Source organism: Eptesicus fuscus, chromosome 8 (assembly GCF_027574615.1).
Source record: "Eptesicus fuscus isolate TK198812 chromosome 8, DD_ASM_mEF_20220401, whole genome shotgun sequence".
In the NCBI taxonomy this organism is placed as follows: domain Eukaryota; kingdom Metazoa; phylum Chordata; class Mammalia; order Chiroptera; family Vespertilionidae; genus Eptesicus; species Eptesicus fuscus.
The window spans coordinates 91,925,600-92,056,356 of record NC_072480.1 but is presented as its reverse complement, the minus strand read 5'-3'; the positions used below and the strand labels follow the sequence as shown (position 1 = coordinate 92,056,356).

Sequence of the window (130,757 nt, the reverse complement as noted above, 5' to 3'; positions counted from 1 at the left end):
ATAAAGTAGAAGCAACATTTACTCTCTGGTTAGTGAATATGAATTCAGATCATATTAGCTTTCTTATTAACAAGCTCTGATTACTAGTCCAAAAACTATATTACCAAGACAGTGTGGATCAACCACCACTGAAGTGTAACAGTGTAGAGTTAGTAGGTAATTTTTTTAAAAATATACAGTTTTATTGATTTCAGAGAGGAAGAGAGAGCGAGTGAGAGATAGAAACATCAATGATGAGAATCATGGATCAGCTGCCTCCTGCATGCCCCACACGGGGGATCGAGCCTGCAACCCGGGCATGTGCCCTGACTGGGAATCGAACCCTGACCTCCTGGTTCATAGACTGACACTCAACCACTGATCCATGGCAGTAGGCAATATTTCAATGAGGGAAAATCCCAATGAAGAACTAGAGAATTTGGTTGTTCCTACTTAACCAATGGAATAAGTTCTGCCACTTCGGAAACTGTACGTGGTTAACATGTTTTAAATTACATTGTTCTGTCTCTGACTGCTGGATTAGATCTGCAAAGCTTGTTTTTACTAAAATGCACATTTGAAGCAGAATCATTCCCCTGACAATTGAAATGGGACTTTACTGGGTGACCTAAACTTCTGATCTGAAGAAATATCTAGTGAAAAAAAAGTTGCCTTGTTGGACAGAGATAAATATAAGAAGAAAATATAGCCATAAAGTTAACAAAAAGAGTCACTTAATTCCTGTTACAGTAACAGAACCAAAATTCACACAGGCATCCTCAAATGCAGACTTTTTCCATCCTGGATGACTTATATAGCCTATATCTGAACGAACGTGTCTGTGTTTTAAATGCTGACAGTGATGATTAAACTCCTCTTTTTAATAACTGGGTTGTAAGGAGATTATCCAATGCATTAATTTTGGAAGGAGAAACCAAGCTATGTTAACTGGTTTAGAATAAAACTGGAATAGTTTAAGTTTAAAGAACAAACATATATGACCTAGCTGGTTTGGCTCAGTGGATAGAATTGGCCTGTGGACCAAAGGGTCCCGGGTTCGATTCCGGTCAAGGGCACGTACCTTGTTTGCAGGCTCCTCCCAGGTCGGGCCCTGGTCAGGGCACGTGAAGGAGGCAACCAATCGATGTTTCTGTCTTTCCCTCTCTCTTCCACTCCCTTTAAAATATCAATAGAAAATATCCTTGGGTGAGGAATAACAATAACAAAAGAGAACAAATATATTACGATGAATTACTTATGTGGCTGAAGAGACTATGTAAAAATTTTTTTGCTTTAGATAAGCACCTAAACCATGTCTTACTTTTATTTGTATAGTATTTCCACAATGCCTCACTCTTAGGTGTTAAATGATATTACAGGATCAAATGAACTGACATCCTTTTAGAATGGCTGTGGTCTGCTGGTGTCTTATTCTGGGATCTACTTGGTATATCAGAAAACTAACTACCTGTTGGCAAAAGATTGGGACCACTAAGCCCTCCGTTGCAGTGACCGAAGGGAAAACTGAAGCTCTACGGGCTGGAACAATAGGAAAGGTTTCTGAATACCCCAAAGACTCCGCCATAATCTTGTTACCTCACTTACCTGTAAATCCAGAGTCGTCGTTATACCTTTCTCCTCTGGTCATTTTGAAGATCAAACGGCACACCCTTAGCACAGTGCGCGAAAGATAGGCAATTAGTGAAAGATAATTTCTTTATCCAAAGTCCATCTTTAAAGTCCATGTGAATACTAGCCATAACACAGACCAAATATTAAATCTATTTCAAGTCTAAGAACATAATTTTGTTCTTAAAATTCTATTGCCAAACACATTTTCTGGGTGAACAGAAAAATGAAGAAAAGACAAACTGTACTGTATGCTGGTGTTTGAAATGACAAGCATACTGGGATGCATTTTAAACAAAGTATGCATCAGGCTGTTTTGTGATTTAGGTATTATTTACCATGCCTCGGGTATACAGTTGACGATTTTCTCATTAGCTTTTACAGCTATCCATTAAATGTGTTCATTCTGTAATATGAAATAGAGGCAAACTGCTGAACATAGTACAAGGGAAATGTAAAATTCAATTAAATTAACTATAAATTCAACCTCCTAAAATTAAATATTTATTTCATTTATTATTACAGCTTTTCTCTTCTGAAAAGCTAACTCATAGTAAACATCAGAAAATTTCACTGACTTTCTAATTAGGTCCAGATTTATTATTTATTCACAAAAATTGTTTTTAACTTTAACATTAGTAATTTAGACAGCCTATTCTTATCCAACCACATCACATACTTCTATTAAAAAATTTGCATGAAAGTTTATGTTGGACCAGTTTAAATGAAAGACAATTTTCTTCTATTAGGTGAAATATTTACCTGTATTGCTTCTTAAATGCATCTTTAGTTTTAATAATAAAACAATATATAAACAGCTGTTTTATTCTTTTGGTTTATTATACGTATTAAAAGTTACTTTCTTGAGATGGCACATTGGCAGGTTTAATGTTTACTGACACCTGGAATATTTAAAAGAAATTGTTTTTCAAAGTTTCATTATCCAGAAAGAAAGAAAAATAAGTCTTCCTACTGTTGAAAATAGTAATTTTTCATAAAAGGCTGAGAGGGGAAAAATCTAAACCAATCATTTTTTATAAAGAAATGAGGCATTTCAAATTAAAAATACAAATTTAAATGAAGTAATTTTATAAAATATCGAAACTAGCCAAAATTACATGCATAAGTAATCAATAAGAGAGGAGCAGTGGAACTTAAATATGATAGGATTTATCAATAATAAATAAACATTTTTAGTGCAAATAGCGCAGAAAATTTTCTCCAAGTCAAGATCATAGCTATCATTCTGATGTGTACAAAATCAGTCTGAGTTCTGTATACAATCTATACAGTATATCTGTGAAGTCAGCTGCTGTGATGAAGTGCCAATCTGCAAATCATAAATATAAATGTGCTTAGTTATGTGTCCCATTCCTCTTGCAGCAGTTCATGTATTCAGGAAAATCTAGAAAGAAAAGAAATTTTAAAAAAAACCTAAGAAATTTTCATCCCTTTACATTTTCTTCTAAGATCTACCTTGATAACTTGACCACGAGGGAAAGAGGTGGGAAGGATTCTAGCATGTTCATGTAAGTAGCAACTGCTCAGTGCCCGTCTCCTTCTCAAGCTGTGAGAAAGGCACACTTGATATTAATACTCAACCCCTGCCCTGGCCGGTATGGCTCAGTTGGTTGGGAGTTGTCTAGTGCCGCGCTTGCCAACTGGTGGTCCGTGAGCTCCAAAAGGTTGGCAACCGCTGGTCTAGTGCACCAAAAGGCTGCTGGTTCAATTCCTGGTCCGGGCACATGCTGGGGTTGTGGGCTCGGTTCCTGTAGGGAGCCTGCAGGAGGTAGCAGATCAGTATTTTCTATCAATGCTTTTCTCTCTCTCTCTCTCCCTCATCCTGCCTCTCTAAAAATCAGCATGATTTGTAAAATAAGTAGTTAAACAATACAATGCTGGCCCTAATCTTAAACACAACTACACTGAGAGAAGGAACAGGTGTACTGGAGATCAGAACTGCCTGTGACTTCCCTCCCTGTAGTCTGTTCCCTTTTAGGGGCCCTTCTACGCTCCCTTCAGTGCAGTTGAGTGGGCAGAGGACCACATGACACCAGTCTCCAAGCCAATCGGCTGAGGTCAGGATGGACACCACCCATCCCAGCCCATCTCTTTCCCAGGGATTTGTAGCGAGACCCCTGTCAGCCTCCCCTGGCTGCCTGGACTGTTGATGAAAGGGTGTAAGAAAGAGGAGCTGCTTTGGTTACTGTGGCCTTTAGTCATGTTTTCACTCTCTGGTGACTGAGTTGTACTTTCTTGTACTTAGTTCTTCAATGTATCTCAGCATTACCCAATAACACAGCTTTTTAATTGTCGGGGTAGGAATGAGTTCTTACAACCAAATCATTCCCTGCCAAGACAGATGGAGAGGAAAAGGAAGGGTGTCCTGAGATCAAGTGAGAGCATGAACAAAGACATAGTGTAGACAAAAGAACATGACACATGAGATAACATAAGGGAAAAATGGAAAATTAAAATGGGTAATCTCAAATATGTGGCAGATTATAGAAAGCTTAAAACCAGAGAAGAATTTGGCACTGATACTGTCATTGCTAGGGGCCCATTATAGGTTCTAGCGTAGAGCAATTATATCATGAAGTGGTATTTTAGGAAGATTAGTCTGTCAGTCCTGTGCAGGAAGGAGAAACCCTGGCCAGGGGATTGGCCAGAATGTTATTGGAAAAATCCTCGTGTGAGATGGAAAGGAGACAGACTAGAAGTTCATTTTAAAGGAAGCAATGACAAAGGAAACTAATGAGGATATGGTATCCTCAGGAACCAATTATAGTTTACGATGCATCAGTAGTTATCAGATGTTGAAAAACTTTTCATTTAAGCTGACATCACAGTGAGAAAACATCCAAAAGATTTTTTGTTGGCTATATGTGTATGTATATAACATTATGCTTAATATATAATGCAAAATATTCTATATGTTACAGAGCATAAGAACTATAATGATGGTGGTTTGCTTACAGCTGGCTCAACAGGCAGTGGTAAGCACACTTCAGTGACAGGACAGTCAGGCAATAGGCTTGAGACACAAGCTCTGGAATGCAACTTACCTATGAAGCGTGAAACTGGCTGTGCATTGCTATCACCTGCTGAAGTTTCTCTTCCTTGGCTCTTCTACAGTGGCAAACCTAGAAGATAAATCCTTTAAAATACCAGTCACTTCTCCAGCCATGTGCCAGTACTTCCTACATGATGACAGGATTCTATGTAGGATTCTTTTCACCTGTTGACACATTTTGATACTTAAGGCAGTTCAGAATTTAAGAATTAAAAATTAATTTTCTTTGGCAGATAACCTTTACCTATAAACTTCCAGAATGTAAAACAACTGATACTTTCTGTCAGTTCTGATTATATATCAATATCTGTTTTTAAAATATGAAAATAAATCCTACCATTGTTAACCAGGAAGGTTAACAAACACTTCAAGGTGCAGTTATATAGTACCAACGAACAACAGATGAAAAATCAATGCCTTACGAATGCTACAGCCATAGTTGTTAATGTCCCTGAATTTCAATTTTCTCTCATGAAATATGGGGTAATAAAACCTGCCCCACCTTCCTTATATAGCACATGTTTTACAAAGTTTAGTAACAAAAGGTTATTTTATAAAATGTGATGTTTCAGGAAAATTAGGTAAATATATAGGACTTTATCAAAGGGCAAGATACTGCTAAGCAGACTTTGATTTTTCTTTAAATACTAAAGGCACAGCCCGCACGAAATCGTGCGCCAGTAGCTCGCTACCGCTTGCCTCAGCTGGCCGCCCTGCCCTCCGCTGCCCTCCGCCAGGAGTAGCTCTCCGCCCCTGCGAGTAGCTCTGGCCCCGCCCACCCCCAGAGCCGCTGCTCCTTTGGTCATGACGCCGTAATGGCCTTTTATGATAAAGATAATGGAAATACTAGTAATCATCAAACAGAAGTTATTCCAGAATGTTCTTAATAACATTTAAAAAATCTCTATAGTGCATTCTCTTAGAATAACGGTGAAACAAGTTATTACAGGAGAATATTACAACTATTAAGCACATACTTAAAGCTAATTTACTAGCTTTACTTCAGAATGACACAACACTATCAGTTCTAAAAAAGACTATTATTTGATTTACCTGCTTGTGTACTCACAAGCAGCAGGTTTAAAGTGACAGAAGGATGCTATCATTCTCAAAGAGGCTCTTTGAGTTTTCTTTCATGGCACTCAAAACCCCAGCTCAGTAATGTGCTAACGTTTTTTTACTCATGAATACTTTGATATTACACTGCCACTTATCCTAACCGAAAAGTTTTACATACTGTTCTCTTTTCCAAGAAGCTACTGAGAAAATCATCGATTTCAGTTTTTCCCTCCAAGAAATCTTCAGCAATATTATCAGATTCTTCCTCAGCTTCATGTGCAGCTACTTTTAATCTTGCCTGTAGGGCACTTGCACTACAGCTCTGAAAAAGAAAATCAAGTATTATGTTAGCTCATAATGACCAGAAAAACTCCTTAGAGAGAAAGAAAACAAGGCAGAGGGAGGGAGAAGCAATTCGTTATATGCCTTACATAAGCTCTTTTTAAGGAAATCTGCTACCACCCGGGTCCTCAGTTTGGATACCTAACACAAGAGAGACCAATCCATTGGCTGCAAACTCTTAAATAAAAGAAACTGGGAAAATCATTGTCCTCTCTTAAAGAGTCAGCAATCAGATCATTGTGGTAGGCACCCTCTAAGATGATCCCCAATGAACCCCAACTCCTGATTTCCCTGCCCTTGTGATTTCCCATCAATGTGGACTAGACCTGGTGACTCACTTCTAAGGAAACAAAACATGACAAAAGAGATGGGATTAAATTTAACCAGAGGTGAAAGACTTGTATACTGAAAATTACAAAACACTGCTGAAAGAAATGGAAGATGACATAAAAAAGTAGAAAGACATTCCATATTCATGGATGGGAAGACAATACTACCCAAAATGATTTAGTTTTAATGCAATCCTTATCAAAATCTCCATGGTGTTTTTTTATTTTTTTGCAGAAATAGAAAAAGTTCTGCTAAAATTCATGTAATCTCAGGAGACCTCAAATAGCCAAAACAATCTTGAAAATGAACAAAGCTGGAGGATCCATACTTCCTGATTTCAAAACTTACTACAAAGCTATAGTAATCAAATGGTGTTATACTGACAAGAGACATATAGACCAATATGCAATAGCAAGCCCAGAAATACACCTTCACATATATGGCCAAGTAGTTTCTAAAGGTGTGCCAAGATCATTCAATGGAGAAAGGACAGTCTTTACTACTGATGCTGGGTAAACTGGAGATCCACATGCAGAATCAATGAACCCTTACCGTACTTTATGTAAAATTAACTCAAAATGGAACTAAATGAAGGAACTAAAGCTAGTTAGTAATAATACATCCCTCAGAGGACTGGGGAATAATGGGCAATACTGGTATATGTCAATAGCTTAGTGCAATGTAAAACACATAATGATTGCTCAATGTTAGTTATTTCTTTTCTAAAGAATGACCATTTCTGAAATCCATTATAAATTTATATTCTCCTTTACCATCTTTTTTTTTTTTTTTTGCTGTTGTTTTATTTCTATTTTATGTTTTATTACATTGGCTTTACCTTCCCAGAACTCCTGATTTTTGAGTCTATAAAGTTTAGTGCAAGAGTTAAACTGGCTTTATAATAACTTTCCCAGAACAGTTATTTATGGGTATTTTAATATTCTTCTGTTTTGGAGCCAAATATGCTCTTGCATGAGCACAAATGACTCATAATGCCGCATAACTGAGGGCTGTTCATCAGCGTCTAACGGCCTTATAAAGTCCGACACCTAATAAATGCTTTCTGATAAAATGAAAGAACGTGGCTGACACACATTAAGATAAAAACTTCTTATGAAAAAAAAAAAAAAAGAGCTAAACAACCTTACCTCACTAAGTTCATGCTGTCTTTGCATCTTCTTTTCAAAAGTAGATTTCATTTGTGTAAGTAATTCATACTAAAAGAGAAAATAAAAATGCTGTTTTCTTGTATTTGTAAATTACATTAATTTCTTCACAATGAACACTAACTCACCTTATCTAAAACAGTTTGCCTTTTGGCTTCCAAGCTGGGCTCCAAAAGCAGATTTTTTCCTGTAAGATAAAATTCTAGTTTATTTCTAGGTAAAGGTCACATTTTTCTCAGGAAATTTAACAAGTAAAGGAAGACATACTTGCTAGCTCCTCAATACTTTTTACTAAGTTGTCCTTGTCAGTAATAACTTGTTTTAGTTGAGGCAAAGTAAGAAACTGTTCTAGTAATATCTCCTCTTGTTCATTCATATCTGTAAGTTGTGACACACTAGAAACAGAATAGACAATGTGTTAATGACTATCAATAATCTAGTTTTTCTCCATTATGATAAATATTCACGATTTTTCACTGTTATCTAGCTGACAGCGTTCTAAGTAATTTTGAATGCATACACATGGCAAATTGTAACCTTCAAAACAAATAAAACATCAACCACATGGACAAGAAAGTAGTCTGAGTGTAGTGTCAAATCACTGTAGGACTATATAAAGAGCAGGCTGTATGAACAGTCATAACAACCTCCCAATTTTAGCCTCAGTGCCTTATTTAGCTAACAGATATGTGGCTATCACAATAAAAAACACGTATATGTATGTGTATGTGAGTAGGCACAGAAGGTTAAGCCAAAATAAAACTCAATATCCACAGGGTGAAAAAGGCAACTGGATAGGGATGGCACCTAAACCTTTTGGAACAGATCTTTTACTTTTGACCACAGATCCATATAAAAGCGATGCATGATTAAAAATCTAAATTCGGTATTAAAGAAAAATGTTGTCTCTTAAAATTCAAAGCAAACTCTTTTTCTAAGTTACATAATCATCCAGAAAAATATTATTTGAAGAGAAAAAATAGTATTTGGCTGTACATCTCTGGTGTGGTATATCCTGAAGAAAAAAAAGTGTAAAACACCCCACAAAATCTTATCCTACATTCAGTATTCATATTAATAATATTGGTATTATTTTAACATTCAGTCAATATTTATTGAACATATAAATGAAATAATTTTCACATGAACATAAATCACATAAGAGAAAGGACACTGTTATCCTGGTAACCAATTATCATTCCCAGCATCTAGAAAAATCCCTGGTACATACTAGTCATCAATAAACACAACCTATAAAACATAAAAACTGATTTATAAAATTTCCCAATTAAGACAACCACAATTTAGAAATAGTGAGGATTTAAAAATATTTTTATTTAATATGGATATGACAATGATGTTCTGCTTTGTATTTACTAATAAAACAGACAACAAATACCAATGTTCTCCAAGTCTTTTACCTTAGTTCGGAGAGTTCTGGAAATTCATCAGGGACATCTGGCATCCTGTAACCAAAACCATTCTGGCTTATCTAAAGAGAGTTTGAAATGGTATTATATTTCAGCCATCTTTTCAACTGCTCCTGTTCTCATTATCACATCTTCGTCTTTGCACTTTACACTGTCCGCACTCTCTCCACTTTCTTTTCTGTATTCTTTTCAGTTACTGTTTTTGTTTGTTTTTTGTGGGGGAGAGGGGTGGTCATGTGAGTACCTTCTTACCTCTTTCATGGGCAAAGTACAGGCTGTAAAATAAATCTCTTAAGTATATCTGTGACAAGTATGGAGAATTATATGTGAATTTCATTGAAATATATGAATAAAGTTACCTCAAATGAAAGGAATTAAGTATAGGAGAACATTAATAAGTTGACAAAAGTCTGAATAGTTACATAACTAAGTTCGGTGAGACAGTAGGGCAGATAAGGAACAGAGTATCCTTCATTTGAATATCAATGACTTTAAAGTTGAAGACTCATGAAAAGTTGTAACTTTGTTTTACTACTAATTGTGGTTTGTTCATAATATTCATTAATACAATGATAAAAGATTTTGGAAAACAAAGTCCACTTGGGTCTATATTCTAAATTACTACTAACACTACAACTAGTAAAGCTGGATATAATGTTTTATAACATTTGAGTATTACTATGGGTGATATTCACTAAAGGTTAAATATGAAGGTTTTAAATCCCTTGATATGTTTTATGAACAAATATTAGTCTCTTATCTCAGCAAACTCCCACATGGCAACAGTTACTAGCTTAATTAAGGAACAAAAGTTTTAAACCAACTGGACACTTGAAGCCCTTACTCAGTATGCTATGGCAGACCCTCCACAATCTGTTTCTCCTACAGGGTCATTTCTTGTGCCTTTGCCTAAGTCCTATATGACAGCCAGAGAGACCTTTTGCAGGCAGCTTCACAAATACACCACCTGGTAAATGCCTCCATGCCTCTGTTAATGCTGCTGCCTCTTCAGAGAATGCTTTATATAACCACTTGTCATCCAGGCAAATTCATTACCATGTATCAAAATCTGGCCTCAGGCATAAATTCATTCGCTCATTCATCTGCCTCATTTTAACTGAGCACCTAATATCTGTATTGGGGTTTAAGGCACTTAAGAATAAAGTTATGAAAAAACATATTCACATTTTCCTTCTAAGTTCTACCTGGGTCCCTAGCAGCACTGATCATTCCCTCAATTGTGTCTTCAACATAACTTCAGACTATGACTTCTACTCTACTGGAAGTTCATTATTTACAATTATTTGATTATATGTTGGTGACCTCTCTGAATTTGTTAACTAAGTTGAAAATGTGATTTAATCTTTTTTCTTTTGTGCCTTAGTGACTGGCACAAGGAGACACAATTAATTTAATAAATGTTCATTAAATTAATGTTACAAGGGTACAAAATATCGGTAATTGAAGATACCAACCTGCACTGAAGTGTCTGCTGTGGGGACAGGTAATGGCAGGTTTGAAAGGACGCCAAATGAAGGAGCAGCAGGTTTGGCTGTTGTATAACTTGTCGTTGATGAAGAAACAGTGTCAGCAACAGATAAAGAACTGACAGTCCTGTTAGCTTCTTGTGGGGGAAATGGAGGAAGAAATGGAAAGCCCTGAGAAGCATAGGAAGGCATCCCACCTGGGTTACTGTATAGGCTCAAGAGAAAGAGAAACATTTGATTAGAAGTTAGGGGTGATTGTAAAATTATTCCTAAATTTTCAAGTAACAATTGTCATGTTACAAATGGAATCCATTTATGGCAGATGACACTTGTTATGTAACTGAATTAAATAGTATATAATTTGATAAAATATAAACACCACCCCAAAAGAAAATTTTGGTTTCCATGAAGAAGAAAAATGTTTTAGAAGCCATATAAGTTCAACTTCTCAACAGAAATGAATAGACAAGCCATATTTGAATTTTAAGCATTTCACTGGCATTAGTCAACATCTTCATAGAGAGAATCCTACGTAATAGAAGGGTAATATGCAAATTGACTCTATCGACCAGGAAAACTGGTCACTATGACACACACTGACCACCAGGGGTCAGACGCTCAACACAGGAGCTGCCCCCTGGTGGTCAGTGTGCTTCCACAGGGGGAGCGCCACTCAGCCAGAAGCCAGCTCATGGCTAGCCAGTGCAGTGGTGGTGGAGGGGGCCTCTCCCACCTCCGCGGCAGCACCAAGGATGTCTGACTAATGGCTTAGGCCTGCTCCCCGCCAGACATCCCCCGAGGGCTCCTGGGCTGCCAGAGGGATGTCTGGCTGCCAGCTTAGGCCAGATCCCCCGGGGAGCAGGCCTGAGCCATCAGTTGGACATCCCCTGAGGGGTCCAAGACTGTGAGAGGGCGCAGGCTGGGCTGTGGGACCCTCTTCCCCCCCCCCTGCAGCACACAAATTTTCGTGCACCAGGCCTCTAGTGGTAAATAACATTTAATTCAGAAAATTTATTCATGTGGAGGTTGCTTAGTAACTTTCACTGTATTTGAACAAATACGATTTAAAGTCAAGACTGATTTTCTAGGGGGTTGAGGGAATGTTCTAGGGGGTGGGAGTGGGGGGGAGAGGACAATGGGGAAAAAAGGAGACACATGTAATACTTTAAACAATACACAATTTTTAAAAAAAGACTGATTTTCTAGAAAATTTTAAAGAAAAATTAAATGTATAGATGAGTTGCTAAAAATGTTAATATATAAAGATATAATGTGGGTTCTTATTCAAGATGGTGATGTAGGAAGATCCTGAACTCACTTCCTCTCATGAACACACAGAATCTATAAGCTACATATGAATAATTTCTTCTGTAAGAAATCCTAAAAACTAACTAAGTGGCTTCTATACATCAAGCAAATAAGAAAAAAAAAAGACATCAAAATGAGTATGAGAGGATGAGATAAAATCTTGCCATAAATCACACCCTTGGCAAGGTGACCCATAATTGGGAAGGAACTCAAAATCCCAAGTGTCTCCCCAAGGAGCAAAGTGTTTGAGCTCCACAACTTTTAAAACCAGCCCCATGAAGATGAGCCCTCTAAACATCTAGCTTTGAAAACCAATGGGACTGGCATCCACCAGCCCCCCAAAGCTACAGCAAACTGAGAAACAGTTCTTGAAGGGCTTGCATCTGGTGCACCGGCTTTTTTGTCTGCTACTCAGGAAATGCCATTGATCACCTGGCTCGGAGGCCAGGGAGCTGGAGCTCCTGGGTCCAATAGGATTGTAATAGTTACAGAGACTACCCCAGGGCACTGTACAGACACCACCACCCCCCACCCCCACCAGTCTTTCCATGAACGTGGCCTATCTGCTTGTGCAGGAGCTTCGGCATCAGGGGCAGGTTTCAGGCTTGGCATGTATCTAGAGGCTAACGAAGGTGCTCTCAGGGAACACAGGTGGTAGACGCCATCTTGCACTTTCCCTTTGCCTCTCCTCAGCTTGCTGGTATCTCCCAGAAAGGAGATTATACACTTACCTAGAGCCAGACTTTTGAGACTGTCTCCCAACAGGACACTTCTAACTTGCCTGGATGTTGTGGCCAGTGGGACTTAAGCTTGTGTCCCACAGGCAGTAGATATTTGCATACTTTAAAAGCCGCTCCCGCCCAGAGCCTGGGAAGCAGGCAGGAACTGGCACACTTTGAACTACTGTTAGCTCTTAAAAATATAATAGACTGCTTGAATAATCACAAAGGTTTGAGAGTCATTCAAGAGATAGGGCAAGTTTCATCTCCTAGTCCAATCCTCAAGACTGGGGGAGGTGACTGTTTTATCTCATGATAGAAACCAACACAGAGTCAAGCAAGACAAAGAAACAAAGTATATGTTCCAAACAAAAGAGCAAGATAAAACCTCAATAATGGAGATAAGTAATATACCTGATAAACAGTTCAAAGTAATGGTTAAGAAGTTGCTCAGAAGAATGGTGGAAAACAGTGAGAACTTTAACAAAGAACTAGGAAATGTAAGAAAGTACCGAATAGGGGGGCAATAGTAAGATATGTACACATATAATACCTTAAAAAAAAAAATTGGAAAAAAAAAAGACTAGCCAAGTTGATGGGTAGAATAATTTCCTTCTTTTTCCATCTTGGATCTTAAAAAACTAAAAAATATAGTATATATATATAAACAGCATACATACACTTATAAATGAAGACAATCTCTATGATGTCCATTAGCCCTGATATGTATGAATAGATAGCCAGGTAATAGTTAAATAGAGCTTTTATTCAACTTTTATTTTTTTCCTCTTAGCCTTTTATACTGTGAATATGTGTACTAATTTGCAGGTCTGCCAGAAAAAAAAAAGAAAGAAAGAAAGAAAGTACCAAATAGAAGTCATAGAGCTGAAGAATATGATAACTGAAGTGGAAAGTAAACTGGAGGGGTCCAAAGCTGGGTGAAGCAGAAGGAACGATCAGAACTCAACGATTGAGCAGTTGAACTAAGCCAGTGGTCGGCAAACTCATTAGTCAACAGAGCCAAATAGCAGCAGTACAACAATTGAAATTTCTTTTGAGAGCCAAATTTTTTAAACTTAAACTTCTTCTAACACCACTTCTTCAAAATAGACTCGCCCAGGCCGTGGTATTTTGTGGAAGAGCCACACTCAAGGGGCCAAAGAGCCGCATGTGGCTTGCGAGCTGCAGTTTGCTGACCATGGAACTAAGCCAATATAAGAAGAAAAAAAGAATGAAAAAAGCTGTGAATGAAAATGGGGCTCTGCCCTGGGTCCGGGTGAGGCTGGGTCCCGGGCCCGGGTGAGGCCACACGCTCCTGGGTCCGGGGGAGGCCGCGCGCCCCTGGGTTCGGGTGAGGTCGCGCGCCCCTGGGTCCGGGTGAGGCTGGATCCCGGGTCCAGGTGAGGCTGCACGCCTCTGGGTCTGGGTGAGGCTGGGTCCCAGGTCCGGGTGAGACCAAACCAGAGGGAGTCGGACCTGCATTACCACCATTTGTCCACCATCCAGAACTAAAAAGTCAGTGCTGACATGTACACAAAAGGAACTGGTGGACATTGAAATTGGGTCTCAAAAGAACTGTTGGTCCAGAAAGAAACTCACTACAGACTGATTCATTTGCCTGTCAGCATAACTATTATTGCTCATCTCACATTCGGTTCTTATAAGTATATTTCTAGTAACACATGATCTCACTCATCTAGGGGAAATGATGAACAACATAGACTGATTAACAAGAACAGACCCAGAAACAAGGAGGCATCGATCGGAATGTCAGGCCTCAGAGAGAGGGTAGGGGAAGGTGGGGGAGGGGGGAAAGATCAACCAAAGGACTTGTGTGCATGCATACGAGCCTAACCAATGGTTAAGGACAACAGGGGGGTGGGGGCATCCGTGGGGAGGGGTGTGGGATGGGAACGGGGGGGATGAGGACAAATATGTGACACCTTAATCAATAAATAATTTTAAAAAAAGAAAGAAAGAAAAAGAAAATGGGGCTCTGGAATAAATTTGACAAGTTCAGTGACTAAAAGTAATCTCAAGAGTAACCTGATCATAAATTTCTAACTGGGCAAGAAGTAATAAGTGTTGGTGGAGAAATGGGAATCCTGTGCAGCCACTTTGTATTACCAAAGTATGGAGGCTCCTCAAAAAATTAAAAATAGTACTACTAAATTCATAAGTCATAAGAAAAAATGACAAATTCCATGATATGAAAAAAACCCACAAAAACAAACAAACCTCTACAGAACAAAGCCCATTATAAGAAAAGACAAATAACACATTGGGGGAAATTTTTTAAATTCATCATAGACACAAGGATAATTGACCTAATATATAAAGAGTTCCTACAAACTGATAAAGGATTAACAACCTAATAGCAGAATGGAGAATAGGACAGTTGGGGGGAGGAGGGAGTTAGCAAAATGGAGAATAGGACAAAATACACAAGTTGGGGGGGAGGCCATCTTGGGTGTTGGAGTGATGGTAATTTGCATATCACCTCTTTATTATATAGGATATGTTATTTAGAAACAGTATGATCAACATGACAGAATATTTGTACTATTCTTGAATGAATCTTAATAATTCTGAACCATTTTGCTTTATTTTGACCCCTATGATAGATAGAACCTATAAAATAATCTAGGAGATGCATCAAACTTGCAGGGCATGATCGAGGCTAACCGGTGGTGGCTGAAACTTAATGTGCACTTTAGCATAGGGCGGGGGACAGGGCAGGTTAGAGGGGGTCAATGAGGGATAAAGGGGACAACTGTATTGTAATACTTTCAACAATAAAGAATTAATTTAAAAAAATAGAGTATACCAGCTCATATAAAAAAATAATAATGTGCACTTTATCATAGAACTTACATAAAAAGAGAGCAAGTAAACTTGTTGGCTTCTATTTTCATATAAGGTGAATGATGAGTTAACATCTAGCCCTATCCTAACAGAAGACAGGAAATACTGTTTTTAGATAAAGAATATCAGTGAGGCTCATGACTCCAGGACATAGACAAGAGGCAAAGATGAGAGCTGGGGTTGATGTACATAATGAACCTGATAATCTAGCTACGCAGATGTCCAGGCACAAGATGTCACTGCCACTTGACTTGTGAACAAAATAACGTTCTTTAAAATTAAACAGAAGGACTGGGCGATAAATACAATATTCTGAAAAGTAAAAAAAGCAACAAGGAGTTGCACCATCATGCAGTTTCAGAATATCAAAGATATAAAAAATGTTATAAAAATCAGAAATCAAAATGGCATTGGACATCTTAGCACCAATAGCCTATATTTAGACAATAAAGGAATGCTTTCAAAGTGGAAATCACTTTAACTTAGAATTTGAACTGCACCAATTATTACATGTAAGTGTATATTAAAGACATTTGCAGATTTAAAAAAATGTCTCAAGATTTATCTTCCAAGCATCATGTTATAATTTACAAAAATGTTCACAGCATTATTTCTGGTCCTATATGGCCTTGCAGAACCAGGCCACTCCACTATCAAGAAGAAAAGGCGATTTTTCTCCCCTTGCATCTTGTCAAGTTTTTGCAATTGCCTCAACAAATCAAATGTAGCCGAAGTGAAGGACTTCAGCAACTAAGTCATTATGGCTTTCTCATAGCTCTCTCTCTCAGGAGGTTCATGCTAGAACACCAGCCATTATGTTGTGAGGGAGCCCAGCACACATAAAGGTAACATCTAGGTATACCAGCTGACACCCCCAGGCAAGGCCTCTGAGGAGAGCCTCCTTACGATGAACGGAGCAGATAAGAGCTCACTCCGATGACCCCTTTCTGAGTTGAATACAATAAATGTGCTCATTGTTTTAAACCATAATTTTGTGGCTAATATGTTATGAAGCCTTAATAACCAGAAAAGATTTTAGCGCCTGGAAGTGGAATGCTGCTATGACCAAAACATCTAAACCATGAGAGTGGCTTTGGGACCAACCAGAGTTTGTGAAAGGGAGATGTACCCTCAGGAGAGTGTGAAAGACAGCAGGGCCTCAAAAAGACTGTGAGTAGGAAAACTAAAAAGATCTAAGAAAACAAAACCAATGAAAAATTGGAAGTAATTAACTCCAGAAAAAAGCAAAAAAGTTATAACAGGAAAATGTAATTTGGTAACGTATTTAGGCGACAGGAAATGTGTAGTCAAAGTAATGAAAACACCAAAAATTTATTTAAATAAAAATGATATAATTTCACTGAGAGAATGAGAGAAGATTTGTGAAAGATAACTAAAATCCTCATTGATCATAATAGGAACTCAATAGGTAATATATAAAATGATGGGATAAAAATGTAGCAGTATATTCATATTATTGACTAAGATGAAGGTAGCCCTGGCTGAGCAGCTCAGTTGGTTAGAGCAGTACACCAAGGCTGCAGGTTCTATCTCCAGACAAGGCACATACAAGAAACAACCAATGAATGCATAAGCACATGAACAACAAATCGATGTTTCTCTCTCTTTACACCCCCTTTCCTGCCCCCCTTCCTCTCTCTCTCAAATCAATCAATAAATTTTTTTAAAAAAGATGAAAATAAATATTAGAGAAGCAGCTAAAAGAAGAAAACAGCTGTCTCTGAAAAGTATGAATGTATTTTTGTGAAGATGGGGATGTAAAAACAAAGGAGTTCTTTTTAGCATCATCTGAATTTTTAAACTACATTCTGATTACTCTGATTAAAATAAATATATACAAACATTTGTTATAAATATACTTACTATGGAAATGCTGTTGAAGTAGGAGCTAAAACTGGAGGATTCTTCCAAAACTCATCCAATAGACTCTGAATAATTTTTCCAAGATCTGAGTGCATTGTAAACTGAAAATAACAGTAATACAGAATGATTAAAATCACTTTCAGAAAAAGAATATAAGTTCTCATTAGAATAACTTCACTCTAAAACTTAAATATTAAAACCTATTTTTACAAGTCAAGAATTAAATGGAAAGCAAAGGACATTGTGTCAAATAAACATATCAGCAATCCACAACTTGCAATATTTTCTAATAGAATCAATACCATAAATCAAATTAAAAGTCTATTTAATCAATGATGTACCTAAAATATTTCCACATTTCACTATTTATAAAGATTGGAAGGGTCAAAGGTAAATACTGAGAGTACATTATTCACGTTAATCAATGTTATACATAGCTTGAGAACTTTAAGGCATATCTGAATTTTATTTCTACTAAAAACTATGGAATATCTACTGTGAACCTCAGCAGGTCCTTGACACTGAAAAACAACCTTTGAATCAGTACTATCATAGACAGTGGAAAAGATTTTTGAAAGTTACTTATTTCAAAATGAGATTTTAAGTGCATTTTAGATTTCGAAAGTATTTAGTAAAAAAGTAATACACCTGTTTTATTACTCTGAAATAAATATACCATAAACATACATTGTTTACTAATGGAGAGGTAACATATACTCCTTGTTTATCCATTAAATGATGTCGTATTGGTGGATAAACACTGATCACTGGTTTTTCCTGAGGAAATTGCGGAGGAAGCAATCTGGTAAAGGTAGAACAGATGAAAAACAAAGACAACAAATGTTACATTACATAGTAATAATCCTAAAACAAAGTTAGTTTAAAACAAATTAAATTTTCATACTTTCATTTGGATTTATTATTTAGTAATAAGTGCTCTTTTATGGTTGTTGAGATGATTGAAAATATACAAAAGGATACACTTTGGAAATAAAATTCAGTAATTCCATACAGCAAGCACGTCAAACTCAGCCACATGTGGCCCACAATGAATATTTTTGCGGCCCAGCCAATATAACGGCATGTAAGAAACGTTTTAATAAAAATTTCATAACTTAATTTTTACAATATCCTGATATACATAATTATTAATAACGAACTACAACGTTCGCTAATGACTGATTACTATAATCGTGTTGCATTCATTTCCTTACGCGCCTTACACACAGGAGTACCATTTCTCTCCACTAATACTAGCAGCAAATATTTTAGCAGCTGACTGCCACGTCATTAGTCTTGGACTGACTTGTTTGGTGTGCGCAACAGGAAATATTTCGCTTTCAGAGAACAAGAAAAATAGGTTTATTTGTGTTACGCTTATTAATTTGTGCAGTTATTCAGTGTCTGGTAAGTTAATGTTCAAGAAAACATTAATTTTTATTAAAATGTTTTATTATTTTATGTTAACAATTACTCATTTATTTCATCCCTTTGTATTCAGTATGTCTCTATCAAAATAAACCTATGTTTCTATGAAAATTGAAGCTTTTGTTTTTTTTTGCGGCCCACATAAATTTAAATCTTATTTATCTGGCCTGTGTTAGCCTTTGAGTTTGACATGCTTGCCTTATAGTAAAACCTACTTAATGTGGAACATGGATACCATGAATTTAGAATAGTCTTTAATTAATTGCTTATAATATACCAATACAAATCTCAGCTAAAAATTAGATGAGGCATTTGTAGAAGGTGAGTCACACTAACCCAGCCTGGTTATTTATTGGACCACAGTTCTGGTCATATAATTTTTTTACACGTGGTTTTCTTACTTTTAAAATGCTGCCAAGAATTATTTCACTATCTACTGAATTTTTAAAGAGTAAATGGAAAAAATGGAAAGTGCTAGAAATGAAACATTAAAGCTGCCATAATGCTCTTTTTTTAAATGTCCCAACTAACACATCTCTCCCAATTCTAAGGTGAATCACATGGTTTCAAATAAAAAAAACACAAACAGTACATTCTCAATATAAGACTGAAAACTTTAACCTTTTTTTTTACCTATTACAAATTTAAGATTAGGGAGTGAAATCTTAAAAAATGGGATTTTACTGGAAATGAGACTTTTCCAAATTCCCTCTAAAACTCAAAAGAATGTGTTCTTTTAAATTGCTCCTCCGTTCCCCCGTTGGCTCAGAAAACTCTTTGTTGGCAGCAATGTCAAAAAGAAAACTAGGTCTTTGTTGGCTTCTTCTGCTTAGTTGTACATAGGACACTTGGAGAGAAACAAAACTACTCAATTTATATAGTTGACGATGTTAAACTAGTTTGGTAAAAAGGCAACAAGTGGCCTCTGGAGCCTGACTAATCTGGGTTTGTATCCCGACTATGCTGTCACTACCTATGGGTCTATAATTTGCCCCAATTTGCTACTGTGAGGACTCAAAAGACCACATCAAGATAAGACAGCATATGCCTGAATTCACTCCTTCAACTAGGACATAGTAACGCCTCTCTGTGCAGGCACTACGCTGGGCAATGAGGCTATGAAGATGAATAAGCCCTGGTTCCTGTCTTCCGGTTAGGTACCTTTTTACCTCACCCACACACTGCCTCTAGAAGCCAGCCACCTAATGTAATCTGAGGTAAGAACTTCTTTTGTCCAACTTTCCTCTTTATAAGGTAAATACCCTCATGTTTATATTTTTAACTTTTTTTCCTTTAAAAATAAGCAGATCAAATCAGTCTTGAACTTTCAACTTCTTTAGGATATAAAGATGAATATATCCCTAATGGTTTTCCATACATGATCTCTTTGATTGTTTATCATCATTCTCCTCTTTCAATCTACTTCCAGCAAAGACTTTAGTGCAAATCAATGAAACTGAATACAGTATTCATGATTTTTATTTTTATTGCATTTCCTCTTTTATAGTTTTCTTACGGCAATATACATTAAGTAATTTCTTTACAAAATATTTATTCACAAAATTGTGCAACTTTGATAAATTATAGTTACTGGAAAGGGAATATTTAAAATAAGTTCACTTTAAACAATTTACTTCTAATAATAAATAGTCGTATTACATAGAAAAATAGGATACAATTTCTACTCACATATTAATGTTAATTGTCAGGTTGTTTACGCTGAATGGCAACCTGTATTCCACATCTTTCTGTATTTCAGCTATACTGTAGGAGAAAATTTGAGAAAAAATTGTACCTAAAGTTATAAAACCATTAATATTAAAGACAAACGTTAAATGTTTTTAGAGCCTACTAAAATTATTTTTAGTTTTAATCACAGAATCTAGATGGCCAATATAACTTGTATCTTGAAGGGAAAGTGATCATAGGAAGGTTTATCAAAAAAGAGGCAATAATACTCTGAAATATTTAAGTGTGTGTGGGGGGGTAGATGTTGAGGTAAAGAGGCAAAAAATAACTTATAATAATGCTAGATTGACTTACTATCACTTTATCAATTCATTGTTAGTAAAAGCGATTGTGAGCACGCTGGTTAATACAGATCAGCAAGACATCTATCTGGGTTCTAACTACAACTGTGCCACTAACCAGCTGTATTTAAACTTAACTGCTGGCTGTTTTCCAAAAAACAAATACTCCCCTTCTTCCTAAGAGAAGCCTAATTTTATTCTGAAATAGCAATGTTCTAGTCTTTCTTGCAGCTGGTTGTTGCTATAGACTTAAGTGCTAGCCAATAAGATACAGAAAAATAGAAATTGGGGGGGGGGAGGGAGGGGGTTGAATTTCCAGGAAAGCATTTAAAGGGGAACAAAAAACCTGGTATGAGCGTATGTGCCCTTTCTGCCTGGACCTGAGAGCTGGACTTCAGTCAGTACTGGACCATGAGTGGCCCTGAGAATGGAAGGTTAGGCAGAACTAAGGTAGAAAGAAGTAGTGCGGATTCTTGATGACTACAGAAATTTCTTTTTATGTGAGAGAAAAAACAAACTTTTATTTTGTGTCACTATTTTGGGAGTCTTTATTCCTAGCAGCTGAACATAATTTCCAACTACTCTAAGTCCCTTATATTTTAACATTCTACATTCAGAATTCTATTTTATTGATAGTTTGCAGGCATACATTATTACAATTATAATTTACCAACCAAATTTTGGGGGGCTCATGTGGAATTCTAACTAACATTCATATTTTCAAAGAGAAAAAATACTAAGTTATATTAATAAGTTATGGTTGAGAGAAAACTTAATATTTAAATATATAAACTTTTTAAAGCATGAATACCTTCAAAAGATGTTTAGCCTTTGCATAATAATTTATTTTGTTTTGGTTACTTTAACTAATAGCTTTAGAAAACCTCTTATTTTCCTCATTTTTTGGTCTTTTGATAAAAGCCTAGCCTTAAGAATATGTAAATTTTAGGTAGTTTGAAAGGTTCAAAAGTGTTGGGAGTTGTGAAGAAATGACATATATTGATAAGCTTTCTCCTCTGACATCCATGGAGTGGGACTATGACTGAGGAGAAAAAATAGATAAAGAGACTCAAAATGATATTCAATATTAGGACTTAAAATTTTATGAATGTTTCTCTTTGGGGAACAGGTTTGAACTAGGATATTGACAGCCTCCTCAGTTCTATGAACACCATGTAATCAATAAAGTTTTATTAAGTTTTTTATTTCTCTACATTATCTTGGGACCCATGTCACTGCTTCAAGGGAATACTGGTCACAAACACATCCACCAGTTCAAAGCCAAGTAGAGCATCTTAGTGATTGAGAGCATGACCTCTTAAGTTAGGCTTCCTGGACGCAAATCCTCTACCATTAACTTGTGTGGTCATGGGCAAGTTACTTAACCTCTCTAAGCCTCATCTCTCAAATGGGAAATGGGAATATTACAAGCATCTATCTACCTAAAAGAGTTGTTAGATTAAGTGAGATAATGCATGGAAAGCCCTCCACATAATACATAAAAATTAGCTATTATTAAATAGGCATTTAGAATTCGCATCTAAGTTGGAATCTGCCTAAACTTGTAGTATTAAAATTTTAACTGTTTTTAGGCATTGTATTTGGTCAGAAATGTTCAATTCACAGTCACCACAATTAATGACAGCATAATATTCTAGTATATTGTTTAACCTATTGTCTCTTTTTAGATATTTAAATTGTTTTCAATTTTTACTACTGTGAACCATGCTCTGATAAGCATTCTTAAAACCACATCTTTATGCTGACAGGCAGTACCACTTCACATGTAAACAAACACACAATATTTTAAAGCAATACTGTAATCACACCACAAGAGAAAATTTAAACGATGCTCCATTAATAATTTTATTTTCTAGGTTTTCCGAGACAAGTGAAGTAGTGTGGTTTTACCTCACTGGCTCTGAATCTGGGACTTAAGAAAGCTGAAACAACAGATAACTGTTAGTCAGAATGTATGACTAACTGGAATCTTCATTTCTTTAATAGTCCCTAAAGCTGTAAACAAATGTATCCTGAAATGCAAGAGGCACTCACTAATTATGGTTAAAAGATTCCTTTTGTAGAACATTCATTTATCTCCTCCTTTATATTTTCTGTAAACTTGGATTTAATAGGCAAAACATGGTTCAACTGAAACAGCTACCATTTTTGCAGCATCTTGCAAGGAAATACAAATAGAGACGAATATAGTATGGTGTTGGCTCTGAAGGGACACACAGGACATGAAGAGATAGATAGTCCAGTCCAGTAACTAAAGAGATCAAGGTACTGATACCATTCATTTCCCATGGGTAACTCAAGGACTGTTTATAGGTGAATAAATGAAGGTTCACATGAAAATAAAGATATAGGAGAATAGACAACTTCCCCTTCTTATCTAAATCTCCAGGAAATATCAAAACAGACTTTAAAAGCAAATCTATAACATTGCTACAAGGCAAGTAGTGCCATAAGCAGAAAAGCAGTTTGGGAGAATCCCTAAAAGATTTTTAAAAAATGGGATTCAATTTAAAGAAAAAGGAAAGGAAAAGATAGTAAATACAGAACCTAATGACAATCCAAAACATAAAACCAATGCAAAGTGGAGCAGTTTGCAGGGCCTCCAAGCTCAAGTCAATGCAAACCAGGAGTGTGGCGGGCAGAGCAGGAGCGCCTTTCAGGGTAAGGGAAGGGAGAGCAGTAACAGCTCTGAATGCTAGAGCACTTCTTTCCCCAGGCTTGTTCCAGCCAGCACACAGTACGGGAACAGCAGTGAAGGAGCCTCTGAGGTGGCAGTGCCTCAGGAAGCCTCCATTTGACAACTCTCAGCTTGTCCCATATTGGAGCAGGTCCTTTTGCATTCATCACCAGAGGCAGGCTATGATAAACAGTCAAGTATCCTCAAACAAGTCTACAAGGAACCCCAAATACAGAAACAGACACATCTGAAAGGTTTGAACAAAACCAAACCATGCAAGGCATGCACCAAACTAAGCAAGCCCAAAACACAGAAACTTAAGGAAACAGAGTTAATTGAGCAAAGACTATACATTGGTGAAATTAAAACAAAAGAAAGTGGCACACACACACACACACACACACACACACACACACAAATGATATAAAACTGATCCTTCTCCTGGAGAATACTAATGCACTTAGGCCTATTAAAGGCTTTGAGAAATTCTAAAGCACTTGATTTTATTTTCTAATATATTTAACATGGACTTATTTCACAATACCTTTTGAACAGTGCTCTGTAGAACACACAGGCTACTAATGACAGATGTGCAAAGAGCTATAGGAACACAGAAAAAAACACCTAATCAAACGGGGGGTGGGGGGGGAGCTTGTGGTGAGACAGCATAGGGACTTGGCCACAGATATGAAAAATTGGCTGACTGCAAACCCCTCCACTTCCTAGTCAAAAGCACAGAAGTAACTAATTTTATGTCCCTTCTCAACTGCCTGTTTATAAACTACTAACCCCAAGGTGTGACCACTAAACAACCTTCTTAGGGTGGCATAATGAGCAATTAGCCAGCTTGCCCCCACAGCAAAGCAGCTGGAAAAGGAAGAATCTAAAATGGAAAATTCTTCAAGCCTGCCTTTTTTAAAAAAGCCCACCTTAAATGATGAACAGCATAGACTGAGGAACAAGAACAGCAATGATCGGACTGTCGGACCTCAGAGGGAAAGTAGGGGAGGGTGGGGACAAGGGAGATAGATCAACCAAAGGACTTGTGTGCTTGCATATGAGCCTAACCAATGATCACGGACAACAGGGGGAGGGGGGCTTGTGTGTGTGTGTGGGGGGGTGGGTGGGAGGGGAACGGGGGGAGGGGGTTGATGACAAATATGTGATACCTTAATCAATAAAGTAATTTAAAAAATAAATAAATAAAAATAAATAAATAAAAAATAAAAAAGCCCACCTTTGGGTGCAAGCTTATGTCCCCAGCTTATGAAAGCAGCCAAGCAGGGCCAGCTGCCCCTGAGCCAGTTCAGAGGACCTTCCTTTCCTCTGTGCTGCTTCTCTTGTGCTTGAGCATAAGCTTAATAAAATCTGGGAATTTCTCTGGGGTTTCCTCTCAGTTTCTATCTCGGGGAACCTAAGAAGCGCAACATTGGTAGCAGCGAGGTCTTCTAGGAAAAAAAAATCACATCTGAACTACACATAGAAGTCAAATCAGAGCTAACACTCAGGAAAGCGAAACTAGGTTTCTAAGTGAAGTGGACATTCTAGGCAGAGTAAACACCTAAGGAAAGCTTCCGAAAGGAGTAACACGGTCTCTAATAGTCTCCATATCCTTGGCCATTAAAGAAACTTCACATCCCCTTTGTGGACACCTTTCCATCAGTTACATAACCATCTTCTATGAAAAGCAGACATCAAGCTAAAGAGGCTGTACTTTAGGGATCTACTAGGTGTACCGGCTAATAATGCGGACTTTTTTCAATGGATGGAGTTACACATATGTTGATATACATGCGATTTGATATGTATGCTATATTGTTAACAAGCTTCAAAACTTCATGTCAAATTTGCTGAAGGTGTTAACATCATAGATATTTTTACGCTTAAAAATGTTGAATTTCGTGCCAAAAAAAAAGCATTTGCGGGAAGTTATAATTCATTATTTATTTTAAAGAAAAGTGCTGCTGAATACTTCGGGAAGCTTATGGGGAACATGCTCCATCTCCAGATACTTGTGAACGCTGGTTTAAACGCTTTAAAAGTGATGATTTCAATGTGAAAGACAAAGAACGTCCAGGTCAACCGAAAACGTTTGAAGACCAACAATGACAAGCATTATTGGATGAAGATGCGTGTCAAACTCAAAAACAACTTGCAGAAAGATTAATCATTGCTCAGCAAACAATTTCCGATTGTTTACTAGTACAAGCAATGGGAAAGATTTTAAAGGAAGGGAAATGGGTGCCACATCAAGTGAACGAAAGACCAATGGAAAACCGGAAAGTCATCAGTAAAATGTTGCTTCAACGGCACAAAAGAAAGTCTTTTTTGCATTGAATTGTGACTGGCGATGAAAGTGGATCTATTTTGAGAATCCCAAATGCACAAAATCATGGGTTGATCCAGGTCAACCATCAACATCAACCTCAAAGCCAAATCACTTCAGAAAGAGACAATGCTCTGCGTTTGGTGGGATCAGGAAGGTGTGGTGTATATGAGCTTCTAAAACCAGGTGAAACCATTAATACTAATCACTACTGACAACAAATAATCAATTTGAACCACGCTTTGATCATGAAATGACCAGAATGGGCCAGAAGACAAGGCAAAGTAATTTTGCTTCATAACTCACCATCACACACTTCAAAACCAGTTAAAGACATGTTAAAAGATCTTGCCTGGGAAGTATTAATCCACCCGCCGTATTCACCAGACCTTGCTCCTTCAGATTACCACTTGTTCCGATCGATGGCACACACTTCAAAACACACGAAGAGGTGGAAAATTGGGTCTGTGAATGATTTGCCTCAAAACAAGAAAAGCTCTATTGGGACGGTATCCACGATGGACATTATTTAGAATAAAGCACTTGTGATGTTTCTCTTGAAATTATTGTGTTTTCTTTGATTACAAAATCCGCATTATTAACTGGCACACCTAGTACTGAAAGGAATAACACAGCCATGCTTGAATTTTCGAAAGATGACACTGGCAGCCATGTGGAAGAAACAAATTAAGGGAAGACAACTGGAGGCAGAGCGGAGACTTAGAACCCAGCAGTAGCAGGGAAGAAAGACAGAGTGGAACCAGGATGACCAGGGTTTGGCTTAGGTGAGCAGAGAGTAGAGACAGCTTAGGAGTTCCTGGGTAGGAGGGGAGAGGTAGATGTGGCTGGATTTAATTAACAATGGAGAGAGAAATGACTGCCTGGTAACTTTTTTTTTTTGTAATATATTTTATTGATTTTTTACAGAGAGGAAGGGAGAGGGATAGAGTTAGAAACATCGATGACAGAAACATCGATCAGCTGCCTCCTGCACACCCCCCACTGGGGATGGGCCTGCAACCAAGGTACATGCCCTTGACCGGAATCAAACCTGGGACCCTTCAGGTCCGCAGGCCAACGCTCTATCCACTGAGCCAAACCAGTTAGGGCCTTTTTTTTTTTTTTTATAGCTAGGTACTGACTGATACTACTAAGAGGAAATTAACTAGAGATAGCACCTGAGCTGTTAAGATTCTACTAGAGGCCTGGCGCACAAAATTGTGTGCGGGTACAGTCCCTAGGCCTAGCCTGTGATCAGGGCCATCTCACCACCCCCTACCCCGGTTCCCCATCGGCAATCGGAGCCTGCCGGCCAGGGAAAGGAACCAAGAGGTGATCAGTGCACCTCATAGTGGCTGGTCACGCGGTCATTTTGCCGTTATGGTCGATGGCTGGGCTTTTATTACACAGGATTTAGAAAACTTTTTCTTAAAAGGCAACCTACTATGTTGTATCATATACTTCACAATTAGAACTTTCAATCACTGGTTATAAAAAGAGTATAAGATCTAATGTACCAAATTAAAATTCACTTAATTATGGGACTGTTTGATATACATAATTTTTAAAGTATACTATGAGCTCAACACCCATTTAGAGTTAAAATATTGACATTTTGTAGATTCTGTAGCTTCAATAGGCTAAAGCATAGCAGATTTTTGGATTTTTTTTATTGCAACACTAGATGCCCAGTGCACAAAATTCAGCACAGGTAGGGTCCCTAGGCTTGGCCAGCAATCAGGGCTGATCAGGACCTTCTGGCTGCCGGCCAGGGCCTTCCTTCGTTCCGTGCCAACCCCTGGTGGTCAGCGAACATCATAGCAAGCGATCAAACTTCTGGTTGAACTCCCACGGGGACAATTTATGTATTAGCTTTTTATATATATAATTTCCTTCCATTAGGAAGTTTTAATCTCGAATACCTATAATTGTTAAATAATGTACATGAGTGAAGGCAGCTGCTTGTAGTACAATAGGGAGTGACTGCAAACTGGTAAAATGGACAAGAGGCAGACCAGTAAGGGAACACTCTTCAGCTCAAAGCTAATACTGCTATGTGGAAACAGTTGCTAAATCTTTCCAGATCTTCCTATGTCAACAGACAAGTTGACAAGTTGGAAGGGGCAAGGACCATATAGGAAATCTCTGTACCTGCTGCTCAGTTTTGCTGTGAACCTAAAATTGCTTAAATTAATAAAGTCTTTTTTTATTGAAAATTTGAAAAATTTAATGAAAAAATCTCCAATTTTAAATGTTGGCAATGGTAGTCAGGGGCTGGCAACAATAGGAAATTTCAAAAAACTTAAGAATATGAAGATTGGTACTAGTATTTTTAAAATAAAAATAATTGCCATTTACAGAGTACCTACTGTGTCCCAAAGAATATTCTAGTTTCTTTACACGTACTATATCTAAAATCTTTCAACATACATGCATTGCTTTTGTGTAGAAACTCTCTGGAATGGACTTACTTTCTGAATGGGAAGTCAGAAGTAGTCCTGCCAGAGGTGGATGAGCTTTAGGTAGGCTGGTGAGGGATTCATAAACCATAAGCTAGGGCTAAGAGGCAATAAGCATGTAGGTTAAGAGGCAATAATAGCTCCAGGCACACTAATTCTATGCAGTGGAAAAAGGGAAGTAATTTTTCATATGCTTACTATGAGCCAGAGACAACAATGAATGATTATATAAATTAAATATCAACAATCCTGCACAAGAGGAATCAAAATTCCTAATTTTACAGATGGAAGCTCAGAGAAATTGAGTAACTTGCCAATAGGTCATATTATTAGTATACAGTATATAGTTATACTAACAATATGTTAGAGCCAGAATTGGAATCCATGATAGTTTGATTACAAAGCTTTCATTCATCTAAAGTCAAGCTGCTTTTACTAAGGTCAACAATTTCTGCTTACTTCCAGTTATGTTGCTCAAATTCATTTTGTCTTTTATCTCTAAGATAATGTTCACAGCCAGTAACCTGAGGAAACTGTAGACTTTCCAGTAGGCAGTAAGAATTTAGGTAGCCAGTCGGTCCTCTCACTCCAGTAGCCCTAGGACTATTAAGGTTATGTGAACACCCAAGGTTGCACTGCCAGTTAATGACACATCAGGATCTCCTGACTTCTGGTACAGAGCTTCTTTCATTAAGATTATTAGTCATCCCAGAGTAAAAAAGATAGCAATTCTGATAAACATAATTCCCAAATTAGATTTTCCTACTGAAGATAAAATAAAAATAACACCAGAATTACCATCTACTTTATTAAAATGATGCAGAAATCCTTTACTTTAGACAGCTGATATCCCTAAGCAAAAAGTAATGAAGGATTACTATTTTATAACTTTGAATTTACATAGTTAATTGCAGATAATAGTTACCATTTACAACATTGCTGTGCTTTTAGACCTAAGGAGATAAAGTAAGCTGACTTTAGATATTGAGAGAGAGAGAAACCAGGATAATTGGGATGGTAACTGCTACCAGGTGTCCTCAAACTACGGCCCGCGGGCCACATGAGGGTGTTTTTGCCGTTTTGTTTTTTTACTTCAAAATAAGATATGTGCAGTATGCATAGGAATTTGTTCATAGTTTTTTTTTAAACTATAGTCCAGCCCTCAACGGTCTGAGGGACAGTGAACTGGCTCTCTGTTTAAAAAGTTTGAGGACCCCTGGCTAAGACCATCAGTTTTCAATATTGTCTGATTACAGGGACAATGCACAGAAATACTTAACAGCTTCACTTCTAAGGAATCTCTAGATTTTGGGATTAGTGGGTATCACCTGGGACATTTCAACTACAACTAATTGAAATCAGGCTGAAAGTGGCCTAAACAGTAAGGGGTTATTAATCTTATGCAGCCAGAGGTCCAGAGGCGGGAAGTTTCCCCCAACTGGTTACTTCAGCATCACAGTATTATCACGGACATTCCAGCTTTCTATTCTGTAGTCAGCCTGTATTCCTCCCCTGATCCAAGCAGTTCCACATGTCCATGTAGCACAACAACATCCAGAACATTTCCTTTGAGACATCTTTATAATTGAGAAAATGTTTGGAACAGCTCCTCAGCAGACTTCTCTCCTCCAACTCCCACTGACCAAGAGCAGGTTCAGAGTCCTGCTTTCACAGTCACTAGCAGGGGGAACTAAGGCTTAGTGACTAAGCCATCATCATTGGCGTAAACAATCATCAGGTACGTGCTGGGGTGGAAAAGAGCACAGCCTCCAATGAGTAGGTGGCTTTGCAGATAACCGGATAACAACAGGTGCTCTTCCAAGAAGTCAGGGGAAGTGGATTTGGGTGGGAAACAAGACAGTGTGCTCTAGAGCAAGCTTCTTGAGGAAGCAGAACAAACCAGAACGAGTCCCATTCCCACCCAGAAAGTCCGGAATTATGGTGATACCTGTTGTTCAGAAGGTGGAATATGTCACTTGAGCCTAGTCAACATGACTTTCAATTTCCATTTTCATGGCAGACAAACGTATTATCATGCTCTGGTTAAACACTCTTGTTGTTACCTATGAGTTGCCTTGTCAGTAAGACTTAGATGAGGAAATACACATAAAATTCATCTAGCCTTTAGGCAAGGCATGAGGAAGATAAGGAAGAATTTCTTAGGTTAACAAAAAAAGGAGTCTACATTCATAGAGAAAGGGAAGAAACAACATGCTCTTTTCTAAAATGAAAGGTTTGAATTATAAGGAGTTAAAAGAAGATTAAGAGTTGGAAGATAAATGAGAGAATTGGGGGGCAGGGGAGGGGCGGGAGACAGGAATCTAGAGGGAAGAAAAAATAAAACACATACTTTCACTGTCAGGAAGAGCTGTTGACCTTATATTTGGAGAAGGGACAGATATGAAAAATGAGGGAGGTGGGCAGCACAAACAGGATATTGACATTCACAATTTAGGAAGTTTTATATTGTTCATTAAAATACCATTCAAAACATTTCAACTTTTGTACAGTGCACCTTCAGAATAACCAATCAGTGTCCTTCTGCCCAAAAATCTTTTAAGTATAAGTTGTAGTATACTGCAGATAATTTTTTACTAGTTAGCTTTAAAATATATGTCATGAGTTAAAAAGGCATATTTAACAAAAATAGGTGGATATCATCTTTTCTGGAATCATACCATTCCTGGAATGTACTTAATTGTCTCCTAATTACCCAAGTTTAGTTTATAAATGTGTAATATTTCAATAATAACAACAACAAAACCTTCAAGTATTTTTATAAAAGAACTTACAGAAATAAAGAGTACTTAAAGTTAAATTTTTATAACATTACAAAATATATGGATAATGTCACATGAAATTATACATCCATTTGACCTCTGGCTCAAAAAATAAAATGGATCCTTTCTGCATTTGTTCAAAGCATTTACAGATCCTCTTAAACCAACTTCAGAACTCCTTAGATTAATAATTACTGCTTTACATTCTCACCTTATTTGGGAAGCCAAAAAATAAATACATTTCAGATCAATCACTTCCCATATGTACCAGCCTTAGCAGCAAAGGACTTTGGAATATTTGAAAAATTCAACTCCAACCTCAAAGAATAAAATTTTGTCAGCAATGAGAATACTTAACAGAATATACTAAAGGTTTAAAGCAATTAATTAGAAAGGTGTGGTTCTAAAAAAGTATTTTGGCAATAGTAATACTAGTTTAATACATAACTAGTCATACAAGTGACACTTTCTGAGGGGACAAACTTCCGTTTGTTTCAATTTAAAAAATGAGTCATTTTCATAAGCAAATCTTGTAAGAGTAGCTCTTGCAGGTTAGTACACAACTCTATTTAGAAAAAGACTCTGTGAACTAAATTTTCCAAAAAAAACACACAAAACCACCATTAGATCAAAGAGCATGCTACTCTTTCCAGTTAAATACCACAAATGTTTACCTTTTGAAAGTTCTGAACAAGTAGAACTGAGACAAAAGAACCAAGAAACAGTTCATCAGCAATAGGCCTCATTTTAGCCAAATTGACTTTGTAGTGAATTTTTAAGAATCTTTCTAATCTAAAATTATTCTACACCATAACTTACTTGCTTGAAAAATTAGTAGAGTTACAAATAAAATTGCCTCTACTAGTTTGTTCAACAGGACTTAATCAATTTTATTCTCTTAAAACCCATATCTTTACAATGGGTGAAAAGTTTATTTTAAAAAGGTTAGGGCTGAACGATGTTAATATCTTTACATCAAAATACATGCTGTAACACTATTAAGTAAATATACTTGCATAATTCATACAATAATATAAAGAGGTGGTACTAATTTTTGAAAACCATTAGAGGCCACCGATATTTGCAATATAAAAGGAGAAGCAAACCAGATGACAGTAAAAACAGCTGAAATCATTGGAACTGCAAAATATTTCTAATCTGACCCGGCTGAAAATGAAAAACTCCTAGGAAGACAACAGAACAATCATGATAAATATGACCATTCCCGTGTGTGTGGGAACCAGAATAACAGTGAGAAATGTACAGAGGCTGGTCGTGGTCAGGCAGGAGAGGTAGTTGGAACAGGGTGCAGGGGTCCTCACACTTTTTAAACAGGGGGCCAGTTCACTGTCCCTCAGACCGTTGGAGGGCCGGACTATAGTTTAAAAAAAAAACTATGAACAAATTCCTGTGCACACTGCACATATCTTATTTTGAAGTAAAAAAAAACAAAACGGCAAAAACACCCGCATGTGGCCCGCGGGCCGTAGTTTGAGGACGCCTGCACGAGGACGGAGTAGGTCACTCCCAGAGGAGAACTCGCTGATGAAAACTGAAGGCTTCCCTTTCCTCGGATGTTGCAACAGTTCCTTTACCCCCTCCCCTCCCCTACCCCCATCTCCCACTATTTGTGAGTCTTGGACATTGCGCTTCACAAAGCCTTTTGGCCAAGTAACATGTTTTAACACTTGGGCCAAAGCGGCAATCAGGTGGCCAGAGGGAAAGGGTAGTGGGGAAGGGAGCGGGGCAGAGCGAGGGATACTGGAAACGGCCTATGAGCCAGATTACAGTCAGCAGCCATGGGTCAGGAGGGATGAGCAAGTCAGAATGAGAAGAGCTGAGCAGCGGCGGGGCAAAGGGGGGGGCGGGGGGAGACGGGGGAGGGTCCGGAGGAAAAATCCTGAACTGGGGTCCGAGAGGCCAGAGCAAGCGTGTCCACCACCTGGACGAAGGGAGGTGTATCAAAGAGAGGCAGCTGGCGCGGAGTCGGCCTGGGGACCCGCGATGGGGATTAGTCCCAGCCCGCCCGCCCTTCTGCTTTCTCCTCGGGTCCGAGGGGGAGCGACCAGTCAGTCACCTGGAGTGGGAGCTCCGCAGGGACTCGATCAGGCGCTGCTTCTGCTGTTGGAGGCTGGTGAGGCCGCCGGCGGACCCCGCTGCGGAGGAGGAGGCGCTCTTGGTCAGGGGGAAGAGCCAGCTCATCCTCCCCGGGTCCCCGGGCCCGAGGCCCGAGTCGGTCCGGCCTGCCTCTCCCAGCGGCTCCGTCCGGTGGTTGCTTCCACGACGGAGGAGCGGGACGGACGCCCGGGACCCGAGCGCGGGGCGGCCACGACTCCTCTAAGCGGGCCCGACGGGGGGTCCCCGGGTCCTCGGGGGCATGCTCTGGCCGCGGGCACCGGACGGAGGGAACTCGCGTCCCGGGACCCGCCCCCTACCTCCAAGGCCCGGCGCCAAACCAGCCAGACAGCCTCGCCACCCAGCCTTCGCCACCCCCAGCTTCCGCCCTGCGTGCCCCGCCCCCTCGGCGTGTCGCGTCATCAGCCGGAGCCGCCGCCAGGACGTACACGACGCGACGGCGCAGCTCGGTGCGGCGCAGCTCCGGCTCCCCTTCCCCCCTCGCTGGGCGAGAGGTGTCTATGGGGCATCCGCCGCCGCCGCCGCCGCTCCCGCCACCGCCGCCGCCGCTGGGTGCTGTCTCTATGGCGAGGAGGAGGAGGAGAAGCGCGAGCTCAGTGACACAAGTAGATCTGGCGCCTGCAGCCGGCGGCGGGGGAGGGGCGGGATGGGGAAGCGCCAAGGGGGTGGGGACGAGGGACCCGGGAGGGTGCGCGATGGCGCCAGCTGGAGCGGGGCTGGCGGGGGACGGAGCGGGGTGGCGGGCCGAGGAGAGGGAAGGTCCCTGAGGCTGGGGGTTTGGCCGGGGGCTGGCGCGGAGTGATGACGCAGAGGCTTTGTACCTGGGGCTCCGCTGCGGTGGGACGGAAATTGGGGGCGGGGGGCGGAGGGCGGTGGCCGAGATCCCCGGCTCCTCGGGTTCTTGCGCGCAGCGGTGCCCGGGAGTCAATCTGGCTCCAGCGAATGGTTATCTGCACCTTCGCCCTGGCTCTGCCCGGGAAGAGAGTTTATGCCTGGAATGCTTCTGGACTGCCCTCTCCTTTCTTTGGGAGCCCGCAGCTCGGAGATGCTACCTCAAGTAATGAGGCCTGTGGCTCCCCTTGGCCTCTGGAGCTGCAGTGGAGGGACGCGGAGAAAAGCACCGTTAAAGCTACAGGGTCTCCCCACAGTGTGTGTGGCAGAGGGGGCAGGCTTGGAAAGCACGGATCCCCCAGATCTTTGGTTTTTAAAGCACTCGGTTACACTTGTGACTGCAGAGTTTGGGTGGGGGCGGTTCATAATTCATTCCCTTTGAAAAGTCTCTGTTAACGATTTTTTTTTTCAAACTGTGAAAAATAAAGGAGCCTTTTCCTGTTCAAGAACCAAAATGTGGTCTGTCCTGTTATCATATACCATGAAACCAGTGTATGTGGCCCAGAAACATGAAGTGTGTGTTTGGTAACCAGGGAAAATGCTATGATTTTTAGGAAATTAGAAAGAAACAATTTGAAATGCCTTTCTTTCTCTCTTCTACAGTTATGGGTTTTCAGACAAGCGCTGTGTCTGTTACTTATTGCTCAGAAATAACTTTTTTATTATTATTAAAGTAGGTTTAATTTTGTCCCCTCCAATCTGGCTTGAATAAATGCCAATCAAGAAGATTTTGTAATCAAATCCAATTTTGAATGTTCTGTTAACTAGGAATAAAAGCAGACATTACTGCTGCCCTAGAAACACGTGATCTTCTCACATGTGTATCAGTATTTCAATTTTCATTTTTGTCTGAAAATGGTTATCAATTTTTATTCAGTAAGTTGAATTCACAGCACTCTTTAGTGGGAAATTGTTAATATGTGCACATATAACACTATTTGTATATAACTGATGTTAGAACCAGGAAACCTGTGTTTATTTTGACAGGTACACAAATAAAGGATAAAGTATTTTATGAAACAGATCTTCAATCAAGTATAAATTTTGATGCTTGGCAGCTAGACTCCTTGTGCCCTCACTATGCCAGCAGCAACAGTTGATCATAGCCAAAGAATTTGTGAAGTTTGGGCTTGCAACCTGGATGAAGAGTTGAAGAAAATTCGTCAAGTTATTAGAAAATATAATTATGTTGCTATGGTATGCCTATGATCAAATATCCTTAAAATGCTTCTTATAAAAGGAGAAGAGGAATTTTAAAAGTCTTGAATTCAACCCTTCTGGTTCATTTTTTTTTTTAAGTGACTAATTTAATTATGCAAAGAAAATTTTGTCTATGTCCTCCAACCAAAGACCACAGGAAACATACCTGTAATGAGACAAGTTGGGTTTATTACTTATTGGAGTGAGGGAAAATGCATACCATTGGAGGAAACTTGTGGCAGGCAGTTTTAGGTAGAGATTAAGGAAGCAGGGCTTGGTGGGAAGCTGGGGTAACTTAATAAAGTTTTTCTTTTAATTTTAGAGAAAGGAAAGGAGAGAGGGAATGAGAGTGAGAAACATGGATTTGTTATTCCACTTCTGTATTCATTTGTTGTTTGTATGGGGTCTGATGAGATCAAACCTGCAACCTTGGCGTGTAGGGTCAACACTAACCAACTGAACTACCCAGCCAGGGCGATAAGTTTTAACTAGAGGGAAAGAAGACTCAAGTAAGTCAAAAGCTATAAAGAAGCACCAGTCAGTCATTAACCAAGATAGAAGGGTGTTTGGTCATTTTCGTGGTTTGGACAGTGTGTTTTTGTCCATGTTTAGTCATGATTACAGAGTGGCCTTGTCTGATGTTGGAGTGTGAAATTGTGTATATTCGACAGAAGAACATTAGCTACAAGTGCCAAGTCAGCCCCTAGCAATACTAAGGCCTAACTGATAATATCAGATCAGTTCCCGTAAGCTAGGAAACTCCTGATGTCTTTCTCAAACAAACAAAAAAGATCTCCCAGTGAAACATTCTCCTGATGTCTTTCTCAAACAAACAAAAAAGATCTCCCAGTGAAACATTGTTGATCTGCAGTTTTTGTTCTTTGGTTTTTAATTAAAAAAAAAAAAAGTTATCAGTGGAGTTCTATGAATATACTGCTGTTAAGCATCTCATCTGTACATCTGTTATAGCTACTCTACTGTTTTCTAGATAATTAGCTTTGTGAAGCAAGGGGTTAGTATCTTAATATTCTTTTATTCTTCTAACATCTAGCATAACACAGTGCTTCCAATAAAGTGGTTTTTGAGTAGGACAGATTTAGAGAAGTTTTAATTTCTTTACTGTTTATAGTGAATTGGTATTTAGATTTTGTTCTTAGCTTCCTACTTTGAATTTTAATACTAAACTGATGTATCATTTTCTCAGTATTTTTAATACAAATAAATATAAACTTGTGGGAAAAGTTGATTGGTTAAAATATGAATATTTGAATGTACATAGATAATGTTCTATTTCATAAAGGTGCACATCCTCACAGAATTAAATTTCCTTATTCAATAGAAATTGCTAGCGGTCACTTATTTCTCAGATGATAAGTAGTGACAACATTAGAGACATGATAACGTTCTGCAGGAGTGTGAATGGCATGCAATTTTTGATGACATGCTTTCTCTGGAGTATAAAGAGAATACTGTTTTAGCTCAAGAAATTAGAAGGGTTTGATGTTTATATAATCCTTGCCTGAGAAAAGTGATTGGAAAGTATTATGCATTTTCCATTCTTTTTGACCAGTTCCGTATTGGTTTTAACAGAATAACATAGTTTCACATACCTCTTGAGAAACAAAAACTTAAGATTTTTTTCCTCTTCCTTGGGAATAGAGTACTTGGTTGCATTAATCATACTATATATAAGTAATTTTTTTACTGATATGATATTTAAAGTAAGGAAAATTCATTAAGGTTGTAGAGTTTCGTTTTATGGTTCCAAAAAATAATGCTCTTTTCTGTAAAAAGGTACCTTTTAATGGAATATGAGTGTATAGAATATCATCTATAACAGGATTCTTTAATTTGTACCAAAAATTGCTTATTTATTCTAGGAATTTGTAGACTATGGTTTTTAGTAAATAATGAATCTTAAAACTGTTTTTCAGGACACCGAGTTTCCAGGTGTGGTTGCAAGACCTATTGGAGAATTCAGGAGCAATGCTGACTATCAGTACCAACTATTACGGTGTAATGTAGACTTGTTAAAGATAATTCAGCTAGGACTGACATTTATGAATGAGCAAGGAGAATATCCTCCAGGAACTTCAACTTGGCAGTTTAATTTTAAATTTAATTTGACGTAAGTGGGAAATAAATATAACCTGATAATTTTTTTTAGTTTAATTTTTGGAGTTGATTTTCCCTCAAGTATAGTGAATGAAATTCTAACTGAATATGGCATAGTTATCCTGGAAATACTTAAACCCTAAAATTTCAAAGGTTAGATTGCTTCTATATATTATAGGTCCAAATAATTGAATAAAGAAGAATCTTCAATTCATGTACTTTGAATTTTAGAAATGTTGTATGAATAGTATTACTGCCACTTTTTTTTGAAATTTGGAAAATTTTGAGTATTGGAAATACTTCTTAACAAAAAAAAATTAGATAATATTCTAATTATTTCACTTTCAAACTTGTGTACAGTTTGAAATACATACTCCTTTGTTGTAATAGTTTTGCTTCTTAAGAGGTTTTTATTACAGTCATACTCCAGTTTATGAGTAGATTATAAGTCAAAGGTGGTAAGATATTTCTTGGAAACTTGGGTGCATTTTCCTGTCAAATCGATGTTACATAAATGATTATATTCCCAGGTCAGGCCACAGAATCTCTTATGCTGACACTAGAGGCCTGATGCACGAAATTCGTGTAAGAGGAGGCCTTCCTTCCCCTGGCTGCTGGCACTGACTTCCCTCTGGCACCCTGGACCTGGGCTTCCTTCACAGCCCTGGCTTGGTCCGGTCTAATTAGCATATTATGCTTTTATTATTATAGATAGATATGGGAGAAGTAATACTGTCCTTTAACCTGGTGCTTCTTTCGGAAACACTTCAGAATCTGGCAGATTGTCTTCCGGAATCTGAATTCTAACTCAAGTCCAGGGTGGAAACCCAGTTTCCTTACTTGTAATTCTTGTCTATCATTGGTAGGAGTAATCTTGATAGCTTACAGAAATGTAGATTGTTTGGGCCAAAGGCAGATTGTTTATAAACTGACTATAAGTTGGAGAAATGTTTTAATACATTCAAAGTATGTTACAATACAGGATTGCAGTGTCCTGTTTGACAGCCTGTACTTGTGTAATGTAATGTAACATCTGATTTGAAAAATAGTAAAAGAAGGTGGTAATGCCAATGTATGAACCTCCCATTCTCTGTAGAATAATGTGAAATTTAGTATAGGAGATTTAAGGAAAAGCAGGGTTGACGATTTTAAAGGATAGTGTTGTTAGTGTTTTAATAATATGGCTTATACTTTCGTTGTGTTTAGCCTGACTCCCTGTTTTTGGATTTTAAAATGTACTCTTCAGAACCTTGTAAAGGGTAAAAAATACTTGTCTCTATTCAAACTGATAATAACCTTTCATAAGTACTGTAGTTCTGAAACACAGAAAATGGCTTTTTAGCCTTTTCCCAAAAGACTGCTTTTTAAAATTATTTGTTTACCATTTCATTTGTTCTATGTTACTTTTTTTCTAAACTGGTCATTATTAGCACACTAGAGGCCTGGTGCACAAAAATCGTGCACTTGAGAAAGGGGTCCCTCAGCCCGGCCTGCGCCCTCTCGCAGTCTGGGAGCCCTCGGGGGATGTCTGACTGATGGCTTAGGCCCACTCCCCGCCTAAGCCAGCAGTTGGACCTCCTTAGCGCTGCAATGAATGCAGGAGCACTTGCCAGTCGTGAGTCTGGCTTCTGGTTGAGCGATGCTCCCCCTGTGGGAGCACACTGACCACCAGGGGGCAGCTGCATTGAGCGTCTGCCCCCTGGTGGTCAGTGCGCATCATAGCAACCGGTTCCACCGTTCAGTCAATTTGCATATTAGCCTCTTATTATATAGGATTGTTTTAACTAAGATACTCTTGTGATCTTAGTACCTGAGAAGGAGGAGACCCATCTGTGTCACAGTTTTGGTAAAATTGAAATTTTCCTTATCTAGAAACATCATTGTTCTTATAACAACTGCTTTGTTAGTATAGTCTCTGAAAGACATTTTTCTCATACAGAGAGGGCTACTGTAGATTTGCTATACCAAGTTTTGCATCCATTTTCACTGATGTTCATGTCTTGGGACATGAAGGGTATAGTGAAAAATATTAAGTAGAAAAGGTCAATTGGAAGATAAAACCACTGCCATCTAATGTGGAGACAGAACAGAGCCCATGAACAGAATCTTGGATATTTTGAAGAAAGGTGAAAATTCCCTTTTTATTATACTCCTAGAGTGAATGTATCAGCAGCTGTGCTAGGCACCAGGGATACAGAATTGAGGGACGTTGGTCGTGGTCATTATAACTTAGTGTTCCCATAACTCTTGTCTGCTTCATGTTGCTAAAGTCCAAGAATTAGAACTCTCAGGTACTGATCGATATATTAGAATCCTCTCCAAACAGAATTTCAGAGTAGATATGTACATGAAACTTGAAGTGGGTTATTGATGAGCTCTGAAGAAAAAAAAGCCATGGGCAGAATTCCTCTAACAAGTCAAAAGATATGAGAATGAATTTTGTATATTGATGATTATAGTAATTCTTGATGATTATTCTTGATATTTGAGAGAACCATTTGCACAGCGTGGAAGAGATTACAGAGGATCATGGTTCAGTAATAACAGAAAGGAAGACTTCATTCAAGGAAAAGGGCCATGCAAAGGAGATAGTGCCCTGAGTAGGAGGGACAACAGAAACAAAGGGTGGCTTTTGTTCTGTTTTACTGATGATGCACAGGCATTTGAAGGTTAAAGGACAGCTATCAGTTATGGAGTTGTAGGCTGTATATGTTGTCTTTCATAGCCTTTGCAGATTTGGGGGGCATCTTTGTGTTCTTATCAGTTTGGGTTCATTAGATAGTATGTTTAGTAACCATCTGTGCATTTGTGACAATCTATATTCCAGTTTATTTGCCTCTTATGATTTTCAGCATCAGTTTAAATATATAGGAGTTAACAATTTTAAAAAATGTATAGTGAGCCAGGAGTTCATTGAGGTTGGAAAGTGTTTCTAAATTGTAAAATCTCTAACCTGCGTGTTTAAAAATGTGAATTTGTGTAGTAGGCTAAGTTTGTATTTGTAGCTAGAGGTAATATCAATAAATGTACTGAATTTAGCAGACCTAGATGAGTTAGTTTCTAACTTTAGGAAATACTTGAGATAGACAGCCTTGTATCTCTGATTTTGGAAAACCGTTTTTAGAGCTTTATACATGGCTTTCCTTTCTGTTCAGTTGTCAGAACTGGGTATTCTGTGACCATCAACTTCAGTACTTAGTGTTAGGAGTGGTCACATTGTTTATTGCCATTCTGAGCAGATTGATCCAATCAGTAAGCTAGCACTTGCACCTGTAGCAATTCTAATATATAAACAATATTTAAAGTAATTTATTGAGATTGAATTAACATTTTAATATTTTCCTACATCTGCTGGCAAGGTGGAATGATTTTCAGAATTTGAAATGGACACCAGGGAAAAGGGACATTCTATTAATTTAGAGAATTGAGTCATAACAGTTACGGAGTTTCTGTCCTATTTGGAGATTTAGTTAGCTTACCTGGATGGGGTTCCCAGCTTTCTCTTTCTCTTTCTAATAACATGGGCATTATAAAGCATGGAATTTGTTCCAAATGGTAAGATATTTAGTCCAATGAAATTCAGATGACAGTACATTAACTTATCTGGATTGACCTATGTGAACTATGCAGGAACAAAAAAAAAAGAGAAATAATTTACATACATGTTTTTGTTTACTAACTTACTTGATCATAAATTGTCTGAAGTAGTCATCCAGGTCTCTCCTGAGGATTGGGATTCAATGGGCCTAGGTATGGGACCTGGAATCCATATACTTGGTAAGCTCTCTGGGTGACTGTTATCATTTGGCAAGTTTGGGCAGCACTCACTATTCCACTTCTTGTTTGTTTGTTGTTGTTTTATCTGATGGTATAACATTGAACAAAATAGATAATGATTGTCCTCCTAAAGCTTGCATTCTGGTTGAGAGAGACAGACAGTTAACTAAAAGCAAGCATATGGCCCAGAATAATGTGAGTCTGGAGAAAGAATCTGTTATGCCTTGGTTGGTTATAATTGCTAAAACATGCCTCCCCTTGTGAGCAGCACGACCTGATGAGTGAGGTTCTAGTTGTCTGAGATACATACTTTTAGTGTAAGAAGGCCAAGTGATACTGTTGAATGAAAAAAGTTTTATTGGGTTTATTCAGATATCCTTTCTGAGGAGTTTTCCAGGGGAAAATTTGACAGTGATTGTTGTGGTTTTCCCATTTTTAAATATTTCAGTGACTAGTTTTATTTTTTAGAGACATTTGGAAGTAGATTGATTTCCAGAGACTAAACCATAAGAATCCATTTTGGCTCAAGTGTGATTTTTCTTTTGGTATGGTTAGTTTTGTTAAATTGTTTAATAGGACAGTCTTTGCTAAATGATGGAAAGTGATATTTTTAAAGTTTAAAATGTAAACAGAAAAGTCTAATGGGGCAATGCACAAAATACTTTTCTTTCATTCTCAGAAACATATACCTTCATTTTTTCACTTATTTAATTTAATATTTTAGATACCTGTGTGTACTTACAAAGTGTTGGCTTTCTTTTTGGCTTACGTAGTCTTGAATGATTGGTTTATATTTAGATTTCCTGGCTTGATTTTTGAAAGGCAATCTGGTAGGATTAAGATTGTTAGAAGAAGAAATGATTGCTGTTATACTCAAGTCCTTTATTTTAATAATCAGTTTACTGCTCATTGGGGCCATTTGCAAGGCTGATTATTTGTGAGAGGAGGCCTCTCCTTTGTTGTAAATACAGAATGTCGTTTAACGCAGCCACGTCAGATGTTTTCACGTGTTCTCCTCTCTGGTGCTGCCGAGAGCAGGTAGATGAGCATAGGCCCTCACCCTGTGGCGACAGCGGCAACTGGCAGCGTTAAAGCGGTAGCTGAGTGAAAGAACATGTCTGTTAGTTTGTGGTGCTAGGCCCCGGTGAATAGAAGACTCTTTTTTTTCAAACCCAAATTTATTTAACTTTCGAAAGGCTAGTTCATAGTAAAGATTAAAATCTCACCATTGGACTGTTTTGAATGATTATTTAATGTGTGCACAGTTTTCTGAAATCATGACTGTTAATGTTTCAACTGTAATTTCTTTCCATATATGTGAAATATTGGAACAAGTGAACCCAAGCCAGTCCTCTTTCTTGTTTGTGGCATTGTAGTTGTAGATATAAGCTGAGAAAAGGAGTTTGTTTGAAGTATGGCACTTTTGAATGTTGTGTTTCTTCTTCTCCTGCCAGGGAGGACATGTATGCCCAAGACTCTATAGAGCTACTAACAACATCTGGTATCCAGTTTAAAAAGCATGAGGAGGAAGGAATTGAGACCCAGTACTTTGCAGAACTTCTTATGACATCGGGAGTGGTCCTCTGTGAAGGGGTCAAATGGTTATCATTTCATAGGTAAAGAGATTGCATTATAAATGGCATGCGTGTTTTTGCCACACAAAACTCACACTGCAACAGTTTTGAGTGAAGTGCTTAAATTAAAAAAAAAAACACAATAAAAAACAATAAAGGAGAAGAGATAAACAGAACAAGAAAATGGCATATGTGTTACCATATCCTAGCTGCTTCATGTTTGGCTTGGTCCCTGTTTCACAGGCTTCGTTCTATAAAGAACTAGTTGCCACATTGCAGTCTCCTAACTCTTAAGAGACTAATGTTGGTCTACTTAAAGATTTTACAACATGGGATACATTGTAGCCCATGAGAGTCAGCACTGCATAGTGAAAAGGGTACAGGCTAGGAAAATAGACCTTGGTTTAAGTCCAACAATGCCATTTGGAATCTGTTACCTAAGGTTATTTAACATTACTTAGCCTGAGTGCAAGAATTCATTCATTAAAAATACTTATTATCTACCATAAGCCTTGCACTGTGATCAAATTCTAGGAATTAAGATATAAACAAAACAGACTAAACTCCTTGTTCTCATAGAGTTTACATTCTGGTGGAAATAGGCACACAATTTTTCTAAATAATGGAATTTATATGTGGCTTTTTTAGATGGTAATAAGTGCTCTGGAGGCAAAAAAGCAAAATGCTAGGGGTTGGTGTGTGGTAGAGTTTAATTTTATTTAAATAAAGTGATCAGATGGCATCATTTAGAAGAACTACCTTGCAGAATTATTTTAAAGTATTGTATTATGCAGGTGTTAATGTTCTTATACTCAATCACTTCATACATTTTTTTTAAAAAATAAGACTACCCACATACTTTACCATTTCCAGCTCTGGCCTGGGGAATGCTTACAGTAAAAGACTGTTCATGTTTAAACTTTGGCGCAGCACTAAGCAGTAATTTTTGAGTTGGAGATACTGAACATACTAATTCTTACCTGTTATCTTTCCTTTCTACTCTCCTCCACTTGTTACCTCAGGAAATAAGACTTCAGTCTCTGTTAATTTGAGAAATGTTTTTGAATTCTTTTTTTACAAAATTTCCTGGTCAGAAAGAAACAAAAGAATGGGAAATAATTTTCCTGTGCTTTTACTATATATATCCTGGTCTTTCGTTCAAAAGATACTCTGAGCAAATACTTTGACTTGGCACTGGGGTATTAAGATGAACAAAAAGGGTTCATGTCGTTTTAGAGGTTAGTCTAGGTCAGACTCTTATGTATTTGAATACTTGTCAAGATGTGTTAAGATTTTTATTCTACAAAATGTTATTAAATTTTTTTATATTACCTATTTCTAGACGGTAAAGATTAATTTATAAATCCTAAACTCCAATCTTACCTTTACTAGTAGTAAGCAAAGGCTGTGCTGATTTACAGTTTAGGTAGACACCAGAGTACCTCTTTGCCAACTACCAGAAATTTAAAGGTTTCTGCTGTTTATTACTTATACCTTGATATTTCTATTTGGTCTTCAATGGTAAAGCTTTCTTTGCCTTTTTTTTTTTTATATATATAACAAAGGTGGAAATTTATTGAAGAACAAGCACAGACTCCCATGTGGGGAGGGGGAAAGAGTCCTCTCTTTGCCTTTTTAAGATTAGAAGTAAAATTCTAAATAGTAAATATAAATTTCGTTTTGTACCCTCCCCAAAAGATACGTAAATAACATCTCATCAGATGTCGAGCTTCATACTGAAAAGATGTTTTTTAACTGTGATTCCTGCCCTTTAAACTAATGGGGAAAACAATACATGCATTTTGAAGGATAGTACAAGAAAAGAGCTTGTGTAACAAATCTGTGGGAGCTGGGCTCCACAGGGAAGGCATCGGTAAGAGGTCCTTAGGAAAGGTAGACGGGGAGAAGAGGGTGTGGTGGCCTGGAGCATAGGGAGTTGTAAACCTGGGAAAAGCCAAACAGCAGGCACAGGAGATGTTGATTGGAGAGTGTGGGTTTGTATTTTGTTCTGTAGCTAGTCTCAGCCTTCACTGCCTTCACTTCCATGTGCAGCATTCCCACGAGTATCTCTTGGGGAGCCATCAGGAGATAGTAAAAGAAATAATTTTGAGGGAAGAGAGCACTTAATGAAGTCAGTTAAAGGAAGTGAATATACTTTGGTAGGGATTACTCTTGGATTTTTGAAGTATGTGACCTCTTTATGAAAAAGATAGGGAGATTTGCATTATTTTTGCCTTGTGAATGCCAGTTCTCTTGCTACCTGTTTGGCCAACTTTCCATTCATCTTTATTTCTTCATTTCCATAGTTATTTAAATTTTTTAGACATACACTGTGGGCAGTTTGACATTCTCCTTGAAGAGTTCTCTATTCAAGGATCAGCAAAATAGTAGTTTAGTGACTACAGGCTTGGGATGGTAGTAGAGATCTGCATATTGGTATCTGGAGGATGAAGTACCAAGGTCTGTAAGATGACAACATTTTCCCATTAAAATTGTGAACGTGTTATTTTCTGGTTTTGTGCACTCTTTTTTTGTCGATTTCCTTTTTTGTCTAGAGTGTGACTCACTTAAAATTTATTATCAGAAAAGGTTTTCATCTCCATGGTATTAAGGTCCCTCTTCTGTATTCTTTTAACCCTTTTGTAGTGGTTATGACTTTGGCTACTTAATCAAAATCCTGACCAATTCTAACTTGCCTGAAGAAGAACTTGACTTCTTTGAGATCCTTCGATTGTTTTTTCCTGTTATTTATGATGTGAAGTACCTCATGAAGAGCTGCAAAAATCTCAAAGTAAGGCTTCGAGTGGCTTTACCTGTAATCAGCACACAATCCGACCAGTGACTGACATGATAGGGTCCTAAGCTGGGATGTTGATTCAGACCATGTTTTATAGTTTTATATTAAGTGCAGTTGTATTATCTGGTCATTTGGTTCTTTTTTTTTTCTTGCATAAATGCTTATAGGAAATCCTTTTGAAAGCTTTAATATATATTTGCAGAATAAGTTTTCAGTAAAATTAAAACCAAGGATCAGATGTTTGTCATTGCTTGCCAGATTGAAAATAAAAAACCAGTACAGAAACTGAGGCTCTCTCGCACAAAAGTACAGGTTCTCACTCTCCCGACATGCACATAATCGACCCACGCAAGATAGAGTGCAAGGGGCCAGCAGTGTGCAAATGTAGTCAGTGGGGTACAAAAGTTTCTCCTTCAGTTGGGCTTGGCTACAGATTATTCTGTTGGGTCTAGTCTTTGGATCGTGTTCCAGGGATTAAATTACAAAGCTGAAAGGGTTTTGTGTGCTTTTCCTGCCCCAAAGATTGGCGACCTGTTAGTAATAAGTGCTGTAGTAAATAGATGTCCTGTCCGGGCAGTACCTTATATCCTGACACTGCTTAACATGTAATTGTTACTTTGAACATTAATTTTTTCAAAAGGAACACTGCTTTAAGGAAGAGTGTTCCTTTAGTTTGAGAATGCATCTATGATGGCGCAGCCTCCCTAAGGAACACAGTATTTTCTGTTACAGTGAATACGCTATAAATAAATAAATAAACAAAAACATAAACATTTAGGGAAAGTGGTTCCTTCAGAGAATCTATATCAAGTTTGATCAAATTTTCTCCTCACCAAGTTTTTAGAAGTGCAATTATGTTATACTTTTAGAAGATGGAAAAAACTTTAAGAGCATTACTTTCACGTAGAAAGAAATATTTTAGGAATTAAATAGGAAACTTTGCTTTGACAGATGAACCAAAATCATAAGAGAAACAGTCTTTAGGCCAAAGTCAGCTTGCCTCATCATAGGATTTGCCATATGACCAGGGACATTTTTAAGGAAGGTTATATCACGTTTGTGACACCTAAGAGCAGCAGATTTCTGTGCAATTTGAAGAAACTTCTAGCTATGCAACTTAAGTGAACTTGCAGTAGTCTGTCCTTACTACTCTACAAACTCAGTCCATACCTGAAAGTATTACATGCTGAGAATCCACGGCGGGAATGTTTTAATGTGGCCTTGGAAATGCTTTTTAAAATTGATATTTGTACAGTGACAGTTTCTGGAAACAGAACCAAGTTATTGCTCATTATGTATACGTTATTTGAAAATTTCTAAGTATATCAGATATTCTGAATATAACCTGAGTGACCTGGTATGTTAAAATTCAGGTTCATGACCACAGTGCTTTTTGACCTATAGTCCACTCCCTGAATGACCTACTCTGTTGTTCTCTAAGCAGCTGCTAATGTTACCTAATCCTCGTGCTAATTTTAGCTCAGAAGCAACTGCTGTCCAAAGCTCTGTTTTAGGCTGTGATAAACAGAAGGGTTGGTTTGCTAGCAGGAGCCTTAACAATTTAGAGAGGAATTTCTTTGTGTTTGTCTTGTTTTTCCTGATCATGCTTTCTTTTCTTTCTTTTCTCTCCTCCCAGTGTCCTTCATTATTATTCTTTCCTCCCTTGATACCATCCCTTCTTCACTTCCTTCCTCTTTCTTTTATTCATTCTCTTTCTCTACCTTTCTTTCACTCTCCTCATCTTTCTTTTTTAATCCTAGCATTATTAACATAGGCAGGTTTTTATAAGAACATACTTTCTTTTTAACCAGCAAAACCATAGTTAAGCACTTAAGATTTCATTAGTCATAATAGCTTTGTTTTGTACAAATTATTTAGATGAAACGATTTAGAAATAGATTACTGAGAAGCTTAAGAAAGTTAGAAAGTACCTACCTACCGTCAGATTTATAATAATTGATCAATGGGTGGACTGACTGTGCATATACTGGATAATGTTACCCTTGATACCTGTTACCTTGTATATGATCTGCTTCCCCCATGTCTTTAGGAAAGCTATTTATCTATTACATGCCTTAAAGCATGTGATAAAGATAAATTTTCCCAATTAAGATCTAACTTTCTATTAAATTATAAACTTCACCCACATTCAACAAACATTTAGTATTTCACATGCTCTGGTCTTTTCCAGTCTTCATAAGGCCATCTCTACATTCTGAAGTGTATTTATATTTTGGTCATTGTCTAAGTTATAAATTTGTGAATTCAGGCATTGCAATGTTCCTCTTGACAGGCATTTTTTTTCTGTCTTCTAGGGTGGTTTGCAGGAAGTTGCGGAACAGTTAGAGCTGGAACGGATAGGACCACAACATCAGGCAGGGTCTGATTCATTGCTCACAGGAATGGCCTTTTTCAAAATGAGAGAAGTATGAAGACATCCGTGCCTTTTTCTCAATTGGTTGTTAGGTTGAGAACATTAAAAATCACATGGCAAAGTTTTGGGGCAATAAGTACTTATTAAATAAAAATTAGAGGTACCATATAAATCATTTCTACCACACTTGAATGAAAGAATTTTAAAATAAGTCATCTTGAAATGTAGTTCAGGAGAAAATGAAAAAGTAATTTATTTGGAGACTAAAAAATTTACCTTAGAAAGTACGTAGGTCCAACTATATTATTTTTTAGGTGAGAAAACTGAGGCCAGAGGCTAGTACCTTTTATCCAAGGTCGTGTACATTACTAGTCGAGAACTCTGGAGTTGTTGCTATAGACCACATCAGTGCTGCTTCTGCCAAGTCCGGGGACCCTCATATGTTTCCTCTGGCATTGTCTTAATCTTAGGCATTAAATTGCTGATAAAAATATTATTTGCTTATTCCATTCAGTACTTTGAGGATTAATGGAGTAGGACTTGTGCTTTTTAGAAGATTGAGTCTTACCAGAGGTGTTTGAATTCCAAAGGGTTAAATAAAATCTCAAGTAGTAGTTGAATCAAAAGTCATATTGAACAGAACCTCCTTAAATAGTAAAAGGCAGAGATAAAGAACATAAAGAAGTTGGATGTGAACGAATGAAATTGAATTAATCTGAGTCTATCCTTAGGTTAAGTGATATGTACAGGTATGCCTCGCTGTAGGTAAAAGGCAAAGAAAAAAGTTTATTTGTGCAAAAACAAAATAGAATGGACTTCTTATAAAAAAATTTTTTTCCTTTTTGCAAAAAAATTACTATAAAATGCTTTTTTAGTATATCCTCTAAGACATTAAAGAATTGACTAAGTAGTCTTTCGGGAATTTAAAACTTTTTATAGAAATATATTAACAATAGGAAATATAACATTGGTTTGCCATGTAGTACTGGATTTTTTTTACCAAGTGATTTAGACGATCTATTCATAAAAGTAAATACTTTGTTTTGTATGTCATTCCAGTGCTGCATTAGAGAATTAAAGCAACTGTTAGGATTTTCAGCTTTGCATTTTAAAAATAGTTTAATGGTTGAATTAATTGTGGGTTCTCTACTACTAATTTGTTACCTTTATTTTTCTTGGCTTCTCCAAGGATAGTAACCGAATGTGAATGTTGAGATTTTACTGTCCAGGACATGTTTAAGCTTTGATTGTTTTTAGTCAGCTTAGCCTTGACGTAGGCTCGAGGCTGCTCATCTAAGCTCCCCCACCCCACCACTGGCTGTTCTCATTCATTCTTGTCCTTGAGTGCTGTTCAGTTAGTGGGGTCAAAAGGTCTGCCATTTTTCCATGATTACAGATCCTTATAAAAATGGTCTAAATGTTGAAAGGAAAGACATGCATTTATACATTTATTTTCGTAGTCTTTTTCTTCTGTTTCTTTTGAGCTCTGAACTTGAGGACCTCAGTTTTATTCATTGGTTTATGTGTGTGGCCTCGAAGGAGCACGATAGAAGAGAGCTACCGTTGTAGTTAGGGAACAGCAGTACTGACTTTGCTGAAATATACATTACCAGTGCTACCTTTTGGTTAAAATTATCTCTTTTTTTCTCCAAAATTCCTTTTTAGATGTTCTTTGAAGATCATATTGATGATGCCAAATATTGTGGTCATTTGTATGGCCTTGGTTCTGGTTCATCCTATGTACAGAATGGCACAGGGAATGCATATGAAGAGGAAGCCAACAAGCAGTCATGACATGAAATGGTCCTTTTATTTTTATTTTATTTGAACTACACACATGCTTGTATATAGGTTTTATCTCTGGTTGAATCCCTTGAACGATAGACTACTTTTTTTCTTTCATCGCCCATTTTATTTTTGTCTTTTAGTACTTAATATGACCATTCCTGTCTCAGAGCTTAAATAGAAAAGCATTCAGGTTAAATTTGGCCTTAACTTAATATACCTGTTAGCAGGCGTGTGTGACAGAGAGTGGAAAAGCTGCATCATATAAACTTGACCGATTTGAGCTTGGTTTGTTTCCCCTTTCCTAAATTAACTAGCACTGACTGTAATTTATTTCCGTGTTTCATGTCTCCCTTCCATTCTGCAGGAGTTTTAGCTATTTGAGATTGTGGACCATCAATTTTGCACTTTAGAGAGTGATTCTGACTCAGATCCTCTGTTTTATCAGAAAATACGGTTTTTCTTACTCTTAGCTGGAAAAATGACCATCTGCCAACTTTATAAAGTATTTACTTTTCACCCGTGGAATATCGCACATGCATTATGCAAATGGTTGATTCAGCAAGACTACAAAAGAAAAGACAAAAACTACTGAGGAGCTTAGTAACTGCTGTTTCAGTACTAGTGTTTAATCTTCCAAGCACAGCTAGTGTCTGTCAGTTTCTGACTGGCGTGTGTGTAGGCCGCTCTGACTGAAGAACCTTTCAAACCCGCTTTACACCCTCCAGGAACAATCCCTTGTTTGTGATTGGACATTTATTGTCTGCCAGGAAACTGGTCTCCAAGATGTTGACGCTGCAATTGTTTTATGATGGCACAGTTCCCTTGATCTGCTTTTTATTCCATCACTGTTCACCTTATTTTAATTTTTTTAATTTTATAGCCATACTTACGAGCTCTTGATTTGTTGATTCCAAAAATCAAATTCATTCAAGTCCAAAGATAATAAATCTTTAGGTATATTTTGTACCAGATTAAATTAGACAAAAAATTATGCTTTCATAGTTGTTACAAAGATAAAGAATGGAGAGATTTGGTGCACGACAAAATACAAAAATATATGTTAGCTATGTGTGTATGTGTGTATATATACACATATAGCTAATATATAGCTAATAAAATTACCTGAGGAGTGTAATGTTTGTTTATTTTTTTGTGTGTATATCTTTGCAATCTATTTTATATATATTGACAAAAGAGACTGTGAAATATTTAGCCATGCAGAATATGTGACTAGACCAGAGCATGTGTAGGAAGACATTTTGGTAATCATTAACTCTACTCAGAATGATGGACTACAAGTAATGATGTGTGTTATCTACACTTCAATCAGTAATAATAGCAAATCTCCAAATGTTAGCCACATTGGTTTGTTTTCCTTGTACATTTATTCATGACTACAGTGCTGTAACTGGGTGGTCCTTTTTAAACAAAACATTATTTGCAAAACAGAGGGTATTATTTGTTTTTAAAGCTTTTGTAAATAAAGGCTTCAGAAATGTTTTCTTATATATGTTGATGACTGGTCTTTTTGTTTTGAAAATAATTATTTGGGGAATTATTTTTTTTTTAAATTTGGGCAACTGAACAGAACTCAGTAATTTAATTAACTATAGCTAATTATTTAAAAATCAGTCTGGGCCTTGTGCATTTCAACAGTGGTGGCTTATTCTTTATTAATGCTTCAACTAGATTTTAAGAATTGATTTCTATCTCTAAGAATGCATTTATTCTGAAAGATTTATAAAGTAAATGCACTTGGCATAACTTACTGTGGCTTTTTAAAGCTGATCCAATATAGCAGGTATCTAATTGGTTTCTTTTTATTTTTATCTTCACCTCCTCAAAAAAAAAGAAAAGGAATTATTAAGATTGCCTTTTGAATAGCTGCATAGTTGCTGAACTTCATAGTTTGTATCAGTATTGGTTTCTATCTCTAAGTAATACTTTGTAACTTTTAAAGAGAACATTATGACTTTTACTAAATGTAGCTTTTGCACAAAAGATACTTAGCTGATAACATTTTTAGTGTTCCTGAGCCATTAATTCTGGGCTTACCATGTTCTGTGAAATCTAGATGAAGGGTTAGCAAACTATGGCCTTCAGGCCCAAACCAGCCTGCTGCCTGTTTTTGTAGGCCAGTGAGATGAGAATGGTTTTCACAATTTTTAAATGGTTGGGAAGAAACTATTTCCTGATGTGAAAATTGTATGAAAACTAAATTTTAGTGCCCATAAAATTTTGTTGGGATGTAGCCACACTCCTTGATGTACTACAGCGGGGAAGTTGAGTACAGAAACAGCCCATAGCATACTTTTCACTTCACATCTCTGCTTGGTATGCTATAAAGTCATTTGGAGTGTACCACAATATTTTTATTCTTCTGTTACACCCACTGTGTCAAAATATGAAAAGTGCACTTTGAACGGTGTGCTTTTACGGCACCTTGAAGTATAGATTATCTTATTAAATGATACGGTAAAATGCTGTTTATCATGCAACTATAACTGTCCCAAGAAATACAACATGTTGCCATAACCAGGCTAAAGCTCATCATCATATTCCCAATTCATGGGAAAGCAACAGAATTAGAAACTATAACTCATCACAGCATAATTTCTTAAAAAATGAAGTGCTGCAACCGAAGTCCATTTGCAAGTGGTTCATGTGTAAGCCAAGCAAAGCCATTTACTGATGGTTATATCACATCCTCTGAATGCAGTAGCCCAAAGGAATGTGTCTAGAGGAAATAAAATGATTAGCCTTTTGATGAGATCAGTTGCTTGGTGAGGACATTGCATAAAAGATAACAGTTAATTAGCCCAGCCTGTGTGTCTCAGTAGTTGAGCACCGACCTAAGAACCAGGAGGTCATGGTACGATTCCTGACCAGGGCACGTGCCTGGGTTGTGGGTTTGATTCCCCAGTAGGGGGCATGCAGGAGGCATCCAATCAATGATTCTCCCTCTCCATTCCTCTTTTAAATCAATAAAATATATTCTAAAAATAAAATAATTATGAAACAAGACAAATGATTTTGAGTGTTTTTCTTTGTTAAAGAGTCAGTACTGCCCAGCTGTTGGGAAACCAATACAGAGTTTGAAGTGACTGAAGAATTAGTTCCTAGTAATAGTATCTGTGTAACAACTACAGGTGTGAGTATGTTCAAAGAAGTTGAGAAGCTAGTAAGTCAGTACAACCTGAAGTGGAATCTAAGATGTGATACAACTGATGGTGGTAAAAATTAGCATGGGCCAGGACAAAGTTTAGTTGGTCACATTTAAAAACTTGTGAAAATGTACTGAGCTGTTTTGGTTTGGCAGGAGCCCATTCCACTTGTGTCTTACACCTTAGTTTTGTCTTCTTCTAAACAAGAATTAGCATTGTTCATTATTAGCTGGTGTCTCTTATATTACTGCAAAGATCATGTAGAAAGTAAATAGTTTAGCTGTAGCTACATGTATGTATACAGACTTCCCTTCGTTGGTTCTTTGTAACTGTTCTGGGCTCAGCCACATCTACTTCCTGTCTAAATGTGGTTTTTAAAGAACTTTAGAATATATTCCATGTTACACCAAGAATAGTTAATGTAATTAAGGTTGCTTTTTTTTTTTTATCCTCACCCAAAGATATGTTTATTAATTTAATAGAGAAATATCAGTGTGAGAGAAAAACATAGATCAGTTGCCTCTCAAATACCCCCAACCAGGGACTGAAATCACAACCTGGGGATATGCCCTGACCAGGAATCGAACCCGCGACCTTTCAGTGTACAAGACGACACTCCAACAGCTACACCAGCCAGGGCAAGGTTGCCTTTTTAAATATTCAACTTTCATACAAACGTTTACCTCATTTAAGATACTTTTAATACTAGGCGTTAGGAGGCTATACATAATGATAGAAAGGGACGTGAAGCCTAAACTTTGACAACAGCCTTACTTTCATAGCCCAATAAAAAACCGAACTGAGGCTCTCCGTGGGATCAGGAATTCAGCATCAACACAATTCTACTTTGGCACATTACGTTTTTTCTCATTTTAATTAAGCACCTTTATCTGTCAGACAGCTATTAAGTATTAATAAATTTACTTGAGCTCCTTACACTGTTAACCTTCCCTGGAAGATGCAACCTAAACCATGAAACAGTGCTGTGCTTTATGAGCAATGAGCTCCTTTATGTAGCGTAAGCCAGAGTTTAAAGTCACTTGTCAGAAGGCCCTCTGGTTTGACTAGTACTCAAATAATTCAGTTCAGCAGATGAATCATCTCAGCCATCTCTCCCCGCCCCCCAACTGTAAACTGACAATACAGAAATACTGAATACTGGCTATGAATAAGAACAAAGACCTATCACTGGGCATTGTCACCAGCTATTTTTGTTTGTGCTGTCACTTTCCTGCAGTGGGAAAGGGCTGCAAGTGGCATCAAGTCTACTGGTATTGCCCAGATTATATTTGAACTTTTCGTTGGTATAACAAAGGGTGTCAGAGATTGGGCTCTCAGTTGGCTTAGATTCTAGCATTGTGGTAGGGCATCCTCTTTACTTACATCCTCTTGTTTGAGGATAAAAAAACAACACATCTATTTCAGAGCCTCTTCATGTTCATCATTTTGACCCACAAAGTTCATTTGAAACAAGCCTGCTGGAATTCATCCCCAGTGATGCCCACTGGCTTCATTTCTATACAAGAATCACAAGCCCATCCTGGCAGAGGAAAGGGAAGGGCACGGTGTGGACTATCATAGAGTGTAACACAACTCCCGGGTTCTGGAACCAAATAAGATCCTTTAGTAAAAAAAATAAATTCTAATGGAAATCTAGTGGGACCAGATTGCTTAGTTTTAAAACAAAATAAATTGTTAGCATGTGCTTAATGCTTTTAATAAGTAACATGATCAAATTGCTAAAATGTCGGTGAAAGTTAGAATCTGAGTTTTTACCAAGACATTTAAAAAAATCCTAATGCTGTGTTTGTAGAAGAGTGACACGCGGTTAGGGTGTACATGTGGTCTGCTTCCACACGGAAGAGGAAATACGTTCTAAACTGGCCAAGGGGGTGGGAAAGCAGATGTTTTCTGCGGGAGGATCTTACCTGGAGACATGGTCTTTGTGCAAATCCGTTGTCCAAATATGTCACTGTGGACAAAACGTTAGCAGGTTAAAATCTGTTGTCAAAGGTAGCTGGGATAGTCACACTGAATACCTTCTTTATGGTTTCCAGGCAAGTGGATTTGCTACATTTACCATTTATGTGGTTCGTGTATTGGGTTTAAAAAATCAGAACAGTATTAGAACTATCACTTTTATAAGTAAGCTAGAGGCCCAGCGTGCAAGGAGGCACCCTGCAGGCCACCGCAGGAGTCAGGCCTGACTGGTGCCGAGGGCGGCCCGGACCTGTGCTTGACTTCCACCCCAGGCCCCCCCTGCCTGTGTCCACTCCGGGCCGCCGGGGCTGCCGCACCAGCTCGGTCAGGCCTCCATCTCCGTCTCCGTCTCCACTCTGGGTCTCACCTGCACACGCAACCTCCTCCTGTCCGGTCGTGACCTGTTATGGCGTCCCAGCCTAATTTGCATATTACTATATATATATATATATATATATTTGATAATAAGATGTGTATACTAAAGACACTGTAACTTCAGAATCAGCTCAGCAAGTTTACATGTTATTTTAAAATTTGCTAGTTTATAATATAATGGAGTAACAGTTTTTTTCACGGGTTCTTTTGAGCATGAACATGGTTTATAAATCCTTTGTATTTGATTTTCTTAGTGACGATAGTTTTGCCAGACATATGCCGTATTTCCAATACTTGTCTGTTGATTACAGTGTACTTGAGTTTTATAGTCTGTTCCAATTGTCCTCTGAATCATTTAACTACTACTGAGTAATTATCTCACCTTGTCATCCATTTCTCCTCAAAAAACCTGTGTTACGACCAGGTTATAGACATGAATTTTGCCTGTAGTAAGTAGCTAACTCTGGTAGGCTATTGGAAGCCGTGTATCTATCTGTGAAGCAATTCAGATGGTCGTGCAGAGCAACTTCATATAGACAGCTAGCAAAGGCGATCAACCAGACTTTATTACGGTGGAACAGCAGGGAATTCGTGGATAAGCACTGCTTTGAATGTCTCACCATTGTACTTAGATGCAATTTTTCTTTAACTTATCTTTGAAAAAACAAACCCCCTTTCACTGAACAATGGCAAATAGTTAACTAATAGGTATAGTTCATAAGTATGCTTTATTCACTCAAGTAAAATTTACACTGCATATCTAATAAGATATGCCATCTTTAAAAATTATAACCCCCTAGAACTGTAAACCCCAACCCCACTAAACAAAAAAAAAAAAAAAAAGATTATTTACTATATGAAACAAAAAGGGAACCATTGAAACTTAATGAAAATTTTTTATTTTTAAAAGTGTTTTCAAATCTGAATCTAATGTGTATTGGCTTTATGTATTTCAATAATTACATGAAAGACCTAAGTGGGGAAATGGTGAACAGTACTCTAGCAAGGTAAAGAATAAAAATCTCCCTTCCCCCCCGCCCCCCCGCACCCAGCTTTTAGTTTGACAATAGGGAACATCTAACAATCCTACTCCGATAAAAACAGCAATAGTACTGTGCTTTGAAAAATATCTGGTTGCATATCATTCTTAATATGTCACATAATGCTGTTGCCCTTAAGACTTCAAACAGTAGCTATAGGTTCCAACCTGGCACTTCAGGTAATGAAAAATGATGACCAAAAAATGCTTTAAGTTAAAAGTAAAAATATATCTTATGAAATTTCTTGAAGCAGATTGTCAGATTAAAATATTTAGCTTTAAAAAGATCTGGAGAAAAAAACACACAAAAAACAAACTGCCATCCTATTGTTCAAATAATTGCACTCAAATGACCTAGAAAATGGACTGGACTGATTCTTCCATTAACTCATTTTAAACTCTTTATATTTTTAGCAAGGATGAGTAATTACAAGGATCTATTATTACTCCATTATCTTCTGGCCTTCTAACCTATTTTGTGTTGAATTTTTGTCTAACTCAGAATTTGAAAAGTTTAATACCATTTCTCTTTGATTAAATACCAGTTCCTTAGCTGTGTAGTTTTTAAAAGGTAATCTGCTTTAAAGTCTGAAAATCAGTACCAAAATAATGTACACAGCTTATTCTAATCACTAACATTTACAAAACTTACACTTCAACAAATTAAAAAAGAGTAAATAAAACTTTTTTTTAAAATAGTGCATACAAGGCACAAGAGCTTCTTAGTATATTTACTGAAGCCGAACATTTTGGCATCAATAAACACACCGCTTGAGTTTATCTGAAACTCAATTTCCAAACAGCATACCATTTACTTATGTTTAACTAAATTTCCAAAAGTGTATAATTTTTGATGATTTACATCATTTAATCTTAATAGATGATGAACTATATAGTTAAACTATCATACCTTTGATGAGAGAACACAGAAATAGTGTCGATATAAATGGAGGATTAATCGATTGACCCATCAGGAATTCTTAACAGAAATTAGCTATTTTTGCTATGTTCAACAAAAAGAAAATAAAAAAACTTTAAAAAATGTTAAGCCCTGGCCAGTGTGGCTCAGTTGGTTGAGTGTCGTCCCATGCACCGAAAGGTTGCTGGTTCCATGCCTGGGCTGCGGGCTTGATTCCCAGTAGGGGGCGTGCAGGAGGCAGCCAATAGATGTTTCTTGCATCAATGTTTCTCTCCCTCTTCCTCTCTCTCTAAAATCAATAAAAGCATTAAAAAGAAATTTTTAAGCCAAACTGGCTAAGGAGTATCATAAAAAAATAAACCCATTTTCATAACTGTTATAGATTTCCCCCAATTTAAGAAGAGATGAAAAACTTATTTCAGATGTAATAGAAATGTATTCTTTTCTAGTGTGTTGCTTATCAGTGAGTTCGAGCATCAATGATCATACTTATTTTCTAGCAGGGAACAAAATTCTAATTGGATTAAAGTCTAGCAAAAAAGGATGGTGATCTTCAACTGTAGGTTATTTGGAACTTGTAATGAATTCACTCCGTGTGAAGTTGGATTGACATCAGAAGGAATAAACAAAGAAGTCTGATTGGCTACCTCCATGTTTTCATAGGTAACGGGTTTTATGAATAAACTTATCATTATAATGTGACTAGAAATCTTTTCAACTTCAGTTTCTTCATCTTAATTTTCTGGATGAAAACTGTGTTTTAATTGTGCTACCGAATTATTTGGGTGAAAACTGGCCCATGAATTTACTCAAAGTTTTTATGATAGAAGGTATTTTCGCCCTTGATCCATAAGACACAATTATTTTTAATATTTCACAGAAATTTGTGTTAGTTGAGACAATCTGTATCCTGATTTTAAAAAGGGGATGTTTTAAGCAACAGCTTGGAGAGAACTAATCAATTCATCTTCTGCACATCCAGCCAAAGGGACATGGAACGACTGGTCAACGGTGCCCAACTGTGGAAGCCTCTTCATCCATCTACAGCACTGAGACCTAGAAATGAAACAGAAAACATGGAACTACTGTGGTAACTATTTTAAAAACAACAACAACTCCATTCAAACAAACTCATTGTTGCAATAACATCCCTTGTTCAAAATTAAATGTTTTCTATACTAGAAGACTCAGTCGATGTGTTCTCGAATATAGCCCTCGACCTCAATGCCTTCAAACTATAATGTGCATATACAAGACCAGAGGATCCTGTTAGAATGCAGAAGATGCAGATTCTGACTCAGTAGGACTGGAGTGAGGTCCTGCATTGAACGTTTCTATGAAGCTCTCAGGTGAGGGCAATGATACTGGTTTGGGACCCCAATTTGAGAGGCAGGGTTCTTCTGCATTTGTCTGAGGCCACTACACATTTAGGAGTGACAGATGAGTTAGAAGAGGGACTGAAGGAAATACGTCTGAAATTTCATGTCCATAGAAGCACAGCAATTTTTGTTTATAATTTATAAGAGGGAAGGCTGGATAGCCTAAACTGAGTCTCTACTTTAGCAAACTGAGTCTCTACTTTAGTCTAGGTACATTATAATTACCTGGGACATTTGCTGATTAAGAAATAATTTATTGAAAGGCCACAGATCATTTACTAATGTAGTTCAAAAAGAGAACAGAATATGAAGATAACATTTAGTAAGACAGTTAAATTGAGCATATGTTCAATATAAATCTGCATTGAATGAATTGCAAGTCGTTTACAAAGTTGTAAAGCAGAAAAGCTATTTTAAAAACTATTTGGAAAAACTATACCTTAGGAAAATGCAATTAAAAAAAAACACATTTTACTGTCACTGGTTATATCAACAGAATGAAAAGTATGACATCAGAAAATCACTTTTTTAATGTCAATGCAGCTGACTTGTGCAGTTGTTTGGTTATTAAGACCATTATGTCTTATATTCAAATGTAATAAAATCAAGTTTTTGTGAGACTTTTCATTTTAACAACGTTATTTTACCACGTATTTACAAAATCCTTATTTAGAACCTACTACGTGTCTGGTCCTTGGCAAAGTGTTGAGAATAATGACGAAAAAGTGCAACAGTTGTCTTGTGTCAAAACACTGGGACATCTACATGACATGATATTACTACATGAACTTGTAAAATATTCAACACATGACCTCCCAAACAATGGTGATTATTATTAATAATTCAAAATACTAAAAAGAAAATTCCTATAAAACTTTGAATGCTTTATAGACCTATGTTCTGTAAAACATTTATTTGTGGTATTGGTTGGTGATTCATATTTGTTTATTCATAGTTACATTTTAAGAATCATTTCCAAAAATTTAATACTGTGTCTTTGCCTTCTAACCTTATAAGAAGATTAAATTTTCACTCCCCTACCCATAGTTGTGATTAATCTGATCCACTCTACTTACTATAATGTATAGTCATCCAAGACCAAAACAGTCAACGGGCAAATGGCCAGATCAGTGTTTTTGCTGTGACTAAGGAGCTACTCATTAAAACCAAACAAAACACATTTTAAAAAACAGATGTTGAGGGTTAAAATGGGTTAAAACAAACAAACACAGAAACTAAAAAAAGCACACTCAGACAGCCATGAAGTATTCTGACACGAATGATTTTGTTTTAGATGCAACTGCCCACTTCTCATAGACTTTAGGATTCTAGATTGAAGTTTTATAAATAGTTGTTTTGATAACTATTTATAAAACCTTGATGTATTTGTACTTGTTAATGATAGATATAAGCTGTTTGTTTTGTCTAATGTTTATGGCTTTGCTCCAAAGGGGCTCTTTACTTATATCTTTCTATTGACTGCAGGCTTAGAAGTAATGTATTAAAGAAACTGATTTTGAAGTACAGGTTTTCAAAAATTGTGGTATAATGACAGTGATTTGGAATGCCTATATTTTAAGAATGACACATGCTGTGGGGTGGGTCCTACTGTGACCAAAACGAGGGTAAAAGGTTTACGCTAACAGTATTTGATTTTCTTGTGAGAGTCTGCTGATGGGTGATCAAGGACATGACCACTATATATCCCAACGGACAGAAACATTTTTTTAAAATTGTACAATCCTATGAAACGATAAGAGAATTGACATGTAAACATCAATATTTTAGGATCAATTCTTGCCAATGAATGTATTACTATAAAAATGAGCTTGTTCATCAACTTATTTTATTCTTAATCAAGTTAACCTAAATACTAGCTACTACTGAAGTAAGGCCCATGTCCAGAAGTCTCCAACATGATTAATGCAATCCCAAGGGTCAGCTAAGACATCTTTTAATTTGAACCACTCAAAAATAAATAATGTTTATGGAAACAATTTTCCCTATGAGAACTAGAAAAGTGTCAAAAATATAAAACATAAAGGAAAAGCTTCACTTACTTTCATAAAATAGAAATTTGTTTTGTTTGAAGAGTTAAGTCTCATTCTCCATGGTCAATGCAGGATTGCTCATCCCTTCAAGAAAGAAAACTTGAATTAGCATTTTTGGTTGCTTTTGAACAAATAGGCAGAGACTTGTTATGTACATGATCTGGGTGTTTATAAATAAGATGGTAATATAAACACACACATGAGTAACAGTGTAGGCTACAACCACTGTCACAAAAAAGGGGGGGGGAGGGGCGCTTTACTAGTAAAAATAGGGATATATACCTGAGGAAAAAGGTACATTGAACCTGGCACTTTCCATTATCATAAATCATTGTTTCCTAATTATTCCTTGACCTACCTCATTCTAATCAAACTAATCTTTGAGCCCTTTCTCACCTCATCTTTCTCATGTTTCTCTTTTACATCATCTTTTTAACTTTAGTTTCTCATTCACCTATCAAAGTAACAGAAATATTAATCCAAGAAGCCAAATACTTAACAGCATATTAAAAACCAAGAAGTCATTTCTATGTTAATGCAGAACTATAAGATGACACACGAATCCTTTCTGAAAGAAAGAGCTCTTGGTCTCTTCATCCCCCAAAAAACCTGACCTGCAACTATACATCACTTCTTTGCCTCTAAGGAAACTGATGGATTCGAAAGGCAAATAGGTGTCATCAATTTTTGTCCTTCTCATAGATCAGAAAATGGAATGGCAGGTTTGAAGGTGAAGAGAGACCAAATTATGAATACTCAAATGACAGGGATCTTCTGAGGGAATATACAGGATGGGGCAAAAGTAGGTTTATAGTTGTAAATACACAAAACACAGAATTTATTCTTGTATTATTATGTTTAATTATTGTATTATTTTCCATTTGAGTAACTAAACCTACTTTTGCATGACCCTTTAAAAAGAACAAGACTTTTAGTCAGGGCACATACAAGAATCAACCAATAAATAAGTGGGACAAAAAAAAAAAAAGAAGACTTTTTAAAGAAAGCCAATATTTCAGGAGAGTATGACTGATTATACTATATAATAAAAGGCTAATATGCAAATAGACTGAACAGCGGAACAACCGAACAACCCAGTCGCTATGATGAGTGCTGACCACCAGGGGGTGCACACGGACCATGGCAGGCAGCGGCAGCAGCAAGATGGCAGAGCAGGTTAGTGGGGGCGCCAGACCAAGGCGGGATGCCAGTCGCTGTCAGCGGGTGCGAGCAGGGCTGGCGCCGTCAGCGGGAGTGGGGCTGCCAACAGACAGGGGGCTGCAGTGGAAGGGGCCGGGTGGGGGCGTGGAAGATGGGCCAAGACCTGCCCCTGTGCCCACCGCAGCCTCGCAGCCCACAGTTCCTTGCAAGGTGCACAAATTCGTGCACTGGGCCTCTAGTCTATATAATAAAAGCCTAAGCGACCGTTAAGGCAAAACGACCAGAACGACTGGTCGCTATGATGTGCACTGACCACCAGGGGGCAGACGCTCAATGCAGGAGCTGCCCCCTGGTGGTCAGTGCGTTTCCATAGGGGGAGCACCGCTCAGCCAGAAGCCAGGCTCATGGTTGGCAAGTGCAGTGGCGGTGGCGGGAGCCTCTCCCACCTCCATGGCAGCGCTAAGGAGCAGCGAGCCAAGTAGTAAGGAGCAGCGAGCAGGCGGGCGGTAAGGAGTAAGGGCTCCCGGACTACGAGAGGGGTGTCCAACTGCCAGCTTAGGCTTGATCCCCATGGGGAACAGGCCTAAGCCGGCAGGCGGACATCCCCTGAGGGGTCCTGGACTGCGAAAGGGCGCAGGCTGGACTGAGGGAACCCCCCCCACCCCAGTGCATGAATTTTGTGCACAGGGTCTCTAGTCCTATATAATAAAAGCCTAATATGCTAAGTGTCCAGTTGTCCGTTCAACCAACCAAAGCGTAATATGCTAATGATATGCTAAGGCCGCTCAACCACTTGCTATGACGTGCACTGACCACCAGGGGGAAGACAGTCAACCCGTCGACCAGTCGCTATGACGTGCACTGACCACCAGGGGGCAGACGCTCCGACTGGTAAGTTAGCTTGCTGCCCGGGTCTGGCCAATCAGGACTGAGCCAGATGGGCCGGACATGACCTGGAGCCCTCCTGTGGTCCTTCCTCGGCTGGCCAACCTCCTGCATCCCTCCCGGGCCCGGCGATCCTGCACTGGTAGGGTCCCTAGCCTGGCCTGCACCCTCTCGCAATCTGGGACCCCTCAGGGGATGTTGGAGAGCCTGTTTCGCCCGATCCCGGTCAACGCAGGACCTGCCCTCTGGTGGTCAGTGCACTCCCATAGGGGGAGGGCCGCTCAGCCAGAAGCCAGGCTCACGGCCAGCCAGCGCAGTGGCGGTGGCAGGCGCCTCTCCCGCCTCCGCGGCAGCGCTAAGGATGTCCGACTGAATTGGGGAGCGAGCCCAAGCCATCAATCAGACATCCCTGAGGGCTTGCGGACTGTGAGAGGGCGCAGGCCAGGCTGAGGGACACCCCCTCACCCCGCGAGTGCATGAATTTTGTGCATCGGGCCTCTAATATATTTAATAATGACCTTACAATTTTTAATCAGGACAATCCATTTGTTTTCCACCATTACTAAATCCCAAAGAGACATCAAGGAAACCAGTAAATAAAGTGCAGTGAGCCTAACTTAAGCAGTGCTCAGAGAAAGTTTGAAGGAAAGAACAGGAATGAAGGAGAAAGGATTGAGGAATTCAATTAGTCAACCTAGTGAGTTTGAGGAATTCAATTAGTCAACCTAGTGAGTTTCTGGCTAACATTGTCTCAGTGGTGAATGAGTGGTTTCATACTCATTTGTAGGGATACCACACACATTTACTCACACCTGCATGTTTGACCACATTGTTGTTGTTTTTTAATATTTTTAAAATATATATTTTATTGATTTTTTCACAGAGAGGAAGGGAGAGGGATAGAGAGTTAGAAACATCGATGAGAGAGAAACATCGATCAGCTGCCTCCTGAACACCTCCTACTGGGGATGTGCCCGCAACCAAGGTACATGCTCTTGACCGGAATCAAACCTGGGACCCTTGAGTCCGCAGGCCGACGCTCTATCCACTGAGCCAAACCGGTTACGGCATAACCACATTGTTTTTGCTTAAGCCTTCCCAACCCTGAGAAATAAGTAGTGTTTTCAAGATAAGGAAGCTAAGTCTAAAAGGTTAGGTAACTTTACAAATATCACATACTAATTAGGTGCCCTTATTGGGATTTGAAATCAAGTCTGTCTGGCTTCAGAACCTTGCTGTTCTTTGCCAATAAAGAAGCAATCAAAAGATTAAAATCAACAGCAATAGTAAGAGAACTATGAAGAAATTACATGTAGCTAAAGTTATGGTAATTATGCAATCACTTCGACATTTTGAAATTGGCTAGAAACCTTAGGGTAAAAGAACTGCATAATTTGCAATCCTTTACAGCAGATATTTTTCAATCTTTTGTCTGAGTTGATTACATTTTTTCCATTTTAAAAATTGTACTTTGAATTTATTTCGATCGTTTAGTATACAGGAATCAAGACTTGGTTCTGTAAGCTGGAAAATAAATACAATGTAGATCTATCTTTCACAAAAGGATTTTCTAGAGCTAACAGACATTCACGTACTTCCCAAATAGAAGTTCCTGAAAATAACTCTAAATTTACACTGAAAGTCACACTGTAAAGCAAGAAAGATCCTATAGGAAATATAATGAAATTTTTTTCACTACTTGGACCTTTTAAAAATAAAATATATCCAAAAAGCCGAACAGGCACACCCTTACCAGCTTTGTCTTTCCCCGGGTCTGTGCTGCTCTCTGTCCAAGACTGAGAATCAGTAAGGAGGTGGCTCTGGGACTCCCTCAATGGCTTTGCAGGAAACTGATGGTTTTCAGGACTGAAGAATAATAATCATCATCACAATCATTAACTCTCGACAATATTAAGGTGTTTCTCAGAGTGTGGAGCTCAAACCACTGTGGTGCGAGATCACTGTAGGAGTTACCCAAGAGAATTGGGGGAACGCAGGAACAATTAAATCACCCTGGCTCACAATTAGAAAAAGTGTTCCCTCTTCCGTTCTCTTTTCATTCTGATTACAATAAGGTGACCACCTTTAACTCTGGCAAATCTCCACTTTTAATACAAAAACTTGGCCTCAGCTTCAGACTTTAGCGGGTAAGGGAATCTAGTTAGACGTTAACAGTATTTTATTTTCAATTTTCCGTTGTTATACTTTACTAATATTTATGACGAATTATACTGGTTTGTCATTTGTGACAGTGGTGTGAAGTCTGGTTTAAAAATAAATCTCAGTGCAAATTTAAATAAACATATTAAAGAAAAATGTTATTTTTAAGTGGTATGTGGATATGGGAAAAAAAATCTATGAAGGTGATGGTAGAAAGATAAGTTTGAGGAAACATTGGTCCAGTGTTTCGAAAGTGGCCTGACTGGTCTTGAACAAAGAATTCTCTATCCTCTGTAAGGCTGAAACAACAACCGTGAGCATCATCTTGCAGGAGGTGTTGAAAACATCTGACCTTATCAGGTCTTTCAAGCCTGGTGTTTAATTGGGGAAAACGAAAGCGTCTTAAAAGAAGAGCTTAAGTTTTAAAACTTAAGTACACATGCCACATATTGACATATTGGATGGTATGAAAAAATATATCTATAAATTAAAATAACATGAGTTAGATAGAAAAAAAATATTGGCATAGAAACTATTATCTTAGAACACCCTGAAATACTAATTATAATACTGCTCAAAAGAAAAAAATTCTTAAAGTTCCTCCAAGAATAATTTCACATATTTCAGTGGTCTGTAACTATTATTTTTTAAAGGATATGCTTTTGCACCTTAGTAATGACCTCAGATCTAAAATTTAAGGATATTTCAAAATTTTGTGCAGCTTTAACCTACCCTTCCTAAACTTGAAGGTAAATCTTTTTAAAAAACGATGTCTTCCATTCCTATGAATGTCTCCCATTCCTTTTCCTCTAACTCTTTTGGCTCCTCAGGAAAGAGGCCATAGACCAGGTATAGGAGACTAAGTCCTGGTTTAGGGACTCCGTGGAGATTGATTGCTGGCATGGACCCATTCATTTAATGATGTTCATAATCTATTACATCAATGAATGATATTCATTATCTATTACATCAATGAATAAAGTCTTTGATCTCATGGAAATTTCACTGTAACTGAGGAAGAAGAATAGTAAAGAAATAAATATATAAAATAAGTCAGGTGACAATACGAGCTATGACAACTAGCGTACAGGGACGTGTCAGAGCAGGTTACTATTTTACGAAGGCTTTTCAAGGATGGCCTCTATTGTGAAGTTACATCTGAGTGGAAAGTGAATGAAGAGAAGGCACAGACCATTCAGGATTCTGGAGGAAGAACGTTTAGGAAGAGGAATGGACAAGGACAAAGGCACTCAATAAGGGAATGCTTGGTGTACCTGTGGAACAGCCAAGATCTGTGTCCAAGGATTGTTACTGAGTAACAGTACGGCTGACATCAGGGAGGTGCTGGGGGCCAGATTAGAATGAGGCAAGGACACTCATTAGTCTTTATTCTGAGTAAGATGGGAAATCAATGGAGGTTTGTGAGCAGAAGAGCGACAAAACCTGATTTATGTTTCAAAAGGATCAGGCTGACTTCTTAAGGAATAGACTGGAGTAGGGAAAAAAAGGGAATCAGGAAGGTCAGTTAGGAAGAAATTGAAACAATTCATGTGAGAAATGAAATATATATATTTTGGGGGGGAATCTGACAGGGTTTGCAAATGGAGTAAATAAAGGAAAACTAAAGAAAGGAATCAGAGGGAGTCCAGTGTTTCTGGCCCAGAGCACCTGGGAGGGCAGAGGTCACGAATACCGATTCACGTATGGAAGAATGAGGAGAGTCAGGTTTCGGTGGGCGTGAGGGTGTGGATGGCTGGAATCAGGAGTTCTGCTTTACACCTGTTCAGCTGACCGTGACTTTTAGACACTGAAGTGGGAATGTTGAGTAGACAGCCAGATAAAAAACTCTGGAGAACAGCGATCCCAACAATAACCATAGAAATTTTACATGGGCTGATCAGGGGGAATTACAAAATTCTGCAGCTGTCAAAATCCAATCTCAACATTCAAAGGAAACAGAGGAGAAGCCTGACCTCTTCACGATCACCTGGCCAGGTAACAGTGCCAGAACCGGCTTTCTCTCAATGCCCTTGGGACACGTAGTGGGAGAGGTACGATCTCTAAAATCCAAAGAGTCTTAAACTACAAAAACCACTTAATAAAGATAAAAAAAACATTATTGAAAACTACTGTAAAATTTTATGAAAGCTATGACAACATAACAAATAACTTACTAAAACTAGATTTTTCTGCACTGAAGTAAAGAAAACCATTAACATTTAGCTCCTGAGGAATTTTCAAGCCAAAACTCTCAGAGCATGACCCAAAATACTCTGGTGCCTTTGAATGTCCCTGTGAAGCACATTGAAATCCCTCAAGGACGGAGAGCCTGATCTATACATAGCTCCCTCTAGGGATGGGGTGGTAAATACGCTTCATCTCCTGACAATCTGTATATATAAAAGGCTAAGTGCTTGACTGCACGTACATCCGACTGCCCAACCGGCTGGTACATATGATGCGCACAGGCAATCTATATATATAAAAGCCTAAGCGACCAAACGACGGGTCGCTTTGACACGCACTGTCCACCAGGGGGCAGACACCCAAGGCAGGAGCTGCCCCCTGGTAGTCAGTGTGCTCCCACAGTGGGAGTGACACTCAGCTGACCGACAAGCGCCAGACACTGGGCTCATGGCTGGCCAGCGCAGCTGTGGCGGTGTGAGCCTCTCCTGCCTCTGCCGCAGTGCTACCAAGGGGTGGTGGCGGCAGGCGCAGCGGGGCCAGGATGAGTGGGAGTGGTACGGCACCCGGGCTTGGGCTCAGGCTCCTCCCCGGCTGCCTGCTGCTTCTCACACTACTACATCCCTCGGGGGGTGTCGGACTGCCGGTCTCGGCCCAATGTAGGATCGGGCCAAAACCGGCAGTCCAACATCCCCTGAGGGGTCCCAGATTGCAAGAGGGCGCAGGCCAGGCTGAGGGACCTCACCAGTGCATGAATCCGTGCACCATGCCTCTAGTTTAAAATAATTTGGAATGGCCGCCAGGATCACTGCTTTGAGACGCATTGTGAGGTCAGGCCAGGCTGCAGAGGAGAAATACTGTTGGCAATAAGCAATCTGCACTAGCCCTAGCCGGCTTGGCTCAGTGGATAGAGCGTCAGCCTGCGGACTGAAGGGTCCCTGGTTTGATTCCAGCCAGGGGCACATGCCTGGGTTGTGGACTCAATCCCCATAGGGGCATGCAGGAGGCAGCCAATCGGTGATTCTCTCTCATCATTGATGTTTCTATCTCTCTCACCTTCTCCCTTCCTCTCTGAAATCAATAAAGAAATATATTTAAAAAAAAAAAAAAGAAATCCACTCTAGACAGGGGGAGTGAAGATATAGGTGCTGTGCACACTGCATTCTGGCACCTAAGAAACTCTCTAAAACTTAACTAAGAATGTTTTTATGGTTATGTTTTTGCTACTGGATTTCATTAAAAATCAGAAGTATGTCATATTCAAATAACTCTGTCTTAACGATATAAAAAAGTTATAAAAACTTATTCATATACGTATAGCATTTTAAACGTTTTAGTAGTTTTGCCTTTTGCCAGTTAGCAGCCAAGTCAGAATCAAATTTCAGATTTTCCTTAGATTCTTGATAGACTAGAACCAAAACAGACTTAAAACACTGGCCAAAGTCTCCCGACTTTTAATACATTCCCAAGAGCCCTTCCCTTCTCTCTCCGCAGAAATGGCTCAGATAACGCCCAGAGGTCTTTAAAGAGCAGCAGGAACAGGCTGCACATTGCTAACACAACTGCCAAGCCGGTGGCTGGGATTCCATTCGTCCTCCAAAGGCCTGACCCGGGGAAGTTTCCTGATCTCTTTATAAGTTACCTGGAGGGTCAGAGGAAAGTCCCCCTGGATGGGCTCACCTGATCGCCAGGCAAGCTAATCTGGACTTACTTTTTTTTTTTTCTTTTAAGTACAATTTTTTAAAAATAGATTTTTTATTGATTTCAGAGAGGAAGAAGAAGGAGAGAGAGAGAGAAACATCAATGATGAGAGAGAATCATTGATTAGCTGTCTCCTGCACACCCCCTACTGGGGATTGAGCCCACAATCTGGGCATGTGCCCTTGACCGGAATCGAACCTGGGACCCTTTAGGTCGACGCTCAATTCACTGAGCCAAACTGGCTAGGGCTTAACTTAAATTAAGTACAATATTTTTTAAAAAATCATAATTGCTTCAGTCAACTAAAATGTTTAGAGAATTAACAAACTGTTTACCCACCACCTAGATCAGTGGTCGGCAAACTCATTAGTCAACAGAGCCAAATATCAACAGTACAACGATTGAAATTTCTTTTGAGAGCCGAAAACCGACTTCTGCGCACGGGCCACGAAGTTTCAATCGCACTGTACGTGCGCGCCCACACGTGATATTTTGTGGAAGAGCCACACTCAAGGGGCCAAAGAGCCGCATGTGGCTCACGAGCCGCAGTTTGCCGAACACTGACCTAGATTAGTAACAGAATTTTTCAAGCATAACTAAAGCTCCTGATTTTTTCCTCCCTCCTTCATTCCAAATAGAAAACCACTGTAGTGAATTCTCTTATATTCTTAAAACTTTTCAAGAAACATGTAACCAAAGGATATGTTATTGGAAAGTAAAATAGAAAAAACAATAGAAGATTACTTTTTAGATGCTGGATTCAGTCCTGCAGGAGTGGACGGTTGTTCAGGATCTTGGTTCACAAGGCAAGTTGGGAAGGAGCAGCCATCACCTAGACTACAATGAAAACAAAAACTTACAACGGAGCCACCCACAAGCCAACAGGGTGAGACTCTGTTACAGCGCTCCTGTCTGCGGGCAGATCACAGTTACGTTATGGGCCAAACGTGTGCCAGGCACCGACTTCAATACAGTATGTACAGGGAGATGAGGAGTTAATTTATTTCCACGTTGGCACAATAGTGGATCATAAAATAATACGTTAAAAAATAGGAGGTCCTGTGCAGAATAACAGAGTCCCTTTGCTGGATTACTTTCCTTAGTTTAATACCTGAAACATTTCGCAACGAAATACCTTGAAAACACGGGTAGCAACCAGTACTTCTTCTCATCACCAAAAACTTGTCGCATATTTTTACTGAAACCCAAGCTGAATCCGTTCTTATCTGTTCCATGTCGAAATACAGGACTTCTGAAAGCCTCTAAAAGAGACAGCAGAGCAATCACATGAGTAATGAACATATACCTGGTAACCCGCACCTTTAGAAGTTACTGAAGTAAATGAAGGCACTCGAAAATCAATGGCTAACCCCCGAGGACTTATGTGCCTACCAGCAGCTCAGCAATGAAGATTGCCTATACTGTTTTAAAATAATCGAATGACTACATTTACTTTAATTTCTAAGTAACCTTTTAACTAGTATAGCAGCACATGTGCATTGCAGAAAATTAGAAAATAAAAAACACACAAGTAATTTTAGATACGTGGGTGGATAGATATAGATATTAACAAATCTACATAGGTTTTAACTAAAATGAGATTATACATACATTCTATAGCTTGCATTTTACAGTCGGTATGTTTCATTTTACAATCTCATTGAACCCTACCTTTTTTCCCAGCCAACCCCAAGTATACGTTAAAGCTGGTTTGTCCAAACCAAGATCCAATGCAGAGTCATACCCTGTGTGTGGTTATGCCCACACTGCAGACGGAAGCTGAGGTTCAGAGAGGCTGTGGGACTTGCCCAGGATCACACAGAAAATAAATATCTGACTGCAACCTGAACAAGGTCATCGATGTTCCTCCCATAATGCTTCATTTCTTTTGAGATGTAAAAATATAAAATTTTATTTTTTGAATATGAATAAACACATAAGTATAATGAGTTCTGTCTAGCATGTAAAAAAGAAAACTCTAATTAGCAGAGTGAAGGTACTAAAAAGATGTGGCAGCTTCCAAGTTCCTTAGCATTCGTCCCCCTAAGTTATACAGCTTTACATAAAACAGGGTTCTAACTGGAGGACCACAATGTCCCGAGGAAGTCCTTTCAGTGTTACAAGTTCAATCTACAAGCTTGAGGAGTTGAAAGCTTCTAGAAACAATTCATTTACGTTTGATAAATTAAAATTTAATTGTCCAACATCTATTTTGAAAATAGGATACTTTGTTTAGAAATTACTTTATTATACCAATTTTCACCCTAAGAGTTTCTGCTATAAGATTTTATCTGAATATTAAAAATTATCATTCATTGGTCACAGGTTACAATTAATCTTCACTGACCATTATAACAATGGAATCTCACAGTTGCAAGTGTCCTTTGAGATCATAAGGATTTGTAAGTCCTGGTTGTATTCCCAAACTCCCAACCTTAGTCTAGAAAACTCCAGTTAGCTTAGTCGCTGCTTACTCATCAAACCTCATAGTATCTACTTTGTGTTTTTTAGCTTTCTATGTATCAACCATGTGGGTAGTATCTCACATTGCTAGGTCTCTTCCTATAGGCTTCTGTAAAAATTGAGGAGAAATTTACAGAACATCGTGCACTGCTGGTGGCAATGCAGACTGGTGCAGCCACTGTGGAGAACAGTATGGAGTTTCCTTAAAAAACTAAAAATGGAACTCCCATTTGACCCAGTGACCCCACTTTAGGAATATATCTCAAGAAACTAGAAACACCAATTAGAAAGGATATATGCACCCCTATGTTCATAGCAGCACCATTTACCATAGCTAAGATTTGGAAACAGCCTAAGTGCCCATCAGCAGATGAGTGGATTAAAAAACTATGGTACATCTACACAATGGAATACTACACTGCAGTAAAAAATAAGGAGTTCTTACCATTTGCAACAGCATGGATGGAACTGGAGAGCATTATACTAAGTGAAATAAGCCAGTCAGAGAAAGATAAATGTCACATGATCTCACTCATTTGTGGCATATAATGAACCACGTAAACTGATGATCAAAAACAGATCCAGAGACAGAGAAGCATTGATCCGACCGTCAAACCTCAGAGGGAAGGTAGTGGAGGGTGGGGGTAAGAGGGAGAGATCAACCAAAGGACTTGTATGCATGCAAATAAGCCTCACCAATGGACACAGAGGGCATGAGTGGCGGGGGTCGGGGGGAACATTGGGGGGATAAGGACACATATGTAACACCTTAATCAATAAAGGAAACACATTTAGCCACTTTAAAGTGAACCATTCAGTGACATTTAGTACATTCATGATTTTGTGCAGCTTCCACCTTTATCAAGTTCCAACATATTTTCTTCACCCCAGAAGAAACCATTAGGCAGTCACATGTGGTAGCATGTTTCAGTACTTCATCCCTTTCTATGGCTGAATACTATTCCACTGGAATATATGTAACCATATTTTTCCTATCCCTTCATCCTTTGATGGGAATGTGGGTTGTTTCCACCTTTTGGCTAATGCAAACAGTACTGCTATGAACACTGATATACAAATTATCTGCTGATTGCTGTTTTCAATTATTTTGGGTATATACCTGCTGGAGGCTAATTCCAGCATGTCATAATAAATACAAGAAGTCCTCAAAAGGTTGATGGGCTTCTATATCCAGCAGGGCTGAGGATACATATCATTGCCTACTGGAATGGCCGAAGGCATTTCCCCAAACCTGAATTTACATAAAAGATTGCTTGCTGCCAGACAGCTGAGGGCATTTCAACCTACATGTTATTGCCTCCTGCTGGCCAAACACCTGAACAGCCGAAGGCAGTTCCCCCAAAACTGACAATGCCTACTGTATACTAAACCTTACCTTTTAATATGTCTATCTGCTTTGCTTTAGGGCAATTTGTGTTAATAAAGAGCGAGGGGTCCGGAGATTCAGAGAACTTGGTTACTGAAGCTAAGCCCTCCTCTGGCTCCCCCATGGATTACAAAGTTAGCGTATTTTCCGGCGTATAAGACCCCCGACTTTTGAGAAGATTTTCCTGGGTTAAAAGGTCGTCTTATACGCCGGAAAATACGGTATATCATATTTCTAGTCTCTTTATTAATTTACACGCAGCGCCTTCTCCAGCTTCCTGAACCCTTCTAGATGCTGGATATCACCCCGGCGTATACCTAAGAGTGGAATTACTGGGTCACATGGTAATTCTGTATTTAACATTTTGAGGACTTGCCAGACTGTTTTCACATTGACTGTACACTTTTATATTCCCACCAGCAATATGTGAAGGTTCCAAATTCGCCACATCCTCCCCAAAGCTTGTGGGTTATTTTTAATCTCAATTCAAGTGAATATGAAGTGGTACCTCACTGTGGTTTTGATTTTGATGTCCCTAATAACTAATGATACGGAGCATGTTTTTAGGTGTTTGTTGGCCATTTGTATATTTTCTTTAGAGAAATGTCTTTTTAAATGTCTATTGAAATCTTCTGCAAATTTTTTTTTTATTTTTTTTACTTTATTAATTTTTTACAGAGAGGAAGGAACATGGATAGAGAGTTAGAAACATCGATGAGAGAGAAACATCGATCAGCTGCCTCCTGCACACTCCCTTCTGGGGATGTGCCTGCAACCAAGGTACATGCCCTTGACTGGAATCGAACCCAGGACCCTTCAGTCCCCAGGCCGACGCTCTATTCACTGAGCCAAATGGGTCAGGACACTTCTGCAAATTTTTAAACTGGGTTGTTTGTCTTGTTGTTGAGTTGTAATATTTACATATTCTGGATACTCGGCCCTTGGACGTATGATTTACAAATATTACTCTGAAAGATCCTCTTCATTCCCCCACTGAATGGTCTTGGAACCCTTGTGAAAAACCAATTGGCCAAAGATGTGTAAATTCAGCTCCGGACTCTCAATTCAATTTCATTAGTCCAGATCGCTATCCTTATACCAGTACCACGTTTTGATCACTGTAGATTTGCAGCAAGTTCTGAAAACAGTAAGAACTTTGTTTTATTTTTTAGTGGCTGTTGTTTTCGCTATGTGGGGCCCTTAATGTATTCTATATGTAAGATCATGTCATCTGTGAAAAAGAATCGTTTTATCTTCCTTTCCAATTTGGACACCCTTATTTCCTTTTCTCGGTTGATTTCTCGGACTAGAATTTCCAGTAGTGTTAAAAGCAGCAGAAAGAGGGCATCCGGTTTTGTTCCTGATCTTAAGGAAAAGGTTTTTCTTTCTCACCGCTGAGTGTAAGGTCAGTTGTGGGGCTCTCATCAAGCCCTTTATCAGATCAAAGAAGTTCCCTCCTATTCTTAGTGGGCCAAGTGCTTTTATCATGAAAGGTATTATATTTTGTCGAACACTTTTTTGTATCAGCTGAGACAATCATGTGGTTTTCCCCTTCTATTAATGTGATATATGATTTTTGCATAGTGAACACCCTTGTATTCCTGGGATAAATCTTACTTGATCATGGCATATGGTCCTTTTTTTTTTCTTTATCATGTATTCATATTTATTCTTTTAAATTTCTTTATTAAGGTATTACATATATGTTATTCCCCCATTACCACTTACCCCCCATTCATGCCCCCACCCCCCTGTTGTCTGTGTCCATTGGTTAGGCTTACATGCATGCATATAGGTCCTTTGGTTGATCACTCTCCCTTACCCCCACCCTCCCCTACCTTCCCTCTGAGGTTTGACGGTCGGATGGATGCTTCTCTGTCTCTGGATCTGTTTTTGTTCATCAGTTATGTTGTTCATTATATTCCACAAGTGAGTGAGATCATGTGATATTTATCTTTCTCTGACTGGCTTATTTCACTTAGCATAATGCTCTCCATCTCCATCCATGTTGTTGCAAATGGTAAGAACTCCTTTTTTGCCGCAGCGTAGTATTCCATTGTGTAGATGTACCACAGTTTTTTAATCCACTCATCTGCTGATGGGCACTTAGGCTGTTTCCAAATCTTAACTATGGTGAATTGTGCTGCTATGAACATAGGGGTGCATATATCCTTTCTGATTCGTGTTTCTAGTTGCTTGGGATATATTCCTAGAAGTGGGATCACTGAGTCAAATGGGAGTTCCATTTTTAGTTTTTTAAGGAAACTCCATACTGTTCTCCACAGTGGCTGCACCAGTCTGCATTCCCACAAACAGTGCACGAGGGTTCCTTTTTCTCTGCATCCTCGCCAGCACTTGTCATTTGTTGATTTGTTGATGATAGCCATTCTGATAGGTGTGAAATGGTACCGCATTATTGTTTTGATTTGCATCTCTCTGATGACTAGTGACTTTGAGCAGGTTTTCAGCATATGGTCCTTTTAATATGCTGCTGGATTTGGTTTGCTTGTATTTTATTGAGGATTTTTTGCATTTGTGTTCATAAGGGATATTGTAAGTTTTCTTGTGTTGTCTTTCTCTGGCTTTGGAATTAGTGCAATGCTAACCTTAAAGAGTAAGTAGAAAGTGTTTCCTTCTAATTTTTTTGGCAGAGTTTGAGAAGAATTGGTGTAATTCTTCTTGAATGTCTGGTAGAATTTACCAGAGAAGCCCTCAAGTCCTGGGCTTTTCTTTGCTGGGAGTTACCTGATTACTGATTCAACTTCCTAACTTGCTATTGGTCTATTCAGATTTTTTATTTCTTCTTGAGTCAGATTGGTAGTTTATGTGTTTCTAGAAATGGTACATTTCATCTAGGTTACCTAATTTTTTGATGTACAAATGTTCATCCTTTTTGATTTGTTATAAAGTTGGTAGTCCCCACTTTCATTTCTGATTTTCATAATTTGAGTCTTCTTTTTTGTTTCTAGCGATAGGCCTGTCAAATTTGTTATTTTCAAAGAACCAACTATTGATTTCATTGATCTTCTATCTTTAAATTCTCTATTCTCATTATCTCCTCTCTAATCTTTACTATTTCCTAACTTTTGCTAGCTTTGGGTAACTGCTCTTGTTTTTATAGTTCCTTAAAGTGTGAAGTTATTGATTTGAGATATTTCTTCTTTCTTAATGTAAGCATTTATAGTTACGTATTTATTTTCCTCTAAGCACTGTTTCTCCCAGCATCCCACCCCTGTCGGGCTTTTGAACATACTGTTTTCTCTGCCTGAGATGTTCTAGCTCTTTCAATGACTGACTTCTTAGGTTAAATATGTATTATTTTGGTGAGCTCTTCCCTGATCACTCATCTAAACAGGCACCCTTCTGCCACCCTCAGCCCTTGATATATACTTTGGGATCCTATTCATTTCCTTTAAAGCACTTTGCCTGTTTTAATCTAGTTATTGATTGCTCACCACTGCATATACACAATGCTTTACATATGACAAACAGTAAAACAATTATATGGAATGAGTGAATCTGTGTGTGTCTAAGTCACATTCCACAAAACAATGTGGGGAATAGGAATAATTTTTACCACTTCAGGACAGGTAGGCATTTACGCATATGGCAACTTTTGATGAGTATCTATTTATGTATTTAAGTTCTTTTAACTACAAAATTGCATACTCACCTAATGTAGACTTATTTTTGCTGACTAGCCAACAATGATAGCCAAACAGAGAAGACAAGCTGACAGAAAACATAGCTGCAGCAAAGAATAAAAACATAATATGGAACTTGGCTTGAGTATCTGGTAGACCATTCTATAAAGAAAGGGAAAAAATGAAATGTTTTGTCAAAGGGATAAGCATTCCCCTACTTTTATAAGTAAGATTTTTTATTTTGCTTAAAATATTTCCTAAATTTAGATATGGAGAAAGATACATGGCTTTATATTAAAAATCTGAGAAAAAAACATATAGCATCAGATTAAAATAAATGTTGACTGGAATATGAATATATATGAAAAATATATTCAAACTTGGGGTATTTATTTTGTTTGGCATTACAGAATCATAGAAAAAGTGTGGTTAATATGAGTGTAACTTTTAACAGAAGAAAGCAAGGTATAAGGAACGATAAAATTTACTTTTGAATTTACTACTTGAATACATTTTATAACATACTACAGATTTATAAATGATTAAATAATTTTATTAAAGTGCCGAAAATGAAGGTTAATTGGCACAGTTTAGCTACTATATCCACTGATGTTTTACTTTACTACAAACAGCAGCCTCTACTACAAGAACATATACAACAACACATCCACAGTAATGCTTCAGGCTATTGTAAATAAGAGCATCCCAGCAAAGATAAACAGGAGAGCGTGACACCTGTGTAAAATAACCCTCACACTGCCCGTGTGACAAAGGAAGCCATCGCAAAACAAAACCAGCGGGACTCTCACTGTGTGTCTTGCCCAAGGAGAGCCGGACTCCACCTAGAATGGTAGGTTTGGGGCTAAGGACACTCAGCGACGCACCAGAGCTGCTAGGAGGTGTCTCCTTCTGCTAGAAGGAAATGCTGTCTCCATGCCCTGCAGTATCTGTCAGACTGACAGGTCACCTGACCTCACCAACAGCTTCTGAGGGCGGTCCTCACAGTGAGAACGCTGGCTACTCCTTCACAGATATATTTGTGGTTGGAACTAAAACCATTCATAGGAACGAAGAATGTCTCAGACATTCACTAGGGATCATTCTTCTAGCTGCACCCTGAAGGTATACGTGAATGCTGGGAGCCTGTCCACACACCTGTGAACTCCTAGTGCTTAGCAATAGAAGTGACACACAGTAGGTGCTCAATAAATCTCTGGTATTGAATGTGATTAAAATCCCATCCCACATAAATGACCTAGCAATTAGAAAAGTCTTACCTAATAAAGAATAATTTTATTAAATAATAAAGCAATTCTGGCAGGGGATAACTTTTTTTTTTTATCATTGTTTGATATTCATGAGGACTATCTTTGGATAGTTAAAATACTCAATTTTAATTTTGTTTTGCTTGCATTTAAAGTAAATGGTGCAGAAGACAAATGAATTAACTAAAGCCTAATCAAGCAATACCTAGTAAAAATTCAGGGCATTATAGATATAATAGTTTAAAAAAATAATCTTTTTACACATAAAGAAAACACTTCTATTTCTAAATACTGGGGAAAAAAATCTTCTTAGACAGTCAATTCCTGTTATGTCAGTGGTTGTGTTCTATAAAGCTGCCGTGAACCCTGACTTCCTCCCAGGGAAAACACAGGGAGGTTCCTGCGGCCTCCGGCACGGTTCTGTCTGCAGATCTATGCATGACCCGGTTTGCTGTGCATCTGGGCCTGAAGACACATCATCAACAACTTTTTCACATTTGTTGTTCACGCACTGACACAGAACTCACGCCCCACATCACTATTACTCAGGCCTGAAGGATGCGTACCCAACACACAGATTTTCTCCATAAAGCACCCCACACGAGTGCTCAGAAACACCGACAGGACTTCAGCACTATTCTTGAAGAGCATTTTAAACACAGAAATGACCAACTCAAAGCACAACAATGCAAAAAAAAAAAAACAGTGTGTGGCATTAAGTGGAGTGAAAAGCACACCGTGTACATATGGGAGTTGAAACAAGAAGGCAGAGTCTCCTTGTTTTAATCTCCTTGCTCAATATGGACACGGGGCCACGCGAAGTTTTGGCCACTCTGTGCACGTCTGCAAATGGCCACAAAAGCTCTGTGAGTTCTGATTGTGGGTAACAGAGAAACTTCAGCAGGATGTGAATTCACAAACACAGAACCTGCAAATAATGAGGACTGACTCTAAACGAGCTCAAGTCTATAAAAGCAGTGTCTGAAATAACTCACTAGTGAAAACTGTACTATGTATTTTCATATACCAAAAAAATCAACAAGGTAATCACTTACTGTCCAAAATTTGATAAAATACTGTAAATCCGTAGCAGCAATAAAAAGGCAGTAGAGCAGGGAATAAGCCAAGAAAAGGAGGAAAAATTTATAATTTGAAAATCCAACACAATTGTTCACCCTGTTGATAAAAACAAAAAAACATTTTCGATGAGTTTTACATTTTCAGCACGGGTATACATATGCCCAACCTTAACACAGCGTTGAGTTTTTATCATTCAAAATGTACTGGCAAATTTTAAGTGTAATTCGTGAGATTTCTTTATACATACAAACATTAAAAATATCCGTTTCACTAAAAAGGGATTCTGTGTTTAAGTTTTTCAAATTTGATACGTAATATGACTTGACTCAATCAAGAACCATGTCACTGTACAGTTAACCTTTGAACCAGCGGGTTGGAACTGCACGGGTCCATTTAGGCACAGGCTGTGTTTCAATAAATACACAGTCGGCACTCTGCATCCCCAGTTTATTTGAAACAAGAAGGGCGAAAATTCACAAAAGCATGTGCTCTTAACCAGTCCCTTCACTGAGAGTGGCCTCAGGAAGCATGAATGCCTGGTACTTCCGGACGGCCAGGCTTGGGAGATGGCAAACCCCCCGGTGGGAGAGAGCCCTCAGGCAGAGCAGCGAAGACTGAGGTGTCTCAGGTGGGGAGCCGTCAGCGGGCGTGGGAACTGCCCTCGCAGGTGCAGCGGACTCAGGAGGGTCGTGGGGACACGGTGGGCACTGACAGCATGTGCTATGGAAGGGTCAGCAGAGGAATACACGGAGGACTCAGGCTGCCTGTAATAGAAGGTATGGGGGAGCTACTTGCTGAGAATGAGAACAGAATGAATGAAATGGGTGAAAGAGTAGGGAAAGCAAAAGAATGAATATAATGAGAATTAATACCAAATGGAGGTCATTCACTGAAGTCCTTTTTGGGAAGAACCTCAGTCCTATAGGAGCTAAGGAGCTTTATAACCTGTTAAAGGAGAAAGTCTGCACAGACAGTAGCAAAAGGCAGCCCGGGGAGGGCTACAGAAGACAGTAAACCGGACACCCCCGTGCTGTGCCTGCAACGGAGATCATCGTTCTCTGTAGGTCTACGCCTCAGCCTACAACCGGCATAGCTCTCCCAAGCGCCACCCCTGAAGAAGATGAGGCTCATGGAATATCGGGCTTAATGTCCAAGCCAAGCGTGGCGGGCCACCTCAGTGTGACTGGCAAAAGAGCGTGCACACCGGGACGGTAAATTATAGGGAAAGGTAGAAAATACCTTCATTAGAGAATTAGGCCTTTCCAATACTCTAAGACACCCCATCTCCTGACTTAGAAATATTTGTTAAAATATTAAGGAATTCTAAGTGGAAACCCTTATTTCAACAGCATGTTATTCTACTTGTTATTCTACTCTGTAATGCCAAGTTTTATGTAAACTAAACTGTTAAAGCTTTAGATTAATGATTAGAAAATTCTAGTGAGGGATTGTGTTTATATGTGCATTTTGGTGTAACTCCTGGGAAGTATTTTAGAATTTCTATGTTTATTCATGTATATACAAAGAAAACCATTTGTTCTGAGCAAATATGAGACATTAACTTAAAATACTGGTTTTAAAATTATTCATGGAAATTCTCCTGAATAAAGACTCTTGAACTAATTAAACAAATATCAGAAATTAAATCTGAAAGTACCTCCTAGATCAGCTAAGGCAAAATTTCATTTATAAAAATATTTAAATAGATAAATGATTGTATTTACTAACTTAGAAGGGACAGAAACCGGTTTAAGCATAGAGCCAGACTTACCATGGGCAATGATGGTCCATCTTCAAAATACATCTAAAAAAACAAACAAACATATACACAAAACTCAACACCCCATGAAAACTTAGTCCCATTAAATTATTAAAATACATATTTGTTATTTCAAAAAAGTTGTAGCAAGTAAAATATTGCAAAATTATTTACTTCTCTAAAAATTGAATAATAGGAGGAGGCAGAGGCTGGGTGGAGATGGGTAAAGGGTGGGGAAGTGGGGGACATCTGTAATAAGTGTCAATAATAAATAAAATAAATAAATATAGAATAATAGCGAAAGTCCTCATCTAAAAAAGAGACGCTAGCTAATTCCAGTTATGATGCAATAATAGGACTTCCAACTGAAAATATAACACGCTTTAACGTCCAAAACCAATGCAATGTGTTCATATACAATTATCTTACGCTAAAGAAGGTGCAGAATGCCGGCTGATAGACAGGAAGTCTGGGTAAAACTTGTCCTTTCATTTCGATCCTTAGGCCACGTAATTCTACTGCCCTTGTGGTTACCCTAAGTATGTAGTAACACCCGGCTGTCACAAAGTCAACTGGGAAAGGGTCACCGAAGAAATACTTCCCAAATCAAACCAGCCAAGTCTGAGCTGGTAAAAATCATGCCCGGCATTCATGTCAGTGTGAACCGGGGGAAGGGGACAACTGATTCTGGCCCTAAACCACATCCGTTACTAACGCAAGTGATCATGCCAACTCCATTTCCTAAGGAAAGGGGTGAGAACATGAGCAGGGAGAGAAGGAAACAGTCTGGAAAACAGTGAGAAAAGAGACATGCTCGTCCAATAAGAGAAAGAAAGGGCTCCTTACTTGTCACAGACGGAGCAGTGGTGGCAGCGGTCGGGTTTGATGAGTTGGCATCTGTCACAGTATCGGATTGCTGGGAACAAAGAGCTCCACTTAGCCTTCGGCTGAACAGTGCATTGACCAAGCGATTAAATGGCTCTCGTCACCTATTCCGATTTAAATTCTACATAACATTCCAAATTTAAATTTGGCAAAATTAAGAGAGTCGACTCTGTTTAAATACAAAAATGGAAAAGACGTGCCCGCAGTCTCAGTTCTCCGGAGAGGTTTCACAAGGACGGGCATCTTTAGGGGAAATGTTTCTAGGGCAGCGGTCGCCAACTGGTGGTCCACGGACCACTGGTGGTCCCTGAGGTCCTAAAGGCTGGCGACCGCTGTTCTAGGGCATCCTCAAGTGTCAGTGGTTATCCATCTATATACCTACCTACCTACCTACCTACCTACCTACCTTCCGTAAGGCTCAAAAGGGTGGAAGTATGTTCCTTTCCATCTGAGTCAACAGAATGTCTCTCTCCATAAAAACAATGATTTTCTGCACCCGCCAGGATAACCAAGAGAGGATACAACCACATTTTAGAAATTTTATGCAAAACTAATTTTAGAAATTTGTGAATAAACTCTCTTGATCGCTTACATTGAGAAACATCTCACACCTTCTGTGTTGAGCGAGGTACAAGCTTAGAAGTGAGAATTAGAAGAAGCCCTCCCAATAAGAACTTCAATCCTTGTAACGGAAGACCTGATCCTTCCTCCTCCAATACCGGCAGCAAAGGCAGCTATGAATGATTGATTCGGAGAGGCTATTTCAGTCTGCAGGCGTCTTACAGGAGGCAGGCAGCTACCGATGCTACAGGAAAGCAGCTATTACGTGGGCAGTCCCGTAGGATCAGTAAGGCCACACTTACAAATGTAAAAAAAATTTGGAAAAAATACTCGCAATAAGTAATTACCAAGGTTATGTCAAGCGAATGCTATAATCTCTGAAAAAGAAAACAGTTGCTATGAACTAAGAATAAGACGTGCTTTTCTTAGACCACAAGGCCTAAATCGAGTGTTTTCAGTGTTGAAATGAGTCCTTCGTTTCCCCTCACAAGTTCCTCTTTCAGGAACTGCAGGGATCCACAGCATGGCCGTGCTGCTCAGCCCCCGAGTGGAGACCCCACGGGTGCCCTCCCCGCGACCCTAAAGGTCTCCCTGGCTCTGCCCAGTATGGAAGTGAGAGGCGGTGCTGTCCAGAGAAACATAACAGGAGCTCCATGTGCGCTTTTAAACTCCCCAGGAGCTAAAGAGAAAGTCCTATCTTCTGGGTTTTCCCAGCTCTTTGAAACCTGTAATGTATTTTCACTCACAGTTACACTGTCCGTGCCACGAGGGACTAGCAGCCCGTTCACGGGCAGCACGGTCTGAAGTCACAGTCTCCAGGTGACGTCTGGAGGACACCTAGGTCCTCTCTGGCCAGTGATTATCTGCACTTCACAGTTCGCAAGGGAAAAACCTTTCAAATCGAAGTGGGCAGTAACTCACTGGAGGTCAAAACAACGTAGAAATAAGTGTTTTGTCTGGAGTCTTTTATAAAAGGAGAAATTTCATTTTTTAATGAAAAAAACAAAAAACACCACTCTGTATACCACATTATGTCCAACTAAAATCGTGCCAGAGTAATTTAAAACGAAAGATCTGATTATCGTTTAAAAAACTCCTTACAGCCAAGGGGGAATTTTTATGTTAACTGTCTTGCTTGAGTTTTTAAGGAATGTATTCATATATTACTTACATAATTGAAAACTTTGTGGGTAAATGTTGAAAAGACAACATTACTAACATCTGCGTACGATGATAAATGAGTTACATCACCTCTAATTGTTACCTTTGTAGTAAAAAACTAGTACAATTTTCTTTTGTAGGAAAAGATCAAGGACAAGGAGAGAGCTAAAAAAAAAAAAAGTAAATAGTCCTCATTAATAAAAATGAATAATAATATAAAAAGGTCTGAAGAGCCCTGTGAGGATGCAGAAGACGGGTGGATCAGAAGAACGCACAGCACAAACAGAAGTGCGGGGAGCAGACTTCCCAACACCCTGCCTCAACTACTAGCACACCCTCAGCCACGTCTCATGGGGCTGAATGGTTCTGTGTACAGCCGTCAGCTTAACCCAGGCAGCTGGCATTTCTCTCCTTCAGGTTTGGAGGAAGTCCTGTGGCTTTAGAATGGATGGTAAAATCCTAAATGGTATTACCACTCGTTTTCTTCAATGCTCTATAAAGTATAAAGTGTGCGAACGTCAGCTGAGCCTTCACATGGCTTTAGTCCACAGACTTTCTCCCAGGGTGGAGGAGGAAGTTATCCGCACAAGACAAGGGTCACAGAGGGTGTGGCTGAGCGTGGGTAAGAAAGGCCCTCTCACATTCCTGCCTTGGAGCTCCTGTGGCTGCTCACTTCTAAATCATGCCTACCTCTCCGTTCTCCATATTCTAAAAGGGGATCAATCACACCAGCATTGCTATCTGTCTATTATACTGAGTGGCCAGATTATTATGATCTCTGGATGCATAATAATCTGGCCACTCAGTGGATAGCCTATATAATAAAAGGCTAATATGCAAATTGTCCCCTCGACCAGGAGTTCGACCAGCAGGCAGGCCAGCCAACCGCCCATGTCCCCTCTCCCTGGCCAGGCTGGCCGGACCCCACCCATGCACGAATTCATGCACCAGGCCTCATATATATATACACACACACACACACACACACACACACACACACATACACACTGAGTGGCCAGGTTATTACGCGTTCAGAGATCATAATAATCTGCAATTTAACAAAGTCAATGCCTATAGTCACTTCATAGTGATTCTAGCAGGCATCCAGAATTTTTGCACTGAAAATATAAAGATTATATCAGAGAATCCAGATTCTATTCCAGGCTGTCACAAATATTGGGGACTATGAGTTCCTCTCAGGAGACAGGCATACAGCACTGGAGTGGAACAAGAGATGATAGGCTCAATGTTCTATAAACTACACAGGGAGATGACTTACAAACCCAACGTGTAGTTGTTATTAGTGGTGAAAATTAATATTTGTCCTGATACGACTTACGCTTCAGCCCTTTCTCTTCATTCAGCGTGTCAAGGGCACAGCAGGCAAACACTGCACCAGAAATGAGGAGATAGGTTTCTGTACCTGGTACCATCGCCGTCAGCAACTAGCTTTGGAACCTTGTGCAGTAATTAATTTATAGGGGCTTAACCTCCCTCCGTGTTTGCTCAGGTTTACATAGGGCACGCACACATGAACTTATACAGAAACACATCTCTGTCTTGGAGGGACAGAGCCAGTGACATAGTATTACATCACAGAGTTACCACTGGCTCACTGAGAAACAAAGAAAACAAACAGGAAAAAATGTGATTAAAGTTAGATTCAATTATGATTTTGAAGTGAGCTAGAAACAAAGACAAATATACAACAGTAATGAGATATTTTACACTCTCTTCTTCGTACTAAGTCTTTGAAATCAGTTGTGTATTTTACACTTGAAGCCCATCTCAGCTTGGTCTAGCCACAGTTTATGTGCTCAATGGCCAAAACTGCCAAAACAGGCAGCATAGGTCCAGAGTCACAGAGTTTCTGGGTGAATCTTGGGAGGTGAGTGTCAATAGTCCATGTGTGTTCCCATTTGTTTGTCGGTTTGTTTTTAGCAAAGCAAGCAAGAATTTATTGACCACAGCAAAAACACACTTAGGGCAGTGAAACAAGGAAGGGCATAGGAGAAGCAACGGAAGAACCTGGCCACCTTGGCTCACTGGGAAGTCGGAGAAAAGAGGGGAAATGGGGGCCTTGGAGACAGGTTCAGGGGTTAGCCTGGGACGAGCTGCCGCTGCCCATGGCTTCCCTGGTTGCAAGTCTCATGGGGTCCCTTAGAGATGAAGTGATATGTGCTGGGGTGGGGGTTGGGGGCGGGCGGGAATGGCACAGGCGCGCTTCCTGGAGGGAGAGCACCCATGTGTGTTCATTTTTAAGACAACCCTTTAATTAGATAGCTGTTAAATTATCTTAAAAATCTGACCCAAGTAAAAGAGATTTGTTATTTGAGTTGCACTTGTTAAGAAATTACCATAAATTTTAAAGATGAAAAACTGTACCAATATTTTACGTATGTTTTTCTATATTTTGTATAATTGCTGTTTTAAAGGTATGTAAAATTCTATGTTATAGATCTTGCTCCCTTAAATTAAATGACAATAGGACAGTCTATAATTAAAGCTTTAAAAACGAATACTACTACAAATCAAGATTTCAGCACTTCATGGAGTCACACCAAGTAGGCAGAACAGATGGACAGTCCATTGTGATCTGGTTGAGATCTCTGTGCCACAGTGTTACTCATGTTCCCACTGAGGTTCATGGAACTGTGCAGTAAAGACTCCACAGCCATCCGAGACCTAGCACAATGTTTCCCAATGAGTGTCTGACAGTTTCAAGGACACACATATGCTCTCTCGCAGTCACCACAAGCTCCTGTACCTCCAGACATGGTCCTGGTGTAGATGGGAAGGTCCTTGGCTGCTCGCCGGAGAATCTCCTGATGGGCTTCTCCCCTCGGCTCTCTCTCCAGCAATTCTTTCTCTGCGTAAGAGAGGTGGAACTGTGGAACAGATGTAAACGTTCATCAGTATTTTCAAAGAAATGATAACATCTATTGACCTACTAACCCAGAAGAAGGCATTTATAAAATGTTAATGGTATACAGTGTATAAATTCAGGAAGGTAATAGAGTCTGAGATCTGGGCTAGTCTGTTAACCTTGCAGGTGATTAGTTTATGCATCTAGAAGGTAAAATAATAACACCCACTTCCTCAGAGATTTGTGAAACTCAAGAGGAACAGAATATATAAAAGTGCTTTATAAACTGTAGAGTTCTATCCAAGTATTAGTTATATTAATAGATAAATGGCAAAAGAAACAAATTTGGCTCAATGGATGAATTTTTCAATTGGATGTCATTAGGAACAAAAATAGAAACAAATCTATCATGCATGTTTTCTCATCTGAGTTCTAAATTAGGAATAATTATTACATGAATTCTAATACTCAAGACAGACTAATTGTTAATTTTACTTCTTATACTGCCAATTTGGCCCAACCAATTAAAAAATAATTATCTGAGAAAAGTAAGTATTTCTTTGGGCTCCAATATGATAATTAAAAACGAAACAAAAACTGTTTTAAAAGTCTGTTTGAACTCCTATGAAAGTGTGTTTGAACATCCTTACTTTCTGAGACCATAAGATGCTCCTGGCTCACCTTGAATATTTCCTGTTCTAGTTCTAGGACCAACTATTTCTCCAGGGAGCCCTCCCTCCTTCCACTGAAGAATGGTATTAGAAACCAAGATCAGGGCTCAAATAGAGTTTTCACATCAAAGGAAAGTATCTATACTAATAAAAGAGTAATATGCTCATTAGACCGGGAGACCTTCTGGACGTCCTTCCGGACAAAGCCATGGTGGGGCCGAGGCAGAGGCAGTTAGGGGCAATCAGGCTGGCGGGGAGGGAGGGGGAGCAGTTGGGGGTGAGCAGGCCAGCACGGGAGGCAGTTGGGGTTAGGGGTGATCAGGCAGGCAGGCAGGTGAGCGGTTAGGAGCCAGCGGTCCCAGATTACGAGAGGGATGTCCAACTGCTGGTTTAGAGTCAGACATCCCCCAAGGGGTCCCAGATTGGAGAGGGTGCAGGCCAGGCTGAGGGACATCCCCAGCCCCCATGCACGAATTTCGTGCACTGGGCCACTAGTAATTTTAAAAGGACATACCAATTAAGAAAAAAACTAGACTCTAAAAACAAATAAACAGCCCAACAAGCGTGGCTCAGTGGTTGAGCTTCAACCTATGAACCAGAAGGTCATGGTTCGATTCCCAGTCAGGGCACATGCCCAGGTTGTGGGCTCGATCCCCAGGAGGCAGCCAATCAATTATTCTTTCTCATCATTGATGCTTCTGTCTCTCTCTCCCTCTCCCTTCCTCTCTGAAATCAATAAATATATTTAAAAATAAATAAATTAATTAAATAAGAACAAATAAACAAAACTCTCGTGTATTTTCTTTTTGCTAGTTATTTCTCACTTAGAACAAAAACCAACATATACCTTACTTTCTGGCGTATAAGACGACTGGGCATATAAGATTTTCCTGGGTTAAAAAGTCGTTTTATACGCTGGAAAATACAGTATATTGGACTATATTGATGGGATTAGATATAATGGATTAGATATATTGGACTACTGTATTTTCCGGCATATAAAACGACTTTTTAACCCAGGAAAATCTTATACGCCCAGTCGTTTTATATGCTGGAAAATACGGTAATCTCACAAGTACCTAAAATGTGCAAATTTCAACAGAACTTTTTTGCCAATTAAGTTGGCAACAGTTTTCTTAATAACAACATGCAACACCAAGGGTCCGATAAAACTGGAAGCACTTTATATAAATGTCTACAATCCTTTTAGGAAACAATTTGGCAAGTGACTTAAATTTCCTCGATCTAGTGATTCTACCTGAGAATTTATATTAAGGAGATTATTAAAAAATGGTTAATGGTCTATGTGCGAACATGTTAACAACATTATTTACAATATGAAAAGTTGGGATGTGACTGAGTAAATTTTAATGTTTCAGTGAGAATATTAGGCTGTAGTTAAAAATGAAAATAAGCCAATGATGGGCTATGGTGTGAAAAATTAACTAGAAAGAAATTAAGAATGTAAACTGAATTAGTGGAATGGGATGTCTTTTCCTTTTATTTTCTAAATGTAAATTAGTATGGTTATATTACTTGTATACTGGGAAAACATATTACAATGTTCAGAGCCTATTGGTAAATCTTTATAATGGTAATAAATAATATCTACCTCACACAGTTGTATGAAACAAATAAGGTAAATATGTGTTTTGTGGAAAAATCTTCCAACAAAGTCTGGTATAGCTGTAACTTCACTGTCGTCAATCCCGTTGATACTGTTATTTCTTCTGCATTTTGTATCATTCCATTTTTCCCACTGTATTCATTCACTATTTCAAACCTTCTCTGTTCTTACAAACCTTAGTCAACCCCACTCTCACATCATTCTTAGCCAATAACCTCCCACATAATTTGAGGGAGAAATCAGAAGTCATATCAACTTCCTGCCAAAGCGAGAAACAGAGACTTACATCGGGACACAGGCCTTCTCTACTTTCAATGACTTGATATTTATTGAGTCCCTTTTATGGCCGAGACACTACTTTCCTACTGGCGATGGCTTAGTGAACAAAACAGATAAAGAGCATGCCTCTTAGAGCGCATATCCTAGGGGTGTTATAAAAATGAATGTGGAACGTGCTACAGAAGGATATGCTATGGAGGAAAACAGAGTAAGGTCCAGTTTATAGGGGGTAGTAGGGTTTTGCTATTTTATACAGAGTGGTCATGGAAAACCTCAAAGATGAGGTACCGCTTGGACAGAGACACAGAGAGAGAGGAAAGGGAGGGTCACCCAGGAGAAGAGTGCTCAGGGTCAAGGAGAAGCAGCAGGTGTCACGGCTCCTGAAGGAGGAACACGCTCAGCACGTTGATGGATCAGCAGGCGGCCAAAGAGACTGAGTGGCATTCAAGAAGAGAGGGTCATTGTATGCATGCATGCATAACCCATGGATGCAGACAGGGGGGTGGGGAGGGCCTGGGGTGGAGGAAAGGGTGGGCTGGAGGGGACTGTTAGGGGGGAAAAGGGCACATATGTAATACTTTCAACAATAAAGATTTAGCCGAAACCGGTTTGGCTCAGTGGATAGAGCATCGGTCTGCAGACTGAAGGGTCCCAGGTTCGATTCCGGTCAAGGGCATGTACATTGGTTGCGGGCACATCCCCAGTAGGGGGTGTGCAGGAGGCAGCTGATCGATGTTTCTAGCTCTCTATCCCTCTCCCTTCCTCTCTGTAAAAAAATCAATAAAATATATATATTTTTAAAAATAAAGATTTAAAAATAAAAAATAATTTAAAAAAACAACAACACAGAAGAGTGGGTCAGATATGCAGTGTGGGGCCCGGCCATGGGCAGCCTCCTAGGCTACAGAAGGAAACTAGGTTTGTCTTCTGAGTGGGCTCAGATGTCCTAGGAAAGTCCTGAGAAGAAGAATAGGACAGGATCTGCCTTGTTTTTGAAAGAATGACTCTGGCTACTGCGTTGAAAATAGACAGAAGCGGGCAAGTACGAAAGCAAGGAAACCTGTTGACCGGGTACTGCAACCCACGAGGGGGGGAGGCCAGTGGCCTGGGCCGGAGGGAAGGAGTGAGGGGACACAGCTCATGCCGAGAGCACTGAGGGCCCGGCTGGCAGCACGTGCTGAGTGACTGGATGTGGGTCTGAGAGAAGAGTCGCTGAGGATGACCTCAAGTCTGTCTGAACAGCTGGCCGAATGGAGCTGCCATCGCTGAGACAGGGAAACTTCAGCAATCAGAGGGTGAGGGGAGTGGGGGGAAAATCCAAAGTCTGTCTTCAAAATTAGATGCCGAATAGGTAGCTGTAAACGAGCCTGGAGTCAGAAGAGGACCGGACTAATGGTATTAACTTGAAAGCGACAGCAATGCACGAGACGATATACACTAGTAAAGCCGTAATGTAGGTAAGTCAGAGAGAGACCCAGAGGCTGAGCTGAGACAATACCATGCTTTAGGCAGCGGTCCTCAAACTTTTTAAACAGGGGCCAGTTCACTGTCCCTCAGACCGCTGGAGGGCTGGACTATAGTTTAAAAAAAAACTATGAACAAATTCCTATGCACACTGCACATATCTTATTTTGAAGTAAAAAAAACAAAACGGCAAAAACACCCGCATGTGGCCCGCGGGCCGTAGTTTGAGGACGCCTGCGTTAGAGGCTCAGGAGATGATGAGGAGCCACCGAAGGCGGCCAAGAAGGAGGTGCCAGTACAAATAAAAACAGAATTATTTGGATGAGAAAGGTAATAAGAATAAACTAGAAAGAAGAGAATGGCCTGGTGTACACCAGAAGCTACGTGTAATGGAGAACCAATAGTGTATAAACTGTGAAGTCGGAAGTTCAGGCCAGAGTCCCTGCTGTCCGACTCGGGCGATGGGCCTTCACCATAAGCGGAGGCACGAGGAGAGACAAGCAGGAGAGGGAAAGTGCTCCCTTTGCTTTTTGGATGGGTCACCCCAGCGTCAGGACGGAGCATGAATGTTGGCAGGGTTCTGGGGAGGGAATGTCGGCACAGCTGAAAACAGTGACATCACAGAGGAGAAGGCGGCAATGTCTCCGACAGAGAGAGGAGGGAGACCCTGAATTAAGTCACTGATCCCAAAAGAAAGAAGGGGTGTCACTAAAAATATAAATATGGGGAGGTGAACACACCAGCAGACTCTGGATGCCGGCAGAGGGGCGAGAAGGCCAGAGGACGGAGCACAGCTGCCACGCTTCTGGCTTGAGCGACGAGGTGGATGCCAGGGGCACTAACCAGCATGAGAGGCAGGTGAGTCACAGTTTGGGGAAGGAGAGGGTCGTGAATTCGGTTTTTGACGTGTGATGTTTCAGGTGTCAGGGGAATGATCGAGAAGCTATGTTTGGCAGGGAGGTTGTGTCTGGAATTCTCGGGAGAGGTCAGAAGTAAAAATACATTTGAAAATGTTCAACAAAGGTCAGAGGTAAGGTTATAATCACCAGTACAGTGGATGAGCTCACCCACAATGGATGTCACAATTTCCCCTCAAACCTACAATTAAGGCCCGGATGGGGGTAAGAGAGACAGCAGAAAAGAGGGAATCCTGGGAGGAGGAGAGAAGCAGACCGTCGAAGGAAAAAGGGCTCTATCCAATACATTCCAGGCCAAGCATACCATTAATTCTTTGCAAGCACTGTGTTTTGTTTTTAGAATCCTTTCCTAGGACATATAGCGTATTTACTGGCCTTTCTTACCACAGCTGCTTTTCAAACAGGTTACTTCAGGAAACAATCTGTAGTGATGCCCAGACTTTACCTTTTTTAAAACCTTTTTTGTTAATCCTCACCCAAGGATATGTTTCCACTGATTTTTAGGGAGAGTGGAAGAGAGAGGGAAAGACAGAGAGAAACATGAATGTGAGAGAAACACATCGATTGGTTGCCTCCTGCATGAGTCCCGACCAGGGCCTGGCCCAGGAGGAGCCTGCAACCAAGGTACGTGCCCTTGGCCGGGACTGAACCCAGGACCCTTTGATCTGCAGGCCGACGCTCTATCCACTGAGCCAAACTGGCGAGGGTCTTTTCCTTTTTTTTTTTTTTTAATTTAGCCTACTAAAACACTATTATTACTGGAAAAAAAAAGTTTATTTCTATTCAACAAACATGTACTGGACTAAGTGCCAAATATATAAAAATGAGTAAGACACAGACCTTTACTCCGAGAATATCTAACTAACCGAGATTAAAGACCCAGAAACAAATAGCCAGATGACCTTTTCGAAATGCGTATCTGATCATGTCACTTTACTTAAAAGCTTCTGTGGAGGGAACGGACCCCCTAATGTCCACTCTTCCCTTCTTCTAACATGGCTAACACGGCCATCAAGAATAAAGACTACACTCCCAGCCTTCTGCACAGATTATGGCCGTAGAACTGAGTTCTAAATGTAAGTAGAAATGGCATCAGCAACTTCCAAAAAGAGTCCTTACAGAGAAGGACATGTCCTTCTGCTTCTCTTCCCTACTTTCTCTGGCCTGTTACTGGGATGCAGATATGATGGCTGGAACCAAGCAGCCATATTAGGCCAAGAGGTGACCTTGGGAATGGAGGCTGCACATGTCAGAGCAACAAAATAGAAGCAGCCTGGGGACCTGGCATCTGTGGCCCAGCTATATACTTTGAATATAGAGATTAGTTAGAGATTAAATAATTACTTTGTTGTTTGGTGGCCAACAGCCAACTAACACACCATTAATAGGATATTTTTATTTTAAAAATATATTTTATTGATTTTTTACAGAGAGGAATGGAGAGGGAGAGGAATAGAGAGTTAGAAACATCAATGAGAGAGAAACATCAATTCAGCTGCCTCCTACACACTCCCTACTGGGGATGTGCCCGCAACCAAGGTACATGCCCTTGACTGGAATCGAACTTGAGACCCTTCAGTCCACAGGCCGACGCTCTATCCACTGAGCCAAACTGGTTAGGGCTAGGATATTTTTAATAGGAGCATGTCTACTTTCCACTCCACCTATCTATGTATTTATCTATCCATCTATCCTGATCTCTAACTCTAAAAGTAGAACACATGACAGATTGAACATTGGAAATATAATACTCATCCAGTGCAAAACTAATGTTTACCAAGTGAAAATTCAAGTATTTACTAATAGATACATTAATATTAAAAATATATATAACAATAAGTTTGCAACATTAATAAAAAGACATAAAATTAACTCTTCAGACATCAGAATTATTGATTTCCAACTTTAGGATGACTTTACTAATAGTTTTACTTACTTCTTTTGAAGGATTCATTGGTAATGTAAAGATAGTTTTCCAATACGACCAGACAAACATTGCGAAAAGGAGATGATAAGCAATCAGGCACACAACTAAAGTGAGAGAAACATAATTAATTACCACTGTAACATGCGAGTGGGTATTCAACCTACTTATTCTAAAACGCCAAAACTGCCGATTACAGTAAGTTCATTTTTATTTTGAATTTTTATTACTAATTGTTTTTATTGTAAATAAGTTTGTTTATAGCATACCGGAATAGGCACAACACCATGAATTAATTTTTATACCTAAAGCCAAGGCTTTTAGAAAAATCCCTAATAATGCATACTTAGACCTGTGACCGTGATTAGCGCCCTCCCATCTGGAGGTAGGCCCATCTATTGGCAAAAATGGCTCACGGCAGCGTTTTTCTAAACTGTGGAAGGGAGCAGTTATGCCTGCAACTCTAAGTCAGAAGCACAGCATTAAACAACTGCCAAAAGGTTGAGGCTCTAAGAACTCTGCCTCATGGACAAGGAATCGCAAAAGCTGCTCCCCTGTGAGGAGCTGTTTAATGACTTGCTCAGCTCCAGTCAACTCTGGCGGCCCTCGCTGTGTTAATGACAACACATCTAAGCAGGAACCACCTGGATAGAGAGAGATGTCTTCCATTGGAAGTTCAAGTGTCTTATTTACCACCCGGGACACCCGTTAGGAAAAGCCCTCTGACGCTTGTTTCAGGTAATATATATATATATATATATATATATATATATATATATATATATATATATAGAGGTAAACACCCTTTGTGTGGTGTTTTATTCTTGAAGTGCTATGCAAATAGCAAAAACTGGTTTTTGTATACAGTGATAATGATTAATTCTGGAATATACATACAGGGTGTCCTCCCCAAAATGTATACACACTTTAACAGCTGATGGCTCATTTTGAAAATGAAATGTATTTTAATAACCACTGCCTTTCTATTGATTCAAAGTGTGTGTGTACATTTTGGGGACACCCTACAGATAACAATTCTGTAAGATACAGTTGAATAAAATATGCTAATGTAAAATATAGCCTATTTGGTATTTTAAAACATCAGTAGCAACTTTAACCTTTTTTAAAAGAATGATGATACTCATAGAATCATTAAAAAGTTAAATTACCCATTAAGGCATAAACCAGTGTGACATAACTAGAGCCGACGATATTTTCGTGGATTATGCAAGAGACGGGTGTGGGGTAAAACAGGAAATGGCTGGTATTCCCGTATCTTGAAGTCATGAGCAGCTGGCACAATGACAGGCATTGCGGGCAGAGTTCCCCGCCGTGTGGGGGCAGGATTCAGTCTGGGGACTATGAGAATGGATAGCTTTAACCCCATCTTATCTCCGCATCCTTAGAGAATAGTTTATTTATCCCAAGCAAAGCTAAGTGAATTCAATTTGCTTTTCTCAAATGATTTTTAAAATTGTACATCTGAAACAATAACAACATATTTTACCTTGTTCTCCAATGTTCTCCATGGACACTGTAGACGTAAGTTAAAGAGAGAGAGAGAGAGGAAACAGGTTACATGAAGTATCTGGCAAACACAGGGCCTGACAGAGACACAGGTTAAGAATATCTGGACTCCCCTGCAAACCCACATTCTTTAAATACTTGTCCAGCTTTATTCAGAGGCGAGGGGAGCAGTGTGGGCGAGAGGGTGGGGAAGGGAGACAGGGTCGCCTCTATCCGCATTTCAGCCCCGGCTCCCACACAGAACACAAAGCCTGTCAGGCCTGCCCCTGGGGGTCTGGCTCCCACAGTAATGATCGGTTTCTCATCTCCTTCCCAACTACAGGGCTCAGAGAGAAGCATTTTTCTCCAGGTCATGCCATTTCCAGAGGCAATTCATTGTTGTTGATAAACTGGCAATCACCTAGTTAGCGCTCCAAAATGAAGGGGGGGAAAATGTTATGTCCACGCCACACACTCCTTTTCCAATTTCTGTAAGTACAAATTCTTGTGCCCAATGACCCGCTGTTCCCTGCATAGAACGAGAGGCCCAGGCAACGTGCCAGAGAAACTGCCATCCCTTAGGAGCTATTGTAAATACCCCAAGGTGGCAGGGAGATTAGCACGGGGACCACAGAGCTAAAACAAGCGGGGACAGGAACCTGAATTTAGTAACCCAGACAGTTTCCTCGGCGTCTGAATTGTCTACTTGCTGTTTCTCATCTGCTCTTGCTCCATTTGTGCTAAAGTCTCTGGACGTTTTCGTCTACCTGAGCTATAGCAGAAGAAGATTTGACTTGTCTGTGGATTTCTGCTACTATTGGCTTTTGAAAGGGGTGCAGTATCCCAAGCCTTAGTCCTAGAATATATAATTTCATTGTCTTAAGAAGCACTAGAATCAGAGGGTAATGTAAAAGATTTTTAAGATTACCTGGCCAAACAATAAAAATAAAGTTAAAAAGAAAACATCCTATCTAATAAAGAGGAAATATGCTAATTGACCCTCACACCATCACAGATGGCAGCGCCCACAGCCAATAAGGAGGGAATATGCTAACTGACCACCCCGCCCTCAAATATGGCAGCGCCCATAGCCACAAGATGGCGGCGCCCAGTCCCCTCAGCGCCCCCGCCACTCAGGGCCGGCCCGAGGCGCAGGCAAGCCTCAGATGTTGGCTTCCCAGCCACCCAGGGCTGCCCGAGGCTCAGGTAACCAGGGCCAGCCAAGGCTTGCGCTGCCGGCAGTGGCAGCAGCAGAGGTGTGATGGGGAGTCGCCTTGCCCTGATCGCCGGGTCGCCTCCAGCCCCTGAGGGCTCCCGGACTGTGAGAGGGGGCAGGCCGGGCTGAGGGACCCCCCTCCAGTGCATGAATTTTCATGCATCGGGCCTCTAGTATTTCATAAGCAAAAAAAAGGTCTTCTGATCAAACCAACCTCCTTTCTGAGAGGCCTACCGACCCTCGGTCTAGGCATTTCTGGCGCAGCCCATTCCAGGATTGGATTGCTCTAAGAATGATTATGGGACTATTGTGCGCTGAAATTAGCCTCTTTGTAGCTTCTGCCTATGGCTTCTACGCTTCCCACCTGTATGGATAAGCAGAAAATCTAAAGGACAGACCTTCCCATACTTAAAGCTGTGTCTGTCCCCCTTAAAAATGTTCTCCTTTAGCCCAAATAAGGCATGACTTGCAGAGTGCTCACCAACTCTGATGTGGCTCCTTCCTAGGCTCTCAATTTCCGTTAGTCCCATTTCTGATCCCCAGAATGGGACTGGCCCACACAGATGAACTCTGACTTACAAATGGCCTGCTCCACAGGTTTGCTTACACATCAGAGGCTGGAGGGTGAGAGAGTGCACTTCCTCAGAGAACCCCTACAGCGGCTGCGCTGAGGGTACTGGGAGGGGCCCTGGGAGGGCCCTCAGCAAGCCGCCTGCTCTCTCAGACCCTGCCCCTCCCCCCTCCCTTTATGCATTTCTCGCTAGGCACTGACTTCCGGGTTTCCAAAGTGCTCCAAAACTGACTGCAGCTCTTCCTCGGATCAAAATTTCCAGTCCATTAGTGGAGCTAATATCAGGAATTGGAAAAGCAATTTGACTCCATTTGCACAATTATGTATGAATGGCCCTTAACGACCATCCCAGAGGTGGTGGTAGTTTCAAAGAAAATGTATTTGCTAACCCATGACTCTCACTGTCAAAACTGAAAGAAGTAAAACAAAATGAAATGTAAAACGGAAAATGTACAGTTAGTATGAACGGATTGTCTTTTTGACCTGGACCACTACTTTATTGGCTGATATGCATTCAAAGATATCATTTTAAAGGCTATTTCTTCATTTCACAGCTTGTTTTTCTCTAAATGTACTTAGAAATCCAAGGGCCTCTATTTTTTTTTTTTTTTCAGTTAAACAAGTTATATGCATGGACACAGAGGCATGCTTATCCTATCTAATAAGGAGGGAATATGCTAATTGACCATCACACCCTCACAAAGATGGCAGCACCCACAGCCACAAGATGGCGGCGCTCAGTCCCCTCAGCCCCGCCTGGGGCACGGCACAGCCAGGCCCGTCCCCAAGCAGGTCTGGCTGCTCCGCACGCCTGCCTCCGGAGTCTCCCAGGCCCCTCAGCCCCCCAGCTGCCCAAGGCTGGCCCGAGGTGCAGGAAAGCCTCAGATGTTGGCTGCCCAGCTGCCCAGGGTGGGCCCGAGGTGCAGGTAACCAGGGTTGGCTGAGGTTTGCACTGCCAACAGTGGCAGCAGCAGAGGTGTGAGGGGGCGTCGCCTTCCCCTGATCGCCGGGTCGCCTCCCGCCCCTGAGGGCTCCCAGACTCTGAGAAGGGGCATGCCAGGCTGAGGGACCCCCCCCCCCACCTCCAGTGCATGAATTTTCATGCACCGGGCCTCTAGTGGTAAATAATTCTGTAAAATGTAGAAGTTCAAAAAGGTTGTGCCAATTACACTCCACAAAGATTCTGCACCTGTCCAGTTTCCTATAAACATTCAATCTTTAACTTTTGTCAGTATCTTTGGTAAAAATAAAAATCACTGCTTTAGTACTGATTTCCCTGATTACTGGTGAAGGTTAGCATTATTTAAAAAGTATAATGATTGGGGTTTTTTTCTATCTTTTCTGAGTGAATTACCCCTTTCCCATTTATGTCTCTTTTACTTATTGAAAGCCTTTGATATATTCTGGACAGTAATCCTATGTCTGTTATATATGTTGCAAGTAACGTGTATAACTACTTTCAAAGGATTTAATATATACTAGCAAAATCTATGGCTTATCATTGATTAAATAACAGTATCAACATTTTTAAATTGACCTGTTTCAGTAATAGACACAGGGTCTCTCCCATGGTGAGCCTGAGAACATGAATGCTCTCTCAAACATGTACGCCCAAGTAGGAGGTCAATGATTCAACTTGTCATGTTCAGTGTGGCACAACGGTCAATTTCATCATTTCCTTTCTCAGTGGAAAAACACATCACATATACAATGTGATCGTCAAATACAAATATTTTTGTTCTTAAATGCCTATTTTAAGAAAAGGTTGCATTTACTCTTGGGGATAAGGGCACTGCAGTATTACCTGAAATATTTACTATTCGTACATCTGATGATCATCTAAATACATTTAACAGTAACACTGGGGTCACTGTGTTAATTTTCATTTCAAAAATTTATGTGTCCAATTTTATCTTGGATTGGCCTAATTTCTTTCTGGTCCATGGCCTACAATGATCACATTTTTTTTCAATTAAATTTATTGGGGTGACATTGGTCAATATGAACATACTAGAGGCCCGATGCACGAAATTCCTGCAAAGGGCTTGGCCCTCACAGCCCAGCTTTGTCCAGAAGGTCGGCTGGAAGGACGTCCAGTCTAATTAGCATATTACGCTTTTATTATTATAGGTGGGTTTCAGGTGTGGGTTTCTATGTTATAAGATCTGTATATTGCACCATGTGCCCACCACCCAAAGTCAAATCTCCCGTCACCAGGTATTAGGACCCCCTTCTCCCCCATGATCACATTTTAAAATGTAAAGATTTCTAACGTTCCAATATGCTTCCAGAACTTTAAACTCATTCCTGATTAGCTACAGGGTAGCTAGAAAGCAAGGACTCTGGCTCGTCGAGATCCTAAGGAATCGCAGCAATTTCCCGGCACTGATTGTGTATACAGAGAGAGAAGTGGGAATGGGAAATTATTACCAGCTACCAAGGACGATGCTCCTGCTTGCCAAGAGCTAATGGAGGTCTTGAAAGACTACATCTTAGAACCTGGAGCCCTCATGGACAGAAAGGCTGGCAGTTCCAGCTGCCCGTCGTTTTCTGGGCCTCGTTTTGCCTAACCCCCTCCTCCCTTGTGAAGCATTTCTCCAAGAAACAGAGTGGGATGAGAGAAAAGGCTGGTTTGGTTTAGAATGCTTAAGAGTGATCCCTAAGAAATGCGTTTGTAAAAATAAAACAGGTAAATCGAAAGTTGAAGAGTGAGGCTGCCAGCCCAAGGAATAACCGTTTAAGATACAAAAGACAAACTACTTCTTGATCCAACTTGGCTTGAACAAAAAAAATCCAAAACACTTCAGATACTAAGATACGCCTTCACAGTAGATTTTAAAAAAGTACCTTCCCCCTTAAATTAGCCAAGAACAGTTACATAATTGTTGCTAGAACAATTTGGTAGAACAATGCATATTGCTGTGATCTTTTTATTTCTTTTCTTAATCAGAATTTCCTTTAACTTGCCTTCAAATTGAAACTCCCTCTTTCGGAGGAGGGAATAATGCACCCATATTGCATCCACACAGCAGCTCCTCTATATAAAACCACTACGCTACCCCCAAATTCAGTCTGACACAGATACGTCTTAGCCCCATACATGGAGATAATGAAGAACACCAACAACAAAGATGTGGTTCTAATGAAGGCATTTTAAGGATACTTTACAGCCAAGGTCTATTTTTTTTTCCTGCTTATGTTTAACTCATTTTTTTTAAAAACATTCCCTGACCAAATATACTTACACTGTTGACAGTAAAATGATAATGAGACTCTGTCCCTGTGCTCAAAAGCTTATGAGAAATCATTTTAGTTAGAAGTTAAAACTGGGAAAAAAAAACAGGACATAGTTATTAAACACTTTCAATTAAGGGATCAAGAAATACAAATTGGTAGTTGCAAAACCGTCATGGGGATATAAACTACAGCCTTGGGAATACAGTCAATAATATTACAGTAACTCTGTATGGTGCCAGGTGGTACTGGAAATCTCAGAGGGAACACTTTGTAAAGCACAGGATTACCTAACCTCTGTGCTATATACCTGAAACCAATACAAAATAATATTGGATGTAAACTGTATATATAACTGAGAAATAAAATACTTTTTTAAAAAAATTTCCAATTAATCACAGCAGCAGCTCAGATTCAGAAGATTAAGGTAAAAATAACAGTAGCAGTAGAAACATGCTTGACCTTCTCATGTCCTAACAAAATCTCTCCTTTGACCTTCACAGGAAAACTCCCTTCAACAGTGATTCCAATTCATTGTCTCTACCCCTCCCTCCCTACTGCTTTCTCCCCAACTTCAATGGGTCCTTCACCCCAAACACCTCACACTACCACCACGCCTCGCACCGCACCCTCACCGCCTACGTCTCCTCACTCAGCCTCCTCCGACAGAATGAGCTAAGAGCTAAGCTCTCGTGGAGACGCTATGTCCCTGAGCCAGGGAATCCTTTGACGGAACTGGCCGTGGGAGCCCCTTGCCGCACAATCCTTTGTCCTTCCAGCTGCTTTCCTAGAAGCTCTAGTTCCTTTTCAATGGATGCCGATCACAACTTGGGCAGTGGGAGGGCATCCTAGAAATCATCCCCATGCTTACTGGTGACACTGCTGCCAGACCATTTTAATGGCAAACCTAAGGAAAATGGATTATTCAAACTGATGTTTCCAGTTGAATTCTAACCATATGCTTTTATTGCTAACACATATTTTTGAATTTATCTCCTTTACAACAGATCTACTTACATTAAAAAATATATATATATATATATATATATATATATATATATATATTTTATTTTTATTGATTTCAGAGAGGGAGAGGGAGAGATAGAAACATCAATGAGAGAGAATCATTGATCAGTTGCCTCCTGCATACCCCCAATGGGGATCAAGCCTGCAACCTGGGCATGTGCACCAACCAGGAATCAAACCTTGACCTCCTGGTTCATAGGTCTATGCCCAACCACTGAGCCATGCTGGCCGGGGCCTACTTACATTTTTAAATATTGCTCACACTGTGCTTTCCTGTGTAACCCTCACTCGCCACTGTAATTTTACTGGCAGATGCAGTCCTGCCTTCCTATCCGCATCTCTCACATGCTCCTCCGCGTGTTCCCAACGCTGCGGCATCTCTGGGCCTGCCTGCTTCGTAAGCATGAGAGCACCGTCTCCTCCCTTCCCTCTGCATCCGGCTGGGTGGTAGGAGACCTGGACTCCAGCCCAATCTCCCCACCCAGCACGTGTGACCTTGATCATGACATTCAGCTGACCGGTGCTTCAATTTTATTCCTTAAACAAAAATTTTCACTTTATCTGAAAGGTTCCTCTGGCTCTACAAGTATCGTCAGTTCTACTGTAATGTATTAATTAAAAAAAAAAAATACTGACTTTTAGAAACCTAGGGCAAAAGTCATTCTATAAATACAATCATCAGTGGGCTTGTAGAAACTGTTCTGTCCAGGACAGACAAACAGCGTCAGAGTAGAAACAAAGCGTAAAGAGAAGGCTTTGTGGGTGAAAAGGGGGCCGAACACTAACCCTGACAAGCTCAGGAGGCCTACATGGTGGGCCTGCAGACTCAGAGACCTGTAACCACATAGGATGGTCTGAAACGGAAACTTCCTAACGACAAGCGGGTCCCGGCAGGCAGCCAGGTCCTAGACTAGAATCTTCCTTGACAAAAGCCAACCTACCATCACTGTCTTTTTGTATCTACAAGAGCGTACCTTTGGAATGTCAGAGTAGTTCCCTTTTTCCAGACCCCACGGGGCGCAATCTCCCACCAAAGCACTAACCCACAGAGCCCCTCATGGTTACCTTGTTCCCCTCATACCATCTCTACGTGCTGCGAATGTTAACTATTAACTACCCTGTACCCACCTGAAATGGAACAAACAATGGGTCCGGGCCACCTGTCACTACTTGAGCCAATTAAGCAGAGACAGGGTTGAATCATATCTGAGTGTTTATTCCAATAACTAGGAGCCCGATGCACGAAGATTCCTGCCCCTGTCACTCGGCGCCTGTGCATGCAAATTAACCACCATCTTTGTTGGGTTAACTTGCATATCACTCCTGATTGGCTGGTGGCGTAGCGGAGGTACGGTCAATTTACATGTTTGTCTATTATTAGGTAAGATACCAGCAGCATGGGAGAGCGGCCGGTCATCCATGAAAATCGGCTCTGCCCCTCCCCATAAGCCAGCTACTTATATTGGGTAGAAGGACAAAGATCCTATGGGAAAGGAGGAATTGCAGGCATGGGGAATTAGGCAAGGTATAGTGGCTACAGGTTACACGCAATGCGGGCTGGGGGTCAAAAAGGGCGGGCGCCTCCGGACCTGACTGTTTTAGCAATAAGGTTGTTAATCTGCATTCCGGTGCTAACTCCCATGTCCCCAGGCGTACAACTCCCAGGTTAGAATGTGCTTTCTCTAATCAGAACAGACCATCACGGTTAACAGAGCATGATTAATATTTCTTATAGCTATAACTAGTTCCCACTATTCTATTTCTGCCCCTAACACACCAATGTAAAAGAAGTATGTGTCTGTTTTACTTTTGATCCACTCTATCACCAATGGATTTCACGTAACCCCCTAACACCTTCCCCTTTGATTCTGATGTATAAAACAAGTGGTAAAACTGCCCTTTCTGGAGTATTTTCTCAACCCATGGAGACTTTGTTTCCTGGCAATTGTCGTCAGTTTGGCTCAAATAAACTCATTAAAATTCTCTATAGGTTTGGATGTTGTTGTTTTTTTTGTTTTTTTAAAAAAATACATTTTATTGATTTTTTACAGAGAGGAAGGGAGAGGGATAGAGAGTTAGAAACATCCACGAGAGAGAAACATGGATCAGCTGCCTCCTGCACACCCCCCACTAGGGATGTGCCCGCAACCAAGGTACATGCCCTTGACCGGAATCTAACCTGGGACCCTTCAGTCCACAGGGCAGGCCGACGCTCTATCCACTGAGCCAAACCGGTTAGGGCGGTTTGGATGTTTTTTATGTTGACAGCTTTTATAGTGCAGAGCTTGGACCCTAAAGAGATAATTTCCAATTGGGGGGGAGAGGGGGTCCCCCAGTTACCATAAAAGCCAGATCTCACATTCCTAAGGGTCCTGACCGCACCCACCGTGCCAGGCAACCTCCATTTCTCACAGGATTCCCACACGTGCCTTAAAAACTCGTTCTGCAATAAGAAAGCTCCATCTCCTGTAAAATGTAACTTCATGTTCTCTGACTAAACACCCTCCCATGGCTTTGCACGGAACTGACGAGTGCACTCTCTTCCTGAATGAAGCCTGGGGGGGTTGAAGGTGATCTGGCCCCGAATAACATCTCCAAGATCACTTCTGATAGCTCATCCTTTGCCCACGGAGCTGCAAACAGGCTGACCTTGTTTCTGGAACACTCCAGGCCTCGGTGCATTTACCCTGGCTGGAGAAGGAAGTACACCGTGCATTTTTAGCTTTCAGCCGTGCTGCAGTTTCCTAAGGTTTCCGGAGAGTGAAATGTCAAGTTGATGGGGAAAAAATTGCCGGGAGACCTTTTGAGTGTGAGCAAGCAGAAAAATGCAGGTGAATTACAATGTGGGCGAGTTAACATCATGAGCAAACACTGAACCGGGGAATTTTTAAACCGCGTCCTCCCAGAGCTCCTTTCCTCTCCGCCCCCACGTGCGCGCGCCCACCAGGACTCGGCCGGGCTCTGGCAGGGCCTGATGGGCACCCGAACCTCAATCTGAGGAGGAGAGGCTGTGCAATTCGGGGAGAAGCAGGTGGTCTGGTGCGCTCCCCCTGCCTCCACTCCAGAACGTGTACCTAACAAACGATACTGATCTGAACTCCGTGCTAGAAATGACCAAACAGCCGTGAGAATGGTGGACGAACGAGTGCAGACCTTCTCCCGAGGAACGCCGCAATGTAACATCAAAGGCAGAACTGAACTGCAGTCAAGTCAGGCAACATAAGCCAGGGTTCATACAGGAAGTCTCTTACCAGAGGGGGTTATACTGTAAATCAGAAAACACCTGAATCAGTAAGCCAAATTAATTCGGAGTCTTCTATTATTCCGCTAGTATTAGCGGGCTCAGAGTAGAGTGTCTCTGTCAAATTCTGAGCCCCAAATAGAGGAGTCTTTCCTATTTATACTTTTTTTCAGTTGTCTTCCAAATTTGGAATGAGACTTCCGGGACCTTCCGAGAAAGAGGTCCTGCGTGCTGGGAAGGGGCCGTGAGACCACATCTCAAGGCCTGGCCTGGCGCCAGCACTGACAACGCTGTCTGGGGCATAGTTTATGGCCTCCCTGGAATGGGAGTGGTCTTATTTTCCCCTATTATTTAAGCAAGCAAATGTTTACAGAAGCCAGAATAGCCGGGTTAAAATCTTAAGCAGCAGTTTTTACCCAAGATGGAGGTCACTATGCTTCAAGGGGAGGGTCCAAAAGGTTACACACGCCATTTGCTATCAGGTGACCAGGCCTCAGTATTATCTAGCCAATCAAAAGTTTTCCTAATACGTAATTATAAATGAAGCAAGTATTACCAGACTTTGTTACTTTGTGTTAAGGAAAGCCTTTGAAGATTGCAACAATGCAGCTCATTTTCTTCCCACCACAGAGAATGAGGGGCTGCCCTCATTGTCTCCACCTCCCTGCTGGGCTAAGAGAACTGGCACTCGTCTCACCCCAGGTCTTCAGGGATGACCCAACTGTCATGTTATTTATTTATTTAATATATATTTTTATTGATTTAAGAGAGGGACAGGGAGAGATAGAAACATCAATGATGGGAGAGAATCATTGATCAGCTGCCTCCTGCATGTCCCTTACTGGGGATTGAGACCCAAACCCGGGCATATGCCCTTGACAGGAATTGAACCTGGGACCCTTCAGTCCACTGAGCCAAACCGGCTAGGGAAAGAAAGAACATTCTTGAGGTTAGTCCTGCCCAGACACACTCCTAAAGTACACTGAGTGGCCAGATTATTATGATCTCTGAATACAGAATAATCTGGCCACTCAGTATATATTAGAGGCCCGGTGCATGAATTCGTGCATGGGTGGGGTCCAGCCAGCCTGGCCAGGAGAAGGGGACATGGGCGGTTGGCCGGCTTGCCTGCTGGTCGAACTCCTGGTTGAGGGGACAACTTGCATATTAGCCTTTTATTATATAGGATATACACTGAGTGGCCAGATTATTATGCGTTCAGAGATCATCATAATCTGGCCACTCAGTGTATATCCCCTGCTGGCCTAACTGGGCAATAAAGAGAGATGGGACATACACCTGTCCTCGAATGGTCATTTACCATTCTTACCAATATCAAAATCTCCCAAGTCAGAAGTATTTTTTCTCTCTCTCCACATTTCTTTAGCAGGTCGGCCAAATCACTGTCCTAAATATCTAAGAAGCTCTTCTTTAAGGAATCAGACGGTGTCAAATCGAATTTACCCAACCGAAGGCTGAGAACACACCTACTGAGTGTTTGCCTTAATCAACGGGGATGTGCAGGCCTTTCAATCCACCAGCTTCGGAGGGGAAATGAAGACTCTGTCCCTTGATGTGGCTCTGAGACTCTCACTGCCACTTCCCCCTGGCAAGGAGAAGGGCCGTTCCGGAGCCCCTGACTGCTGAGCGGTGCAGTTGGTAAGGCAACCTGACCCTGGGCTGGTCCCTGCTCTCAGGGTCCTCACTTCGAAGCTTATCAACGGGATCCCAGGATCCCTGTCTCCCCGTAAAGCAGCAGAGACTCCCGGTGCCAGCAGCGTGCCCATGCCCGTGAGGGGCGCTTCCCTGCCTGTGAGGCGGGGCTGTGTGGCCCTCTCTGCCCCACAGGGCGGGCTGGGCTCCACCAAGTCCCTGCCACGCCTGGATCTTTTCATCTCCAAGCCCCTTCGCTCTGGATTCCAGATGCCCTTGGGCCTGAGGGGCAAAGACTGTGCAAGTCTGTGGGGGACACCACTCCCTCGGCAAACCTCTCTCCCTGGCTCCCGCTGAGCGCTTGCCTTTGGTTGGAAAGGGGCACGTGGGGACTTTTAGCTCCTGAACACACTTCCCTCATTAATCAGAACCAAACTGTATTGGGGGCGGTCTTCATGATGATCTTGCCCAATGTAACGCCACACCTTTCTTACATGTGTACGTACATATTTATGTATTGCTAGCAAGCAAAATCCGACTGCATTGTGGTTATTTCAGCATTTAAGAATATATCAGATCAGATGGAAACAGTTTTTGTTGTGTGTTTTTTACTCGTCCTTCGATCAATCTCTTATTATCTGGTATACTCAGAATTATCACAGAGGACAATGCCCAGAGTTCTTCTGTTCACCACTGAACATTAGCTGTCTGATTTATCACTCCCCCTCCCCCCCCAAAAAAAAAAACACCAAAAAAAACACACGAATCTTCTCATTTCCTTCTCCAAGGAAACAGACTTCCTTCCAACTCCACCTCCCAGGGTTAGCAGCTACGTGCTGAGTACTCTATGGCCAGAGTGATCTATCAGAGCACACGTAACACGTTAAAAAAAATTAAACCAGTGTTTCTAGGTTTGTGTAAATTATCTGACAATTACATCATACTCCAGGAGCTGCATAAAGCTCAATTCCAACCTTTGTGTTTATGATGCTCATCAGCGTGAGTGTTACGGCGGCACCCTGGAAGGGATGAGTGAAAAGACTGAAAACAACATCTGCACCAGCGCTAGTTACTGCAGGATAGCGTTGGGTCGCAGCATCTATTAACTCACGCAAGGGAATGCGAGAGCTATTCCTGGCTCGCCTTCCGGCACTCGGTCGCTAGGAAGCACCACTTCCTTTTACAACCTCGCTGTGGGATATTCACGGGGTACACTTCTCAAGCACACAGTCTTCCTTTGACCTCAGCCTGAAGTACAGTATGCCTTTCCCCTCTAACGTGCAGCCAACTTCCCTGACCCTGTGCTGCCTTTACCTCCAGCAGCTAGCAGATGAGCTGACAGTCAGTGTGTGCACATTCAGTTGCAGCTAAAGCAAACCTGAGAACATCATCAACTGGTGGCCTGGAGATGAAAGATTGGCACCACCCCTGCGGTAAGACACCGTCTGTTGTAAGAGGGCAACGCTGTACAAACATCACCTGAGTATGTGCTACATGTATCCATTCATGTCTGTAGGAAGTGTCAAGACACCGTGTCCGGAACTGAACAAGACAGTCATCAGGAGGTGCCGGGGCTGAATCTCGCCCTCTGCTCCCGATGGGGGCCACGTCTCATGTTTCCTGTCTGGGTCTCTCCCCCAATGAAATGACCTTTGCTTTCTTTTCCTAAAACCATTTCACTTGCCCTAGGTCTGCCAGCGAAGCAAATACCTTGTGATTCGTTCCCGAACTGTGTCGGGTCCCCGTGCTGTGGATAAGGACCTGGCTCAGGGTTAATGCCACCGACCGGGGACGTCCCCCGCCCCCGCATTCTCCACCCGCTCGCTTCCCCAGTGTGTGCACCAGGTACACCTGCTGACATGTCGCTCTTTAAATGGACAAGGTTCAGCCGAAACCGGTTTGGCTCAGTGGATAGAGCGTCGGCCTGCGGACTCAAGGGTCCCAGGTTCGATTCCGGTCAAGGGCAAGTACCTTGGTTGCGGGCACATCCCCAGTAGGGGTGTGTGTAGGAGGCAGCTGATCGATGTTTCTCTCTCATCGATGTTTCTGGCTCTCTGTCCCTCTCTCTTCCTCTCTGTGGAAAATAAATAAAATGTATTTAAAAATAAATAAATAAATAAATAAATGGACAAGGTTCCCACGAGCATTAGTGCGCTGGTGACTCAAACACTGTGGTTGAGTTTTAGACTATGTACAGTAGGCTAGCAGCTTTTTTTCTTTTAATTGGTTATTTGTTGTTGTTGTTAACCCTCACCTGAGGATATTTTTCCATTGATTTTTAGAGAGTGGAAGGGAGAGGGAGAGACAGAGAAAAACACTGATGTGAGAGAGACACATCCACCGGTTGCCTCCTGCATGCACCCCAACCAGGGCCAGGGAACCTGCAACCAAGGTACGTGCCCTTGACCGGAATCGAACCTGGGACGCTTCCGTCTGTGGGCCAGCACTCCATCCTGCTGAGCCAAACCGGCTGGGGCTTTGATTGGTTATAAGTATATTAGGGCAACATTTTTACTAGTTTAAATTATTCTTTTAAACATTCAAATGGCTTCTCTAATTAATTTTGTCAACTAAGTCCTTACTTCAGATGATTGCATTCCAATGTCCTGAAAGAAAAAAAGGCCCTTGATTGTTCTGTGTGTGTATTACACATGGGTAGGGCTGCCATAACAATATACCTCGGTGGGTGGGTGGCTTAAACAATGGAAATGTATTTGCTCACCATCCTCGAGCCTAGAAACCTAGATCAGCCTGTTAGCAGGGTTGCTTTCTTTTAAGACCTCTCTTCCTGGCTGGTAGATGACCAAGCAGCTTCCCCCTTCTCTTAGCTTTGTCCTTGATCTCTATGTGTCTGTATCTCATTGTATGAGATTAGGGTTCATTCTAATGACTAATTTTAACTTAATCACCTTTTAAAAGGCTCCATCCCCAATACAGCCACATTCTGAGGTGCGGATTAGGGCTTCAACATAAGAACCCGGGGGGGGGGGGGCGTGTAAGACACACAATTCAGCCTGCAATAATTTGAAACTATAAAAGCATTACAAACTTGTTGATCACGTCTGAGTGATCACAAAATATAAAGCTAAAATAGGTAATTCTCTCCAAAGATTCATGTGCTCTGATGACTGAAGTGTCTACTTACATTTCTTATTTGTTCTCCCAGCCCCTAACGAGAATATAAACTTCCAGTGTAGTTAATAAATATTTCTCAATGAATGAATCAGTGAAGAGAGTATTCAATATATTACAGGTGGTTGAAATGCATTCAATTGTTGGATTTTGTAATATCTTATAAAATGCAAGTTTTGGGGGGCTGATAATGAACCACTACTCTCTAACCCCCCCCCCCCCGCCCTCCAAGGGACACACGGCTCTCAGTTCTGTGTATCTTAGTTTTCAGAGTGGCCTTGTCCTGGAATCAGCTGCATGTCATATAAAATGTTCTATAAATAAACCCTCAATTAAGTCAGACTGGAGTCTGGTCTCCATCCTTCCCCATCGACTGGCCTCCCGGACGTGCCCCAGACAATCAGCAGTCACGGTTAAGCAGATAAACCCCTTCCGGCCGCTCTTCCTAAAACGCAGCCCATGCAGTTCCCTCCCAGTAATGAGCTTGGTCAGAGTCAGCCCCTGCAAGTTCTGTTCGACTTTCCGTTTGAGGCTCCTAATCCAAGTCCTTTACTTGCTCATAAATGTGTCAGGTGCCTCTCGTCCGGCTCAACCTCAGCTGTTTGGAAGCGAGGTGGGGGTGGGGGTGGGGGTGGGGGGTGTCCCACTGTGAGTTACACGTGCATTACAGAGCCTGCATCTCAAGTCACACTCTCTCACATCCCTACAAACCTGCTGAAACGCCACGCTGCAGATTCACCTACCTCTTTAGGTTGACTCTTGGGCCCCAAAAGGATCAGGGGCACAATCCCGTCTATTTTACGTCACCTCATTCTAAACATATCCTTCAAAGATGGTGAAAATCCTTTTTTAAAAAACATTATGCAATCAACACAGAAACCAAAAACAGACATTTAATTTTATCTATATATAAGGAAATAGATAAACATGACAAAGCATTCCAACTTGCCGAAGTTCACTGAATTATAATCAAATAAAATCTATGAAGTTCTTGGAAATGATTGAATTGCTTTTTATAAGGATTTATATATATAAAAGCCTAAGCGACCGACCGACCGACCAGTCGCTATGACGTGCACTGACCACCAGGGGGCAGACGCTCAACACAGGAGCTGCCCCCTGGTGGTCAGTGCGCTCCCACAGCGGGAGCGCCACTCAGCTGACCGACGGGCGCCAGACGCAGGGCTCACAGCTGGCGAGCGCCGCTGCGGTGGTTCGTGCACCGGGCCTCTAGTTGTATTATAAGATGATCATGAAGATAAACTACATGGAACCTATTGTACTCTTTGTTCCTGTTTTTTAAGTATATTTATTGATTTTGGAGAGGAAGGAAGAGGAAGAGAGAGCTAGAAACATCAATGATGAGAATCTCTGATCAGCTGCTTCCTGCACGCCCTCTACTGGGGATCGAGCCTGCAACCCAGGCATGTGCCCTGACCGGGAATCGAACCATGACCTCTTGGTTCATAGGTTGGTGCTCAGCCATTGAGTCACACCAGCCATGCCATGGTACTCTATGGATGTTTACTTTTTAGAACTTAAAGAAAAAGGTGTTTGATTATTGCTTGATATTTGTTTTGTGATGCACTCCCCTGGACTTCTGCAATGCTAGTGAAATAACACAACAAGGTCAAATTAATGTACACAGAGCAGGAATGCTTCATTTACACTCCACACGAGAGAAATTTCAGGAGACCACGGAGAAGCACTGGCAAAGAACTAAAACCCAGCCATCTTTCTAAAGCTCTTGTCCCTCATCTGCGTCTCTCTTCAAAGTGTCATCAGCAACATCTCTAAAATGACCTGCCGACAAGTATGCATTTCAGAGGGGTGAGAAGCGCTAAGGTAAGAAATGCAGGATAGTTTTTGCTCAAGAGCGCCTCTCAGATAAAAATGGACTTCCATCACTTCTCGGCCTTTTGGCTGAGATCAAGTATAAACTGGGATTTAGTAACATTTCAGGAACTAATATCTATGACTGAATTTAAAAGGCATCGTCGGATGAAAAGTCAGGTTGGGAAAACTGCTCCCCAAGTGTTTCACATGTGACATCATCTTTAAAGGAAACACTGCAGGCCATCCTAGCTTGTCGCTTTACTGCCGCCATATGCTCCTTAAGAAACCAGGTCATCCACCTCCTCCCTGCGGCCCTCCCTCTGTCCCCTGCCTGCTGATGCCACCCCTTTCCATTCTCAGCGTGTGACTGGGCTGACAACTAAGATATTACAAGGAAATCACCCTTAAAGGAATTAGCAAAAATATTTCAACAATTTTCTAGTGGACTATTAAGAAAATTAATTCAACTATGTTATACTTTTGGTGTCAATTCTCTGTGATATACCTAAATGCTTCCATAAAACCACAGGATTCCACACAATATTAAAACTGTCTTTCCAGCCCTAGCCGGTTTGGCTCAGCGGACCAACCTTTGGACTGCGGACCGAAGGGTCCCGGTTCGATTCCGATCAAGGGCACGTACGTGGGTTGCAGGCTCCTCCTGGCTGGGCCCTGGCCCGGGCACATGCAGAAGGCAACCAATCGATATGTCTCTCACATCGATGTTTCTCTCTGTCTTTCCCTCTCTCTTCCACTCTCCCTAGAAATCAATGGAAAAATGTCCTCGGGTGAGGATTAACAAAACCCAAAACAACAAAAACACCGTCTTTCCGAATGCTCTTTGGAAAACTGGTTTCCCACCGGAGAGCACCAAGGCTCTATGCCGTGTGCTGATCTCTCATTCTGCACGCCAGGCAAGACGGGTTTTCTACAGCCATCAAACACAGCGTGGGGTCCCAGGAGCCCCCGGACGCACCACTTCCTGGAGAAAAGAGGCTAAGAGGTGTGATGTAACCCCAAAGCACATGAAATCATCAGTATAAATTACGAAATGTTAAGTCCTGGTTTCATTTTTCTGAGAAGAAAAACCACAAGTTTTCTAACAAGATGAAAAAGAAAAACAAATGAAACAAGCAAGAAAATATTCGTGAGGATCTTCTCGTTGAGAACTCATCCATCCTAATCTCTGGAACAGACTGTCTTTTTTTTTTTTTTTCCCCTTCCTGGCACTTTTTTCTACCACGGAAGCCAAAGAGATCGAACACCTGCTCTGGTGGAACCCTGTTGCCTGGGCCACGGGCACAGCCTGGCGTAGCCGGCCAGGGGCCCCTGGAAGCATCTCTACGAGCCACAGGGAGCAGGGGTGGCCTCCCTGACGGCAGGTCATCCGGGCCTCAGCCCCATCCAACGTCCAAGGGCCACTCCTCCGGAACAATGTCAGCTCCACTTCACCCACCTTCTCTTGGCTTCTGCCCATTTCCCTTTTTTTAAAAAAAATTGTTATTGATTTCAGAGAGGAAGGGAGAGAGAGAGAGAGAAACATCAATGATGAGAGAGAATCATTGATCAGCTGCCTCCTGCACACCCCACACTGGGGATCGAGCCCATAACCCGGGCATGTGCCCTGACTGGGTATCAAGCCCTGACCTCCTGGTTCACAGGTCAACGCTCACCCACTGAACCACACTGGCTGGGCTATTTTCTAAGCGAGTTCTCCAGTCTTCCTGGGGATCCACTGAGTTGTTTCAGGAGGTTCTCTGCACCCAGCTCAGTTGCACCCCCCAAGTCCCGGGCCCTGAGCAGGGAGCAGAGTAAAAGCTGCTGAGCACCAGGTAAGAAATGAGGAGCCCAAACAGCCACCTCGTTGGCAGCAGCGGCAAAAACTGCTGTCACAACCTGACTCTGAGACTGACCCTGGTAAGATTAAGAACACAATTAGAAAGCCATGACCACGCGAGGCTCACCATCAGCTCTTCTGACCCGCTGTACTGATTGCTGCTCGCTTGTGCTCGCTGGTCCAGCAACCGACTCCCAGGCCCCTAGGGGTGGGGTCTTTTTGTTTTCTGCTTCTGCTTTCCTGCTCTGGAAGGCAACCACCTCCCTCCTGGTGCCCAAGCCGGACAGAAGGTTCCAGGGTTTTTGTTTTTGGTGTTGTGTGTGTGTGTGTGTGTGTGTGTGTGTGTGTTTTCTCTCCCCAGAGGCAATTTGTCTTCTTAGCTATTAGGAAAAGATCTCAGTGCAGTTCCCTCTAAACATCTCTGTGGGTGAAAGTGCGTGGCACAAGGGTTGAGTAAAAGCTTCTGAACCAACCCTACTACAACCCTCTGAAGCTAACCTTCCTCTAACCCTGTGGAAACGCCCCTTCCCTGGAGACGAATGATGACCTTGATTTAAGAAACCACCCCTTCAGCTTCTGTTTAATTACCAGAAACACCGGTGCAAGTATCCCATTTAGTGTCTTGGACGACAGTCTCAGCAAGCGTGTGAACGCAAACATTTTTATAGCAAACCTTGGTTTAAACTGAGTTTTGACTGCTGGGTCCTATTCACTCACCCATCTTACTTTATAATAGAGTAACATGCAAATTGACCGCACCTCCGCTATGCCCATGATTGGACCTGCGAGGGGCAGGGGGCGGGACTCTGGGTGCCTATATGGCCGTTGAGAAAACCAAGATGGCGGCCGCCAAATCCTCTTAGTTCCCGGGGTCCTGGGGAGCGATGACAACCCTAGAGGGGCGTGGTAGGGAAAAGCCAGAAGCCTCCCGGGGTCCCCGGCTAGATCGAGATGGGGGGGCGTGGCCGGGCACAGCCAGCAGCCTCCCGGGGGTCCGGGACCCATCGCGACCCGGGGGGGCGTGGCCGGGCACGGCCAGCAGCCTCCCGCGGGTCCCGGGACCCATCGCGACCCGGGGGGGCGTGGCCGGGCACGGCCAGCAGCCTCCCCGGGGTCCAGGGCTGCATCGAGACCCGGGGGGGCGTGGCCGGGCACGGCCAGCAGCCTCCCCGGGGTCCAGGACTGCATCGAGACCCGGGGGGGCGTGGCCGGGCACGGCCAGCAGCCTCCCGGGGGTCCCGGGACCCATCGCGACCCGGGGGGGCGTGGCCGGGCACCGCCAACAGCCTCCCCGGGGTCCAGGGCTGCATCGCGACCCGGGGGGGCGTGGGCGGGCACGGCCAGCAGCCTCCTGGGAGTCCCGGGACCCATCGCGACCCGGGGGGGGGCGTAGCCGGGCACGGCCAGCAGCCTCCCTGGGGTCCCAGGACCCATCGCGACACGGGGGGCGTGGCCGGGCACGTCCACCAGCCTCCCCGGGGTCCAGGGCTGCATCGTGACCCGGGGGGGCGTGGCCGGGCACGGCCAGCAGCCTCCCCGGGGTCCAGGGCTGCATTGAGACCGGGGGGGCGTGGCCGGGCACGGCCAGCAGCCTCCCTGGGGTCCCAGGACCCATCGCGACCCGGGGGGGCGTGGCCGGGCACGGCCAGCAGCCTCCCGGGGGTCCCAGGACCCATCGCGACCCGGGGGGGCGTGGCCGGGCACGGCCAGCAGCCTCCCCGGGGTCCAGGGCTGCATCGTGACCCGGGGGGGCGTGGCCGGGCACGGCCAGCAGCCTCCCGGGGGTCCCGGGACCCATCGCGACCCGGGGGGGCGTGGCCGGGCACGGCCAGCAGCCTCCCCGGGGTCCAGGGCTGCATCGAGACCCGGGGGGGGGCGTGGCCCGGCACGGCCAGCAGCCTCCCGGGGGTCCCGGGACCCATCGCGACCCGGGGGGGCGTGGCCGGGCACCGCCAACAGCCTCCCCGGGGTCCAGGGCTGCATCGCGACCCGGGGGGGCGTGGCCGGGCACGGCCAGCAGCCTCCCCGGGGTCCAGGGCTGCATCGTGACCCGGGGGGGCGTGGCCGGGCACGGCCAGCAGCCTCCCCGGGGTCCAGGGCTGCATCGAGACCCCAGGGGGGCGTGGCCGGGCACGGCCAGCAGCCTCCCGTGGGTCCCGGGACCCATCGCGACCTGGGGGGGGCGTGGCCGGGCACGGCCAGCAGCCTCCCCGGGGTCCAGGGCTGCATCGCGACCCGGGGGGGGGCGTGGCCGGGCACGGCCAGCCGCCTCCCGCGGGTCCCGGGACCCATCGCGACCCGGGGGGGCGTGGCCGGGCACGGCCAGCAGCCTCCCCGGGGTCCAGGGCTGCATCGAGACCCCGGGGGGCGTGGCCAGGCACGGCCAGCAGCCTCCCGGGGGTCCCGGGACCCATCGTGACTCGGGGGGGCCTGGCCGGGCACTGCCAAAAGCCTCTCGGGGGTCCAGGGACCCATCGCGACCCGGGGGGGCCAGGCCGGGCACTGCCAGCAGCCTCCCGGGGGTCCAGGGACCCATCGCGACCCGGGGGGGCGTGGCCGGGCACGGCCAGCAGCCTCCCTGGGGTCCCGGGACCCATCGCGACCCGGGGGGGCGTGGTCAGGCTCGGCCAAGAGCCTCCCCGGGGTCCAGGGCTGCATCGTGACCCGGGGGGGCGTGGCCGGGCACGGCCAGCAGCCTCCCCGACGTCCAGGGCTGCATCGAGACCCGGGGGGGCGTGGCCGGGCACGGCCAGCAGCCTCCCGCGGGTCCCGGGACCCATCGCGCCCCGGGGGGGCGTGGCCGGGCACGGCCAGCAGCCTCCCCGGGGTCCAGGGCTGCATCGAGACCCGGGGGGGCGTGGCCGGGCACGGCCAGCAGCCTCCCGGGGGTCCCGGGACCCATCGCGACCCGGGGGGGCGTGGCCGGGCACGGCCAGCAGCCTCCCCGGGGTCCAGGACTGCATCGCGACCCGGGGGGGCGTGGCCGGGCACGGCCAGCAGCCTCCCCGGGGTCCAGGGCTGCATCGAGACCCGGGGGGGCGTGGCCGGGCATGGCCAGCAGCCTCCCGGGGGTCCCGGGACCCATCGCGACCCGGGGGGGCGTGGCCGGGCACCGCCAACAGCCTCCCCAGGGTCCAGGGCTGCATCGCGACCCGGGGGGGCGTGGGCGGGCACGGCCAGCAGCCTCCCGGGAGTCCCGGGACCCATCGCGACCCGGGGGGGCGTGGCCGGGCACCGCCAACAGCCTCCCCGGGGTCCAGGGCTGCATCGCGACCCGGGGGGGCGTGGGCGGGCACGGCCAGCAGCCTCCCGGGGGTCCCGGGACCCATCGCGACCCGGGGGGGCGTGGCCGGGCACGGCCAGCAGCCTCCCTGGGGTCCCAGGACCCATCGCGACCCGGGGGGGCGTGGCCGGGCACGGCCAGCAGCCTCCCCGGGGTCCAGGGCTGCATCGTGACCCGGGGGGGCGTGGCCGGGCACGGCCAGCAGCCTCCCGGGGGTCCCAGGACCCATCGCGACCCGGGGGGGCGTGGCCGGGCACGGCCAGCAGCCTCCCCTGGGTCCAGGGCTGCATCGTGACCCGGGGGGGCGTGGCCGGGCACGGCCAGCAGCCTCCCGGGGGTCCCGGGACCCATCGCGACCCGGGGGGGCGTGGCCGGGCACGGCCAGCAGCCTCCCTGGGGTCCCAGGACCCATCGCGACCCGGGGGGGCGTGGCCGGGCTCGGCCAGGAGCCTCCCCGGGGTCCAGGGCTGCATCGTGACCCGGGGGGGCGTGGCCGGGCACGGCCAGCAGCCTCCCGGGGGTCCCGGGACCCATCGCGACGGGGGGGCGTGGCTGGGCACTGCCAGCAGCCTCCCCGGGGTCCAGGGCTGCATCGCGACCCGGCGGGGCGTGGCCGGGCACGGCCAGCAGCCCCCCGGGGGTCCCGGGACCCATCGCGACCCGGGGGGGCCTGGCCGGGCTCGGCCAGGAGCCTCCCCGGGGTCCAGGGCTGCATCGTGACCCGGGGGGGCGTGGCCGGGCACGGCCAGCAGCCTCCCGGGGGTCCCGGGACCCATCGCGGCCCGGGGGGGGCGTGGCCGGGCACGGCCAGCAGCCTCCCCGGGGTCCAGGGCTGCATCGCGACCCGGCGGGGCGTGGCCGGGCACGGCCAGCAGCCTCCCGGGGCGGGGTCCCAGGCGATCGCCACCCTTGCCTAAATGGATGTTGCTGAGAGGGATCAATGGGGCCAATGGAAGGAGCAGGTGGTAGTTGACCATGGAGGCCATCTGCAGCAGCTGGATGCAGAGTTCGGGTCCACGTTCTCCAGGTTGGCCTCCATGGGGCCCGTGTCGCACCCATTGTAGCCGAGTGGGCATGCTGGCATAGTAGCCCCAGCATGAGGCCAGCTTCCCAAGCCAGGCTGCGGAGGGAGGGAGGGCCTCTGGGCTGGGAGCACTCCCCGACCCCAGTGGACAGGGCACAGAGCAAGCAGCAGAGAGCTACTAGGGGTGGTGGGTGTGGTGGCCTGGCTTCCAAGAGGCTGGCTTCAGCTGCTGTGGCCTGCGCTGAGGTGGCTGGTGGTGGGGGCAACTGCGTGGGCGCATCCGTGGCTGGGGCACTGGGAGACGTGGGACTGCAGCCCAGAAAGCGAGGCTCAGGAGGACCTGGTCACCGACCCCGGGCATTGAAGCCGCCTCCTACAAGATGGATCCTAGCCTAGGTGTGTGGGAAGCAGGTTCAGGAACCTCTCCCTTTGCGGCGCCAGAGCCCAGGCCTGCCAGCGCCCCAGAAGAGACCCCCACCAGGATCGGGGGCTTGACCGGTCTCTAAACCAGGGTGGCCATTAGCCCAGGCCTGCCAGCACCCCAGAGGAGACCCCCAACAGGATCGGGGGTGTGACCGGCCTCCAAACCGCCAGTGACCCTAACCCAGGCCTGCCAGCGCCCCAGAGGAGATCCCCACCAGGATCGGGGGCATGACCAGCCTCTAAACCGCCCGCAGCCCTAGACCAGGCCTGCCAGCACCCCAGAGGAGACCCCTGCCAGGATTGGAGTCATGGCCAGCCTTCAAACTGTGGCGGCCCCTAGCCCAAGGAGGCCTCCTGGCCGAGGACGCCTGAGTCTGTTCTTGACCTGGGGCCGGGCTCTCCCCGCAAGGGACTCAGAAGCCACCAGAGTCTAACTGCCAGTCTCTGGGAGTGCATCCACTGTCCACCAAAAAGTAGGGCCATCAAACCATTCAGTCGCAGTGCAGGCACAGGTCCGTGGCTGACGGGGTGGAGGCCAGACCAAAACAAAACAGCAGAAACACCCTGCCCACCTGGGCAGGTACTGCTGTAGTCCACGTGGCCTGGGCAGTGTAGAAAGCGCTACCTTCTCCCAGGTCCTGTGCTGGCACTGCCGCCTCGCTCACCCTCAAGCCCCCCTGAGTCCTGACAGCAAAGTGTGTGGGGCATTCTGCAGGAGTAGTACCGTTCTGAGTGCTTTTGCCCAAAGACACACTTTGGGATGAATTCAGAGCCACATCTCATTTCCCATGAGACTGGAAGAACCATGTGAAAGGATTTTGACAAAAGCTTTCCACATCTCTGTTTATTCTTTTGAATCCATAAAATGACCTTAAAAAAAGCATCCGGGCCACCTAAGAAAGAATGCACTTTCTGGCCAGAGCACGCAGGATTCTTTTGCCCAACAGGTTAAAGGGAGCAGAGCTGGCCCAGTGGGAATGGCCCTGGTGCCCTATGAGGAGACCGGGGGAATGGGGTTGCCGAAATTCCATAAGCCTCTTGCCACCTTCTCCTTTGCAAACCACACCATCCAGATCCACCAGGAGTGGAGGCAACTGGGAATCACAGCCGTGATTTGGGACATGGTGAGCAAATCTTGAGGGGCCTCTGAAAACATCTGCAACTGATTATAAGACTGGTCTTTATTTAAAAAGAAATAAAAGAACAGCTTTGTTGAGATATAACCCATATACTGTACATGTCACCTAAAGTGTACAATGAACTGGTTTTTTAAAGTAAATTCAGAGTGGTACAACCATCACCATGCTCAATTTTTAAATATCTTCATGACCCATCCCCTCCAAAAAAAACTTCTACCCATTGGAATCACTTTCCTGATCATCTTCCCCAAAATAGATTGCACTTTAAAGGTGGGTAAAGGAAAGTTGAGGGAAGTTAAAACACTGCACAAAGGATATTGTAAGATGACAAAGCCCAAAGTGAAGATGATGTGTTTTCTTTAAAAAAATATATATTTTTAAAATTTCAGAAAGGGAGAGGGAGAGAGAGATAGAAACATCAATGATAAGAATCACTGATCAACCGAAACCGGTTTGGCTCAGTGGATAGAGCGTCGGTCTGCGGACTGGAAGGTCCCAGGTTCGATTCCGGTTAAGGGCATGTACATTGGTTGAGGGCACATATCCCGGTGTGGGGTGTGCAGGAAGCAGCTGGTCGATGTTTCTCTCTCATCGATGTTTCTAGCTCTCTATCCCTCTCCCTTCCTCTCTGTGAAAAATCAATAAAATATATTTAAAAAAAAAAAAGAATCACTGATCAGCTGCCGCCCCAGGCCCCCTACTGGGGATTGAGCCCGAAACCCAGGCATGTGTGCCCCTGATCAGAATCAAACCTGGACTCTTCAGTCCACAGGCCGATGCTCTCTCCATTAAGCCAAACTGACCAGGGCCATGTGTTTTCTTCAAGTTCTGCGTGGTTGTAATGGTCCCCAAATCTATACTAATAAAAGGGTAATATGCTAATTAGAGTGGTTGTCTTCCGGACATCTTTCCAGACAAAGCCGCAGTGGCTACAAAGGCCAAGGCTCAGGCAGCCATAACCAGCTGCAGTGGCAGCAGCATTGGGGTTATGGGGGTGGTGCCTCCAGAGGGAGGCCAGACGGGGGGCCAAGGCACAGGCAGTTTGGGGTGATCAGGCTGATAGGGGAGTGCAAGGTAGGGGCAATTAGGCTGGCAGGAGATCAAGGTAGGGGTGAGCAGGCAGGCAGGCAGTGGGGTTAGGGACAATCAGGCAGGCAGGCAGGTGAGTGGTTAGGAGCCAGTGGTTCCAGATTGTGAGAGGGATGTCCAACTGCTGGAAGTTGGACATCCCCTGAGGGGTCCCAGATTGAAGAGGGTGCAGATTGGGCTGAGGGGCACATCCCCTCACCCCCCCAGTGCACGAATTTCGTGCACCGGGCCTCTAGTTAACCTTATACAATTGCTTGCTTTCATATTAAAAATGGATTGAATAATCATTTAAAATCAAATGATGGAAAAAAATCAGAGATTAATTAATTCAACATTTATTAAGCACCTCTACATGCTGAGCACGATAACTGTTTGACATGTTATCTCTAATAGGATTTAATAGCAAATAATAATGCTGCATTATCCGATACATCAAAGGGAAAAATTTTTCTGACACTAAATGGATCCAAGACAGCATTAGCCAGTCTTCTCTTCCTTTCCCAGGGACCATGTATATTCAAATCAAATGGCAGCACCTATATGATATTAACCAATGTCACCCCAGTAAACTTAATAAAAAATAAAATTAAAACAGAATATGAAGCATCTATTTTATACATCTGAACTTTAGACTTCAAGATATACTCACTGAACTTTAAAATCTTCAAAATATTAGATATCCAGAAAAGTCACAGAGGTAATATTCTTTGCTTCATTATAGTCAACAAAAAATGTCTTAGTGTTTTACACATTAAATGCTTTACATGCATCGGTTTCCTATGGAAGTGCCCTCCATCCACCTCATTTAAGACTATTTTAATAACTATAGATAGTAATTTGTGTTCCCAGGATCACCTGTCTGTTTTTTTCTTTAAAAAGGTTTAATATTCTGCATCATTTTGTAAAGGATAGTTTACCAATACCAAGAACACACTGCTTTCCCTGTGTGGCTCAAATTCATCTATCTAATAATAAAAGCGTAATATGCTAATTAGACCAGACGACCTTCCGGATGAAGCTGGGCTGCGAGGGAAGCCCGGGTCCCAGGTGCCAGAGGGAAGCCGGTGCCGGCAGCGGGGGGAAGGAAGGCCTACTCTTGCATGAATTTCATGCATCGGGCCTCTAGTTTAATGATAAAAGGCAACTTAGAGCCCCCTTCAGTCTCCATCCTTGAGCTTGCTATGACCTTGTAGATCATAGCTTAACAGTATCCAAGAATGAGGTTTTATATATTTTATCCTTAAGGATATTTGCTTGTTTAAAAGAAGGAAAACATGATTGTGTATCTCCCAAATTGATCCCCAAGTATGCAGACTAGTTCTTAAACATCTTCAATAATCACTGCGGAATATAGGAATATAGGAATTCGCTGCAATCATCGGAGAGATGTTTATTAATAAGACTGCAAACTGTGAGTAAAAGCCCAATATTCTAATGAGCTAACTTCTAACATACTCCAGGGTCAGCAATCTCTTGCCCAAGGGCCAAGTCTGGCCTGCCAAGTATTTTTGTAATTAAAATTTTACTGCAACACACCCACACCTATTCGCTCAAGTACTGTCTAAGGCTGCTTTTCTGCTACAGCAGCAGAGCTGAGGAGGCTGTACCGCTTAACGAGGGGGAAACCTTCTGAGAAATGCAATGTTAGGCCGCTCTGTCCTTGTGCAAACATCAGAAAGCAGACCTACCCGGACCTGGACGGTCTGGCCCACTACACACCTCGGCTACAGGCCTGTACAGCGTGTTACTGAACAAAACAGCACGAGATTAAATCCAGCACAGGAGAAAATGACGCCTGGTTAAACAAGGGTGTGTGTGTGCAGGCCGCTGGTTCTATTCTTGAAACTTTTCTATACATTTGAAAGTACAACAAAATAAAAAGATGAAAAATAAAGAGTTCAAACAAGTGTCAATGTTCGCCTTTAGAAGGGAAAACTTCCGGCACCTTCTTCAACAGGCAAAGTCACCGCAATGTCTCCCACAGTGGATCTGTAGGACATTTCAACCCTGTCTAGGATGCCCACTGACCCAGGCCTGCCCGAGGCCGCACACTACCTTGACTCCCTCTAATTCCGTAGCCTAAAGTACCAGCTTACAAATTTTACCCTTTGAATTCATCCGACTTTACGGAAAACGAGCTAACCAATAATTAAAGGGATCAAAGGACTTTAAGACAAAAGAAGCTGGGGTTGAGAGAGTAGGAGGAGGGAGAGGGAAAGGAGGAGGGGAAGAAATAATACGAATAAAGGAGCCGAGTTAATGAACAAACGAGACGAACACGTTCAGAAGACCCCCGGCATTCACAGTCCTCTTTCAGCTCTTCTCTGGGAGAACAGGAAGGAAACTTACCCGACACACCTGATCCTCATACAGTACATGTACCTCCCGTACAGCTTTTACATACACACATTTCCAGAAGAGATAGGAGCTTATTTTTATAACATGCAAACAGTATGCTAACTGAAAAGGTGCCCAGCGGGCCACATACATCCATGGTGTTAAATATAGAAACTAACTGTAATGAGAATCATTATCTCCGGTTTCCAAGGATACCGGGACAAGCACTACTCCTGAACTGCAGTTCCCTCAGCAAAGGGCACACCGTCATTTAGACTCGGGGTCATCCCCCAGCTGAGAGCAGATGTCGGAGGAGGAGCAGGCAAATCGCCCTGATTGTTCTATTCCGTTACCTCGTCCAGTTCCCAGCCCCCAACGCCCCCTCTCCGGTCCCAACCATGGCCGATGTTTAACAGGTGAAATATGGAAGACCTGACGAGGAATAGCAACGTCCAAGAGAAAGGGAATCCACAAAGCGCCGGGGAACCTGAGGTGGGCTTAACGCTGGGGACGGGGTAGGGGGGGTGGGCAGGGAAGGCTGGCATCCCCACTTGCTTTGTTGGTGAAGCGGAGAGCAGGCTGGGTGTGTGTGTCTGTCACACGGATTGCCATCCTCCCTGTGCTGGCAGAGGCACCATACAGCCAAGGTCGACGTCCCACGCGACCAGCGCTACCCAAGCTTTTAGAACGACCACTCCCGAGCTGCCACCATCTCTAGCATCAAATTCATGTTCCACGTGCGCTGTCTTCCGGACTCTGGGACCTAGACCTCTCATACAATGACTTACCATTTGTTTCTACAGCAAGGAAAATAAAAAAACTACTTTCTGACAACCTCAGAGACACGGCCTCTGAATCATTTATTGGTTCAGCCAAACCCATTTACTGATGGCTTTCAACGTGACAGGCATTGGGCCAGGCGAGGCAGGCAGAGGAGAAGTGGTCCAAGACTTCACTTGAGGCCATCGGGGATCCATAACCAGCCGTGCACTTAGGCGGCTGAAGAAGACGCATGCTCCCTCTTGGTCAAAGGCTCGCCTACTGAAACAGTGATGTGGCTGTCAGGGATGCTTTAGGTTTATCTTAAACTTAAAGCACGTGTTCAGAGTGGGGCAAAAGTAGGTTTACAGTTGTGTGTATGAACAAAGACACGCAGGTCATGAAAATAGCAACACAAGAATAAACTCTGTTCCGCACACTCACCACTTAAACCTACTTTTGCCCACCCCGTATATAAAAGATACCATGCAGCCCAGCTGGCCCATGAGCATGGACCTATGAACCAGGAGGTGATGGTATGACTGGTCAGGGCACAAGCCTGGGTTTCAGGCTCCATCCCCAGTAGGGGGCGTGCAGGAGGCAGCCAATCACTGATTCTCTCTCACCATTGATGTTTCTCTCTCTCTCCCTCTCCCTTCCTCTCTGAAATCAATAACATTATATATAGATATATATATCTATCTATATATATCTATATATATCTATATATATCTATATGTATATATCTATATCTATATATCTATATCTATATATCTATATATATATATCTATATGTATATCTATATCTATATCTATATATCTATATCTGTATATCTATATCTATATCATCCAGATGTAATAGAAATTTTCCACTTAGTTCCACCCCATCACCTGCCTACTCATTGCAGTAAGACCTCCAAGTCGCACCTCAGCCCAGGGCAGGGCCATCTGTAAGGGACGGAGAGCCCATCTCACCCTTCCCCCTGATGGGACAGGAGACAGCGTCTCAGGCTAAGCCTCTTAGCTTAACGGGCTAATGCAGGAGAGCAAGCCGCCCGTTTTGATCATCCACGCCTCCTGGCACTTCCCTCTTTCGCAGTTACATCCACTGAAACAGCTGCTTTGAAGAGGGCGCAGGAGTGAAACACACCACAAAGGCTCCAGCTGTTATGTAACATCCACAGTCTGTCTCAAGAAGGCAAGCTGCTCGAACACCCACAGCTCCTACAGAACCCGGACACGTTTCTGAAAACTTTCTCCCCACACATCTCAGAGGACGGCAATCCACACTCAGAGGCCCTGCCTTCCGATTTCCGCACAACCCGGCCCTTTGTACAAAAACAGACCCCCTTTTTGATACTGAAGCAGCATGTCCCTCAATTCCATGCACAGAGGAGCAGCGCCGCCTTTGAAAGCTACATGCAATCGGAGGTCGGTCCCAATCCTCTGACAAGTTGTGTCGGTACCTGTTTTTTGTGTGTTATTACTCTGACACCTCCTGTTTCTCACGAGGGGGAAGGTTTGGGGAGGAGATGGCTTCTTTAAAGAAGTCTGAATCCTGACACTTGGAAAAGGCTTTGGCTGAGGAGGCTCCACTGCACAGGCCGCTCCTGAACCGTTCCCCATGCCCCACCGAAGGCCGGTCCGAGCTCCTGGGGCAAAAACACCCCCATTTTCTCCGGTGCGACGCCCCCCACAGGGAGCATGCACAGGCCCCCGGCGGGCGGGCGACAACCCGAACCAGCTCCCCCAGGGCCTCTGGCCGCAGCGAGGGACCTGCCTGCTCCCGAACCGGCACAGTCAACCCATTCATTTGGAAACCTTCACGCTGGGGGTGCCTTGCCCCACCGTCCAGGGGCCCACCACCCGGACGGGAGCCCCGGCTTTTTGGAGGACAGCCCTCGGGCGTCCACCGCTTTCCCCTGTGGTGGGCGCACCCTCAAGGTGCATCGGTCTCAGCAAACACTTCCTAGCAGCCCCCTCCCCCCAGCTCCTGGCAACCGGAGTGTCCAACTGGGAAGGCGGCAGAACCGGCCCCGAGCGCGGCTCGAACCTTTGAGGAAGTGGATGAGGGGCAGCCAGCGGGGGCCCGCGGTGACCCCGCCCCGGTCAGTGCGGCTCTGCTCCCGGGCCCAGCGTGGAGCCCGCAGCCTCCGGCGCTACCTCCCAGCCCCGCCGGGACGAGGCTGCGGGCGGCGGGGCGCAGGGGTCCCCGGTGCCGTCCCGCCCAGGGGGGCAGGAGGTGTGGCCGCGGCCGCAGCGGGCACCGTCGTCACCCGGGAGTGGCGAGGGGAAGGGGGCTGCCCCGGGCGGGCTCTGGCCGCGGGGCCAGCGGACAGGCTCCCGGGGCCCCCGGGGCGGGGCGCGGCGGGCGTGGAGGCGAGGCTGCGGGCGGGGGCGCTCACCGATGCACAGCTGGACGGCGTAGGCGTAGTAGGACCAGCCGAGCAGGAGGCTGATGAACACCACGGGCACCCAGTACAGCACCCGCCGGCACCGCCGCCGGACGCGGCCCGGGCCCGAGGGCGCCATCTTCCCGCCGCATCCACCTGCCCGGCGCCGCCGCCCGCGGGCCTGGCTCCCCGGCGGGCTGGCCGCGCCCCGCGTCCCCGGCGCAGCGGGCCCGGGGGCGGCGGGAGGCTGCGCTGCGGCCACTGCCGCCGCCGTGGCGCTAGCTCCCCATCCCGCAGCCCCGCGCCGGCGCCGCGGACTCCCGGCTGCTCAGGCCGAGCGGTGGCTGCGAGCGGAGGGCGAGCCGGAGCGGAGGGCGGCGAGGAGGAGGCGGGGAGCCCGCGCCCCGCCCCCGCCCCGCCCGCCGCCTCCCCCGCGCGCTGCGCCCCGGGCGGCCCTGTGCGCCCAGGCGCCCTCCATGGATCCTGCGCCTCCGCGGGGACCCTGGGGCCGGGAACCTGGAGGCAGACCCCGCGGGCAGAGGAGGCGCCCCTCGGGGGTCGGACTGGAGGCGGGGCGGCCCCGCGCGGTGCTCGGGCAGCCGGGGGGGGCAAGTGGCCGCCCCGCGCGCAGAGCCGCCCGCGGGGGCGGGGAGGCGGCAGCGCAGACCCCGAGGCCGGAGGGGCGCGAGTCGCCCGCCCCGCTCAGTGCGCCCCAGGAAAGTGTCTGGGCGCTAAGGCCCGGGTCCCCCCGCGTGGGAAGCTGTCTCCCACTGGTGGCTCCCCGGGTGCGGGCGAGGGCAGCCAGACTGCGGGCTTTGGGCGGGACGCGCCGCCACGCCCCGGCTTTTTGGAGGGGCGGGAAGGCGCCCCGGGGTGGGGCCGGGGACTGAGGAAGAAGCACTTTGGGTGGAGAATCCACCGGAGTTAGAGACAAGTCACTCGCCCTGAGAATCTGAACTCTCCCGGGGAACAGAAGCGGGATGGGAGGAGGAGCCACGCCCCAGGCCCCTCCGAGAGCCCCCGCCCCCCGCGCCTCTTCCCCCGCCCATTCGGGTGCTCAGCTCAGGGCAGAGCTGGTTCTGCAGCGCTTGTTGGAAATCCTGGGGGGGGGGGGGGGGGGGGGGGTCCCCAAAGTAGTCAGTCCAAAGCCACGGGCTTATGATGGTGAAACGGGAAAAATGCACATGCTTCTGAGACTTTCCGTTTCCCCTTCATCTTATTATGAACAACTCAGTCCATGGAGTAGATCTGAATGATATGCATGATTGCTCTGCACAATGCAACAACTTTAATGAACTGACACCACAGAGCCGCCGCATTGAATGATCTTCATCCGCAGAATGAAAAGATAAAGTAGGAGTAATAAAAAGCACTGGTTTGCATAAATTTAGTCAAAGAAATCTGAGCTCTTGTGAGTTTGTGATTATCGTTCCGTGACTGGATTAAACAACAAGCTAATCTTCTCTCCTATATTAGACTCAAATAGCTACTGTATTAGACTCAAATCCCAAATCTCTGTGCACGTCTATTCGAAAATGCATAGAAAATGTCAGTCATGTTTCTGTGGGACTTGAAATAATTGAAATGAAAAAACTTTCTGTCCCGGGGAATCGCTTTATTTTGTTGCAGCTCCATTTACCCTCTACTGGTTATCCCCTGCAGGGCAGATGAGCATAAACACATAACGTCCCCGAAAATCTTAACTTTTCCCACGGATGTTAACCTTATGTTCCCAGCCAGGAAAAACTGAAAGCAAGAAATCAGAGTCCTCGCAGGCCTAGAATGCCCTCGGAGAGATAAGCAAGTCCGTGACTGAAGGTCACTGCGGACCAGTACGGAAGGAAAAGGAAGGGATCCCATCCCCAGAGTGGGAGGCGGTGCAAACTGTGCCTCTTTCTACCGCAGAGGCTGTGCCGCCAGGGTCTTGAGGTCAGAAATGCAGTTTCTACACAGTTTTCACATTTTTTATTTTTGGAAGAATATGCCGGTGTAACATCTTTGGAGGAGGCTACATTTTTATTCGTTATCTAAAATGTGTCTTAATTGTTCATACTTATTCTATACCAGAGGCCCGGTGCATGAAATTCATGCACAGGGGGGTTCCCTCAGCCCGACCTGTACCCTCTCCAATCCGAGAGCCCTCAGGGCATGTCCTGCTGACGGCTTAGGCCCGCTCCCTGTGGTTCTCTGCTCTCTGCAGGGCTTGCCTGCTCCACACCATAGCGATGGGCAAGCAGGCCCTGCTGGGTGCTGCCTGCAGCTGGGCTTGTCTACTCCCTGGTCGCCGCGGCAACAGCCAAGCAGGCCCTGCTGGGTGCTGCCTGCAGGCCCACTTGCCTGTTGTGGGTCGCCGGCAGCTACGGCCAAGCAGGCCCTGCTGTCTGCTGTCAAGCTGCGCCGCTGGCTCCCCAGGCCCACCCTGAGGTTGCCTGTCCAGCCCTGCCTGGCTCCCCGGGCCCCACAGCAGCTGCGGCCGCTGGGGTCTGGCCCTGCCTCACTCTTTGGCCCTTGAAGCAGCCTCGGCGGCTGCTGACCAGGCCCTCCCCCAGTGCAGGTGCATGGAGGCGGGTCCGGGTGCCGCCGATGCCGCCACCGGAGAGACCCCTCAGTGTTCGTGGGTCTGGGGGTGGCGGTGTCGCCCGGACCCGCCCCCATCAGCGTTCACGGGTCCAGGGGCGCCACCACCGCCGCCACCACTCCGACCTGCGAACACTGAGGGGTCTCCCCTCAGCGGAGACGGATTCGGCCTTTGAGAGGTGCCTCTCAATGGCTGGATAGGCCACCCTGAGTCCTGCCCCCCAGCCTCCCGCTGCCCAATCGTGGGCGTAGCGGAGTGATGGTTATTTGCATATTACTCTATTATTAGATAGGATAATAAAAGGCTAATATACAGCGATGCGCACTGACCACCAGGGGGCAGACGCTCAACACAGGAGCTTCCCCCTGGTGGTCAGTGCGTTCCCACAGGGGGAGTGCCGCTCAGCCAGAAGCCAGGCTCATGGCTGGAGAGCGCAGCAGTGGTGGCGGGAGCCTCTCCCACCTGAGGTAGCGCTAAGGATGTCTGCCAGCGGTCGGACATCCCCTGAGGGCTCCTGGACTGCGCGAGGGCGCAGGCCGGGCTGAGGAACACCCCCACACACAAGTGCACGAATCTCGTGCACCGGGCCTCTAATTCTAAATATGTGTGGAATAATTGCAACCTATCCTTAACCATTTTAAGAGTGCTATCATTACTGAGTTCTCCAAGGGTACCACTCTTATCTTTTAAAAAAGGTTGAGCTCAGGCAGAATTGTCTCAAAAGCCACGTGAGGACAGGGTTCCTCTCTGCATAGTCACTCATTAGACACGAGCATGCGTGCACACATCATCTCTCTAAATAGCAGGCTTTGGTGAGAGTGGAACAACGACTTTAGTTTTTAGGAATTGGGGGTCATAGTCAATTAAGAAGAAATGTCACTGGAGACTTATGTTTTAGGGAGAAGTACAGAAGGTTAACTCACTAAACTTAGATATGCAATAGTTACAACAAATTGTGACTTTCGTGTAATCATTTTGATAAAACGGTTACAGCCATTTTTGAAAAAGAGTCAGCCAACACAAAGGAGAGAGAGGACAACACCAAGAAGAGGGAGGGAGAGGCCAGGCAGGGGGAGGGGGAGAGGAGTATCGGAGAAGAGGAGAAAGGCCCCCTCACCTGGCCCACCCAGTCCCTAAGGACAGAAATCCCATCCTTTAGGCCTCTGCCTGGATGCCCCACCCACTCAGGAATTTGTGGAAGTCATTAACCTCTGAAAATGCAAAGGCCCTTATTATCAGCCCCTGCTCCCAGAAAGGAAACTGGATCTTGTTCTCCCTCTTAGCCAAGGTCGACTTTGAACCAGTCCCCCAAACTCTTCCGTCCTCAAACCTCAAACCTATCTTGCTGTCACAGTTAATACTCCAAATTTCCCTCCTGCCCCCACATCCAGGTTAAATTTCCCACTTACTCCCTTTCACAGTCTGAGTCAAAAATAGCATGTCAGCCAGGCCCACGAATGCACCCTCTTCAGGGAGTACAGGCTTCCATTCATGCTGCCTGTACCCATCGACCAGAAACGCTATTCGGTCCCTTGTTTGAGAGTTACTTCCTTCTGAAAGTGTTCTTGGAGGGACACGTCGCACCTTTGAAGTACAAGGTCACTTTTGTTCCTCTCAGATACGTGATACATTGTTCTGGTTTTACTCTCAGGGTACAGTGTGTGACCAGTGGTCGGCAAACTCATTAGTCAACAGAGCCAAATAGCAACAGTACAACGATTGAAATTTCTTTGGAGAGCCCAATTTTTTAAACTTAAACTTCTTCTAACGCCACTTCTTCAAAATAGACTCGCCCAGGCCGTGGTATTTTGTGGAAGAACCACACTCAAGGGGCCAAAGAGCCGCATGTGGCTCGCGAGCCGCAGTTTGCTGACCACGGGTGTGTGACAAATGCCGCCTTCCGAGTTTCACCAGGCTTGGAAGGAGTGAAGCTGAGGTCTGGACCTGCTCTTTTGCTTATAGCTCTCCCATTCGTACTGGAGTGGTCAGTGAGAATATGGATAGATCCCCTTTCATTGTTTTCTTAAACAAAACCCACCACTCTTTTTTTGGGGGGGAGGGGGGGAGGGGGAGGCGGAAATCCCGTTGGAAGTCAGCAGTCCGCATCCATGACCCCAGAGATAATTGCACTTTTATAATACTGGCCAACATAGTCTCTGTGGGAGAATAATCATATGCCCAAACCACATGTTTTCGGACACATGTAAAATAAAAGCAGTCTTAGTAAGGGAACTGGGTTAGGGAACGTGGGAATGGCCCAGGGCCATGATACCTTGGGCCTCTCAGAGATTTACAGTTTGCAATTAACCGAGGACGGAATGGAATACAATGCAAGATCATTTCAAAACTCTGAGGACTGTGTGGTTAATTGGCTCAAAACATTGGGAAAATTGCTAAAATGGGAAAAACTAGCTCTGACAAACCTTGCTTTGCAAGCACTCTGGATCCTCTCTGTGACAGTATGAACGCTTGTCGCCACTAGATGGCAGGCGCACACCAAGCAGTCCAGCTCTCCAGCGGTGTTTTCAGAGACTTCAATAGCATCAACCATTAGCTCACCAAGCCAATTATAAATTAGGAATTATAAGTTCATGACAAATGATATGTAATTATACCTAATTATAATTACATTATAATTGTACAATTCTATGTTATAATTCAGGAGCTAGTGATTAATTACTAAAAACCATATTCAGAAAATGGAAAAGAATTAAGAGAACCTTTTATTTATTTTTTTTCTGTATGGCAAATCACTGATTCTGCTTCCCCTTTTTACAGCTTGCACGACAGTTACTCTCTTTAGAAATAAAATTGGGACTTGGCACTTAAAGTGCTGCACCGAGTCCTTCCTTCTGTGCCCAAACGGGGAGAAGGCAGTGTCTGCAGAACCCCAAAGCGGGGCAGATTTTTCCTTCCCACCTCTGGCAGGATCTTTAAGGGGTGACACAATGGCACAAGTTCGGTCAGATTATTGGAGGTGGCCGTCGTGGCACTGAGAGGTCAGTGGCCGTCGGGGAGTGGCCAAGGGCGGGAGGATCCTGCAGGGTGGTGGCGAGTGTCCAGTGTTGTCAAGGCCAACACGGGCGTCCTAGGCAGACTGCTCTGGATGCAAGGTCTTGGCCACGCGTCAGATTGATCCCTGTCAGCTCAGGCTTGACTCTCCAGACTTCCCATGGAATGTGTGGGGGTTTGTATACCTGGGAAAACGTTTTTGTCTGGTTGTGTACGTCAACTAGATTGGTTACGTTTGCAGCCAAGTACATGGACTGGAACATAGTTTTAATTTCACTCTGTATCCCATTTTTTAAAATATATTTTATTGATTTTTTTACAGAGAGGAAGGGAGAGGGATAGAGAGACAGAAACATCGATGAGAGAGCAGGCATCGATTGGCTGCCTCCTGCATGCCTCCTACTGAGGATCAAGCCCAGAACCTGAGCATGTGCCCTGGCCGGGAATCGAACCAGGGACCTCTTGGTTCACGGGTTGATGCTCAACCACGGAGACACACAGCTGGGCTGTATCCCATTTCTTAAAGAGTTAGTGTCTGCTCCTGGATCCAGGCCCTGTGAGAAACAGGGTGCGGGAACTGGCGACAGAGGAGCCATTGGTCTAGACCTGCGTGTGCGATAAGCAGCTGCTAGCCACAGGAGGCTATTCACGTTTAATTGAAATTAATGAAAAGGATATAAAATAAAAAACTCAGCCTCCTTAATCGCGGTAGCCAAGTGCTCACAGCTACGTGTGGCTAGTGGCAACCGTGTCGGACAGTGAGGATCGAAAACATTTCCATCATCACAGAACGTTCTATGGGATGGACATTTTATCTTGTCTAACATTCGTGAGCAGGCTTTATGTTTACAAATGGCAGAAACAAAAAGTCCC

The 130,757-nt window shown here is 42.7% G+C and overlaps 3 protein-coding genes across 6 annotated transcripts; 1 reads left to right on the top strand and 2 right to left on the bottom strand.

The window, feature by feature from the left end:
• Nucleotides 1-2,427: 2,427 nt before the first annotated feature.
• On the bottom strand, nucleotides 2,428-33,507 carry VPS37A (VPS37A subunit of ESCRT-I). The gene is made up of 12 exons (XM_008146226.3): nucleotides 33,070-33,507; nucleotides 20,389-20,463; nucleotides 17,959-18,073; nucleotides 17,272-17,372; nucleotides 10,484-10,709; nucleotides 9,000-9,070; nucleotides 7,846-7,973; nucleotides 7,707-7,765; nucleotides 7,561-7,629; nucleotides 5,919-6,062; nucleotides 4,674-4,751; nucleotides 2,428-3,013 (listed from the first exon to the last, which is right to left on the bottom strand). Exons 1-11 carry the CDS (start codon nucleotides 33,192-33,194, stop codon nucleotides 4,674-4,676), a joined length of 1,191 nt encoding a protein of 396 aa, XP_008144448.2. The 5' UTR covers nucleotides 33,195-33,507; the 3' UTR covers nucleotides 2,428-3,013.
• Nucleotides 33,508-33,547: 40 nt separating this feature from the next.
• Nucleotides 33,548-51,150, top strand: CNOT7 (CCR4-NOT transcription complex subunit 7). 3 transcript variants are annotated; one of them, XM_008146225.3, is made up of 7 exons: nucleotides 33,548-33,733; nucleotides 35,007-35,216; nucleotides 37,154-37,347; nucleotides 42,566-42,727; nucleotides 45,332-45,476; nucleotides 47,798-47,908; nucleotides 49,522-51,150. In XM_008146225.3, the coding sequence occupies exons 2-7, from the start codon at nucleotides 35,100-35,102 to the stop codon at nucleotides 49,648-49,650; spliced, it is 858 nt and encodes a 285-aa protein (XP_008144447.1). In that variant the 5' UTR covers nucleotides 33,548-33,733; nucleotides 35,007-35,099; the 3' UTR covers nucleotides 49,651-51,150. The 3 variants fall into 3 exon arrangements, with proteins under 3 accessions (XP_008144447.1, XP_028008413.1, XP_028008414.1); XM_028152612.2 differs by lacking the exon at nucleotides 42,566-42,727; XM_028152613.2 differs by lacking the exons at nucleotides 33,548-33,733; nucleotides 37,154-37,347 and having other exon boundaries at nucleotides 35,148-35,216.
• Nucleotides 51,151-57,963: 6,813 nt separating this feature from the next.
• On the bottom strand, nucleotides 57,964-124,673 carry ZDHHC2 (zinc finger DHHC-type palmitoyltransferase 2). Of its 2 annotated transcripts, XM_054720095.1 has the most exons (13): nucleotides 124,307-124,673; nucleotides 94,103-94,129; nucleotides 92,608-92,702; nucleotides 85,615-85,735; nucleotides 81,087-81,156; nucleotides 80,253-80,285; nucleotides 78,457-78,577; nucleotides 76,166-76,298; nucleotides 69,778-69,904; nucleotides 69,387-69,479; nucleotides 64,351-64,463; nucleotides 60,561-60,635; nucleotides 57,964-58,177 (listed from the first exon to the last, which is right to left on the bottom strand). In XM_054720095.1, exons 1-12 carry the CDS (start codon nucleotides 124,431-124,433, stop codon nucleotides 60,595-60,597), a joined length of 1,101 nt encoding a protein of 366 aa, XP_054576070.1. In that variant the 5' UTR covers nucleotides 124,434-124,673; the 3' UTR covers nucleotides 57,964-58,177; nucleotides 60,561-60,594. The 2 variants fall into 2 exon arrangements, with proteins under 2 accessions (XP_054576070.1, XP_054576072.1); XM_054720097.1 differs by lacking the exon at nucleotides 64,351-64,463.
• Nucleotides 124,674-130,757: the final 6,084 nt, after the last annotated feature.

Coding starts and splice junctions, on each gene's coding strand:
- VPS37A (XM_008146226.3), bottom strand. CDS start 33,194: ATGAGCTGGCTCTTCCCCCTGACCAAGAGCGCCTCCTCCTCCGCAGCG. Junction 7,766..7,845: donor AAGTATTGAGGAGCTAGCAA/GTATGTCTTCCT, acceptor TTTATCTTACAG/GAAAAAATCTGCTTTTGGAG. Junction 6,063..7,560: donor GACAGCATGAACTTAGTGAG/GTAAGGTTGTTT, acceptor TTTCTTTTTCAG/AGCTGTAGTGCAAGTGCCCT.
- CNOT7 (XM_008146225.3), top strand. CDS start 35,100: ATGCCAGCAGCAACAGTTGATCATAGCCAAAGAATTTGTGAAGTTTGG. Junction 35,217..37,153: donor AATATAATTATGTTGCTATG/GTATGCCTATGA, acceptor ACTGTTTTTCAG/GACACCGAGTTTCCAGGTGT. Junction 42,728..45,331: donor AAATGGTTATCATTTCATAG/GTAAAGAGATTG, acceptor ACCCTTTTGTAG/TGGTTATGACTTTGGCTACT.
- ZDHHC2 (XM_054720095.1), bottom strand. CDS start 124,433: ATGGCGCCCTCGGGCCCGGGCCGCGTCCGGCGGCGGTGCCGGCGGGTG. Junction 76,299..78,456: donor ATTTTATCAAATTTTGGACA/GTAAGTGATTAC, acceptor CTTTCTTTATAG/AATGGTCTACCAGATACTCA. Junction 64,464..69,386: donor CTGAATCCAGCATCTAAAAA/GTAATCTTCTAT, acceptor ATTATTCTTCAG/TCCTGAAAACCATCAGTTTC.